The sequence below is a fragment of the Miniopterus schreibersii genome, assembly GCF_964146895.1.
Source record: "Miniopterus schreibersii genome assembly, chromosome: 5".
Taxonomy (NCBI): Eukaryota; Metazoa; Chordata; class Mammalia; order Chiroptera; family Miniopteridae; genus Miniopterus; species Miniopterus schreibersii.
The window spans coordinates 33,719,796-33,854,048 of record NC_138106.1 but is presented as its reverse complement, the minus strand read 5'-3'; the positions used below and the strand labels follow the sequence as shown (position 1 = coordinate 33,854,048).

The following is a 134,253-nucleotide window of genomic DNA, read 5'->3' as shown; positions in this document are numbered from 1 at the left end:
ACAATGGCCAGGCTCACTACCAATTGGTAGAAAAGCCCCCAGCTCAGTATTCTAAAAGGGGTTTTCTAACAAAAATGTATGTCATTGTATCCATGAAAAAAACAACAACCCTATCTCAGACTTATATTTTTTAAAGTAGTATTTCCCCAGTGCCTATAGCAATAAATGAGGATTTAATTTCCATGTTAAGTTACTTGAGATTTAGCAACTGTTTTGTAAGAATTCTTTGTGTATTTTTTTAAGAAACAGTGATTCCAAATGTTTTCCTTGAGCAGAAGCTTTTCTAATCTCTTTCCAGTATTGAGATCTTATGAGAACATTGAGAAAGAACGAAAATAGAGTTTCTCTCTCTAAATCCCTGTGCCATCAGGGTATGTGGCCTGATCCTACACAGACATAGACCAAGATCCTGGAAGCTGGAATAGACTCTAAGGGTCAAGGTTAAGGCAGCATAGGGTAAGGAGAACCAGAAGAGAATCCTACAGCAGGTAGAACTAAAGCAAAACACCCAGAAGACCAAGTTCAAAGGACCGTAAACAAGATCAGAATTAGGGCGGCCAGGTGAAAAGTTTCGAGACCTACAAAGCTTGATCAGAGTACTAATATTTAGAAACCAAGAAGAAGGGGTGGGATGATTACTGAGAACAGTCCCCACATATGAGACTTGGCATCCCATCATGATTGATTCAGAGAAACCCTTATTCTAGGACTCATTTAATCTCAATAGTAAGGTATGACACTTCTGAGGACTCCACCCAAGGCCCTGTGTATTAAGCATCCTCACCACCCAAACTGGTAAGAACATGAACTTTTCTCAGCCTTCTGTGAATCCCAGTGGTTTCCTTTTGCGAATGTACAGATTGGCGCTGAGCCAAAGGCCTGAAGGGATGTCTCTGCAGTTCTCTGGAGCTGTCTTTCAATGCATCCCTCTTATCTCCAATACTCAACCCACAAATTCTAGCTGCCCAGATATTCTTAAATTGATCTATCACTTCATAAGATCACCAGGCTCAGCTTGGGTTTCCCTTCCTTGTAGTGGGATCTGGAAACTGCCTCCAGAAAGAAAATTGGTATAATCACAAACCTTACCTCATGTGTTTACCTTCTGTTAGGGTTTATTAACTGGGACTATCTGTTGTCCAATATCTGAAAATAGTTGTTCTATATATTTTGCTTTATTTTCTAGTTATTTATAATGGGAAGGCAATTCCTGCAGCAGTTCATTCTTTTGGGAGAAAGTGGAAGTCTTAATACATTTTAATAACAAATCAGCCTTCACATGTTGTAGTCTGCATTCACTGGGAGAGATAAGATGTTTTCAAAGCCAAAGGTGATGATATTAGGGTACTTTCTTGACCACTGCCTAAGAGCCAAGTCTATGTGTACTGTAAGCATCCAGACACGCGGATCCAGTTTGGTGTGCTTAGTTTTTACTTCCCATCTGCAAAAACAGTCCCTCGACTCCAATAATTTCTCACAGCTCTACTCCCTCCTGTCCAAAATTCTAAAATGTGCTGACTCTAAATGTCTCCAGTTCTTGTCCTGGGCCACACTCCTGGTCTCCATTTCTCAGATCATTTCTTTCAATCTGATGTACCATTTGACTTATATTCCTAGCCTAAGCTCTTTCCTTACCCCTGCATCAGATGGCATGCATCCCATTACAAGTTACATAAAATCTAACTCAAATTAGCTTTCATAAAACAGAGAATTTATTGACTCTGTTCATTGACTACTGGTGTGGTGGTCGGTCAGGATTTTGAGTTACTTGATTCAGTGACTAAAAGATGTCCTCACTTTTTTTCCCATCTTTATTGAGGTATAATTGACAAACAATAATTGTATATAGCCCTGCTGGCATGGCTCAGCAGTTGAGCATTGACCTATGATCCAAGAGATCAAAGTTTGATTCCCAGTCAGGGTACATGCCTGGGTTGCCAGCTTGATCCCCAGTGGGGGGCGTGCAAGAAGGAGCCGATCAATGACTCTCTCATCACTGATGTTTTCTCTCTCTCTCTCCCCCTCTCCCTTACTCTCTCTAAAATCAATAAAGATATATTTAAAATAATAATTGTATATATTTAAGGTGTTTAATGTGATGGATTGATACATGTGTGCATTGTGAAACTATTACCACCATCAAGCTAATTAACACATGACCTCAGACATAGCTTACCTTTTGTTTTTGTTTTTGTATTTAGTATGATGGGAACACTTAAGACCTACTCTCATTCTTTGCTTTCTCTTTCATGATATCAGCTTTATCCCAAAGCCAAATTCACTCATGGTTGCATTATGGCTGCAGAACTTCCAGGCTTCTAAACAAAATAGCCCAGAAGATGAGAAAGATAGAGATTCTTTCTTAGAGATTGCCAGAAAAGATCTTTTTCAGTATCTTTGGCCCAAAACAAACCAAATGTCACCTCTGAAACAAAATCTTGGCCAGGTGATAAGATTATGTTCCTAGGTACGCAGACCCCTTCCCTAGAGACAAGGGTAAACTCGGGCTCCCTCCCTTCCTTCCACTTTCTCTAAAAATCAATGGAAAAAAATATCCTCAAGCGAGGATCAAAACAACAAAGAGAGAATGTTCACTGCAACATTATTTATAATAGTCAAAATTTTGAAAATAATCTAAATGCCTGTATTTAGGGTTCCTTAGGTTGCAAGTGACCAAGAACTGAAAAGGGGTTAACAAAAAGAAAATGTATTGTTTTTATAACTGAAAAACCTCCAAGAAAGGCAGGCTTTAGGGCTGTCTTCAGGTTTCAACAGTATCACCAAAATTCATCTTTTTTTTCTTTTATTGCTACAGATGTCCCCCACTTCTTCCCTTCCCTGCCCCCTTCCACTCAGCCCCCACCCTACCCCAGGCCTTCACCACATTATCATCTGTGTCCATGGACTATGTATATATGTTCTTTGGTTAATCTCTTCCCTTTACCCACCTCCCCCCACTCCCCGTGAGATCTGTTAGTCTGTTCCATGTATCCATGCCTCTGGACCGATTTTATTAGTCTTTTGAGTCGATTAATTCTGAGGGTCAGCTTCATCTTCTATCTGGCCCACTTTATGGTTCTCATTTGACCACCGCCAAATCCAGAGCATGAAAATACTTTTTTCCCAGATGTTATGACAAATGCCTCTTGTATCATACTAGCTCTAACTTGGTTACATATCGACCCTGAACCTGATCATATGGCTTTGCTAGAGCAATCTCACCCAAAATACATGGCTAAAAATTGGGTAGTGGGAGTTTACCAAAAAAAAACTAAGAAGGAGAATTTATACTAGGCAGTAGACACTAGTATCTACTATGGTGTCCAGTGATAAGCCATTGCTTAAATATATTATGATCCATCCATTAAAATTACATTGAAGATTTTTTTTTTACATGAAAAGGTTTCCATGATATTTTGTTAAGATAGGGTAAAAGCAGCCTTGGCCAGGTGGCTCAGTTGGTTGGAGAGTCATCCTGTATACCAAAAGATCAGGGGTTCAACCCCCAGTCGTGCACATACAGGAGGCAACCACTCAATGTTTCTCTCCCACATTGCTGTTTCTCTCCCTCACTCTCTCTCTCTCTCTCCCCCCCATCTCCTCTCTAAACATATCCTCAGGTGAGCAATGAATAAATAAATAACAAACTCAATAAACATATCCTCAGATAAGGATAAAAAGTATGATAAAAGCAGTAACTAAAAGAATGTACAACAAAATATTAATAGTGTTTACCTCTGATTGGCAGGGGTTCGTAAATCCTCTGAACTTATAAGCAAATTTTGTGTATACGCCATTTAGTATGAATAGATTTCATAACATTCATCTGATTATCAAAGGGTTATATTTCACCCCCAAGAAGATAAGCGTAAACCACCAGGGCCCCCTTGCAATTTTGAAGATGAGGAAACAGGTTCAGAGAGGTTAATTGCCCTCTTCAAGGTCACAAGAGTGCTAAGGACAGAATAAGGCAAGAATGCCAGTCTTGTGATCCCTGAACAGATGCTCTTTCCATTTTGCCATGCTGCTCGCTTGGCAGTATGGCCCAGGTTCCAACTCCTTGCAAATTAAAATTCTAAAAGTTGAGTACTAGGTAAACTATTCTATGTTCAATGAATTACAAAAGTTAGTAAGTTTATAATGCATAAGAAAGAAACTAAAGAGAGCAACCTTTCTCATAGTTGGAGTCATGAACCTGTTAGAAATGTTCCCAAGGGTCAACAAGTTCCTTATAAGAATGCTTGTATTTCCATTTTCATTTTGTAAGAGAGCAAAGTTTCTCAAAGTTGGATTCATGAACCTGTTAGAAATGTGCCATGTTTCCAAGGGTCAACAAGTTCCTTATAGGAATGCTTGTATTTCCATTTTCATTTTGTTTTACATCTAAAATTAATATTCTAGTCCAGCTGGTGTGGCTCAGTGGTTGAGCGCTGACTTACAAACCAGGAAGTAATGGTTCGATTCCCAGTCAGGGTACATGCCCAGGTTTCAGGCTCAATCCCCATTGTGGGGCATGCAGGAGGCAGCCAACCAATGGCTCTCTCTCATCATTGATGTTTCTATCTCTCTCTCTCCCTCTCCCTTCCTCTCTCTGAAATCAATAATCAATAAAAACATATTTAAAAAATAAAATTAATATTCTAAATCATCCTAATGACTCCTAATAGAATATAAGCTCTGTGAAGGCAGAGACTTTTTCTTCTGTATTCACAGCTATACCCCCACTGCCTACAACAGGGCTTGGCATGTAGAAGTATCTGGCACCTGAATTATTAATAACTAAATAAATAACTAATTTCTGCAACATGACTTTAATGCCCATGTTTGTCTTATACTCACACTGGCACTAAGTTTTATTGATTTAATTGTTAAAAGCTAAGGAGAAAAGGGAAAGGTAGATTAAGTAAATTATATACTTGTACTTAGTTGAGGCTAAATAACATCCCAGTTTGCTATACAAATGAGTAAAGGAAATTGGTTAAACAGTTGAGTCACAACATGGCACTATTAACTAGGTATGCCAAATTCAAAGAAACCCACCCTATAACAGACAGGATCAAATGAGATTTCCAATAGATTATTTGGTTTCAGCAAAACAGCATCACCCAGCTTATTAAATTAAATTAAATCTTAGTTTTATTTATATTTAATTTATTGATTTCCTTCCATTCTGCAGAAGTTACAAGCATTAGAAATGTATTCTTAACTTTATGTTCTTTAATATTTACATAATTTACAATAAATAATTTAAGTTAACATCAGGAGTCTAAAATATTTTTTCCTCTAAAAGATGTCTTTATATTATTGAAGTTTTAAAACCAATAAAGTACCATATGATTTCACTTATATGTGGAATCTAATGAACAAAATAAACTAACAAAGTGGAGACAGACTCATGGATACAGATAACAGACAGTTGTCAGAGGGGAGGGGGTTGGGGGCTGGGTGAGAAGGGTGAAGGGATTAAATAAAGAAAAAAAGAAAGACTCATGGACACAGACAACAGTACAGGGAAAGGGGGGTGGTGGGAGAAGTAGAAGAGGGTAAAGGGGGGAGAAACGGTAATAGGAGACTTGACTTGGGTGGTAAACACACAATACAATATACAGATGATGTACTGTAGAATTGTATACCAGAAACCTATATAATTTTATTAACCAATGCCACCCCAATAAATTCAATAAAAATTTAAAATAAATAAAAAATAAATAAATAAAAATAAAATCAAACCAATAAAGTAATGTTTGGATCAAAAATTAGGAATTCAAATCAGTATGGTAAAAAACTTACTATATAACCCTGAGTTTTATGGAACCATTGTGATTCCATCTTCATTCATGAAAGTGGAAATAACTTGAAAAGTTGTCATCAGAATAATTTTATTAATCATATATTTAAGAATCTGAAATAACCTGGAAAAACATCCAGTCTAATTCCCCATTTCATAATGAGGAAACTCAGAGGCATTAGGGTGATTTGCCCAAGGTCACCTAATAAGTCATGGTAGGAGTAGGCTGAGAATCTAGATCTAGTTACTACATCCACTGAAAAATGCCAAGCATTGTAAAAATACCTCTTAATGATAATGATGCTTTAACTCAACAGCCTATTGTTCTTAAATTGATTCTTGGGCACTGTTCTTGTAACATTCTTTAAGTACAAAGAAAAGCAGCATACAGTTCTGGATTTATACAATCAGATTTGAGGGCTGACATTATTGTAATTACTTGGTCCTTGAGTCAATGGCAATGCATCAACCATTAAAATCAAAAGCATGTGAGGAAGCAGGAAGATCTTAGCAATGCATAAACGCACTTACAAGAGAAGTCAAATTTGAACCTATCGACCTTGGCAGTTTTCCTTTAAGGGAGCACAGAAAAGCCACCACGGCCTTGGAAATTGAAACTGTGTCTTAAATAAATGAGACATGCTGCAAATATGAGCTGAGGAAAGAATAATAAACAGTTGAAGCTTCTGTACACCAATCAGGTTTTTAAGAGACATTTGGGATTCCGTGTAATAGATGAAGCTTTGGAATGAATAGTAAGACCAAACTATAAGAGTAATTCTTGTCTCCTTATCCTAGACTCACACCAATCAGTGTGATACTGCAAAATTTATATTTAAATGTAAATTTCAAAACTAATTATGACTTCCAAATAGCAGATGGTAATTCAGTTAGAAGCACAATCAAAAGAAAGATTCATTTAGTTTGCTTGAAAGGTTTTAGCAAACAGGGTGAAAACAAAGTTTATACTGGTCATGAGTTTCAAAAAGTACACTGGAAGCTATGGACTTCCCATGGATATTCTAATCAATTCAATTTAATCAAGGTCCTAATTGAACCAGAATCCTCTGATTTCTTGCTGAAGTTGTTCTGAAGACTTACCGAATACCCAACATCAATCCTTTCCCATAGGCATTCCTCTCCAGGAACAGTTCAGCCAGTAGACAATATTTTATACCCTGACTTTCTTTGCCAGGCATCTTAGGCCCTTTCTTGTAGCTACCATATACTATATCATGTACCCTAGATTTGGTGGAATGGTCTCAATCTCAATTTTCTCTCCCATTATCAGAATCATGAGTCCCAATGTTTTGGATAGGAAAATATGATTTCCATGACTTGGCACAAAAGTGAACCAATCAGTTCCCCTTAGAGGATTCCCAAGTCTTTCATGCAATTTCACTTCTGGGTATTTATCCAAAGACAACAAACAAACAAAATAACTCGAAAAGATATATTTATGACCACCATGTTCATTACAGCACTCTTTACAATAGCCAAGATGTGGTAACAACCTAAGTGTTCAATTAATGAAGGATAAAGAAATTGTGGTATTCACACAATGGAATATTATTAAGCCATAAAAAAGAATGAAATCCTGCCATTTGTAACAACATGGGTGGACTTCAAGGGCATTCTGCTAAGTAAAATTAGTCAGACGGAGAAAGACAAATACCGTATGATCTCTCTTATTTCTGGAATGATTGTTAGTCACCAGACAGGCAGGGAATAAAGGTGGGAGAAATGGTTAAAGGGAGTCAAAAGCTAAAATAAAATTAAAAATTTGTAAAACAAAAAACTAAATCCAGAATCTTGACAATGTATTTTTCTCAACACCCAGGATACAATTCAAAATTACTTAACATAAAGAAAGAGAAAAAAAACAAACTTGATTTATACTCAAGAGAAAAGACATTAAATGAAGGGTGACCTCAGGATGACCCAGATGTTATCATTGGCAGACAATGATTTTAAAGCAGTTATCTTAAAGCTATTAAGGAAAACATGTTTGCAATAGATGGAAATAGGCCAAATCTCATTAAAATAATAAAAATGGAAACCATTGAGTTAAAAATAAAATATCTAGACAGATACTTCATGTTCATAAATAAGAAAATTCAATATTGATAAGCTGTCAATTCTTCCAAACTTGATCTATGAATCCAATGTAACCACAATCAACATACCAGAAAATTATTTTGCAGATACTGACAAACTGATTTGAAAGTTCATATGGAACTTTCTTGGATAGGCCATAAGTTAGGCCATAAAACAAGTCTCACTAATTTAAGAAACTGAAGTCATACAAAGTATATTCCCTGATTACAACAGAATAAAACTAGAAATTAATACCAGAAAGAAATTAAGGAAATGAAACAACAGATTCCAAAATAACCAATGGGTCAAAGAAGAAGTCAGAAAGAAAATTAGAAAATACTTTGAGATGAATGAAAACAAAATCACAATATATAAAAATGTGAAATTCAGTGTAAGCATGACTCAGAGGGAAATTTATAGCTGTAAATGCTTACATTAAAGAAGAAAAATCCTAAATCAATAACTTAACTTTCCATCTTAAGAAACTAGAAAAAAGAGCATACTAAACCCAAAGCAACAGAAGAAAGAAATCATAAAGATTAGATTGGAAATAAATAAAATGGAGAATAGAAAAACAATAGAGAAAATAAGTGAAACCAAAAATTGGTTCTATGAAAACCAACAAAATTGACAAACCTTTAACTAAACTGGCCAAACAAAGAAGAGAGAGAATGCTCAAATTGTTAAAATCAGGAATGAAAGAGAGGGCACTACTTACAGGAATAAAAAGGATTATAAGGCAATAATAGAAAGAATTGTATATAAAAGTATTAAATAACTTACCTGAGATGGAGAAATTTCTAGAAAGAAACAAACTACTAAAACTGATTCAAGAAGAAATAGAAAATTAGAAAGCCTATTGATTCAGTAGATTTCCTGACAGAGAAAATGAGAAATTGTTCAAATCTGATATCTTTGTCGCCAGTTTGTAATAAATAGATGCTCTCTATATCTTGTTACAATTTACTTTTTTGTTATAACTTATTTTCATATCCTACCATATTTCCCAAAAGGGGGAGAAGGATTTGAATTGGCTTTTCCCTTACTAAGATATCAGTTAACAATAGGTGGGTTATTTGTAAATAAGTCATAATGAATCTATAGCCATTTTCAAGAGATCCAAAGCAATTCAAAATTATACACTAAAAAATAACCCAAAAGTCACCAGCCTGCACATATTATCAGAGATTATTCTGTTATTATTAAAGTTATTACAACATGAGCACCACTGACCTACTATCTGGAAGTTAAAAGTGGTTTTCTTGCTTCTGCTACTCCCACCATAATTTCTGGGCTTTTCCTAGTGAGTTGCAACAGGTATGGCCCAGAATAATTCCTTCTGTATCTCATTCTCTACTCTGCCATCTCATCACAGCCTCTTCCAGGGCTGCTCCTTTGGAGACAGTTGTTTTGTTGAGGATAATTTCACTGGAGATCCTGCTGATGTCCATACCCTAGCCTTGGAGAGGGAATGATGCTTCCCCTTACTTCCATAGTAGAGTAACACTTTTAAAATACTTTATAAAAGACCTGAGGATAAGGAAGTATAACACAGAATGTGGTTTACCCTAGAATAGCTCTTTGAGATCATAAGGTACCATCTGACTTCGAAACCATGCCTGGCTCCTGCCAGGACTCTGTGAAGCAAGAGCCACTCCACTCACACCAGTGGAACCTCTGTGAAATCTCACACCTCTGAGTTTGTGTTCAGTACCCCGTCAGTCCTAGAAATAGGGCTATTTCCTTCAGGAAAATCCCACCTTACTTCACCATACCATTTCCATAGGTCACTTACTTTTTAGATAGTACCCAGGTCTCCTAACTTCCATTCCAATGCTCTTCCCACAGCTGTGTTAATGTGTGTCATTCAAACACTGGCCCAGAGAATTCTGATTTTGTCAATGCATACAAACATACAGACTGGCCTTGGTGACCAATTAGGAAGCTACCTTGATAATACAACCAAGAGTTCATGAGAGTCTAAACTAAGGCAGTACCAGCAAGAATGAAGGAAAGAGAATTCAAACCTACAACTGGCAAAATGTAGTGACCAATTAGATACTGGGATTAAGGAAAAAGATAAGACAGAGCACACAGACAAGGAGCTGAGTTTCACTGAGATTCTCTTTAGACCAGAGAGATTGGGTCTCAAGAGATTAAGGACATAAAGTCAAAGTAGGGATGAGGTAAAAATACTATGTATTCAAATGAGAGCACAAAGTTCAAAACCCGTAGTAGGTAGATAGGAGGGGGGGCATAGTTCTCATTTAACGACCTAGTCATAGACATGTCCTCCTGACACAGCTGTACAGTAGAAGCTCTTAGAAAAAAGACAACTGAGATAAACCAGGAGAGTGTGGAATTAACCAGGGTGGAGGCAACAGTAGCTCCTAAGGAACAGTGTCTTCCAGTGACAGACATATATCTAAGTGATGTACTAAGGAAATGAACCCAACTCAAAGGAAGGGCTACATGAAACAAAGCCCAATGCTACACAATGGGGCTCCAGGGAAATTAGCAGAGGTCAAGGTCCTAGCAGAGCTGTCCTGGCCAACTCTGGACAAGGACCAGGGGACATTTAGATTCTGTGGGCTTGTGGCTAGTGGGGATGTTCCTACCTGAGGTAAGCAGGGATGGTGGGGGGGAAAAGAGACAAAGGGATCTAAACTTCAGTGTCTAAGTTCTCAACCTTGTTTGTACCATAGACCCTTTTGCCTATCTGTTGAAACCTATGGACTCATTCTCAGAATAGTTTTTAAATGTGTCAAAAATATATATATAGGATTACCAAAAAAAATTATATTAAAATAAAGCTATAGAAATTTGTTTTTAAATTTGTGACATATAAGTATGCTTATTTATTAACACATTAAATAAGAAAAATTATTTCAAAATACTGTTTTGAAGTATGATAAGTGTAAACAGTATTTTAAGATTTATTATAACTTTAATGTGTTATAAATGTATCTGTGGTTTCTATTGGTGACAAAGTCATAGGTACTACTAATATTACCTGTGTTTTGTTCCCTACATTCACAGTTGAAGGAAATGATAAATTTCAATTAGAAGTTAGTGAAAATAAAAATGTCAGTTTTTCCCATTCAAACTTGCAGACCCTTTGCATGCAGGGAACTTCTGATTAAGGATAAAGTTAAAAACAGAAACCTGCCTGATGGAATGTAGATCTAAGACAGGAGCTGAGAATGGAGAAGGTAGAGAAAATGGACTGGAACACCAGCAAGTATAGGCCCAACCCTCATTTCTTTGGGGCCCTGGGCAACAGTACAATTGCAGGCTCCAGCTTTGCACAATGCACCCACCCACCTCTACCTTCTCTTCCCATTATTTCCCTTTTTCCTGCTCAGTGAGAGGCCTCTGCTTGCGGGTTCCCAGTGTGTAGTCTAGAAAGGAGAACACAGTATCTGAGTGAGCACACCTCACATATCACCCATGACAGAGGCACAGCCAGAGAGGGGCCAGAATGGAGCCCTCTAAAGCACAGGTCTTACGGCAGAATGCTAAATGCCAGAATCAAAGGTCATTCCTGAACAGGTGTACCTGAACCTTGAAAGCTAACATGTATGCAATGCATGGCTGCCACTAAAAGGGATGAAGGTCAAGGTACTGCAAACTTCTGAAGTTCTGTCTTTGCTCTAATTCTGATATTCTCCAGCAATCTAAATGGAACTATTTTCTTCTTTTCTCATTTTTCATTATATTCTTTTTTTTTAATCCTCACCCAAGGGCATTTTTTCTGTTGGTTTTCAGAAAGAGTGGAACAGAGGGAGAGAGAGAGAGAAAACAACAAAAAACTGATGTGAGAAAGACACATCGATTGGTTGCCTCCTGCATACCCCTTGACTGGGGTCAGGGATCGAGCCTGCAACCGAGGTACGTGCCCTTGGCCGGAATCAAACCTGAGACCTTTCAGTCCGCGGGTCAATGCTCTAACCACTGAGCCAACCCAACTGGGGCTCATTGTAGTCTTAATGATGCTATAATTCTTCACTTTTCACCTAAAATGTTGAGTTGTCACTTTTCTTTCAGTGTCCAGCTCTCTAGTTTGCTCTGCATATCTGTATACCCTCCCCTTCAGTGACTAAGCCTAGCTCTGATCATCTTAAAATAGCATTTGAGCCTGGCAGGTTCAGTCGGTTGAGCATTGACCCAAGAACCAAGAGGTCACTGGTTTGATTCCCGGTCTGGGCACATGCCCGGGTTGAGGGCTCGATCCCCAGTAAAGGCGCGCAGGAGGCAGCCAATCGATGTTTCTATCTCTATCCCTCTCCCTTCCTCTCTCTGAAATCAATAAAAACACATTTTTTAAAAAAATAGCATTTGAACCATTTTAAAGCTGTCCGGCTCTAATACATGGCCATTTCCTGACTACTTTTATTCTGTGTAAAGAGTGTATGTTTTCATCATGTACATATGAGACAGGACTGGAATCTCTGTCCCCTTCCTACCTTTGTCCTACCTCATCTTCGGCAGAAGGATGGGAAAGGGCTCTCTTTCCCCTTTATCTCTTTCATCCTGCCCATGCTCACACCAGGTGGAAAGGAGATAATTTACCATAATAATACATTAACTGTGTACCAAGAGATGTCTGTATGTCTGACAGGTCTCCACTGTTAGAATGAAAAGATACAGGACAAACCAGGGGATTGGCAGGGGGATGGGTAGAATGGGCAGAAGAGAGAACAAGAGGGAGGCAGGCATCTACTGCCCCAGGAAGCAAAGTTCCCACTGGCTGAAAGGGGACCTAGGAGAGTAAGAAAGAAAAGTTTTCAGAAATCATTCAACTCCAGATTCACCCCTGATTCTTTCTGCTGAATGCTCTTTGATATTTGAGACTGAGTTCATATATGTCTTTTGACTATTGCAATTAACGTATTATAGACCACATCCCACTTTATGGAGAGTGAATGATTCAGTTCTTAATGTAATTTTTCTTCTCATTTCCTTAACCTTCACTAAACCCATCACCTGCAAGCTAATTGTACTCTGCTATCTGACAAATTACTTTCAGTAGGGTCATTGCTTCACTGTTTTTTATGTTCCATATATAAACCCCTTCAATTTTGAATGATCTAAGCCATCTCAACTCAGGGATATGTCCAATAATAAAGAAATGCAAGCAAAAATGAATGTCCATTAAATATCTTGGTTAGGTTTTATTAAAATATATTTGTCTGTTATCTATTAAATAAAATCTATTTGTCTGGTATGTCCCTGGTGCCTTTTCAAGCTCTGTAGCCCAGAGCGGGCGAGTGGGAATAAGTCCGTGCAAGGACCCTTTAAGAGAAACTGTTGGGGACTCCAGCAGCCCTCGCTCTCACTCAGCCTCAATCCCCACTGGTTTTCACAGCCAGAAGTTATGAGGACATCTCTTCCTGGCACTGGAACCCTGGGGTGGGGAGCCTGGAATGGAACTGGGACACCTCGCTTCTCAGGGGGGACCTCTGCGTCTGAGATACCCTCCCGATTTTTAACCACCACATGTGAATGTGGGACCAGACCATTCTGTGTCTCTGCCCCTCCTTCTAGTCTCAATGTGGCTTCTTTTGTATATCCTTAGTTACAGGGTTTCTGTTCAGCTAGACTTCAGGCAGTTCTCAATGATGGTTGTTCTATAGTTTAGTTGTAATTTGATGTTGTCATGGGAGAATGCAAGTACCAGGTTTACCTACCCCACCATCTTGACCAGAAGCCTCTACAAAACTATTTAAATTGATAAATGTCTAATGAGGCTGATGAAGAAATAATTTTTTAAAAAGGCATAGTTATCCCAAGTCAGGAATGAAGAAGAGAAAATCATTTTAGATAAATTAGATGCTTCAAAGATATTAAGAGGATATTTAAATAACTTTGTGACAGCCTGGCAGGGAGGTTCAGTTGGTTGGAGTATCATCCTGTACACCAAAAGGTTGCAGGTTTGATTTCCGGTCAGGACACATACACCTAGGTTTCAGGTTCAATCCCCAGTCAGGGTGTGTACCCGCAGCAACTGGTTGGTGTTTTCCCTCTCACATCAATCAATGTCTTTTTTCTCTCTCTCTCTCTTCCTTCCTCTCTCTCTAAAATCAATAATCATATCCTCAGGTGAAGATTAAAAAAATAAATAAATAAATATAATAACTTTAAGATATTAAATTTGGAAATTTAAATTAAAGGGAAAGATTCCTAAAAAACATATATACCTTATAAGGAGAAACAAAAACATTTACATTCCTATAACTATTAAAAGAATTAAATCTATAATTAAAACCTTTCTAAAAAGAAAACCCCAGCTCAGAGGTATTTACTAGCAAATTCTACCAAACATTTTATGAAGAAATAATGTCAGCTTTTCACATTCTTTCAGAGAATTAAAAAGGAGGGGAGGGGGACTGGATGTATTAGTTTCCTATGGCTACCAGAACAAATTAACACAAACTGGCCTAAAATAACAGAAATGTATTATCTCACAGTCTGGAGACTAGTTTAACATCAGCTTCACTGGGCCAAAATCAAAGTGTCAGCAAGGCCACACTCCCTCTGCAGCTTTTGGAGAGACTCTTGTTTGTGCCTAGTCTAGCTCTGGGGACTGCTGGCACTCCTTGGCTTGTTCCACATCACTCCAATCTCTGACTCCATCTTACATTGGCTTCTCCTCTTCTGTATGGAACATCTCTCTGCCTCCTTCCTGTAAAAACACATCTGATAGCGTTTAGGGCCCACCTGGATAATCTCACCACAAAATTGGGCCATCTTATCTACCCTACGGCAGTGTGTACTGCAGGAGAGAGAACATAATAAAGGAATGATAACATCTTAAATGGGCAGAGAGTAACTGGAAGGGACAAAAATAGGTTGAAGAGTGGTGGCAAGAGGAAAAACTGCTGAGCAAACAGCACTGAGGGAGAACTGGGAGAGTTAAAGAGTTTTGTCTGTTAATGGATTTTGTGGGGGGCAGACAATAAGAAAGACATAATAAGGAAAGAGGACTTTAAGAAAATTCTTCTGACTACTAAGAACTTGCTCCCTCTTTTGTATTTTCTTTAGAGACAGTCATAAAATATCTTAATTTCTTTCAACTAATTGCATGTGTACTTGTTTTTATTTCTTATTTTTATTTTTTGCTTCACTATTGTTCATTTCAGTGCAAATCTGTGCTCAGAATAAAACTCAACATGACCTAACATTTTGATAACACTGAAAAGATCAGGCTTAGAATTTAAAACAGACTTTAAATCAAATCTTTACCCCTTCACTTACTAGCCAAGTTATTTTTTTTTAATCACCACCAATTATTAAGCACTATATGCCTATTCTAAACGATGTTGCTTAATTTATCTTGTGATCAAGATATTGCTTCTAGTCAACTGGTTTATGTCCTATAATACAGTTAAGTGACAGCTGTGATCACCAGTTTATCCAGACTGACAACAAAATAACTAAATGCAGTTAATTGCTTCATTAAATTCTGTATGTGGTTGTACATATTAAAAAGGATACCTATGTAACTGTCTAAGGCATACAATAAATGTTGTCTTCTACTATTATAGTTTTTATTATTTCTTGTACCCTGGCAAACCAAGTGGCAAATATTATTATTAAGTCAATGATCTTAAAAATAGGAAAATGAAGTTGAAACATATCAGAAGGAAAGCTCATATTAAGATCATGCCTCCTAGTCTAGGCTGCAAAGCACCACAGGGGCTGAGGTTTCTGTCTATGCCATCCATGGATGTTTTCTCAGAGCTTTGCACATAATAACTGTTCAATGAATACAATATTTAATAAATGAAAACAATATTCTATGTGTCATTACTAGTTGCACTTAGAGTACACCTGGCCTTATTAAGGGTTTCCAGGATTGGGGTAGAGATGGAAGACCTACCTATCACAAAATAAAAGACTTGGAAAAGTTGGTAAATAAATTATGTTCTTGCTAGAAGATATTATAAGTAATTTATTCATTCATTTTACAAATACCTTTTAAGAACTTTCTGTGTTCGGACACTATAATAGATGTTGTAGGGAGTAAAATAAAGTACATGAGACATGATTTCTACTCTCAAGGATCTTCAGTCCAATACAGGAAATACCTGTATACCAATAATTTCTATACAAGGCTGGATATAATAAGTGGCATGTATAACACAAAACTGCACAGGAGTTCATATAAAGGAGAAATCAGTTTTGACCATGGATTAGCTAACTATGTATGATCCATGAGCCAAATTCATCCTGTGTTCTGTTTTTGAATGGTCCACGAGCTAAGGATCATTTTTACATTTTGATAAAACAAAGAATACACAAGCTATATGCAGCCTGCAAAGACTAAAATTTTACTACTGGTTCCTTTACATAAAATGTTTGTGCACATCTGTTCCAAATGAATAAGAAAAAAAAAAAAGGCTTCGCAGAATATACATTTGATCTAGGCCTTAACTGACAGACAGAGATGGGAAGGGGGAAGGGCACTGGGAGTGGAGGGAATGATTTGAATAAAAGCCCAGGGGCAGAGGACTTCAGGGCACATATGGAGAACAATGGTGACAAGTCACATCTAGCAGCACTATGAGGTTTATGAAGAGAGAAGTAGAGGAGTCTGGAAGGGTTGTCTGAGGTGGGCAGGCTAAGGAAGGTGACTAGGCAGTAACTGAAGACATCAAAGTTTCCAGAAAGAATCTCATGGAGTTTTTGAAATGGCCTCTCTTCAAGAGTGATAATGATGAGAATGAAGATGACTTTTCACAGGCGAGCACTATAGTAATGGGATATTTCTGACAATTAGCCAGGGGTGAGTCCCATGCTTCATTCTGCCCAGCAAATAACTCATGATGGCAATATGTATTCGCTTAACTTCAGCTTAGGTCAAACTGAAACTCTCAAACAGTGCTTAAAGACACTTTGCTTTATTACTTTTCATCTCCTCTACTATCTAGCTCCTTGAAAATGTGATTTTAAATGAGACTTCAGACAGACCCTCCAGTGTAGCTTTGTTTCACATGACACTATGTTATTAATGCATGACACTATATTATTAATAATATTCACCAAGTCTCAGGCCGACTATTTCACCCTCATTTAGTGGCAAACTCCAGCAATCCAATAATTGTGCCTGTCTGACTGGCCCAGGCACAGGATGCACTTAGACGGTTCTGTGGGTCAGTCCCACTTGCTGACAGCTCAGCAGGGAGGGCTTGATTTATTCAATGCATAAAGCTGTTGCCTACAAGTGGGACCCTGGCTAGGTAGGGGAGGGAGGCAACAGACTGAGAAAGACAATGGAAAAAGACGCGCAAAGATGGAATGAAAAGGAAAGTTGTTGGGAAATCTCCATTGAGGAAAAGGCACCTAGGTTACCTCAATTTCTAAGTTTCCCCTGAAATCCTGACTACCTCACAGCCTAGAAGAGAAAAGAGCCTTTAACCAGAAATACATGCCTCCTGGGTGCTGTCACTATGGTCAAGCACACTGCAATTCTCTGACTGGCCCTCTACTCCCATGCTCCAGATTAAGCAAGCTCAGCAGTATGTAATTTGAAAGGAAAGTAGGAAGGAAGACTAAAACACATGCAGTGAGAAAAAAAAAATGAAACAAGTTGAGGAAAAGGGACAGAAAACTCACAGGAGAAATAGTTATAAATTATTTCTTAATAGATGAGACTGACAAATGTCAGAGGGATGGAGGAGGGTGGGTGGGTGGAGGGGGAGAGAGAAACTAAAGAATTGATGTGCATATATGCACAACCCAAGGACACGGACAATGGTGGGGAGAGGGACTGGGGAGAGGAATGGGACAGGGTGGAACGGGTCATTGGGGAGAAAAAAAGGGACATCTGTAATATTTCAAACAAAAATAAAATTTAAAAAAAAAATTATTGCTTAATAGCCACCCAGCAGGGCGGGGTCACCTGACTTGGCTGTAGATGAGGCTGACTGGAGGAAAGAGTAGCCGGACCTCTGGCCTTCCCTTCTGGTTTCCCAGAATCCCATCTACTCCCCCCACTGCCCTAGGTTCTCATATGATTCCTACCCAGGCCTGTCCTCAGTCCCTCTTGCTCTAAATCCCTTCTTGCTTCTTTCCTTTCTACACCCCAATTAATTTCTACATGTTGCTTCTTTCTCTCTTTTACTAGTTATAACACCAAAAGGATCTCTTAAAACACTTCACAGAAGAGTCTGTTGATCAAACCTCAGTATGATCACTTTCCAAGAATTTCATACCCCAACCACACAATGAATTCCCCATGGTAGATTATCAGGTCATGGCAGGGTCATGGGCGGAAAAAAAGGAAGAAAGAGGGTAAAGGGGTGGAATGAAGGAGAAGGGAAGGAAATATTTACTGAGCACCATTTAGTTTTACATACAGCACCCTGTGAGCTGGGCTAAATGGCTGCTGGTCAGGAATTTAGACCACATTAATCCAGACCTGAGCTAATTCCTAAAAAGAGGGGTAAGGAAATACAGGGAAAGGCAATTCTATGACCCTCTCATCTTATGACCCTGACATTATATACACCTGGAAAGTAAACAATAAGGTTGAGTGATAACTGGACTCTATCAGGGATTTAGAAAAGTCAGTCAACCACTCTGAGGCCCAGTTTCCTCATTTAAAAAACTAAGCTGGTTGGGGGGGGTGGAGGGAATGCTCTCTACATTTTCTTCTCATTCTTAAATTATATAATTCAATGAGTTTTGTTAAATTTTTCCCTCTATAAGATCGTTCCTATAGCAGATAAACGTGCTTTTATTTCTTCCACCTTAAAAAAAATCAACTCTCCTTATACTGCTTCTCCTTCTGAGCACTGCCCTATTTCTCTACATTGCCTTTTCAGCAAAATTCCTTTAAGAGATGTAATATGACCTATATCTCCACTCCTTCTCCTCCCATCCTCTCTTGAATCCACTCCATCACAATACAGAAACTCTTCTCATAAATACCACCAAAGATCTCCAGTAGTCAACTGTCAGTTGTTCTTCCGACTTGGCAGCATTTTACAGTTCCTGCACCAAACACTTTCTTCATTTGCCTTCCAGGACACCACACTCACCTGGTTTCTGGCCACTCCTTTCAGTTCTAATTTTCTGATTTTCCTCATCTCCCCAAACTCCAAATATGGAAGATTCCCCAAATACAGTCCTTATCCTTCTTCTTTCTCTCTCCACTCATACAATGAATGATTTCATCTGTTACATGGACTCAAAGACTCATGGGCTTGTAACTTGAGACTTCTCTCTTGATGCCAGAAATACATATCCAAATGCCTACTTGAAAACACTGGTTAGCTATCAAGTTGATATTTCAACATGGTATTTTAACATGAAAAAGTTCCCACCTCTAGCTTTCTCTTTCTGAAGTCTTTCTAGTCCCATTAAATGGCAATTCTATTCCATCCTTCCAGCTGCCCAAGCTATAGCTTTGGAGTCACTCTTGAATCCTTTCTTTCTCGCACCCACTACATCAGACCCATCAGCAAATTCTATCAGCTCTTCCTTCAGAATATAATCAGGACTCCAGCCATTTATTTCTTTCCACTTCCACTGCTATCATCATCTCCTACTTGAATTATTTCAGTTGCCTCTTATAACAGTCAAAATCCATGTTGGAAACAGACAGCATACCCAAATGGAATAGCTGAGGATTTAATAAAGGGACTGTTTACAAAAGTCTGGACAAGACTGAGGGAAAACAGCAAATGATCTTCAAGTGTCCTGTGTCTAGCAAGGCAGAAAGGGCCAATGGAGTCGTTACCACCCTTAGGCCTAACAGAGCAAGGAGTGGGAATAATTACCTGAACAACACAGACACACAGACAGACACCCCCCGCAAGGAACTGCATTCTTCAAGAACCACCACCAGAAAACAAAATGGAGAAATGAAGACCATAAACTCACCCTCCTCCTGCCTTCTGATCCAATCGCAGACAAAACTGAACCCCAAGAAGCCCATTGAGGTAGTCCTTTAAAGTCAGCCTCCTAACTTCAGGTGCTCCTCTGGGACACAGAGCAGAATAGAAAATGGTAGAGAACAGATCTGGAATGGAAAACAAGTGTTTCTTACAAAATGTCCTCATATGCAAAACAGAAATAAATACTATTGTCATTGAGTGACGTGAAATTATCTACATAAAGCATTTAGCACAATGTTTGGCACATAACTTTTAGAGAAAAATACCTACTCTTTTTGGCCCTAGCAGATCTACCTAATACACAGAAACAAATCCAAACACGCAGCCAAAATAGGGAGACAAAGAAACAAACCCCAAATGAAAGAACAAAAGAATTCTCCAGAAGAAGAGCTAAATGAAATGGAGATAAGCAATCTATCAGATATAGAGTTCAGAATACTGATCATAAGGATGCTCAACAGCATGAAAAATGAAATGGAAACTATGAAGGAAATTAAGAATGACATAGCAGAAATAAAAAAAAAAAAAAATGGAAGGATTAAACAGCAAATTAGGAGAAGCTGAGGATAGGATTAGTGAATTAGAAGACAGGGTAGAAAAAAATCACTCAATTAGAGAACCAAAAAGAAAAAACTATTAAAAAATAGGAGGACAGTTTAAGGGAGCTGTAGGACAACATGAAACAATATTTGCATCAGAGGAGTACCAGAGAGGTAGGAAGTAAGCAAGGGTTAGAGAACTTGTTTGAAGAAAAAAAGGCAGAAAACTTCCCTAACCTAATATCCTTTATTAAATCTATTTCAGCTAAAACTACTCAGAGTGCCCAGACAGGCGTGGCTCAGTGGCTGAGGGTCCACCTAGGATCCAGGCGATCGGGGTTCGATTCCCGGTCAGGGCACATGCCCCGGTTGTGGGCTCGATCAGTGACTCTCTCATCATTGATGTTTCTGTCTCTCTCTCCCCCTCTCCTTTCCTCTCTCTGGAATCAATAAAGATATAAAAATAAAAATAAAAAATCTCAGGGTTAGAAAAGCTCTTGGAGATACCAATGCAGAATCTTTATAGATAAGAAAAACAAAGCTAACAAATTTGAAAATTTGTCTAGTAACCTGCTCATCAAAGTAGAATTTCATTGTAATGTAAACAGATTTCTAATACTTTGGAAAGTAATTCTAAACTTATTTTGCTCATCCACAGATTGCATTGTAAAACTTCCATTATTGTCTCCCATTACTTTTCTCAAGCATTTATGTAGGGATATATGAAAGTGATGCCCTGTAAGGGCAAAACCACACCCTACTTTTGATATCAGGAGAGAGGGAGAACTGTAAATAGAAATAGCATTTTTCTGTTGTGGAGGTTTCGATCGATACTCCATAATCAGAATATTAAATATCTTCTAAGGGGTAATTCCATTCTGCAAAACAAAACCCCAAACATTGACACAAGGTCCTGTCAGGTCACATATTTAAATAAAAAAATTTTAAATACAGGAATGTTACCCAGCAACCCCTGAAACAATGCGGTTTGGTTTTCTGGCACAGCCTCACGTTTGCTATAACGGGTTACTACCTATTTATTTGGCTTCGTGATGGAACTATTAAGGCATGCTTAAGACAGCATTACCCTTGACAGTTATAAACAAAATACATGGCATGATCTCACTTATATGTGGAATCTAATGAACAAAATAAACTGATGGACAAAGTCAGTCCAGAGACATGGACGCACGGAACAGACTGGCAGATGGGGGGCGGGGCGGGCAGGACGGGAAGCGATTAACCAAAGAATTTATATGCATAGCCCATGGGCCCAGACAACAGTGTGGCGAAGGCCGGGTGGAGGGGGGCAAACGGGCAAAAATGGGGGATATCTGTAATGCTCTCAACAACAACAATTTTAAAAAAAAAACAAAAAACGGAAACAAACAATAAATAGCAAATGGAGGTTCTGGGAGAGAGGGAAAGTCAGAGTAAGGCTAAACAGTATTCCCTCAGGCTCGTCTACACCAACACCTCTGAAGGAGTTTCCAAACGCCCGGGTCCGGGGAGGGAAGCGCAGAACACCGAGAAGCCCCACCGCTGAGCCCCGAGCGGGGGGCAGCCTCCCGGCCCCCGCCAATCGGAAGGCGCGTTCCGCTGCCCGCCGGAGGAGCGACCTTGCCTCCCGGCGGCGTTCACCTTTTACGACAGTTTTCCGGCCTAGGCTGCGGCCGCCACTGCCGTGAGTGCGCGGCCAGTGTGTGCGAGTTTTGTCCCGGCCGGGGGCGGCCGCCTTGCTTTCTGGCAGAGGCGTGGAGGCTGTGGCCGCGGCCTCCGGGCTGGGATGAGCCGCGCTCTCGGGGGAGGCAGGGAAGCCGAGCCGGAGCCATGGTGAGTGCGGCCTTCGGGTGTCCCGGGCGATCCCGGGCCCAGACCCCAGCCTCGGCTCACGGCCTCGGAAGAGGGGAGCCGCCGGCGTCTACCTCGCGCGACCGTGGGCCGAGGGCGTTGGGTCACGCTCTCCAGAACACGGAGCTGTCGGCTCGCCCGCAGACCCCTTCCAGGGGCTCCAGCCCCTGGCCGCCGCCCGGCGCTCCGCGGCGAGTGGGAACGCATTCGATTACACCTGCCTCCCCCGCAGCACCTCCTCGCTGCGCTCCCCACCGGGCTCTTGCTGACATCTCTCCTCGACCCTGAAGCCTGTTTGCGCTTCTCGTGTTCTCTGGCCGTGAGGCGGGACACTGCCGAAGGTGCTATCGTTAAGCCTACGTTTAACATGGAAGTGCGTTATCAGGAATTTCCAGGAACCCTCTGAAAACAGTTCTTTTCGAGCACAAACTTTTTCCTTTTGCTTTGATCGGACTTCAGTGTAACTTTCATTTGCCCTGAGGTGAAAGAGAGGTTTTCAAAGGGAGGGAAATCGTTCTCTCCCCTAGAGGCGTCTTAACTCAGCTGCCTTTGCAGTGCATGGGATATAAAAGTTGTCATTTTAAAGGATTACTGTGCAGAATATTTTCACCTTAAAAGGTGTTTCTCCCATTGAAATAAAACTCTAACGAGTTGGGATGGGAGAGGGGGTGTGAGAGGGGAGGGTGGGAATTAGAGAAGTAAATACTTACTCTGCTTCCCCTTACCAGGCCAGTACAGTGGTAGCAGTTGGACTGACCATTGCTGCTGCAGGATTTGCAGGTTGGTTTGTGGTTTGGGGGTGGAAGTGAAGCAGGGGAGGTTGAGGACTTTTTAATTTTTCTATTACTTTTGTTTTTAGGCCGTTATGTTTTGCAAGCCATGAAGCATATGGAGCCTCAAGTGAAACAAGTTTTTCAAAGTCTACCAAAATCTGTAAGACTTCCTAAACATTTTTGCTAATTCTTTGCTGCCTGTTAATGAAGCCTAGAACTACACTTGAAGAGGGTAAATTTCCAAACATCCATACATATATATTTTAGTCTTTAGTAGTTGCCTTAAACCTCAAAATACACTTGATCCACTTAACTCAAAGATCTTTAAATCCTCTTCTTGACTACAAAACGCATACTATGAGATCAAATTTTTATGTAGAACATGGCTAAGTTAGAATCTTCCCTGCACTCCCAGAAAAACTGGCTTTGAGGCCCTGCCCTTTTGTCTTATATTGTCAAGACAGTTTAGATTGTCTAAGAAAAAAATGGATATTTAATGATCATTAAAATATTTGATGCTACTTATAAAGCTCAAATACCATGGGAATTAAAGTTATCTGAAATGCCTTAGTTTTTCTGCTAGTTCTATGAACATTTACAAACATTTTTTAGCAACTCTCAGTTTATTCTCATAATCTTTTATTAATGCATTTCCTCTTTCAGGCCTTCAGTGGTGGCTATTACAGAGGTGGGTTTGAACCCAAAATGACAAAACGGGAAGCAGCATTAATACTAGGTGTAAGGTAAAATAACTTCTAATATTTTAAAATTTTTCTACAACTCTAGAGCTATTAGCAAATGTAAGAAAGACCTTTTTTCATTAGGAGGGAGTTATTTGTATCATACTTTTTTTTTTTTAAAGTGAATTCATTTTATTTTTTTTAAATGTATCTTTATTGATTTCAGAGAGAGGAAGGGAGAGGGAAAGAGAGAGAAACATCAATGATGAGAGTGTTATTGATCGAGCCCGCAACCCAGGCATGTGCCCTGACCTGGAATTGAACCCTGATTGCCTGGATCCTAGGTCGATGCTCAACCGCTGAGCCACACCCAGCCGGGCTATATCATACATTTTTAACATCTAAACACTCCCTACAAAATTCCAATGGTAAGGCATACTGGCACATAAGCATTTTTTAATTCATCAAAAGATAAACTTGCAACATAATCACAACACTCAGTGTTGTTTTCTGTAAGTTTTTGTGGGAAAATTCTGCCCTCATCTCCAAATACTTAAATTTCCAATTAAAGGGCTGTTGAAATGAATGTTATCAAGCTCAATTAAATTTTTGAGAATTCCTTGTTTTTCTCAGGAGCTGTTTAGTTCCTGATTCAAAATATTCATCTTCCTTGTATGTTAGGGAAGAGGTTCCTAAACAGCTTTTCATACTGTTGTGACTTACTCCATCCAGTTTTGCATCTTTAATTGCCCTTTATGTACAATTTTTTCATGTGATCCAGTAATAGTCTGAAGTAAACAATACCTTTCCTTTTTAAATCAGCCCTACTGCCAATAAGGGAAAAATAAGAGATGCTCATCGACGAATTATGCTTTTAAATCACCCAGACAAGGGTAAGTAGTCATTAAACTCTTCTTATACATCTTGAAGTGACTATGTAATTGTTATTAATGGGATAATTTTGTATCTAATTCTTGGCTTATAATAAAGAAAATGCCTAAATCTGTGTGGGAGCACTGTCTCCCAGGCTGGATCCATTTGTTGTTGGTGTAAATTGAGTGGAAATTTTATTTAGAGAGTAATGAGCAGATTCTTAATAACTACTATAATATGGAAGTAGTGATAAGTATTAACAATGTTTTGAGATCTGCAATTGTGATAAAATTTGACTGCTAGTAGTCAAATTCTTCTAATCCTACTGTTTTGGGGGGCTGGGGTTTGGACTGCATTCTTAAAGGAAATGTTCAATTTCAGTTAATGAAGCCAAAAATGTAATTTTTCTATTGATTTAGACCTTTGAACTTGAGGGAACATAGTTAGAAACCTATTGAATGTATTTATTAGTTTCTGATAACACTTCTAAGCAGCCTTAGCTGTGTTGAAATAATTCCTTGGAAGGCCAAAATATAGACCACAAAAATCCATATTCCAATGCTCAAATCCTTTTATAGGAGAGGCCTTTCATTAAAAGGACTTTGAGTTAAAACACGGTTGTAATTTTTTTTGTGTCTGACTGCATTGCCTCTTTCGTGAAATTTACCTTGTATTAACTGGAGGGCTTCTGATTAAAATCTAGGGTGGAGCCCATAAATTCACATTTCTACCAGTCTTCTTCTTGATGCTGATGCTTGCTGAATCATACTTTGAGAATCACTTCTCCAGTAGATTAGTAGGAAAAAGACTGTACATGACATTGTAAAGGGACAATAACAGGAAAAGAAAAACTACGAACGGCAGAAAAAGGACCTAAAACAAAGTGAGGCCTTTCCAACAAAGCTCAGAAGCCTCTAAGAATACCAAGGTTTTAAAATAACATAGTACAATAAATTGTTCATTTATGACTTGTAATCATCATGTATAGGTAGGTAGCTTACATTATTTCAGAGGTACATAAGTCTGTAGGTTTTGTGCAATCCTATTCTGTCAACAATTTAAGCTTTTTACAAGGTGCCATTTTTGTGGAAATCTCATTTCCCATTGGTCAAATATATTACCATATAGTAATTATTATCATTATTTTTAAAAATCAGAATACTATTTCTAATTGCACCTCTCAGATAAGCATATGGATCAATGAAACAAGAATAGCTTTTCACTAAGCAGAAATTGAGAACCCATGTAACATTATTCCTTTTTTCTTTTTTCCTATAGGAGGATCTCCTTATATAGCAGCCAAAATCAATGAAGCGAAAGATTTACTAGAAGGTCAAGCTAAAAAATGAAGTAAATGTATGATGAATTTTAAGTTCTTATTAGCTATGTATATGAGTATTAGCTTTTTATAATAAAATGTCCTGAAGCTACACATTTTAAAAATGATTTAGCACAAACTAAGTCAAAGCCTTGGTATATGTTTAAATTTGAGGATTTTAAATCAGAGTATGGAATATTTGGAGATTAATGCTCAATAATGGATATATACCATTTGAATAGAAATACTAATCATTACTCATTTAGTAAATAATTTGATACTTAAAGGCAAAGTGAATGTGAAAGTCTGTGTTCTCAAGGAACCCCAGTCTAATGAAACTGGTAAATTGGTAATTAAAATACAATGTGATAAATATGATGGAATTAGTACAAGTTGTTATAGTAGATTCATCTCATTGGGAGGAAAGACTGTCAAGGTACAAAGAGCTGGCTCAGGTGCTTGGAGCTGTGAATTTAAAAGTGAGTTTAGCCCCATCTTTGACCTAAAAACTTGATGTTATGTGTATCAATGACAGAATTCAGATTTCATGCATTAAAAAACTTGAAAAAGATTAAAGTATGTCTTGTTTCTAATCAAGAAAATATTTACAGTGTATTCACCTAGCCCCTTAAGAAACTGACCATTTATAATAAAATTTTACATAATCAAAAGTTTTGCATTTGTTATGACCAAGCCTAAACACAATTAGCTAAACTGAAATGCTCTGTTATCAAAATACTTAGCTTGGACTCTGAGAATTTATGCAGTGATATAGTTAAATTACATTTGAGGCCAAATGGCTTACTATTGCTCTAACATAAAATATTTAAGGATCTTAACCAAAGGATTGGTATAAAACACCCAAATGAAATAGTTAGGCTGTGGTCTCCAGCAGTACTTACGTTTAGCTTTAAGATGATAATGTATGCTACCTGCCATCTAAATCTTATTAAACCATCTTAAAGTTATTAATAGAGAATACAGACTTTGAAGGTCAAAATAATGGTGATATTTAGTGTTGGAACGTGTTTAGGAGTGTTCCAAAGTTGGGGTATATCTGCTCTTTTAGTTTATTTTCCATCCTTGTTTAAAATCTGGTCAAGTCTATTTGTTATGTTTTAGGAGTATAATGAGGCAGCCATGGCTTTTGTATAGGATAAATCTTTTACATATTTCCCATGGAAAGGGGTATGAAGGTATAGTTGTTATTCAAAGTAGTTATGTTCTAGAAAGTCGCTGAAAATACACCACCACTGTTCCTAGGGGAAATACATGTTCCTATGAGCCTCTGACCATATTTTTGTTTCATGTGCGTTTGTTTAAAAGACACCTTATTTGATATGTTGATTCCTTAACACTGAACTCACAACCAACACCAACAACTCATGGTGGCACATTACAGCCGTCTTGTGTTGGGGAACATTAGGTAGCACTTCATTAGCTTAGGGGTCATCTTAAGCAGAGAAAACACCAGTAAAAAGCACAAAGATTGAAAAAAAAAACAACAAGGCACTAACTCATGAAAAGAATACTTGTTTACCGTATGAAAAGGCAGAGAATCACTTTTTTTGTACATCAGGTGATTTAAATTTTTTACCACTCTGTATGCCCACAAATGACCAGAAGAGCACCTCAAATGTTGATTTTGGGGTTACAAATAAATTTTAGTGAGGTGAATGTGCAAATAAGGAATCTGTTAATGAGGATCAACTGTATTTTGGCTTGCTAACCTTTTATTTCAGTCCTTTGGATTAATAAATGTTTCTAGGACCAAGAGCTTTAACGAGATAGTAGTATCAATTAAAACGTAAAAGCAGATTTTTCAAAGACAAGTAGAAAGTGTGACAATGTGCCAACAGGCAATCAAGTATGAACTGTAAATAGGAAAAACTTCATATACTGGGTGTATTTTTGAGTAATATAAATAGCATACCTGTTTTAAGTATTAAGACAATGGAAACCACTTTAATATTAAGGAGCACAACAGCACATTTGTCTTTCATAGTAATCAGCTTTGTTTCTTCTATGCTTACCTTTGTCAAGTAGAATCCGTATTTCATTGAAGGCTCTTAGGCAAGCCTACCATTTTTCTTGGGGGAAAAAGTCATCTATGTGAGAGCTCTAAATCACAACAGGTAACTGATGCAAGTATGATCTGTATCCTTTTCATGGTATTTTCTTACAAAATACTTGATGTGTAATGTTAACATTTATTAGCTACTTACAATGTGCCAGCACTGTTCTAAGCATTTTCCCTGTATAGTAAAAGTCCTCACTTAAGGTCCTCAATAGGTTCCTCAACTTTTAAGCGAAATGATGTATAACAAAACTAACTTGACCATAGGCTATTGACAGAGTTGAGTTCCTGTGGCATCTCATCACTGTAACACCGAATGAAACATTAATCAAGGACCTACTGAACCTCAGTAGTACTTAGCGTTCTTTAGCAGATTTTACTAGTAAGGAAGCTGTAGTGAGGTTAAGTAACTTGCCCCAAGCAACATGCTGAGAGGGCTGATTTTTCTGAAACTGAGTTCCATGCTGTTAGCCTCTGCAATGTGGTACCTCTCGCAAATCAGATAACCCAGGTGTTTTCCTTCGTGGTACAGAGGTGTGAGTATGGCACATTACACATCTAGCTTGGGGCCTTTTTCTTTGTCTGATGGTGTTAAGAGGAGGAAGGAATAGTTGAACACACTAAGGGAGTAGGAAGTGCAGGGTTCAAGTCAAACTTCTACAATAATAGCCTGGCACCTTTGAGCAAGCCATCTATGTGCTTAGGGCTCGGCTTTCTTATCTGCTAGGAAGAAAAAGAGCAGCAGTGAACTTGAAAATTATGAGGGTCCCTCCACATTTTATGGATAAGGAAATAAAAAGCCAGCTCAAGTATTACTGAGGTAACACAGCTAGCAAAACTGTAATTAAGCCCTGGGTATCTTCTAATTTATTGTGTTTGCTGCAATTTGGTTCTGTAGATATTAGTCCTCAATAGATGTTTTAGGGGAATTCTCACCCATAGCTTTAAACAGATCTGGCATATCAGAGGTTTAATTTCTCTACCTTGCTGCTTCCCTTTCGTTTTCACTGGACCTCTGCGTTGACATCATTAAATGAGCCCTGCACTGTACTTTATAAAAACTGGTGTTGAAAACGGGCTGAGTAGTCCTTAAATTTAAATCTTTTCCCACTCTTAGAATTTTAAAAAATATTTATCTTTATTGATTTCAGAGGGAGGGAGGGAGGTAAGACAGAAACATCGATGATGAGTCACTGATTGGCTGCCTCCTGCATGCTCCCTACTGGGGATGGAGCCCGCAACTAGGGCATGTGCCCTTACTGGGAATCGAACCCTGATCTCCTGGAACACAGGTCGATGCTCATCCACTGAGCCATGCCAGCCAGGCCCACTCTTAGAATTTTAAGCAAATTCTTCGCCTTTAAGTATTTTCCAAATGATGGGCAAGAAAAATCGTCTAGTTATTCCAGAAGACTCAAACCATTCAAGAATTGAGAATTTATGTGAAAATAGGTGGAATATAAGCCCATACCTATATATTGATTCTAGAAGCTTTGTAATATGGTTTCTTGCGCTATCCTTAATTAGCTCTGCTCTATAACAGAAGCAAGAAGGGTAGAAGGCAGCAAGAAGCAAAACTGAGAGTTGAAAAAATCAGGTAACATTTTAACACAAGGGAAAATCCTAAACATGAATGTGCTAAAAAGCTATATTGTGTTCAGCACACTGAAAATTTATGCCCTACCCTAAAATCTTGCATCAGAAATAATTCTTAAAAAAATTAACTCAGGCAGAGAGCTCCATTCAAAGAGTCAAGTCTTAAGTTTCAACATTTTAAGCTAGAATACTGAGTTGTTTCAATGAGAATTTATAAGGCATCTTGCTGCTGATAATGACCTACAAAAGTTGTTTTGCAATTTAGAAGTGTGCAGTGGCGTCATGTTTTATTGAGCATGAATGACCCCGCCCACAACAAAACATGTTAATTCCAATGAAAATTTAGAAACTGGCTCAAAAAACTTCCAAGAACAGAAAAAAAAAATCTGTAAATTTGAGGTAAAGTAAAAACATTTAGAATGCTAGTTTTTGGATTATATAAAAAATCCTGAATTGTGGGTAACCTTGAGTACCAGGCAACTTAAATGACCTAAGCTCTGCTTTGCGTTGACCTGTCCTTGAGAGTGCTGTATATCTGCCTCGAGCCAACTGTTGCCTTAGCAACAGCATACAGGAAGAGCTGCTATCCTGTGTTACCTATTATTCCTCACCCCATGAAGACACAGTCCAATGTTAAGGCATAATCTGGAACATGTTAATACTTGCTGTTACCTTAGTGGTGTCAATTCATGGAATTTCAAATATATTTGTGTGACATTTTTAACCTGAAAACAGCAAGTTGAAAAATGGAGCTCAAAGAAGTTGAGGTATAAAGTTACAGGCTACAATTAAGTATAAAATGATTTAACCAGAAAAACTACAGGAAAATTTTTGTACTGAAAAGACTCTAGAAAAAAAATAGATTTGACAGTAAGTAAAACGGGCATAAAACATTCTTATTGGAGCTTCAAGGCTGTCAGTGAAAAATAATTTTGCCCTTGCTTTTGATATCCTTTAGATTACATACAGCATAGTTGGAAATGTCTGGGATAGACACATATAAAACACCATTTTAATTCAGTATACTCCTGTTGAGAGTACTTGGGAATATAGTTAAGTGTTACTCAGTGTCACATATGAAAAGACTCAAGTTACATTAATATTGTAAAGGACCTTAGCTAGTCTAGCCCTCTACATGAAATGAAATACAGAAAAAGTTAGATAGTAAATCCCATTCTGTACTTCCACATCTTTTCAAATTCTCAAGAAATAGAAAAGCAAACTGACAGAATTCCTCATATAAAAAGCTGCATTATAGTTTATCCAGGAGTATTATTATGCACCATTTTTTAGTACTTGAAATAGTAATAGATGAATTGGACTCTGAAGTGTTCCACCCTTTTTAAAAACAAAATTAATGTTTCCTTATAAGATTATATGTACCTCCCTCATCCAGTAATTTGGGGTTTTCTTGATTAGACTCTTGCTTGGATTTCTAGAGTAAATGATTATACTTAAAAATGTATTAGGCTGAACCATAGGAAACTGCCATTTTTGTGGGTCAAAAATGGTCAACCAACTATTGGCAGTTTCCTATGGTTCAGTATAACTTATTTTCAACCAGCAGCTGAGTGCAGTTTCAAATTACCACCACTTATCAAAAATTTACAGCAAATTGCAATTACTGATTTATTGCAGCAGTTCCTGAGTACCCAAATGCTGTCATAGGTTCATCATGGATTTAAGTAACTAATATGCATTCAAGTGCACATCCTAGTAACTAAAACTTTTAAATAAGGGTCAGCAAATTCCAGACAACCTTATAAAAGGGTATAAAGGATCCAGACCATTAACAGCATAGCAAAGATAGGAAGACTGAATGGAACTTTACATCCTTTTTTTGGCCTTTAGTAATTTTGCCAAACCCACAGATAACCAGTCAAATCCAAGTTCCTTGAGGTCTTCTAGAAAATCAAATGATTATACTTAAAAATGTATTAGGCTGTAACTTTATTTTCATTTCCAAACCACCAATCATCTGACATACAGACTTATTGCGTCATAGCCAGTTGTTTCCTATTCATCTAGCCTTAGACTGAGCTCATTGTAGGCACAGCCTATGAGAATGGTATCTAATTGGTTTTAACCTCAAATAACTAAATTTGCAGAGGACACAAATGGTACTATTTCCCAATCTAACTCTAACATTGTTAACATGCCAACTTTGTAAGAGACCCTTCTTGAACACTATACTTACAGCTATAAAAATACCACTGACATAAAAGTGATGGATCCCAGCTAAAAAAGAATGGCTGAGGTGGAGATACATCATACAAGAATAAAAAACCCGCTTTTGCTGCCTTCCTCACTAGCTTGTTTTCCCTGTTCTTTTAGTTTACTTGCCTATATATATACACCTGTTCTTTTTTATTATTATTACATTTGAGCAACCTCCCTCAGCCTTGTACTAAGCAACGTTTCAGGTAAGTGTCCATAGTCACCAGCAGTTTGATGTGCTACTTCTCTTAACTTCGCATTAAGACACTTTACTTACAATTAAGATTTCTGTGTATCCATACTATAATTTTACTACTGGTGACTAACCTGACAACAAAGATCCACACCATTTTGCAAAAACAAAGGCCCACTGAAGGCTTAAAAGAAGTGATGCCAAACCCAAGAATCCTAGGCTTTCCAAGGTTTCAGGAAAAGCAGATCATTTTTGCTTCCACATAATCTCAGCTCCCACTTCATGATTTAGTTCAGATTTCACATGTGTGCTGACAAAATATTTGAGCTACACAAAACCTTTACAGATTTTTTCTTAAACATCTGTGTTTAATGTGCACAGGCAAGTTCCCCCAAGCAACCAACATCTAATTAGTATAGTAGCCAAAAAAGATGCACCCCTCTCTAAGTTTAGAAGGCTACCTGAACCAACAATGGTTATTCTTTGGGAAGTGGGCTTTTCACTTCTGAAACTGAGCATGTGCTATTTATACACACCCCAAAAAGCCTATCATAATTCTTCAATACATATATTTTTAAAGGACAAAACACTGGGTTTTGTCATTTGTAAATAATGAAATTTTAATATGTATTTCATAGAATGTGGTTATTAGTGCTAGTCTGAAGAACTGCTTGGGCTATACCCACTTTTTAAAGTGGTCTCATTGTCCTTTCCCATTGAAACCACCTTTACGTAAGGACTTTAGTAAATCTGTTCTACATGGAAGAAAATGAAAATTTTTTCCTTATACCGTATTTACCAATTTGGGGATTAATGAATGTTTTTCTCATAACTCATATTTAACCTATAGACCTATTACTAAAGAGAACTAAGAATAAAAAGGCCAATAACTTTACTTGTTTCTAATTTTGATAGATAAAAATACATTTGTGGGTCAATTTTTTTAAACCGGGATATGGAATTACTTCATATTGCTATTCAATGTGCAAGGACTGACTATTCACAACACACCTTATTTAAAAATTATTAGAGTTTTATAAAAAAGCATTTAATAACATCACATCTTAACCTCAACAATAGATTTGAGGGCTACGGTTATGCACACTGACCTGGCAATTACATTTTTAACTATACCCTGAATTTTCCTTCAATCACTAGAAACTAAAATCACTTAACATTTTTATGCACATAAAAAATTAACACAAATTATGCACATAAAAAACACGTTAAGATACCAAATAACACAAAGGGCTTTCTTGCTCAGTGATCTATAATATTGTGGAGCTAAACTCTCCCATAAATCCACAATTATTGTGTATGACCTCACAATTAGTTTCATAAATTATTGTTGTTACTTTTTACAACACAGTGTGAAAGTCTTTAACTTCCTAAAGTTAAGCCATCTGGCTAAAATATATACAAAAAATACAATCATTAGTATGAGAACCTTCAAAGTTATTTCCGTGAGAATCAAAAAGCAAATCGGTGGCCTATTTATAAAAGTTGCTCATACTTCTTTATAAAAATAATTTTTAATAAAGAATCAAAGGCAAAAGTGAAATTCTAGATTTTACCCCACTGCCTTCCAAAGTTGTCTTTGACTACAATTTTATGTTCCAAAGACTCCTAACATTGTGATCAATTCCCTAAGCCATTCTAACAAACTAAATTTTAAGTGCTAAGATTTCAGATGATTCACTACAAAATGATTAACTGAGCAACTAATAGTTTGATATTATTTATGAGCAAGTGTAAATGCTTTTTAAAAAGCAATCGGGATACTATTCTAGGCCTATAAGTAACTCCAACTTCTTGGCAACAGTGGGTATAAAAAGTAGAAAGTTAAAAATCAGCAAATGGAAGATCAAAGTTTATTTACTACCTGCATACAAAAACATATTGCACATCAAACAACCAAAATCAAAAAAGGGGGGAAAAAAAGGGGGGGAAAAAAGGGAAAAAAAAGTAAGAAAAGGAAAAGATACTCTACTGAAAACTAACATGTAGTTTATACAGAATAAACCTTCTGGAAAGTGATCTTTTCAGTAGTTCAGGTTATGTCTGAATGGACATGACTAATTCACCTTAGTGTTTTAACTAAAGCTATGTTTGATTTTTAAATACTGTACACTTTAATAAATAAACCAAACAAAGCCTCAATATAGAACAGTCACTGCCAATATCACCCAGTGTCCCTGCAGATGAGTTTAACAAATGTATTCCAGTGGTCTGCAGATTTTCCTCTACATACAGCATTTTAAAAACATATCAGAACAGACCAGTTTCCAGACTAAACTAATGAAGAAATTACAATTCAGTGCAAAATATTTTAGACTGCATTTCAACTCTAGTTTTCCTCAGGTGAAGTGGTTGCATATTATTAAAAATGTAACAAAAGCAGCTAATGCTTTCATAAAGAATATTATGTTAGGGATCCCACCCCACCCACCTCCCCCCATCTCTGCCATATTTTGAAAACAAAATAACATTTCCTATAGCCAGCAACTTTTTTTAATGTTACATATACTATTCTCAAGGCACATCTGATGATATATTTTATAACACAGTAGGTGTCAAAGTATGTTTAACATATGATTTCTTCAGGATCCCTCCCCTTTCTGAATTCCAAATGGAGGAACTGAAAGTGCGATGTAAAGACTGGCGATCCATATTCTATCTTTGGCAAGCTTGTACAAGCACTATTGTAAAATGTAATGTAAAAGAACTGTAAACTAGGAACTTCTTCAGTTTATGAAACACCATTCGGGACTGCTGCTTCTTGAGTGTTTTCTTCTTTTAAGGTATTAATCTTTTCTTCTCCTGGAGTACGCTGTAGCTTAGAAATTTCATCGCCAGAAGCACTAGTTGGGCCATTTATTGCCTTTTCTGAAGGACCATGCTCTTCAATCACATCTTTTGCCTGCCAAAGGGAGACAACTTTTTCAACTTCTTTATATATAAAATCTATAGCTGAGGAGGAAAATAGCTACATAAACATTAATTAGCTAATAAATAATTTTAGTTTCACACACCACAATGGATCAAATAATTCAAATATTCGTAAAGTTCAAAACAAATACCAATGTACTCCACCTCTCTGGGTCTTTCAACTCTTTGTTTCTAGTACCTAGAAGTACCTAAACCACAGGAAGAATCTGTACTTGTTTACTGAAAAACTGTACCTAATTTTATTTTAGCCAGTGGAAAGCTCACCGTGTGAAAGACATAGTTAATACCGGAAGTAAATAATCACCTACTTTACTCACCATTTTAAAAACTCAGTTATACATCAAATCCTTTAAATCATTAAAAGAATTGAAACTTAAAGGTCTATCTCCATCACTGAGAAGAGGTATATGTAGCCTATCGCTCCTCAAATTAAGCAATAGTCTCTATGCATAGTATCTTTGGGCAGACTGAACTTTACAAATGCTATTTAGGGTTCTAATGGGAAAGTATTTCAGGCTCAAGCATGCATTCTATCTTCAGTCACCTGGGGCCAACAACAAACTAAAGAGTAGTCTTTAACAAAAATATTATTCATCTAGTCGGGGGACACAAGTGATCATATAGAAAATTAAGTAAAAATAAAGCTAAACCATACCAAAAAAACACAAAAAAACAAAAACCCAAAAAACAAAAGGCAACAAAACCTACAGGTTAAATTCTCCTTACCATTTCTTTCTTGTTTTTAGCCAAAGTTTCCCTTGGGAGGTTTCTTTGTCTGCTCTGAGACTCAGCTCTAGAAATATAATCTGCAACTGTGACTGTTGAAGATGAGAAAAAAATTACAGGTGTTGAAAAATATTTCTAAAGTTTATTTATGGATAAAGAGTAATTTTATTTTTAAAATAAACTAACGGTGGGTTACCCAATTTCAAAATTTTCTTAAGCTGGGTACCACCTCCAACCAAAAACAAAGCTTGAAAAAGCCTGTGATTTAGAGATAAAAATTTTAAGCTGGAGATCGAGGAAGCCTAGATTAAACTCCTCTTCCACAGGAATCCAGCCACTTGCTTCTGGTTGAGTCTATGGTTGTGGCATAAATTTGATACAGAAACCCACAACCAAGAGTAGGAAATGTAGGATTCTAAGCCCAAACAGTATTTGCAATTATCAGTGGGGGGAAAAATGGGGCATATTTGGTGTAAATCATGGTGTAGTGTACTTCAATTTGAAAATTTCATCAAAGATGTAAAAGGTTACTCAAATATTAGTTCTATTTAGAAACCAAAAACAAAAAACAAACACAAGAAATCCAAGTGTGGTATCTTATGGTTCCTTTTAACAGTCCACATTAGAAGCCATTTTGAGTGATCTACAATAAAAAACTACAAAAAACTAAAGATGACAGAAAACCACCCTAACAATGTAAACATCAATCATGATGGAAGAAAGGCCACCATGAATTTACTAACCACTCCCTTCTCATTTTGCCCGTCTTTTGAGGGACTGACTGAGGTGTGTGTATGTTTGCAAGTAAGAGGGTGGATGGCAGTAGTGACATAGGGAAAAGATTAACCCGAGCTAACATCCTACTGCCAAACTAGTGCCACAACTGACCTCTTGTCTACAAGTACTCTGGGCTAGCCCCACTTTATACCTCAATCCTTTATCTCTGAGGACTTGCAACTTAGAATTCACGTATTTGAAGAAATATCAAAATAATCATCCTCTTTCTCTGAAAGAATTATTTTCTCTCAGAAACTGGTGAAGAAAAATCCCTGATTATGTGAAATACAGTGTATTTTAAATTATGGGAGCAAGTTAATTATGTAAAGAATGAAAATTCAAGTAAATTCCAAATTTAAGTCACTAGGTAGAAGAATTGGTCTATCAGGTTGAAATTTTATGTAAATCATTTTTATCTAAAACTGTATATATTTACAATTCATTTTTTCTTAATCATAAAGTAACATGCTAATGCTTTTATAAGGTCTAAGAACTGCCTAAAAGTATTAAATAAATTTTTAAAATCTTGAGGAAACAATTTAATTCACAATATATATCATTTACTAGAAACACCACTAAAGGTATTTCTTGTCTAAAACTGTCTCTTTTCTTCCAAATTATAAGAAACTCAGTGTGCTCATTTTGGAGCTTTAAAAATAATTTAAATTCACTGTTAATGAATTATAAATGCATCTAACAATAGTTTCCAAAATGGGGGATAGGGATACGATCAAATCCACTTTACTGTTATGTCTACATACATAGTGGCAAAACCATTCTAGGAATTATTCTAATTTGGGGAGCACCTTAATAAATCCATTGTTTCTCTAATTCAGCCCTCGGTGATACCTGGAAGAACTCATTTACTTGGAAACCCTGACAATTCTTATAACCCTTCACCCATTATTCTGTACAGACAGAATAATATACTTTGATATAGTTTATCAATTAAATTAAGAGGCACTTAGCTGTAAAGGTAAAAACTTACCAGTGCCCCTCCTGTCCCCCTAGGGGAGGTAAAACCAAAACAACCTCAGTTGATTAAAAAAAAATAAAAAATCTATAGCCAATCTTTACAATACAAGACACTTAAAAGTTCAATACAGATTAGTAAGTATTTATAATATCTAGAAAAAAATTCAGGCAATTTTACGCAACATAATTTAGACTCTAGAATTTCCCCTAAGGGGTCCAAGTTAATCAACTGGACTCCAATGTATTGTCTCATTTTTAGTAAATAATAATGTTTAATTTACATTAAGGACAGCAAGAAATTTTAAGCAAATGAGAATTAAATAATTGTATACTTAAGAGAATGTTTATATTCTTTATATGGAGGCTACCTTCCTAGAGCTGCTGTCAGGGGTAATGAGAAAATGGTGTGCTTTTCCTATCGTATCTCGGGCTTTGGGGCTGGTTGGTTGGTTGGTTGGTTTTTTGGCGGGGGTTGGGGAGAATAAGCTAGGGAATGCAAGGTGTTTTAAAGATGAAAAGCAGTTTTTCCAAAGAACAAAGTAAAATAGGAATAAATGCAATATGGAACACAATATATATTGTAAACTCCAAATTATTCAAATTTCAATTAATACCATGCAGAAATCTCTGCCTCTTTTTTAACAAACCCACTACGTTATTCCTTTTATTGAGTAATAAACCACCATCCATCTAGTTAATAAATTACATTGAAATTTTTCCTATGAAGTCCCCATACTGATAGCTTGAATTTTCCTATTTATAAAGTATGGCCAGATACTGTATTCACTGCTGTGCCAGCTTCAAAAAACAAAATACAATCTCTTGATCTAAAATATATTTCTAACACTAAAGACAGTGGAAAAAGAAGAGAGGGGAAGACAATAAATATTTTCTGGAAACTTCCTACTTCTGACAATATTTAACTCCTTTTAAATTTATAAACATGAAATTTTTTTTTTTCAAGAATGGGAATAACCTTAACCAGTTTTCCTAAATGTCTCTATAACCACTAAACTTAAAATACTAAAGATACTGGAATTTACATTCTTTAGTTGGGGAAAACACGTGAAATAATATGCTCTGGAAAGAATGCAAAATTGATTAGTTTAAAAGGGGTTTATTTCTGGTGCACACAATTTCTTCATTGTGAATATACATGTGATTCTCTGTACACAAGAAATGGAATTATGTTCAAAATAATATAGACACAACAAACAAGTTTCTTTGAAGTTACTAAAAATATGACTATTTGAAAATCAACATTCTAAAGCTAAGTAAGTACTATTAATTTGAAGTTAGTAGGTGTAGGGAAAAAGCATCACACTACAATAAACAAAAACATAACATGCATTCCTCGTATTAGGAAAAAGACATTTTCAAGTATTGTTCTCATTTATACTTTTTTTAAAGCTGTGGGTATTATAACAATTCCCACAAAAATGAGGTGCTGAATGCAGATAGAGTAAGCAGGCACCATGCAAAAGCTGTCCAGTTTTGCCAATCAACCTCAATCACAATCTACAACATAGGGATGGCAGGCCCCAACTCAAGTGTGAAGAATCTGCCAAGTGGACAAAATAATGGCCTTCTCAACAGTATTTCCATGTAAAAAATTGAGACATAACATTAGTTCAATTAGACAGGTTACTAAACATTTACGGTGTCAAGGAAGAATGCATTTTCTTAAAGAGTAGTAGTCTTATTAGTTGAGTAAACAATTTATGTAATGCACATCTTGAATGTATATGCACACATGTGTACATGTAAGTATAATATATTTAGAAAGCAGACACATGACATTTTTTTCATGCTTATGACCTGGTGTTGTCAACAGGTCCACTCAAGTTACCTGGCTGTCTATCTTCTGCCTGACCCCTGAAACGACGCCTGCGGCTACGATTGCGTCGCTGGGGTTTTTTTTCACTATCATCTGTAATTGCAAAATTTACCATGAACTATTCTGATAAAAACAAAACAAAACAAAAACTTCGTCCCTTCAAAGACTCAAAGAAAGGGAAAGAGAACTCTTTCAGTTAAATAGGGAAGACAAAACAACATCAATTACACTACAGGAAAAATACTTTTGTAGTTTTAAACATTCCAAATAGACTTACAAGATGGAATTATCATCTGGAAATTAAGAGGGTTTTAACTCTTAATTAAACAAACTAAGACTTAATTTAAAATGCCATCATTCAGGGAGATAAAATTCTCCTCTCCAATACACTTTATTTTTTAACTGAAGTTAATGACATTTTAGCCCTTTGGAAATTAATGCCAACTCAATATACATACTTTCACTAGCATCATTTATAATAATTTTTAAAGATGTAAGCTGAAAGCTCAATTTTGGTTTAGTAACAATAAGAGTAGTAAGTGCCTTGTAAGTCTGCATATCTGTGTTCTTTAATGGCATCAAAGAGCACTTTAATAAACCCTCTCAGTTTCAAATAATTTGGCTATACAAATCTGAGGACTAGACATTTAACAGACACAAAGCTATCTATTTTGTTTGAAGTAAGCACTAAAAAAAAATCCAATTTTTGAAATGCGTTATGTTTGGGCTTTTTTGTGTGTGTGAAAAAAGCATCATGTTAACAATATTATACAATATATATCTTTTCCCTAAGTGCTTACATACCTAGCCCATTTTCATTAACTGAAGCTGTATCAGATTCAGTCATTCCATCCATCAGAACAGCATCTTCATCAGTCCTTCGTCTACGAGACCGCCTACGACGGTTAGTACTGTGATGAGATTCGCTGGCATCAGTGTCTGCAGTCTGATCTGATTCTGTATTATCAAGTAAGCTGTATGGATTGCTGTCTGGATCTTTGAGCACTATATGCATGTCAGAGGCAAGAAATATTCATTTAAGAGAGCTGCAGTTATTAGGAATGTTTTGATCTATATTGAGCTAAATTAATTATTAATAAAGAAACTTCAATTTTCCCCCAATAAAAATATATTGTCTTCAAATGTTTTCTGTATCACTATTTTACCTGGAAAACAATATGAGAAAACTTTAAATGGCAATGAAAATTAAAGCAGGAGATGAGCAGATACCTCAGCTTCCTACCGTTTCTCTTTGACTTATTTTGAAAATGTTAGGATATAGTACATTATTACATACTATTTCTGACATTCACATTCCTAGCTAATCCTGCCCAGAGGTTAGAAAAAGAAAAAGAAAGATTCAGCTAATATGAATTAATTTGAAAAAAGAGCTTTTGTCACCTTCACTGAGTTCAAGGTGACCGTTGCTTCTTTTGCTATTAATGGACTATTTCCAAATAATACCCAACACCTGCACTCCACGACTTACCAGAAATCTGTTGCTATAAACAGAAGCAACTGAAACAAGTCTACACAAAAAAAGCAAACTAAAAAAGTTGAAATTCTAACTGGTTATAGCAAAATGTGGAAATGAATGTTGACTAGTACTCCCATCTCCAGAAACAAAGAGTGAAGGTGTGGTGGGATAAGGTGGGGTGAGGGTGGGAAAGGAAAAGTTTTAAGATATAATTTGTAAGAAAAAAATACCCATCTTACCTATGTGCATTTATTGCCTCCACCAATCAAATTATAGAAGAAATTCACCTAATCACGACTTTTCCTTTCTAAGTTTCCTTTGGTAACAGCTAGCAAGCTAGCATCTTTGCAAAAGACACTAAGTTTATCCATTAATCATAAACACTAAGTACATTTATTTTGTAATTCAGCACACTATAATTTTATAAATTTTGGTAATAGTGAACAATGTACTAAAAATATAAAAACTATTTACCTGAAAGCCTATAAACTAAATTTTAGGAATTAAAGTTTCACTGGAACTAGAGAGTACCCTTTTAAAAAGTCCCTGAATGTTGTGATTTGTTCCAGTTTCTTCTAATGTATAAGCACGTTTGGTATATATTTAATTATATATACATATGTCTTATAACATTTAAAATACTATATAAACTTTCATAGGGCATAGTATAACAGTAAGAGTGGTTTTCTTAAAGTGGTACACAATATGTTACGGTTATATGCCTGATATAAGCTAGTCCAAGTGTCCCTGACAATTCTCCCCCCAGGACCATTATGCTAAGCAAGAACATTGTGGTAACTCGACAATTCCACTGAAGTTATAGCATTTAAAATTTTCATAAACACATGAGTAAAAAGTTGCTTGCATACCTCAAATCTCAGTCTTCTAAACACTTCTCTTTACAACTCAATTCCTCAAACAGTAAAAAACTAAAAAAATGTTTTAAGCTGATTTCAGTTTTATCCTGTTCCCAAAGTAGTACATAGTGTAGAAAAAATGCTTTTCAGTTACTTTTCAACAAGTATATAAAAGGTATTTAGATCTCTCTGAGCATAAGAATTCTGTATGTCTATCTGGCCAACAAATGCATGACACTCAAAAATTCTAGAGAGAAAAAACATTCTAATTACATAAGTCCCCCAAATAAGCCAACTAAAGTTTCTCTGACCCAAATATTCTACTTAAACCTTCACTGATAAACACACTACGGGGCTTTTCCTCATAGTGAGTAGCAAGAGAAATTTCCAAAAATCAGTGGCCCCGGGAAATAAATTAACTTGTATAAAGTTACAATGTTTACAAAGAAAGGATGCTGACATAGTATATAAAAGACTACCAGAACTGATGGAGGATTTGCCACCACGTGGTCCACCACGACCTCGACCCCCTGAAACACTTCTGCCTCTTCCTCCTGGGCGTCTCCTACTGTCACGCTGATGTCGGCTCTCTCGATCGTCTTCTCCTGCCAATGACCAATCACTCAGCTCGTCTTTACGCTCAGATTCTGTTTCAGAGGGGTTAGACAGCTCAGAGTTTGTACCTTGAGAAAGAAGAGAATATTAACAAATTTTTTAAAGGAATTAAAAAAAAAAAAAAAGGGGAAAATATTCAAAATTATTTCCTGTCACTGTTTAACTCTATTTGACTGTAGTAACCCTTTAAAAATTTAAACACTGCGCCCTAGCAGGTTTAGCTCAGTGGCTAGAGCATCGGCCTGCGGACTAAAAGGTCCCAGGTTCGATTCCGGCCAAGGGCATGTACCTCGGTTGCAGGATCGATCTCTGGCCCTGGTAGGGGCTCATACAGGAGGCAACCAATCGATGTCTCTCTCTCACACTGCTGTCTCTCTGTCTCTCCCCCCCGCCCCCACTCTTTCTGAAAAGCAATGGAAAAAAATATCCTCAGGTGAGGATTAAAAAAAAAGTTTTGAACACTGCAAATATTCTATAGAAGCCTACATCATCATCATCATCATCATCATCATCATCATCCTATTAGATTTATGTGACTCAATCACTGTCACACTCATTTCCACTTCTATTCTTAGGTAGTTCTGGGATGTCTCTTCCACCCTTTCATCATATAGCCAAACACATTTCTTTCAAAGCACAATTCAATTTCTAGGTTCAGACAATTTTAAATGAAAACAGACCTCTCCCCTTCTCTTATTTCCTTAGAAGTAATGTATACCTACCATGCAGTGTTGCCAAATGGTGCTATTTTTATCCCTTTGGATCTACTTCTCACTTGTCTATGATAAACTCAAAGGGTGGAGCTCTGTATCATACCTCTAACTGCCACCAGACACCTACCAATGAGCATAACCATTTTCTCTTGAATAAATTTACTGCATGATTCTGAAGTTCCTTTGCTAAACTCCCAATTAAGAGTGATTCCATGATAAACTCTAAGTTCCTCACATTTAAATGCCACTGTCATTTGATGATAAAAGCAAAACACAAGAGTTCTTCAGATGCAAAAGTCAGAAGTACTAAGGTAGAGGAAATAAAATGTGAAGTTTAACAAATGAAGGAGCCTACCAACTTCCTTTCTACTTTAAAATAACTCTTCAACGCACTGTTTTTTCTCCACAAGCCATTAAATATAGTTGTAACTCATCAATTACGTAAGAATAGATTAAATGATTAGCTGGAAATATACTTTTGGAAGAATATAGCAAGTTTCTATTATTCATATTCAAATCTTTCTTAGGAATAAGTGTCTCACAGAAGAGCATGAATCTCCCAAACACTTATTTTTCCAATGACAAAAAAGAACCTGATTATAACTGATGGTTTGTTGGAATAAGGGCAATTTATCATTTCATGAGTAGTGAAGAAAACCTTTGGAATGTCTAAGAACTTCTGAATTTACTTACAATTTTTTAAAAGCTTTAATTCACAAAACCAATTCAATTTTTAATGGCTCCAACAATTAAAAAACCCATTTTTAACAGATTTTTATATCAGACTTTCCCTCTAAAGCTTCTAAAATCAGCTATGACTATGATTCACATCCTTTTCAATGATCATGTATATTAAAACTTAATAGCTAAAGTACCATATTTTATCAAATCCACATGCCATCCATCCAAAGACATATTTTGTGTGCCATTAAAGAAATGTTGCCAATTAAAGTTATAAGACATCATCAATTATAAGACACATACCAACATCAGAGATGTTATATTGAGAAACTGTTTCTAATACAGCTTATGTGTATTACCCTATAAAAAAAATCCTTCTGATATTAAGTGGACAAGAAGATCTATAACCAAATTCAAATGATTTTATTTCTCTCATACCCACTTAAGTCCATGGATATTTCAAGAAATAAATGTTACTCATCTGTCAAGATTCAGAGGTAAGAGCGCCATCTACTGAACAACATGCAGCTTTCTTCAGTCCCAATGATATTCCTCTACCACTCTCATGTAATTTTATTACCTACTCTCAACAAAAGCATTTTGCCAAAACGTGATCTCTCATCAATAATCTGACTTGATTTCCCACAGAGGCTTATAAAATTCTTCAATAAAATCATCCTCATCGCTCAAAAAGCCAAATCTGATCATTTGTACTTCTAAAATCATTCCGTATATACTTAATTTCTATTTAAATACTGCTTCTCTTATGTATTAAATGTATTTTCATGAATATAGTAATAGTTCACAATTCTTAGCCCTTCACATGCTAAACAACTTCACTGGAATTTACTTTTCATGTTTCAATACAGGGTTAACTTTAAAAATAAATATCAAGAACTGAAGATATGAAAGGGAAGTGAAAATTAACCTTCCAACTCTACAACAAATAAAAACTAGTAAAAATTTAACCTAACTGGCAACATTAAATGACCTTTCGGTCAAACATTACGTGAAATTTGGATAGGGAATCCAGCTTTCATGTATTCCTATTTTGCCTAAATGCCTTTTGTTTTAGGGCTTATAAAATAGTTTTCCACAGCAGTCAGAATGAGCATAGGGGAGTGGAGGAGAAGGGAAGAGAAAGGAAAGAGAATGAGGGAGGAAAATAACCAGGTCACTGCTAAGATCCAAGTCCAAATGTAGACAAACAGAAAACTCCAAAGCTGAAGAAGAATAAGTGAGAATTTAGGATGAGAGAAGTATTGGCCATCATCATCCATTGGCCCCTTGCTATATGGGTTAGCCTCATCCTCAGAGTAAAATAAATTCATTTTAGAAAAATGTTTATTAGGTTCCGATTTTTAAAACCCTCAATTTAGTGAACTGCTGTATTTCACAAAATAATTCCAGAGATATTAATATTCAGAACTGCTGAATAAGCCAAAAAAGTGTATTTTAAAAGCTAGTACATATTTGCTATATGCAATCTTGGCACAGTGGTGACATATTTCTCCTTTTCATTTTCCCCACAGGGTAAGCAAAAGATGATTCCTAAAAGCATCACCAGCATTACTAGATTTTTATTGGAAAATGTATATAACTTACAAGGGAAATATTTGGAAAACAAGTTTCATACATATTTATTCTAAATATGTAGAATAAATATAATCATAAACCACCAACCTAAAATCATGTTTCATTTCATTACACAACTATTTGAACACTGCATACCTTTCATTATTAATATAAAGTGTACTGCCCTCAAAGTCAAGATAAGGCGAGGAACTAAATAATATTAAATCAAAATTGGAGCACCTAAACTAGAACTAGTACCAAAAAAAAACTGTTTACCATAACCGGAGGTGTAATTAGGGCCCCGACGACCTCTGCCTCTTCCACTATAAGACCTAGAACCTTGTACAGAAGAGACGGTACTTTCATCAGTGGCATATCCTTTCTCTTTTTCAGGCCCTCTGGTGGAAGAAGGTCTGAAACCCATACCAATCTGCCGTAGCTGTTCATCAATCTGTAGGCGTTCCATTCTTAGTTGTTCTACTTCCTATAATCAAAACAATAAAGAGTAAATCTTATTGGTAACTTTTTGTCTTCTTAAAGCCTAAAACTATAGCTATACTACCTACCAATGACAGAAGCTATTATCTTGGGGATTTGATCAAGTACAATTGTGTTCCTAGTAAACACAATCTGCAAGGTCACTTGCTGATTAAACTCACCACACATTTACTGATGCCTTCGTGTATGCTGAGTGCTATAGGCATGCAATGTAAAAAACAGACAAGGACTCTCCTCCTTCAAGGGGATGTTTGACAAGTGTTAAAATAACCCATTTATTAAATAGCTAATAATTACACAATGTTACCAGATTTAGCTCTGAATGAGTTAAAACTCTGCTAAATGAGGTTCGGGTACCATTTATGAGAGGTACTACTAATAACCTACTTTCCTATCAAAACAGTGACACCTGAGTTGTGACCCAGATGAACTAGTAGGCTTGGTCATTCAGACATTGAGGTCATTACAGGGTGTGAAGGTAAGGTGTCTAAACAAAACTCTTGGCTTCATAAAAGTTAGTGGAGTACTGGAAGGTAAAACATGGGTTTAAAATGCCAGCCTGAATTGAGACTTATATAAAGATAAGTTTTAAAAGAACAGAATGAGATTAGCAGGAAAACTTTCAAAATATTAACATAGCAGCAACGATATGAATGACTAAAAGGAAAACATACTAACTAGACAGAGCTGTTGAGGATATTACTATACTCTAAACAAGAGAAACATAGCAGGAATAAAAGAGGAATAGTAGAAAATAACAAATACAACTTTTAATAATTTATGTGGCATTTCTTTTCTAAAACTCTTGCTCTTTATCAACTCAAACACACTACATTAGAAACAATGGTTAAGAATTATCAAATGTTGTCTATGAGAATAATGCATCTGATTCAGATACTTGTTACAAAGAAAGCCTATCTTCACTCCAATTCTGTACCTTGTTTGGATGTAAAACATCAAGGTAAAAACAAAACAGCTCCAGTACAGAATGTATAGGTACATAAGTGATAACAGTGTTCCTATAATTTAATAGTAAGGAAAGAAATGTAAAAGTTCAGAGGGAAGGAGAAACAATGTGCATGAGGCAAATCACTTTATTATGGCAAAGAACATTTTATTTCTAAATTCTCATAAAAACAGGGCATATCTGAACCTAAATTAAAAATATATAAATATCTGAAATTTACTACAAATATCGCATTAATTTAAAGTTTAATGTAGGGAGCAACAATGGTATAAATGTGAATAGTATACAAACCTTTAGATAAGCAATATGATACTCTAAAAGAACTTGCACATTTCCGATGCTTTCTTTAGTGCCAACAAATACAAATGGAACCATTCCCTGTAAGAAAACAATGTCCTCAAGCATTTAATATTTTAACAAAGTTCTAGCTTAAATTTCACATACCAGTATATAATTTGCAAAGTTTTTCTAAAACACACAGCAATTTATATCTATTAAACTTCAAGATTTAAAAATATACTGCTAAAAAAAAAAAAAATCAATATAATTTGAAATAACTTGTCATATTTGCAATACAACTTAATCATAGCCATTCTGACAGATGTGAGGGCTATCTCATTTTTGTTTCAATTTGCATTAATATGACAATTAGTGACACTGAGGATCTTCTCATATGCCTATTGGCCATTTTTATGCCCTCTGTGGAGAAGTGTCTATTCAGATTCTCTGACCACTTTTTAATTGGATTGTATGTTTTTCTGATATTGAGTTGTATGAGTTCTTTATTCACCACACTATTGTCGGAGTCCATGGCAATTTTTAAATTTGTAATTCAATCTAATTTTCTAAGTATACAAACCAACTTTTAAAAAAATTTTCCTTCAAACTGGCATGAATTTACAGACTATGTATCACATCACTTTAGCAGTGATAGGTTATCCCTATAATGTGCGCTCAGATAACAAAACGTTCAATGTCTGTGTGTTGGAGAGAAGGCTTCCCGACTATTAACATAAGTATCACCTACAGAGTATAAATACTTACACAAAATAAAATAAAGGTATTACTGATAAGGGCATACCCTTAGTCACAGGTATTACAAGCAAATCAGAAGATTAACATAGACCTGGTTTACTTTACTGAATTTCAAAAGAGGAAGCCTTTTTAAAAAGTGGGAAAAAGGAGAATTAAGATAGCTTATCGATGATTTTTTCTTTAAAGAAATACCCTTCTAGCTTACTATTGACTTAGGAGAATGAGGAAAACCTAAAATAAAGTGATCCAACTGGTTTCCGTGTCTCTTCTTATCATCTTGATTTTACAGAATAGTTCCTAAGTTATAGAATTAAGTGTAGGTTAAGAACCTTTGATTCTGTATAAGAAACTACTCTGTGACTTATTTTCAAACTAATTTTTTAAAAATTTAATTGGTGAACTTTAGATATGGGAAATTAAAACAGAAACACACCAGGGCAGATGTTAAGGATGCAGCACAGAGCACAGCCATCATGGAGCTTACAGAAAGCTACAGTGACTTTGAAGAAGTAATTACATCTATGAAGACATGAAACAAGGGAATCTAACTTAAGCTTACGAGTCAGGAAGTCTTGATCCTGTCCTCAGGAATTCACAGGAAGATGAGAATATGCAAAGTGAATGGGGGGTGGGGGCGCGCTCAAAAATTTTAAGAACAAACTGTATTTCTGGGACTATACTGTTTATTCTAAATCTGTACCTTATTTAATGCTTATTAAAAATTAACTTTTAAGAAAACCCAATTTTATAGTTGAGAAAACAATTTGCCCAAATTCATAAAATTAGCCAATTTCATATCCAATTACCCAATTCTAAATAACATTCACTTGTTAATTTCCAGAATTTATGATAAGGCATAAAGATACATAGAAGTCCCTGCTCTAAAGGCTATCACAATCTCAGAAAACATACTAAATATTCCTATAATTTCATTGTATGGCCATTAGTGATATGACAGAATGTGAATTACACCACCCGAGATGTGGAAACTTAGGGGAATTCATATTATTATTACTGTTAGGGGGTTTGGGGGGAGGTGTAAGAGGGTATAGGGGAGATAAATGGTGATGAACAGAGACTTGACTTGGGGTGATAAACATACAACAGTGTACAAGATGATGTGTTATAGAATTGTGCACCTGAAATGTGTATTATTTTGTTAACCAGTGTCACCCCAATAAATTCATAAAGGGGGGGAAGAATATTATTACTGTTATTTAAAAGTAGATGTTAAAAATAAACAGGATTTTACCAAGTAGATAAAGGGAAAGTCATTCAAGAAAGATGATCTGCAAGGAATAGGAGAAATGCAATGCCTTGACCCTGAACTGGAGATATTACCAGTAGTTACCACCAAAGAAAAGAAGAGATAAAAAAGTACATAATTTAATGGCTATTATAAAGTCATAATAAGAAAAAAATTTGAAGAGTAAATAATTATTACTGAATATGTGAGTTCATCTGTAAAAGTTTTCTCAGTGAAATTTCTAATTTTTAAAATTTGCTAAAAACTGATTACTTATAGATGGCACTGAGACAACCAACTAGCACTCAGAAAAAATAAAGCTGGATCCCTGTTTCCGACACATCACACCAAAAAAATTTCAATTTGCACTGCAATTTTGTATTTAAATGTGCTAAAAATTTAAGAAATTATTTTTAAGTATCAGTTTATGTCAGGTTTCCTAACCTACTGAGTAAAAATTTACAAATAAAAAAACAAAAACACAACAAACGCGGGGAAAAACCTATGGACTAAAATATAAATGGATTTCTGAATGATCTACGAGTAGGAAAGACCCTAACAAACATGACACAAAATTTACAAGTCATGTCCTAAAGCAAAGTCTACAAAAAATTCAACGATATAAAAATTTCAAATGTCTGCACATGAAAAAAAAAAAAAATCCAAAGAAACAAAATATTTGCCAAGTATATGAAAGGACTAACTCTCAAAATGCAAAAAGCTCTTATAACACAGTAGAATAAAAAAAAGACAAAAATATACAAAGGACAAACAAGCTGTTCACAGAAATATAAAAATGTCTTTTAAGCATATGGAAAGATAACATGTACGCCTTCTGGAATGGAACAAATTAAAATTTGATAGAATCAATATTGGCAAATGTGTGAAAAAAACAGATACATTTCCTATACTAGTGGAGGAAATGTATGGGAAAATATAAATGGATCTAAATATTTAAATGCCATATAAGCTTTGATCTAACAAATCCACTTCCAGGAATTTACTCTGCAGTCACAAGGGACGTTTGCTGCAAAATTGTTTTTAATAGCAAAAGAGACATGAAAAGGCAACTGACAACAGTCAAAAATCTTAATAGGCAGGATGGAGAGAAGAGAGCCATGGAAAGGACATAGATACACATTTACTTTTCATACTATACCCTTCTGTGCTATTCTAACACAAGCATATTTCTATTACTATTAAAATTCTAACCTTAAAGAACCTTAACTAATTCGAAGTATTCCTCAAGCGCCTACTCTACATAAATTCACTGTGCTAGGGAAAAATGAAAAACAAAAATGAGAATTCAGATTTGACTTCTTGACCTCAGGAGTTTATGACCTGACTTGGAGATATAAGATAAACCAGAAAATATAAAAGAAAGTCATTAAATAACCTTATTATACAGACTCTATTATACCGACAATAATTGCTACAAATACAGGTGGGAAAGGTCATTTCAGGCCAGAGATGAGTCACCAAAGACTTCAGAGAAAGCAAGTTATAAACACTCTCCAGTGGATTTAGACAGCTTTAACTGTGAAATGGTGGCCTGAAATAAACCAATACCAACCTTCAAATTTGTTTTAACATGAAATGTTTTGAAAATTGAAAAACTCTATATAGTATTATAGATTTCCAGCTTCTCTTAACAATATCAGAAGATATAGCAACACAATGGGGCATTCCCACATGTCAACCAGGTTAAAGCTGAGGAGCATCTGTTTCTTTTATAGAAAGATACTTGGGTGCCCTACATAATCTGCTTGGTTTCTGTAAGCATTTAAATTTAACCCTAGCACAGAAATGGCAGTAACAATGACCAACACTACAAAATGAAAAGTACAAATTTTTATTTATGAAGGATAACTAGAATTCACTTGCAACAAGGTGGTAAATATTAAAAAGCAACTGGGCTAAATCAAGCTAAGGGAAGACCAGATATTAGTATCAACCTAAGAAATTTATACTTGAGCTGTTTAATCGACTTCGCCAGTAAACGGCTCAGGCTAATTTTAAATGGTGGTGATATGCCAACAGATCTCCACTATTTTATATATTAAGCATAAAGGGGGAGGGGAAAGCGCCCATAATAGTATGACACATTAATTTTATTCCTCATCTCAAAGGCATCTTAAAGTCATAAAAAATGGCTGGAAGGGAAGGAGGGCTTGCTTAAGAATAAGTAAAAGTTACTTGAGATTTACAGCAATTTTTATAACAGTGTAAGATGAAATCAATCTGAGCCACAAATGCTCATATGTATAATACTAAGTCATTTATTCTTCCTCATTTGTTTTTGATGGTGTATTTACCTCCACATTCTAACTACTTAAAATGAATAAAGGAGTGGCTATCTTTGCTAGGCATCTTTACAATATCCTTAATGTGAGGCTATTTATACAGGCAAATTGTCTAGTTTTTTGTTTTTATAAGACTGATTCTCTCCAATGGGGTAACAAACTCTCCAAATAGTTATCTATTGTGCAAAACTGGAGAAGTTATGAGTGTACTGCTAGAAGACAATTTGGAGGAAAATCCTTGCCTTATATTCAGACATACAAAGTTTAAGTCAACTATACAGAGTTGACTACTGAAGTCACAAAGGAAAGATATCCTGAAAGTTATGTACAAGGAGTAAAGAACAGCACTGTAGACAAAATATCAACATGTGAGAAGAACCACTGAAAAGAAATTTCAGAAAGTTCATATCAAAATAACATAAAAGCTTAAAGAGTTGAATTAAGAAATAGTCAGTGCTCTCAAATTCTATAATAATGTCAAGGATAATGTTACCAAGAATTCCCTTATAAGACTGTTTTGTTGGGTATCAAATTAAATAGCTTTACATTCTAAATGCAAAAAAGAACTAAGATTATCAAATTGAAGCCTTTTATTAAAAAAATTAGCTTTTGCTCAAGTACTGTAAAATCAACCAAGAACCCAGGGCCCACAATTAAAAGATTACTTGTTTCCTAAGTATGCAAAGAAGTATTATGAGGAAGAGAACTTTTTTTAGAAGAAAAATCTATTGCACCAGAGTGTAAGCAGCTGAGTAGATATCACTTTCTAAATAGCTCGCTAGATATAATTTCATAAAAACAATTTCCAAAATATAAAATAACATTAAGTCAGCCAAGAAAAGAACATGAAAAAAAATTAGTTAATTAGGCCAATTAAATTACATCTTAAATACTTACATCTTCTCTAGGTAGTTTATTTTCATTGTCTCCTTCAATTCTCACCCGAACCACACCAGATTTATCTACTATTTCTTGAATAACTTTGCCATTTTTTCCAATTACTTTTCCTTAATAAGAGAAAACAAATATAATGGTAAATTAAAAAACAACACTGCTATACTTTCCAAATAATTTATGATTTGCTATCAAATTATAAAAACCAAGCAATGCTCTACCTTTGTACTCTCATTTACCTCAATCCCTACAGACTAGTGAGAAATTTTATCACTGGTCTGAAACTTCCTTCTCTCCAATATGCCTAAGAATATCATTAGCTGGACTGACAATATTGCTCACAAGGGAAACATTCTCAAAATCTAAACATTTTTAAAGATGTTCTACATAGTTTTTATATTTTTAAAATACCAAGGCCAACCCATTTCAAAAGCTTGTATACATAGAGGCAAAAAAACCTTTTATTTTGGCATTAATGATGTCAATTTGTTTATGTTTATAATATATTACATGTAATTATTCAAACAACAAATTCAATCTTGATTTTACTTTCAAGTTTCCATTTGTTCAAAAGATATGTGTGACTTGAAGATGTAACTTTTAAAATGAATAGTTCCTTCACAGAAATTAAATGTTAATATTTAATAAGTAAAACATTTTACACCAGTAAGTTTTTAAAGTACTTTACAGCTATACAAATACATACAGCATGTATATGGTATGCTGTCTTCCTAGGTATGAAATACTATAAAATGACATAAAATCCAAATTATTTACTTTCTCCACACTTAACCTCTAAGTCTGTCAGTATCCAATAATTAAAGTATCCAAAAATTAAAGGACAACCTAAAAAGGGAGCATGAAGACTTCTCTTCCCATTAGGAACTTATTAGTTATAACATATATTCACATAAAATAATAAACCAACACTGGGCAGTGTTATCTAGGATCAGCATATTCAAGTAACCTTCACTATATGAAATGAATGTATCCCTTATAAAGTTAACAGCAACACCATATTTGTTACTAAGTAAGTCCCTGTTATTAAGTCCAAATCCACTTTTTTTTTTTTTTTTACTTAATCAGCAATCTATTTCCACAATAAATTAATTTTGGTTGAAAGGGGTTAAAATGGAACTTTTCCTATTGCATGCTTGACAGCAGTTTCCATTAAAGAATGAGTAAGGGAACAATGACAACAGTAAGCCAGTCAATACAGCAGACACTATTACAGGATTTTCTATCCCTATTTTCAAGCCTCCTTCCCCATTAATAACCCTAAATTTAAAAGCAACAGCAATTGAACAGGTAAAAAAATAAAATAGAGTAGGTCAGGGAATTCACATGTCTTCTCTGAGCAGCCCTAGCAGCAGCATATAAAAGCAACCTTCATTGTTAGCGAAGCTCAAGCAGCAACTTCATCCTTGACCCTGCTAAAAATAAGCAAATATCTTTTCGAAATAACATAAATCAGGTTGATATACATAACCCCCCCACCCCAATCTTAGCTCCTTTCTTTCTGTGAACTGTATCAGTGGTGAGTGAACATCCATGACCCTTCTGGGGTCCATGGCAAGGACCTACCTGCAAATTTTATTTAGTCCCATCAGAGACCGTCAAAATTTTAATTGATCATTTCCACAGTTTAAATTCCAAAGCATATTGATAAACTGAAGCAGACCTGTAGTATAAATTTAGCATTGAGCAAAAATGCTGAAGGGACAGAGTAGAGAAGTGATTAAGGAAGGCTTCTAGGAGGTGAAATATTTTGATTAATTTTCAAATCAATGTTCACATAATATTTTTTCTTTTGATTTGGGAGGGGTGGGAATGGTCAAGTTCTAGAACTCTTGGAACCTAAATGTGTAACGGAATCCTCTCTGGAACTTACCCACCAAGTAGTCCTCATTCCCTTTTACTCCTCAGTCCTCTTTTTTCTTTCACTTGGACTAAGAATGTATTACTTTTCAAAAGTCTGCTTCACCCATAAAACATTTTGGAGGAAAATGTAGTATTATTATACACAACAACCAATTGAAATCTTTATACTTCTTCTGAAAATTTCACCAACGTATAATAGTTGCTGCTAATGTATATTTCCTAAAGAGTACACAAATAACCCAAATCAAAGCCAACCAAGACAGGTAGAAGAAAAAAAGAGACATGACAGGCAAGGACATCATTGCACAAATAAATAAAGAATCAGAGAACTACAAATATTTCCAATTTCCTTACTTCTGAAATATCTGGAATTTTTACTCAGAATTAACACTACCACAACACTCTAAAATTGAGGCTGTCTTCTATAGAATTGTTGAGTTGGAAAGAACCCTGATTCTCTAGTACGTAACTCCACCAAATCATTTTTACAAGCAAAGAAATCTAACTTAAATTACACTCTATAAAGCAGCAAACCAATGTTAGTTCTGATAGAATTTAAACAAAAAAGGGGATCATTTTCAAAAGCAGCTTTCTTGTCTATGGTGATTTCATATGACAATAAACATTTGATAACACTTTGTATCATAACATTTATTAAAATTAGTCTACAGTGAACAAGTGATTTCCAGGAACAGCTTACTTAACTGGCAGTATGGTGTAACTATCCAAATTCCTGTGTCATAGACTACTGTACCAGGGCATACTAGTTGTATAGGCCAGAAAAACATTGTTATATAGTGGAAGTTTTTCTTTAACCTTTCTCCCACTGTTTGTTTTTTACAGAATTTGACAAATAAAACACAATAGCAAAATCATTTCCAAAAGAAATCATTTATAATTAGGGCAGAATAGGCCTAATTATAAATGGAGACCAATGGGCTCTCACTATTTCAACAAGGTCAGAAACGAATGAGATGCAATAGTTGACAAAAACTCATCTCCCCTAGTAAATTTTGTAATGTTTATTTTTTATATTAAACTTCTAAGATAATCACTGAGTATTTAACATGTGACAAAAGCTTTCCCATTTGTCTCAAATAGCATTTAAAAGGACAGACAGCACAGATCTACAGGATATTAATAACAAAGCTATTAAACAACTCACTCCAAGCTATAATGCTCACTTAACTCCAGCCTCAAAATTTTCTGTCACAACTTATAACCCGTATGGGTACAACAGTTTTCATTAATGGCATCAAAAACTTAACAGTAAAACCTCCTCTCATATCATCACCATCCTCCTCTCCTGCCCATGTACATTTTACTTTACTTTACTCTATATCTTTGTAAAAAACCAATCATTATTTATTCAGGGTCCACTGATAAGTTTTATTATTTATTATCATACTGTTAGTTCACTCTTACTTTCTCTTTTGCACTAAACAAACAAAATTATCACATCTTCTCAAAAAGTGCTGATAATTTTGATAGACGTGAATAATAAAAAGACATTAAGTGAATGAGAATAGTAAGAAAGAGCCCAAGGCATAAATTGGCTTAAGAAAAACTGTAATGGCAAACTGCTATTAAAAACCATGGGTCTTATTAATGGGTTACCCTGTACAGAAAACATCTTTACTTTTTATCATAACAAGATACAAGTCACATACAATGTTATTACTGAAAAAATAAAAACAAGTATGATTATCCAAATACTTAACTGTAAGTAAAATATCAGATAACAAGACTAATTTTCAATTAAGTCACTGTATGTAATTAAATAACACTTGACTTCTTTAACATGTAGTAGAAGTACCTACCAACAAGATTTCTAGGAACCTGAATAAAATCTTCCACAAATTCCAAGAAACCTCTAGCCTTTTTTACAGCATCAGCACTCTGGGAGGGGAGTAAGGGGGGAGAGAAACAAAGGGGAGGGAGAAGGAGAGAAACAAACATGAAATAAACCCTAAGTAAACCCCACAATCCAAAACAAAAATATGAGAAATGAGCAAAATTTGAATAATTATGTTCTAGTAACAAGCTCAGCCCACGAGAGTGACATTTCAGGTCAAACAATTCATGAAGTGCATTTTTAAAAAAGTAATCATTAAAAGGCTAGAAAAAAGTACTATTAGAACATAAACATGCTGGACATCTCTAAGGTCCCTTTTCAGCTTCTCAGGAAATTAGCAAGAGTTTAACTTATGTTAGCCAATTATAAATGGAGCCCAACGGGCTCTCACAATTTAAACCCAGTAAAATATATTTATTTGGTCCATTCTCCCATGTTGAATGTCCCTAGGTGAGTATTAAAAACAAATTGTTCATACTGTCCATACTGTCTGCATTTTTTTCATTCTCAAGATTAATGATTTAAAAGGCTGGTTTTGCAGAGATGCATTAGAAAAAAACACCTATTAATAACATCATTAAATTCCTCATTTCTAATGGGTACAATCTGAAAAGACTGAAGGATGGGAGAAGAGGGCTCCCTAAAGGGAATTCACAGTTCTCAGTAACAGTTAACTTCCACTTTTACTGTTCTTTAATAGCCACAGATCAATTGTATTGTGAACTCATATCATAAAACATATATAATAAAAATTTTTAAATGTATCTATTCCTCATAAATTATAAGGTAAGCACAATTATACTTTCCATTTACAACGAGAAAAATTATGCAGGGAAATTTGGTAATTTTCTCCAAGCCCACTCAAAGTGGTAAGACACAGAATTCCAATTCAGGCACTACGGTTCCAAAGCCTTTCATCCTAATTACTCTGTTATACTGCCTACTTCTATTCTAAAAGTTCAGAAATAAAAATCAGGCCTCTAAGTCAGATTTATGACTCAAGCTTTCCATTAAGAGCTATGTATGAGCCTGGCAAGAGTGGCTCAACAACTGAGCATCAACTTATGAACCAGGAAGTCATAGTTCAATTCCCAGTCAGGGCATATGCTCAGGTTGCTAGCTCGATCCCAAATAGGGAGCATACAGGAGGCAGCTTGATCAATGACTCTCTCTCATCACTATGTTTCTATTTCTCCCTCCCTCTCCCTTGCTCTCTCTGAAATCAATAAATATATATATTTTTTAAAAAAAGAGCTATGTATGAAAAGCCAAGACTTGAAATTATCACCCTCCCCCCTCCAAAAACACCTTATCCATATATTCTAATGTGAAGCATAGTCTCAATGAAAACTTTGAATTACTTCTCAGATTATTTCTATCCACACAAATTTTATTATCAGTGACAAAATATTACCTAAATTAAAGTTCTACCAAAGCTGTTTTATTTTATGTTATTTACAACTGTCAGTGCCCAACACATGGTAAGCAAGCAAAAAATATTTGAATTATTTGTAATGCACATAAAACTTAGTAAACCCAGAAGCAGCTAGTTAAGAAACTTCTGAAAATAGTACACATTACTCAAAAATCTTTCACTGCCTCAAATAATACAGTATCATCTTCAATCCACACGTATATATGTATAATGATTACTAGGCTGACTAATTTTAAAGTATTTTCACTGAAAAACTGAAATTCCAAATGTTATCAAAGAATAGTTAATGTTATAGCAAAGTTATCCTAGATGAGAGACAGGAAACAGCTTACCTCTCCATAAATTCTAAATGTTCCAGTATCTTCATCTAGCTCAATAGCTGTAACTCCAGGAACCTTCCTAGCTTGCTGTATGTTACTACCATGTGTTCCTATTGCCAGGCCCATCAAATCTTCTCTCACAACAAATTCCTCATGAAAAGCTGCTGCAAGTTGTTTTGTGCACTAGTAAAAGAGGTAAATTAGAATTTATTATAAAAGATCAAAAACAGAAATGGTTTTCTGTACACCCACGTTCACAGCATTAGTCACAAGAGGCAAGAAGTGGAAGCAACCCAAATATGCAGACTGATGAATAAATGAACAAAATGTGATATACTATACAATGCAAAATTATTCAATCTTAAAAAGAAAATGCTGACATGCTACAATGTGGATAAACATCAAAGGTATTGTGCTTAGTGAAATAAGCCTGTCACAAAATGAATAATGCTGTATGATTCCATTTATATGTGGTACCTAGAGTAGTCGAATTTATAGAAAACAGAAAGCAGAATGGAAACTGCATGGAGCTGAAGGGAAGGGGGAAAGGGAAGTTGTTTAATGGGTATAGAGTTTCAGTTCTGCAAGATGAATAAGTCATGGAGATTGCTCAACAATCTGCATATACTTTTAACACTACTGAACTGCACTTAAAATGGTTAAGATGGTAAATTTTATGTTATGTCAATTTTACTACAATGTGAATAAAAACAAACAAACAAAAAAACCCCTAAGGAATAAAGGAAACTTATTTGGGTCATATAATGGAAGGGGGGAAAATGGTTTGATGAGTCTATTTAGTCAGTCACAAAAAACAGTAATTCTAAAACAATTTTCCAGAGTAATTGAGACAAGCAGTTCTCCAATTCAGATGATTCATGTTTCAAAACTCATTCGCATATCCCATTTGTAACTTTTAAATTAGTAAGGGCATTCACACAATTGTCTTAAAGATGCCCCAGTTTCTCTAAGACAGTGTGTATTTGCATGTATATTTGGGGGAGGGTAGGAGGAACAAATCTCCCAGCGATGAATAGGAGAAAACAGGAGTATCTTAGGGCAGGGTAGAAAAGCAACAACAGGCTCTTTTTAAAAACTATGTGCTGTGTGTCCTACTCTTCTCTTACACAAGAACTGTTATAATAACCTAGTTACTACTGTAAGTGTGTTGTGACCAACACAGGAAGGGAAGTAAAAAAAAAAAGGTTAAGAACAGAGTAAAGAAGAATCAGCAATACAGTTCTGGAAATCCCTAGTAAGTTTCTAAGCTCTTTGGCATCTGTAATCTAAATCCTAACAAGAAACTCAACAGGCATTTAGCAAATAAGGCTATAATTGAGAAAAGTAATAGGAAAAAAAAGCAATTCTTCTAAGGATACGACTCCAGTTATTAGCCACAAAATAGATCCTAAGTTGCCTTACCTAACAGTCAAGTCATTTTGAGCAAGGGAGCTTGAATATATTTAGGAAACTGGGACACAAAAAATACCTTTTATGATTAAACTCACTTCTAAATGCTTAGTGGCCTCTTCATTTCTGGACATAAGCATCAACTTCGTACGAATACTTCGTAAATGCATGTCACTTAAAATATTTACTCTCTTCACAGTTGCTTCACTGGCAGACTATAAACAAACAAATTAATCACTCAAAAACAATGACTTTTCACTACAAACAGGACCTTCACAATAAAGCCTTCCATGATTCTCATCAACTACACCTCTCTCCTCACCTAACACAAACGCCCCTCTTCCCAGAAGCACTCTTACTTTCCTTTCTGAATTCCCACTGTATTTAATTTTGCTATTCACATTATGATTGGTGGGAGGTCCCAAACCCCCACACGTTAAGAATAAAATGTCATATTAAAATTCTTCCTTACTTCAGAAGATAAAAATTTAACATTTTATAACTACGAAAACTTTTTCTCCCACACTGTATTAATAAATTCACTATACAGAAAATTAGCCTTTATTTTTTTAAATATCTAATTACAAAATCTGTGCAATATCCATTAACTACTTAAAATATGGAGTTACCTTACCAGTATCATTAGCTGTGTGGTTTCTGGATGGTAAAAAATTCTGCATGCTCCTACTGCTTTCTTAAAATCTTTATGTGCATTTTCATTAGCACACCTATGGAGACATTAATTCATGTGTAAGACCTAAATAACAGATTAAATTTAGAGGGCAATTATAATACAAACCCCAGTATTTCATTTTGATACCACCCATTAAAACTTTTGTTGATTAAAAAGATTTTCTATAAGAAGTTTTTGGTTAGGTGTTTGGGGAAAAAAGATTTTTGTAGCATTTTAAAAAATCTTCTTAAAACACAAAACAATTCAATAGTAAAGAAAATTACTCACGCCTCTCTCAAATCTTCAGGAACATCCACTGTGCATTTAAAGAAGGTATTTTTTTTGACAGTTTTATTTTGATTGACAGGCCGAAGTCGTTCAAATGTGACTATTTCATTGTAAGTGGCATCACAAGCAGCATATTCAATGACATAAAACTAAAAGACATCAAAATACTTTAAAAATCCCATCTGAGCAAAAATAATAAGCTTTAAATGAAGTTCTAATTACCTTGCTCAGCTTAAATAGTAGACCCTCCCCCTTGTGGCACAAATACTAAGCACAGCTTAGTTACATCAAACTGATTTTCCTAAAGTAGATTATAGGTTTTTATAAACATGAATCTTAGTAGTCCTCACATGCTTAGGGTGTACCTCTAGAGAGCAGCCTTGGTGTTTGCAAATTGAGAACACAAACAGAAACGAATGATGATGAATTTCTGAAACGTGTGACCAATTATTTCTAAAGTAGGCTTTTAGAAACAAAACAGAGTTGGAGTAACCTTTACAGAAACGAAGAGTTGAGGCATTTCCTTGGAAACTAGTCACAAACCAAGTGTTAACATCACTTACTTCTCCTTTCATCATTCGAACTTTAGCCAACCACCATCCACAAGGTTCTTGGTCATTTGCTCGTGAATATACCTGAGAAGGAAAAAAAATGCCTTCAACCATTCATCCTAAGATATTTCAACCTTGTAAATAATGACTTATTATAAATGCCAAGTCCCATTAAACTTAAGAATAAAAAATGTTATTGTACTGAAATTAATGGGCTAAACATAGTTTAATAAAAGAATTATGTAAGCCCGGCCAGCGTGGCTCAGTGGTTGAGCATTGACCTATGATCCAGGAGATCATGGTTCGATTCCAGTCAGGGCACGTGCCCAGGTTGTGGGCTCGATCACCGCAATCGGGGAGCAGGAGGCATGAAGACAACCAATGACTCCCTCATCACTGATGTTTCTATCTCTATCTCCTCCTTCTCCCTTCCTTTCTCTGAAATCAATAAAATATTACGCACACGCACACACACAAAGAGTTACATGAGCCTAAATTTTACTACTGAAAAATAAGATAACCTTTTTGGGCAATTTTCTCCTCAAAAAACAAATTCAAATTCATGAGGGTTTACTAAACAAATACTAAAGAAATGATTCTTACAAGGTAGTTTTATACAGTGTAAAACATAGTTTAGTTTCTGTCACCATTGTTCATCTTTAAACATTGCATTTTGATGGTTCAAGTAGCAGAAGGATAAGCTAGAACTTGAGAGAGATGTATTTTAAAAATCTGATGCCTGGCCCTAGCCAGTTTGCTCAGTGGTTAGAGCGTCGGCGCCAGGACTTAAGGGTCCCAGGTTCAATTCCGGACAAGGGCATGTACCTGGTTGCAGGCTCAATCCCCAGCCCTGGTAGGGGCGCATGCAGGAGGCAACGAATTGATGTGTCTCTCTCACAGGGATGTATGTCTGTCTGCCTGCCTCTCTCTCTCTCCCTTCTACTCTCAAAAGCAATTGAAAAAATATCCTCGGGCGAATATTAAAAATAATAAAAATAATAAAATCTGATGTCAGTATTTATAAGATGCTCAAATCAAGAATTGTTTTTCAGAAAGTGATACACTCTATTTTAAAATTACTTCAAGAATATGACATTTAGATCCCTTGCTGAGGAACCTACATCAAATGTACTAAATGTTTAGCTGGGGGGAAAAAAAGTCACATACATTAGTACACCTAGCAAAGTACGTATCTTATGACACTTCCTATCTAAAAAGTGTGTCTTATATGCTCTGTATTTATAATTATCAGGTATTTTTTAACATTACACATTAGAAAATTTCCATTAGGGATTATAGTTATTTCTTATGATATAGCAGCTTTTCAAATGTATTTTCAATACATGGAAAACTGGGGGGTTGGGGGCTAAGATGACTAAGCTAAGGTTACCCCTACAGAGGTCGCCAAAGAAATCTATCAATACCAGTTAACAGCTACCTGTGAGATAAATGCAAACTGTTGATAAGTAAATAGTTTTGAAAAGCTTGCAGCTTCTATCAAGGTGTTGTGAGAGTGATTTTGGAAGCAGTGGAATATTGAAACTGTAAATGAATAAGCCAAAACCTTATGATCAACTTTACTGTACACCATTAGAAAAAAACTGTGAGAAAGAAAAGATAAAAAGAAAAATAGGCCTTTGTACCAATTAGGCTCCAGAGGACTCAATTTTAACTTTTGCATTTCTTTTATGAGGAAACCTATTTTATGACTTTTATCCTTTCTCACTGGTCTTCCAAAAAATTAAGAAATTGTTTTATTTTTTAAACAGAATAAAAACTATCTGAAAATTAGTATATGAGTCCTATGGGCCCTTTTATAAATCTAAGGTGGAATCTAGTGGTCATATTTTTCCTTTCCCTTGAAACACTTTGCTATTTCATCATTTCATCATCATCATTCAATTACCTCCAACTATAATTTTTAAAAAATAAAAAGAGCCCGGCCGGGCGTGGCTCAGCAGTTGAGCGTCGACCTAGGATCCCGGCGATCGGGGTTCAATTCCTAGTCAGGGCACATGCCCGGGTTGCAGGCTCACAGCCAATCAATGACTCTCTCTCATCACTGATGTTTCTATCCCTCTCCTCCCCCTTCTTTCCTCCCTGAAATCAATAAAGATATATTTTTAAAAAATAAATAAATAAAACAGAAAAATGACGGTATTGCCAGGAAGGATACAACAGTAAAATATATCACTATTAATGCATCATCCTCTAGTTTACTGCATAGTCTTTCAAGAAAATATTAAGAAACACTAGAAACACCATTCTTGTCTACTTTTGGCTACTGCTGAACAGTTAAGAATTCAGAATTTTTATTTTCAACCCATAATTACACAGAAAAAAATTTACAGAAGAAGGACTTTCATGATTATTAGAGGAATCAGACTGGAGCAAAAAGCCAACAGCACTCCAGATTCTAATGATCAATGTGAAATTATCTTATAAGCAGAATCTCAGACTATGAAGTCTTCAAATGACAACATCCTAGATCAACACCCCCAAACAATACATTCCTAACGAAAAAAAGGAAATTTAGTATTCTCACCCAGTTAATCATTCAACTGGGACTCCATTATACAAAATCCTGCAACAAGCATCTGGACCACTCCTGTTTTTCTACAAGGACACATAACAGTACTGTTTCATCTTTCATGCCTGCACACCAAAATATACTCGATTCAGTTGGTAAGTGGCCAAATGCCAAAGGCAGATGTGTATACAAAGATGACTAGAAAGAAAGAGCTGAAGAAGAAATGCAAAAAATTCAGTGGATTACTCAACCCAATTGGTTAAATATGAAAAGTGTTGTGTGTTTTTTTAAAAAAAAGGTGTAATTATAGCAAAAAGACTATGCTTTGTTCAATAAAATTAGAAACCACCAACAGTTCCAAATATTCTTAAAGTATTACATTCTGACAATTCATGTGTAAAATGAACCAGAAGAAATAATAAACTAGAACTTATTAGAAATGTATTTTAAATTTGATGTCAGTATTTATAAGATGGGGGATGTTTGGGGTTTATGTCTGACAGCTGATGAGCAGTAATATTTACGGAACTTTACTCATTTTAGGCATATGTATTATCAAAACCAAGAAAATATGGAATACAAAGTTGAATTTGCTATGTTTAAATGCTTATGAAAATTATATGTAAAATGACTTAAAAATATTTTTTAAACCAGTAAATATAGCCCAAATGATAAAGGATGACTATTTTCCCTAGTATACTGTGGATTAAAAGAAAACCCTAAGGACAGAAGGTTCTTGCCAATTCCAAGCACTACTCAGGAAGGCAGTTCATCTAGATGAAGTTTCTCTTAGTGATCTATAGTGAATGAGTGACTCAAACTTAAATGCTAAAAACAAACAAACAAACAAAACGGGTCTTAAAACTACTTAAATCCCTTTGTTTTAATTGTATTTTGGCCAAAGCATAACATTCTAGGAATCTGGCTCGCTGTGTAAGCTTATCTACAAAAAAGAGAATAAACCATTCTGGACTGCTTTGAGGCCTTATTTCTCACTGAACACTGAAATGCTGTATTCCATTTTATACTTACATCCATCTCTGTAAATCTCATTAACAACTTTATCCCTCAAAGACAAAGCCACTCTCATGAAGCCAACTATGAGTCTGGCTCCACTTAAGTGCTGTGGGTCAAATCATATTCTTGATAAAATGTACTGTATCTCATACCAAAAAAAAAAAAAAAATCACTTTAATAACCCAGAATTAAAACTGTGCCCTAGTGTACTGTGTTCCAAATGTTGATTACTAAATTTATGACTACATCATTGGAATAAGAACACCTTCACAGAAATTCCCCTTCTTTAGATTTCACTTAAATCTCCAAAGTATTCTAAGGGAGCAATTCACACTCTAAAGCTATGGCCCTAGTTGCTTTACCATTGTTTCTTCAAATCCAAAAAAAGCTCAAAAAAGCAGACTAAGGAGTGTCCATGGGAGACCTAAAAACACAAAAGTACTCAGATTGAAAGTTACAGTTTTATGGAGTGAAGGATGGAAAATGAAGACTCAAATTCCAAAAGCCTTTTTAAGGATTCTTTCTACCAAATGACTCCAAGTCAAACCTTATTACAAAATAGTCTCCAAACTATAATACACACCAAATTGTAACTTAAATGAAATTCCAGTCGGATGTTGCTAAGTATTCATTCAAGTTAAAAATGTTCAACAATGCCTTTCAAAGTTACAACAAAATAGAGATAATAAACAACACTAGAGAGAAAATTTACCAAACTATGAAGAAAATTTCTGAATAATGTTAAGCACTAAACTGAATAGTTAATCACAATGACCCATTTTACAACATGAGATAAATTTATTCCCCTGTATTCACCATTTCATCTCACTACAATCTATGAAGATAAAAAAAAAATGTACCTTAGAAAAAGCAAGCTTAACATCTAGAACACATTAATGTAATTTATCTACCTGTACAATATTATTATCTCATTCATATTTGTGGCTGATACACTAACAAGTGGGTTTCATAAGTCTTAAAAACTGACCATTTTCCAAGAGAAAGATGTAACAAAAATAATGTGCTCACATCTTTTTTTTTAAATGTTTGAGCATTTCCCAAGCACTAAGATTAACAATGGGCTTGGTATTATGAGAACGACTAATTGCAGAGAGCTAATATTTTCAGATTGGTCGCAAAGATCAAACGGACATTTTTAAAGGTATATGTAAACAATACGTATATATATTTAGCTTTCATATAAATAAAATACTGAATTTTAAAAATTGTAAGGTAAGAGTGTCCTATCTCAAATTATTCTTACCCCTTTTATCTACTTTCTCTCAAGGCACCTATCCCAATGTTACAATTAAAATATAAAGGTGAATAATCATGTCTTATAATCTGCCATAAAAGACAGGACAAAAGGCGTATGTCAAGAAACAAAACTTGCCAATTCTTATTTCAATTGTGAAAAAAACTTCACAATTCAAAAATAATTATCAAATATGTTAAATACAAGAAGAAAACTTTGAAAACCTTGTGAAATTATACACATTAGCTTGGGTTGTAAGGTTTCCTATGTAACATACGTGTGTGTGTGTGTACACTAACTTGCTAAACAAGGCAGGTATCTATAATAAAAGACAAAGCACACCTCATGTGAAATCACTGGAGTAATTTGTACTGCCCTTCCAATATCCCAGAACATTATTATATTCTATAACCAGTTCAAGAGAATCTAAGGAACTCTTCATTTTCCCATTACATCCAACTTTGTAAGCTGAGTATTATTTTCTTAGCAATATTTAGTTAGCAAAATCAACCATTAAGCAAATACTTAATTTTAGACCTTTCAAAACCAACTTTCTATTATAAATTATAGTGTCTCCTTGAGGCCATCACTTGATCATGAGACTAATTTATGTTCTGTAACTTCATGTAAGCCTCATAAATTGGCTGGAAAGACAAACCTCAAGTAGCCAAACATATTTTTAAAGTAATAAAATTTCAGGGCAAACCATATGAAATTATCAATATTCAACCATTCCTGACCTAGAAGAATGAAAATTTTATATAGCCAAACTAAGTAAATGCCTGAAAGAGCTCAATGGAAAGCTCTCTCTCCTGTATCACTTTTGTACTAAATGTAATAATGGCCAAATCAAAGCCACCTTCCCTTCTTCAAAGAGAAGGGGTACCAGAGCTGCAAAAGAACAAAAGAGTTCTAAGTCTAGCATAAAACTGACAACATCCTATAAATACAACATGATATATTAAAAAATAGCATTCAGGACAAAAACTGAAACTGGTTTATCAGGTTCTCAACCTTCAAGCTTTATGACCTTGGAATGGTTAATGAAGTATTCCTAGAGTTTAGAACAGGCCCTCAAGAGATTATTGTGTTAAATGGAAATAATCTGTTTAAGAAGCCAGTTAGTTATGTTACATATACTAGTACTATACAAGTGTCAGCTGTTATTATTGCTATGTTATGCTATTTGTGACTAGCAGAAAGAAAACAGTGGCCAATGACATAAATTAAAAAATTAATATACTAAAAATAATATACCATGCCGTAAATTACCAAGAGAAAAGTATCAAATTGGATTAAAAACCTATATACTCTTGGGGGGAGGGGGACACAAACCTGCAGAAATGTATCAGAGGCCACACACAAAAAAATTGGCAGATCTGAAGAAGCAAACCTAAAACTTCTTGATAGCCAAAGCCACAGAATATTACATTGTCTGGGAGAAAACACAATATATAACATAAAAATTTATCCATAAAATGCTAAGATTGCCTACATCAAAAACTACATGCATGACAAAAAATAAGACAATTCGAAGAACAAAAGGTTAACAGTCAATGAGCTAATTCAAAAGACACTCCCGTGTGGCCGGGCAGGGCTCAGCGGATGAGCATCGACCTAGGATCCAAGGGGTTCGATTCCTGGTGGGTGGCATGCAGGAGGTAGCCAATCAATGATGACTCTCTTATCACTGATGTTTCTGTTTCTGTCTGTCTCTCTCTCTCTCCCTCTCCCTTCCTCTCTCTGAAATCAATAAAGATATATTTGAAAAAGAAAGAAGAATGTGTTAAAAAACATTCCGTATCACTAGTGATGATTAAGGAAGAAATGAAGAATTGTAAGACATCAGCTTCCTTCTACTGGGTTTATATAACAGATTAATAATAACCCAGCCAGTCAATCAATGAGGAAACAAATACATTCAAGTGTTAGCAAAATTAAGTGGTAATTCAAAAAGCATTTTTAAAGGACAAAATGGTACATTTTGGTACTACCAAAATTTTAAATAACATGCTTTTTGATTCAGCAACTGAACCACTTAGACCTGTATTACCACCCTATCTGGTTTGGCTCAGTGGTTAGAGCGTCGGTCCACGGACTGAAGGGTCCTGGTTCAATTCTGGCTAAAGGCACGTACATGGGTTGCAGGCTCAATTCCCAGCCCTGGTCGAGGCACGTAGAGGGGGCAACCAATCAGTGTCTCTCTCACATCAATGGTTTTCTCTCCCTCCCCCTCCTTCCCTTCCAGTCTCTCACAAAAGCAATGGAAAAAATACCTCCAGGTAAGGGTTAAAAACAAAACAAAACTATTACCAGAAGAAGATTTACATAAAAGACCATTAATTAATTCTGGCTTTTTTTGTAATAGCAAAAAAATCTGTCAATTTCAATGCGTCTAATTATGACACATCTGTAGAATACGGAGTATTATGGGGTGGTTAGAAAAAATGATGTAATCTGTATGTTTAGACATGAAAATGTCTGATATCCTGATTAACTGAAAACGAAAGTAACAAATATATAACATATTCTCATTTTTGTAAGAGACATGCATACTCTTTATAAATGCAAAAAAAAAATTTGAAGAGACACTCAACTCTGGTAAATGATATCTAAACTGAGATGGGCAACCAGCACACCTACACACCACACTAAGAGGGAAGATTCATATTTTATGTTATGCAATGGGGTGGGGAGGGCTCTCAAAATGTTATTTGGTTCAAAATATAAAGTCTAACAACCATAATTCCTAAACATTCCAGGTCACATGGAGAGATTCCTGACTACTGGTGGCCAAACAAAAACCAATAAAGGTGGCAAGATTAACTTTTTAAAGCTTCTTTATGTAAATTTTCAAGGGAAAAAAATGACAATAACATCTTAATTTCAGGTATAGATTCTCATCATTTTAAGGAGCAAATTTCACCAAGACTGAACCAAAAACCAATCTGAAATAAACCACTCTGATCATCAATTTCCAAATGGGCAACAAAGATGGTCCAAAAAATGGATAAGGCCTTCCTCACCTGAGATTGGGGAAAGTACACTGTTAACATTCTCAGTGCTCCACCAAGTTTTTCCTTTTATCTATGCCTTTAAACTACCAACTAAAATTAAAATTGTCTAAACAACAATTTTTTTTTAAAGGAACTTTTTTTTTTTTTAAATATATCTTTATTGACTTCAGAGAGAGGAAGGAAGAGGGAGAGAGAGATAGAAACATCAATGATGAGAGAGTCACTGATCGGCTGCCTCCTGCATGCCCCCGACTGGGGGATCGAGCCTGCAACCCGGGCATGTGTCCTGACAGGGAATCGAACCCCGACTGCCTGGATCCTAGGTCGACGCTCAACCACTGAGCTATGCCCGGACGGGCAACAACAATTTTAAAAGTATGAAAAGCACTATGCTCAGAATTGGCCACCACATATTTCTAATTCTAGAACAAAACTAAGAATTCAGAGGAAACAACTTCTAAAACAAATTTTTTAAAATGAAAACAAATCAAGTTATTTTATCAATCCTCACAGAAAGGTGTTTATTCGAAAATACAAGCTCGCTCTTTGATCTTTCTCTCTGGAGCTTTTCCCCACCCCTTTTTTCCCCCAGGGCTCTACTGCTCTCTGGAACAGGCCCCTGTGTGAGTTTTCTTTGGCTTTCTTTTTCCTAAGCTCCAAAGGCTACTCTTTTGCCTCTGTAATTTGTTTCCTGAGCCCACACAGCCCAGCTGGCTCACTTCTTCCAGGGCTCACTTCTTCTACCAGTGACTTTCTAAATGAATTTTTGCTTCTATTTAGAAAAAACCAAAACAACAAACAAATGTTTTCACTGGAGTCTAAAGTCCAAGAAAACATAGTACAGTAGTAATCAGCAGCATCACTACTACAATTCATAGGACCCATCAAGTACCCTACTTCACACTCCTCAAAGATACAAATACACACCACACTAAGACTACAGCTACAGATCTCCTTACAAAAAAGTTCTTAGTACCCACCTTTGGTGAAATCAACTATAAAAGAAAAAGGTGAGTAAAATGAAAGCTGTAACATTATTAGGGAGTGGGCTCATGGTGTGGTGCCCTGACACAATTAAGTTATAGCATGCTTTTTGATTTAGCATAAAGTGCATAGTAAACTTAGAGCAAGTAATTAAAATCTAGGCAGAATTTTTAAATGAAAATGAGTTGAGGTTGTTAGGGGTTAAAGCACAATTCTTTGGTTTCCTAGCATAATATCTACAATTTAATGGGAACTCAAAGAAAATTTACCATTAAAAAAAATGAGAAATAAAAGTGACAGATTAGCCCTGGCCAGGTGGCTCAGCTGGTTAGAGCACTGTCCCGTACACCAAAAGGTTGCAGGTTTGATTCCCGGTCCAGGCACATACCTAGGTTGCAGGTTCCATCACCGGTCCAGGGTGCATAAGGGAGGCAACCAATCGATGTTTCTCTCTCTCTAAAATCAATAAAAACATATCCTAGGGTGAGGATAAAAAAAAAGTGACAGATTAACTAAACATATTCATTTGCAAGGTGCTCAGAAGAGTGTCTGGCACAGATTATGTATTGTTAAATGTTTATTTCATCAGTAATGGTTCTCCTACACCCCCAGTTCCTCTCCCCCCATCCTACATAAATGAGGTACAAATGAGATTTGAAAATCTCTCTTTCAATACTATGGAGCCAACTCCTTGTGAGAAACATTTAGCATATCTGAGCATCTAGGAGGTACTGTGTTGCTTCTTGAAAAGCAAAAAAAATCAAATTTTCTATCTCCAACAAACTCATTATACCACTATTGGACAATTGAGTTCAAGTTTCTTTTTACAGAGCAGGCATATTAATTAACATTATTAACATACTGAAGTCAGAAAGACATCGTTAGTTTTTTATGGGATTCCGTACAAAGAAATTCAAATGAACTATCATCCTTAACTCTCTCATCATTTCATTATTTTCATTTTAGTGATAAAGAAACCTGACCAAGCCACAAAGCTAAAAATAGTAGAGCTGAGACATGAATCCCAGTTCTGACTCCAAAACTCAAGCATTGCTATTTACAGTCATTGCCAACAGAAAAAGAAAAGGAATTAGATTTATTCTCCATCAGCTAAACAGATTTTCCTACAAGAATATTTATTTAAAACAAAATAACAGGCACACAAGAAAATAAACTTACAAATACATACCTCTACTTCATCTCCTTCACTAATTTCTTTTTTTATATCAGGTGGTGGTGGTAATCGAACTTCATTAAATGGAACCTGACGTTCTGGTTGCCAACTGAAGGATTAGAAAAGGAATTTAAAATTTCAAAATATATTATCCTAATACCCACTAATATGGAAGCTATATAATCTATGCTTAGTGCTGTATATTTTTCAAATTAATCATAGTTTTCCATAAAGAAAAACAAGTTTCATATTATATACTTTCCAAGTAATTAGTTTGTTGTAGTAGAACAGATTTTGCATGACTCTTAATAAAGTTTATAAATAATTAACATCATTGAAAATAATTACATATTACCTGCCAAATTACTCATCCTAAAGCAACAGTATATACATTATTCTGCGAAGGATATGGGCTATATTCAAAAAATATCATATCTACACCACTGCCAAATAACAGCAGTGGAACCAACTTACTTCAAACACATTTACAACTATATAAAACATAATTCCAGAGATTATAAAACAATATAAATGCACAATGTTTTAGTGTAGATGTTCACAGAAATACAGAAAATTACTCAATTATTTTGAATACCTGAATTACATAAGGTTTCATTTCCTCACATAAAATTTATCTTTTCAACAATGAACACATACACAATTAAAACCTAGTAAAAGCTTAGTTTTCATGTTTGTAGCAAATATGTATCAAAGTTGCTAATTTAGTTATTGCTTAACTGACATTTTTTAATGTTGTATTTTATAAGCTGAGTTGATGAATAACTTCAAGTTCTAACAGGTCATTCATATGTTCATATAATGTTCATAAAATGTTCCTATAGCATTTATCTGCACAGGATGCACGGGACACACACACACAGCAGGAGAGAAGTAAAAGATTTTTGAGTGCTTTCTTTTCACCATTACTGTCAAAATGGCAGCTGCTCAAACACAGAAATCATCACAACACTTGTTTCTACATGAAACGACTGCTGGGCAGATATCTTTTCAGACAGTTCCAGAGCAGCTTAAAAGTGAAAGTTGAACAGTTCTGTTGTGACCTTCAGTTACACAGTGATCCTTTATAACCCTTCCTAAACAAGTCCAGAATACCTAGTCTCGCATATTTTAGACCATTACCTAGCCATTACAATATCTACAGTTTGAAAATGACTACCAGTAGCCACTTGGAAGGTCTCCTACAACATCATTTCAACATTTGTTTTTTTTTTTTTTTTTAAATATATCTTTATTGATTTCAGAGAGGAAGGGAGAAGGGGAGAGAGAGAGAGATAGAAACATCAATGATGAGAGAGTCACTGATGGAGCCCACAACCCAGGCATGTGCCCCAACCATGAATGAAACAGCTATCTCCTGGATCCTAGGTCAATGCTCAACTGCTGAGCCACGCCCGGCAGGGCAACATTTGCTTTTTTAAGAATTAAGCATATTATAATCCCATTTGTGCCATCTATTTTGGCAAAAACTACTTACTGATTCATGTTCATATGTGTTTTGGCAAAGAAAAGTGTCATGAAAAAAGTAACACATAGATTGTGGGCAGAAAAACAGGCAAAGTGTCATCAAAACTAGAATTATAAAAAAAAGGCCCGCCCAAAAGCAAAGTCATTTTTCACTGGTAATAGTAAGAACCAAAAACAAACTGGCACTACCCATTTTTAAAATTAAGATTTCTATAAATAAAAAATAACTTACTTGTTCTCAAAAACAACTGTGAGGGAATCTTCATGAACATCTTTGATAAATCCCTGCAAAAAAACAAAAACATTATTAAAACATATCAATATTCAATTAAACATTATGTTAACTCTAAACAGCAACAGAAATATAAAGAAAATATAGAGTACTGAAAAGAACACAGAGCTTACAATTAGGCAAGTCTGGGCCTGATTTCCATCTCCATCATTTGTGAAATGTATGACACTGGAATTTACTTAAATTCTCTGAACCTCAGTTTTCACATAGTACTATAACCTACCTTGAAATTAGTAAAAAGCCTGAAACATCATAGGTATTAGTCAATACTCAAACTAAGTGAGGCAGTATTTAGTACTGTGACTTATAGTTCAGGCTCTAGTGTCAGGCAGCCAAGATTCATATCCCAGGCACTATCACTTATACATTCTTGAGTGAGGGATCATGTAAAATAATGCTTACCACAATTTATTACAAATATTAGTTATAAATATTAAATCAGAACCCACCTTTAATAAAAGACAAGACTACATTTTGAATACTAACCTTACCATTAACCTAATCTTATTTTTCCTACAAATTTCTCTCCCTCTTTTGCTTAAAAAAAATTGGGCTATAGTGAGTACATTACTTCAAAACCATTTTGGAATGAATATAAGTAGATTCTCAATAAAAACCACTAGTAATTTTCTAGCCTTAAAATTATCATTTGATGAATACAGCTGAACGAAACCAACCATAGGACCTAACATACTCAAGAAAGCAAAGGACTTGGGTGTAGAACAACTGCTGTTAAATCTTGGGCTCTACCACTATGTAACCATGGGCAAACAGTCCTTGGCACCTGTATGATTAAAACTGACATTAAATGACACTTTATATTTCTGTCAATCAGAACTTGAAAGTTCTCAACCTTAACACTTTGAAACACTAGGTAATTAAAATATTTTTCTAAAACAAAGATCACACTAAACTCCAGAAAATGCACTAAAACCTAGCTAAATAAACACACACATTGTCAGTACCTGGTTAAAACATGGCAGAAATGAACATGTTTACCTCATCTCCCTATCAGAAGTCCATTAAATAATACTAAGAAGATTTTTACGCATAAACCCATACACACACAAAAAAGAAAAAACTGCAACAAAATTTGAGAAATTCACTGAACAGAAGTAAACTAATTTAAAAAAAAAAAGAACTATTAATATTTAAGTACTATAACTTCGACATTATTCTAAGCAAATTAGCAAATCAAAGACTATGAAACAAACTGGCAGTGGAAAAACCAAAAGGCAAGATAATGAGCAATGCCACCACCGCAAAAAATCTTTGGAACTTGGAGAAGAGGAAAACAGATGGGGCTGAAAATAAAATCATTACATTTTCTTTAATAATATAGAAATCACCAATCACAGAATGTAGGTAACTCCTCTCTCAGTGCCTTCCTTCCACATTTGCTACTCAATTACATGATCTGTAATTTGACCCCGATCTCTCTCCAGCTTTAAAGGCCTATAACCTGATTTGTGTGCTATGGGTTATTCCAATGCAAACATCCTCTTGTGAGGCCTAAAACTCAGGACATAGCAAGTCCTAGAATAGCATTCTCATTTTAACACTAAGGAGAAAGAAAAAAAGTTGATTCCTGTCCAGGGCCACTCCTGTGTGGAGCTGGCCTGTTCACCCTGTATCTATGTAGGTTTTCTCTATGTACTCTACTTTCCTGCCACATCCTGAAGATGTGCACATGAGGTGAAATTGTCCCAGTCTGAGTGTGTGTGGGTGAATATGAGTGCCCTGTGATGGAAGGGCGTCCTGTCTAGGGCTGGTTCATGCTTTGCACCCTGAGTTGCCAGGATAGGCTCCAGACCCTCCTTAACCCTGAACTGGAAAAAGCAGGTTAGAAAATTATCTTGTTTTTATTAACCTTTATTAACTGTCTGTATAGCTCACATTTATTTCAATGTTTAATATTAAATGTGTTTTGAATCTTTATTTAGAAGTCTGGTGAGGTTTTTGTGATCAGAAATATGCTTTAGGAACTTAACTCGTTTATCAATTAGCCTATGGTAAAATTGATTTTGTTATAGGTAGTTTTGCTTCAAGTCACAGTTTCCAAGAACCTTTGGATAACATTAAGTGAGGATTTACAGTACTTTCAAGAGTGCTATCATAGTTCCTGTCTTGCAATTCTGGACAAATTTTTTTATTCCTCTCTCTCCTCCCAAAGCTAAAAATTAACAATTGCCATTCTAGTACAAGCTGGGATTATCTGACCATACTATAATAATGAAATCCTGGCCTGTTTCTCTATTCCTAGTAGTTCATCCACACATCTACTTTCAGCTAATGTTTTTGGTTGGCACTTTCAGAGTTATGTTAGCAGCATATCTATCTATATTATACCCTTGCCATTTCTAAATGATATCAGAAACCGAATTTTCAAGTTCATGAATATTAGAGTAAAATGTATCCTGCAGTCAAAAGTCAGTCATACTTTCAGCTTTCACTAATGTTTTCTAGTCCTTCCCAACTTTCAGAATTTGGAATGTTTTGTTATATCAATCCTTATATCATTTCTGTATAATTTATACAGTGGATTAGTTCAAATCAGAACTCCAAGTCACTGGGAAATTCCACTCTCCATTATAATAAAATCCTTTTCTTCTATATAAAAAACAGTGCTTATGCCTCTCCCCACTCAATTCCCACTTTACTTCCAGCAAGTCAGCAATTAGCTTTGTTTGGGTGCACATTTTTCAAAAACTTAAAAAAATAAAATAAAGCTCTGGATACCTACTTTTATTGCTTAAATCCTTTAGGCATAAGATTAAATGGGTTAAGGACCTGACAACCTGTCTTTAAAGTGCATTTGGACTGTAGTGAACAGTTAGGAAATATGTTCTATCCCCAAAAACTAGATGCTAAGGATAAGGTACTTCTAGTGGCCAGAACTCCATTAAATTATGTCCATTTGATGCAGGACAAAGTCAATACTTTTCAAGTCATTTTTGTACTCTCCAAGTCACCAGAATAATGGTGGGTCCTTTATACTCAAGAGACATAAAATGGCAGGGTTAGGTGTTTGCCAAAATCTTTGAGTCAAGAGTCACCAAATAATAACGGCCACATTTGTCTGCACACAGCATGGGGGAGGTGGCTTTATGACTTTATGTCTCCATAACTTTGTCTTCCTTGTGGTACTCTAACCTCCAACTTTTGGGGATTTTGTCTCTCCCTATTCACCCTCATCTGGTCCAGGAACATATTTCTCAGAACAGTACATCTCACATCTTTCATCTTCGCATACATATGTGGACATGAAAGATTCCAAGGCATCTTTATAAAATGGTCCCTTAATTTGTTCATTCACAACAGTCCAAAATGCCTAATTTGAAACTCTTAACTATAATTTAAACAATCATTAGTAAGTAAAACAAGACACTGTAACACATCTTATGTGTCATCAAAATACCTTAGACGTTCTCCCATAAGAAATAAACAGAGCATCTAATAGTAAAATCCCAGGAATGTCATAAATTATGTGTAGATTGGGGGTAAGGGAGGAGATGAAGAGAACAGCAGAATTCCATAAGCAGTGGAAGCACTATTTTAAGAAATTCTTTTTCAAATGCAATCTAGCCTAAAATAAAAAAATTTTAAAACTCAAAGATTCAATAACTTATTGGAAAGTTAACCAATAATCAGCTTTCTAGATAAAAACAGCTAGAAAATAAAATACAAAAATATTCTAAGAGCATCTAAAAAATAAAACCCTAGAAATGTCCTCAACAAAAAAAATATGCAGAATGTATAGAAATCTTTGAAACTTTACAAATGAATATAAATAGAATATATAGGAAAATGTAAACCCCATCACATTCTTTTATTGGGGGGGGAGGGTCTTGATACTGTAAAAAATTAAATATACCCCTAAATGGGATACCATTAATATCCTAGGGGAGTATATGATTCTGTTGGAGGCAAAGGGGTTACTCTTAATAAAATTACACCAGAGTATATCTTAAAAACAAACAAGTAAGTATTCAGAAATTAATCTTTTAAATGGGAGTAGGGGGTAACTACAATACACTACCCCTACCCAAATATTAAAGTTTACTTTAAAGCTATAATAATCAAAACAAAAAAAGACAGGCGCAGATTCCAAAAACAGGCCTAAATCACTTAGGAAATTACAAATAAGAGAACTCAATGGATTATTTTTAAATAGTATTGGGACAGGTACATAAATATTAAGGAAAAAGAAAATGTATTTCACCAAAAATCAATAGATAAAAGTTTCAAACTTTTTTAAATCAATAAAGATTCTAGGAGAAAGCACAAGTAAGCAAACTATATCACATACAACGAAAGAAAAAGAAAGTGAAACAACAAACAACAGAGTTAAATTCCCAATTTATAATATTCTCAGGCAAGATAGTAAGAACAAGCTGAACAAGCTGATAAAAATGAGCATGAACCATGTGAATGGGCAATTCACAAAAAAATAAGTTGTAATTTTAACAATATATAAATCCTCTTTAAAGTGTTACATACACATTTACTACAATTTGTTTTGACCTTTGTTTTTCTCTTCCCACTTTATATCTTGTGGATCCTTTCTCATCAGAATATAAAAATCAATTTCATTTTTTGAACATTTGCATAAGGTATATGACAATTTTGAGTTGGGAGCTTTAATGGCCTGTGGAAAGAACAAGGAGCACAGGATATCTGCTTAATAAAAGAAGAGATTTTTGAAGTTCTAGAACACCGCAACTGAAAAACAGGTTTTTCAATTGATAAGTACTCATGGGGAAGAAAATCCTACTGGTTAAACAGAACGCAAGATGGTATGAGTGTATTTCAGGAATTCAAAGACTGAGATATATAGTCAAAAAGAAGAGGTGAATTATGGAACCCGGCTAATGACTCTGAAGATGGACAAAATTTCTTTTATAGACCTTCCAAATCCCTCATATTAGAGAAAAGGAGTTGAAACCATACACATATACATAACCCCAAAATTTCACTCCCTAGGAGGTTATAATTACTGAATTTAGAACCTCATCTTCTGTCTGGAGCTCTTTTCATTAAATCATTATCAATCAGATGATAAAATGCTTTTGCTGATTTACAGTTTTAAACTCCAAAAGGTTAAGTCTGGTAGCAATACTAATGTGAATAAAGCACCTTTCCTAAAAAGCCTATTTAAGGCAAAGTTCCAGGACAAAACATAAAAATCTAGTTCACGCCCGGCTTGAGTGGCTCGGCAGTTGAGTGTTGGTCAACCTATGATCCAGGAGATCACGGTTCAATTCCCAGTCAGGGCACATGCTCGGGTTTCGGGCTCGATCCCCAGTAGGGGGCATGCAGGAGGCAGCTGGTCAATGACTCTCTCATCATTGATGTTTCTCTCTCTCTCCCTCTCCCTTCCTCTCTCTGAAATCAATAAAGACATTAAAAAACACACACACACACACAAAAAACTAGTTCACAACTAGAAAGGCAGCTATCTTGTCCAAATCATAAATGCAAGTTGAAATAAAATTTTAAGTTTAAAGCGCAGGTCAATTTATCAGAGACTTTGCTTGCTGTGGCTTAGAAATCTAGAGATGCATGAATCCCTTTGAGAACATTCCCACTAAATTCATTAAGACTACTATATCATCGTAGTCTAGAAAAAGTACCTGGACTGCAAAGTAATTATCATTTCAAATTCACCTATTACTTTAGATTTTTAAAAAATCCACTGATGTCTTACAATTGCACTTCATTACAACCTTAAATTTACATTCCTTATAAAAGGGAAACAGAAACTTTAAAACCTTAATACTCAGCAAACTATGAACAGAAACCAGACAGCATAAGTCCTCAACGATAGTGTAGAAGCCCAGATCCAAAAACTCAAGATTTATATCCTAAAGTTGTAACTCTTTCATAAATTTCAAAATTCTTCTTAGAAGAGTTTGCTGACTGCCAATACCCTGAGCAAGAAATAGTACCATCTTGCTAAATGGAGAGTAGGTTCTGAATGACTCCAGTCTCAAGTGGTAAAAGCAAGGGATCCATCAGGAATCAAACTTCTACTCTAGTTCACATTTATTCTCTTAAGCAAGCAAAAAGTTCTCACACTCACAACTGATCAAGTATTCTTATATAATTTAAAATTCACTCCAGCTTTGATACTTCTTTCAGTTTTACTTCCTAAAGTCTTTCTCAGGATCACTGTTGTGAAATTTAGAGATTTTATTTTTCCATTTATTTGGCACAACAGTGAAACAACATTTTTTACGGCCTTCTCCAAATACTGCAATTGATGTCTTAATTACTGAAGCAAACATGATTAAACACTGTAGTCTAAAAGTAACCTATCAGAACAAATTCTCTATATATCAGATCCTATAGGCCTATATGACTGAGTTAAGTCTACACTTTCGCCAACTACATCAGGTAAAGTTTACTGTTGTGGATAAATGTAATTACAAAAACATAACCCATGAAAAAAGGAAAAGTTAATAGCATAATTTATGCAAAATTTGCCTCAGGTTTTTCCACAATCGATTTATCACCTGTTACCCTTCGATCAATTATCAGTTTATTTACTGATTCATCCTCTGAACCCAGTCTACCTTCCCAGCCCATCAATTCTAATGATTTAACATCTCTGAAATCAGGATGCTTCTTACAATTGATGGATAGCATCTTAGAATAGCTGATAGCCACTGATAGTCAGGAGATTTAAGTACGCATAAATGTCACTGTTTAAGCATGCTCAAAGCCCTGGCGGGGAGGTCAACTGGTTAGAGCATCAAAATTTCAGGTGTGATCCCCAGCCATGGCACATACAAGAATCAACCAATAAATGCATAAATAAGTAGAACAAATCGATGCTTCTCTCTCTCCCCCTTCCTCTTTCTCTAAAAATTAAAAAAAAAAAAAAAAAAAAAAGAGGTAAGTATGCTCAAATTTGGTTTGTTTCCAATTTTCTTTGACACGTGACTGGAACACCTAGACATTTCATTCAGCAAACCAATAAAGGACCATTTTAGGAAAGACTGAGGTTTCTTACCAGAAGGTTGTTCTGCTGACACCTTCTGATAAAATCAAGAAAGCACCAGCACCAAAGCTTGCAGAGTGGGTGAAAATTCTTGGAAGAAAATCCTGGAGATAATAGAGGAAAGCTCTTTTAAAGTTTGCTTGCAACATCAATGCTCTCCATGGCACTGAGGAAGATACTGTGAGAAGAAACACTATCACCTGACTGTGAAGCTGTTTTCACCAATTTAAATTTTACTGGTTTAAATTTAAATGCTTATATTTTCCATTTTTTGTATGCAAGTGTTTAAAGACGACCTTTCAATAAGTACACAACAAGAATTCTCAAAGATAAAGAAAACTACCACTCAGATTAATTGGCAACAATTCCTCAGTGCCTCACAACTGATGCTATTTTTGATACAATGAAATTGTATGGATCTTCCACTAACTTCCCAAATCAATATATGGAAAAATAACCTATTACTTGGACTCTAAACCCAACTTCCAACTAGAGGCATCTCTACCTTTGGCTTACTTAGTTTGTTTGCAATTTTCACCTCAAATCACATGCCAACAATCAGAATCATCTATTGTCCTACTTTGCACTCTACACATGCATGATCCAATTTACAGGATTAAAAAAAAAAAAAAAAAAGAAAATTGAATAAAGCAAACAATTATTTCTTAAAAACAGGGCTCTAAGAGAATACAGCCCAATCATTAAGGCATTCATTGTCCATAATAAGTTAATCTCTCCCATGCATCTAGAATAGCACTAGCTATGCACCATCCTTGAAAATTTGAGAAAATAGTGTTTTATAATTCAGATGAGAAACTCTATTAGGTTGAGAAAACTAACTTAGGGGGTCCCAGATGCAAGTGATCATCACAACCTAAGCAATCTTATATATGAGAGTCTCAGTTAGGAAACAGTTGAAGAATCTTAAACTAAGGTATTCCCAGGCACTCCAAGGTGTGTCAGAAGTACTTAAAGCTACTCCTCTCCTCCCCATAAATACCATGGTAAATCTTCCTGGAGCTTTTATGTCACATAATTTAAATAATTTATAATAAAACATTATGTTTCTGAACTATGTATACAGTTAACATATATAAAAAGAACGCATATCAATAGGGAAAGGGGGAAAAAACCTCTTATTACAGACACTATGGTATAGTGGGGGTTTCACTATTAAGACTGGGCTCAGATCCACTATCTATGATGTGGTAGGTAAAACAAGAGAGAAGGCCCAGGGCAGTAAGATAAGGAAAATAAAGACCTAACTTCATTTGCCCAAAAAGCAAATCACAGTGTCCCCTTTTGGGGACTGTATGGTCTTCTCAGAGCACCCAAGAGATTTTTGGAGCAAGTCTTAGGAGGTTCTACACACCCTGAAAAGAACCCAGCTTTCCTGGAGTTGGACATCCTCCTCCCATCCCAATCCTAGAAGTGAGGAAGACTTGGCTGAAGAGAGCAAATATCCAATTCCCCTACATGCCAAAAAAAAAGAGTTTAAAACAGGTTATTTAATACATGGTGCCTATAAATATTCAAAAATAAATCTTGATGTAGAAAATATAAAATGAATGAATGAAACACTACAGGAAAACCTAAGAAATTTTATGTATAATCTGAACAAAGGCTGTCTTAATCAAGACTGGAAACCCTGAAGCCTTAACAGGGAAAAAGTAGTTCAGTATATAAAAAAATAGAAGTTCTCTGTGGCCAGGGATACCAGAATGTCAACAGATAATAAATGTGGAAGGGCACTCTTACAATAAATGACTCTTAAGCAATCTCAAAAAGGGAAAAATGACATCCCAACAAGCAAATGGGTAAATGACGGCAACTTATGGAAAAGTAAATCAAGTGGCCAATAAATATTAAAATTCGCAAGTAGGGATCTGTAAGTGAAAGTTCCAATGAGATAACCCTTTATATCCACCAGGCAAAAATTAAAGATCATACAACCCATTCCCAGCAAAGATGTAAAGAAAAGAGTTGACAGTCATCAATGGAAGAAAAAGAAGTGTTAAGACTTTTGGAAAGTAATCTGTTAACCTTTATTAGAGTTTAAAAAAAAAGTTCCCTTCCACCAAGCTATCCCACTCTTTGAACTCTATCCAATGGAAACAAATATGTGGAGTAGCAAAAAAAAAAAATGAGAACCAAGTATCTAGTAATTGGGGAATGGCTGGGTTTCAAGGTAATTCTTACTGTGAAACATTACATAACAATTAAAAAAAAATTACATTCCATACTATGCAGCTGTAAAGAAGAATGGCCTCGTGCCCTTTGGGACAGTACGGATGGACCTGGAGAATATAATGAAAAGCGAAATAAGCCAGGCAGAGAAAGACAAGCATCACATGATCTCACTTATATGTGGAATCTAAAGAACTTAATAACTGATGAGCAGAATAGATTCAATGACATGGAAGCATGGATCAGACTGACGAATATCAGAGGGACAGAGGAGGGCGGGTGGGTGGAGAGGGAGAGATTAACCAAAAAATTTATATCCTTATATGCACAACCCTAGGACATGGACAATGGGGTGGAGGGGGAGTGGGAAGGGGGGTGGGAAAGGGTGGAATGGGTCATTGGGGAGAAAATAAACAAAAATATACACACACAAAAAATAAAATAAAAATTACATTCCAAGTGAAAATAGCCAAGATGTAGATTATCTTATTTTTATAGAGCAGTATGGAAAAAACCTACATTAGTATCTGAATGTGTATCTATATACCATTCTACTGAATATGAAGAAAAATCAGGTATGATGTATACTTGGCTATAAATGGGTTACCTAAAATGAAATGGAGGAAAAGAAGAGATCAAGTGGTGAAAGGAAGCCAAGAGGAGGAAAAAACGGGGCGGGGGTGGGGGGGAGGATTACCATAAAGGAATATGTATGTGTAAAACTATACGTATGTATATGCATGTATGAATTTTTTTTAAAGAGTCAAGATATATCTTAAAACACTTTGTAAACCAGCACTTTTTCCATACAGACATATAATCACTACTTCTCACATCTTTTTAATTTTTCCATGCCTAGGGATCTCAAATCTACTTTCTAAGTAACAAACTTGTTTGTTCGATGTTTATAGCACCTAAAAGATCTAAATTGTAATTTGATTCCAGTAACAAGTAAAACATTCAAGACTGCTAATGCAATTTTTTTAAAAAAAGTCTTAACTTCACCAGATAACTGATTCAAACTTTCATGCTATGTCTAATTCCCCTCTTCTCTAGATTATATCTGTATATGGTCTAATTTGTATAGGAAACACTTTATGCTTTCACAGTGCCAATGAGTATGCTTTCCTGATTCGCCATAACATCTACAATGGTGCAGTCAAAAAGGACACTGGAGTCTGTTTCTCAGCTGCATGTGCACTGGCTGCCTTGACCTGGTCCTTACATGTGAAAATAAGCATGTTCCTCCTGTCAGGAAGACTATGGGTGTTTCTGGTTACTGAGAACTGAATGTAACCCCTCAATATATTTTCAATTGTTTGACTGGATGTGATTAAAAGTACATGTATTTTTCTTGGTAAAATGAACACTTCTGCAGGTATTTCATTAAAATATTTTATTAACTGTTTTCTCAGCTGTTGTATGCTACCAAATATTGTTTTTCATTTCCTGAGAAAATATATTAAAATGTCCCATTACAATTATGGATTTTCAAATAAACTTTGCAAATCTCCCCAAAAAAATTTTTTAAAAAAAAGTAACTTCAAAAAGGCCCAGAAACCAATCTACAAATAGAAATTATTTTAAATCAATGGACACATGCTCTACAAATAAAAAAATCTGCAAACTTACTAATTACATTATACATTACAGAAATTATTACATCATTACGGAATAAGTTCTATTAAGGAAAAAAGTTATTCAAGGCAAACCACCAGCATTCCTTCGTATTGAACATTTAAGTATTCTAAATAAAAGAATGACGATGAAGATATGAATATTTCCTAAGAATGCATAAGTATCTACTAATGCTTGCATACCAGTAAGGTTCTTGGCTTGTTAATTTCACAAGTTTGTAACATCCAACAGTTCTCCAAACGGTCGCCCAAAACTATTATGATTTTCCTATTCCAAAGAGTTGAAGTTCCCCACACTTCTCTCTGTATGCATAAAGTTCTGTTACAATATCTGAACTTGACCAGAATCAATACATAACCCCTAAAAAAAGTCAATTTAAGTTCAGTTGAATCAAAATTAAAAGTGACAAAGTTAGCTTTGTATACATGCTATGTTATACTAAGATTAATAAATCAGAGTATGTTCAAAAACCAAGAATAACTAATTCATTTGTTCATTCAATATGTACTGAAGGCCTACTATGTACTAAGTACACACATCAAGTTACTGGAAAATCTAAGACTTGAAAATAACCTGAAAAACTATAAAACCAAAAATTTGTAACATGGGAAAGAAAGAAGTTTTAATATGACTAATTATCTTGAAGAAATATTGCCAGGGGGATGCATGTTCCTTTGCCAACAATACCTATAAATTCCACTAGTTATTACTGGGGGAGATCTCTATTCATCTTCCAAAAAAGCTAAGCAGAAAGTGCTAAGGCTAGAGTATGAGAGACAAAACAACTGATATTTAACTCAGATTTAATGCTTGTTCAATTCTGCCATGCTTTCGGCCTCTTTAATGTAAGCACAAATAAATTAAAGGGATTGTCATACATGTAAATATACATGTCCAGACTAACAAAGCAATGCATTACATTGCTTTTATTTTAGTTGAGCTGTTTTTTATATTTTTTTGGTCCTAGTAAATTTAACAACCATCAAAACAGTTTCTTACTATTTGCTAAAGATCTGGCAAGGGATCTTCTAAAGCCTTTCGATACTCAAAAATACTAGATGGCATAGACCACAGTCAATAATACTGCAATAACTATGTATGGTGTCAGATGAGCACTAGACTTTTGGGGGTTATCACTTCAGAAGGTATGTAAATGTCTAATCACTATTGTACACCTGTAACTAATATAATATTGTACATCAACTGTAATTGGAAAATAAATTTTTTTAAAAAGCTCTGGCACCCTCAAAAAATATGCTGTGTGGCATGATTACCACCAAGAAGTGCCACATTATAAAAGTTTCCTACTATATATGCATATATAAAATATCTCAAGTATTTTCCCAAATACCTTACATAATATAAAGCTAATAATTGATGATATAAATGTGTGGTTATAACCAACAATTATAATTTAAGCTATATATAAGCTATATATCTAGTTTTAAAATTTCTAGTACCCATATTAAAATAAAAACAGGTACAATTTTAATTTTATTTAATCCAATACATTGAAAATATTTCAACATGTAATCAGTATTTTTATATTATGATGTATATGCTTTTTTTCATACTAAGTCTCTGAAATCCAGTATGGATTTTACACTTAAAGCACATCTCAACTCAGCTTAGCACATTCCAGTCCCATGGCTAATGACTACCATATTGTATAAGAGTAGATTTTAGTAAAGTGAAGACATAGCTCAAATCATTTCTCCAGGAATCCTCCCAATTCAGTCCTCTTGACTTCCATTGTATTAATTAGTAGTAATTTATAACTAATAATAACTTGATAAACCATACACTTGTACATCAAAAAAAACACATACTATAACGATTAAAGACATCATCCTCTCTAGAGTCTGAGAGAACGGTCTGAATCTTGAATCAGCCTCCTTTTAATACTATGGGCCTACATTCACTTACAGCCTCAGTTTCCTCAACTGATGGTAACACTATCTCCCCTTCACTGTGATCAAAAGGACTTAATGAGGTAAATTCATATACAGTACCTGCAACATCTAATAATCTGCATGCTCAATAAATAACAGCTGTTATTGTTGTTAGAACTAAATGTGAAAAGAACCTAGCAGATTCCACCACTAGAAAAACTGTGTTAGAGGATATCCAACTGTCTCATACCACAAATGAAAAGAAATTAAGCTCTGACAAGCAGCCAGTACAAGAATTAGGAGTCAGACATAGAAGATGAAAGGCATATTGCTCTTCCCACTAAAAACACACACACACACTAGTTTGCTACAACCTTAACACTGTGGTAGAGAACTCACTTCTAGAGTTACTATCCCGGCAAGTGTCTGCCCAGTGTTCCTAACTTAAAATGTATGTTCATTACCCTCAAATTTCCTTTGAGGAATACTAAGCTCAACTAGGCAACTGAAAGTGATAAACCCTAGAGTTAAATCTCACTTCAGCTACAGTGAAACCTTGAACAAGTTAATCATGTCAGTTTCCTAAAATGTAAAATGGGGATGATACCACATACCTCATGGAATCCTTGAGAAAAAAACCAGAAAATACACGTATAAGTGACACAGAGTATCTAGCAAGTAACAGGCACTCAAAACTATTACCAATTAATTCACAAATATGATGTTGGAAATATACTGCTGGAAAAAAGTAATGGGAAAAAATATGCTTTCCGTAAGTACAAAAGGCCAAGGCCTTGGCAATGTATCTCTAGGTAGGTAGATTGTTTTATTCATTTGTTTTCAGAGTTTTCATAATCATGTTGTTCTTGTAATACAAAAACAAAACTACACGAAAGGTAAATTTTTAAAAATTGTTAATTGGACCTTTCATTTAGTTAAATCTTAGCTCTTTTCCATTTTTATAACAATCGCATTTTAAAACACATAAAACTAAATATTATACTTGAAATATCTGGAATTGTATGTTTTTAATTTAACAATGTCCCTAATATTAAGACAGCCAGCATCTTTTCCTCAATTACTAATCTCTCCACAAAGAAATCAACACAATACTAACTGTGAAGTCATTACACTCTCAGAACACAACTCCTTTTCTATAACTCCATAGGTCATCACCACAGTGATAATAAACCTGCATAACTTAATTACTATCAAATTTCATTTAATATTAAATTAAGCTACGATAAGATTTTGGAAATATTATACTTTAAAATTTGTTTTGTAGTCAATTATATAGTCAAAGAAAAAAAATCACAGAGCTCTAAAAGTAGTTCAATTTTCTATAGAGAAGGCCTAATATTTCATTCAACCATCTTAGAAATTACACATTTCCTTGGAACACTATGGAAACCTTCCTCTGCATGAGCCAGAAATTGACTGACTTTCAACTTCAATAATCACAGATTACAAATTCAGCCACACAACTTTTAAAAAAGAGGAGGAGGTATCTTAAATGGCTAGTAGTATAAACCCTAAAATGCCACACTCCAGGTAGAAAAGGCTATAAAAGCCAATTTTTACATAAAATGGAATCCCCTATCAAGTATTTAATGAACATTTCTCCCATTTGTTCCAATCCCCATAGATTCATAGGGCTGCAAACAGGAACGTATCAAGTTTTCTCTCTTTAACTATAGATCCACTGTTAGGTTATAAAAAGCAAGATACAGCCCTGGCTCAGTGGCTCAGTTGGCGACAGCATAGTCCTGATACGCCATTTCAGGTTCAACCTCTGCTCAGGGCATATACAAGCAACCAATGAATGAATAAGTAAGGGTAACAACAAATTGATGTTTCTGTTTCACTTTCTCTCCCCTCCCCCCAAAAAAGGCAAGATAGGAACTTGCTTTCATTTATGTTAATATTTAATATTTTGGGGGAAATAAAAAAGACTATCCCAACTTTTGGTTAAATCTTCAATTTTTCACTGATTCCAATTAATTTGTGAAATGAAGTTCCAGGAGAAAACCTTTCATTAATGTCTACAGAGCACTGCCTCAAGGCATGATGATATTTGGCTACTAATCCCATGACTGAAATTCTTCACTGGCAATTCACATTTAGAGCCAAGTGAGCATACGGAAGGAAGGAGAGAAAAAAAGAAGGAAAATCAAACACCTGTACATTGAAAAAAACTGAAAGAAAAAATAAAACAAAATGATAGCTGTTATCAAAGCAATTTCTTTTTTAATAATTTTTTTTATATATATCTTTATTGATTTCAGAGAGGAAAGGAGAGATAGAAACATCAATGATGAGAGAGTCACTGATCAAGCCCGCAACTCGGGCATGTGCCCTGACCGGGAATCGAACCCCGATCGCCTGATCCCAGGTTGACCCTCAACCACTGAGTCACGCCCGGCCGGGCTCAAGGCAATTTCTGATAGTTTTCAAAATTCCCTCACTAACCATGCACTATTTAAATTAGAAAAAATTACTTAAAATTGCTGCTATATCAAATGAAAGAAGACTCAAAATGCTACAAGGTATATGATTCTACACATTGGACATTCTGAAAAATGCAAAAGTATGGGAATAGAAAACAACAAACCTAGGAGAGAGGTTGACTACAAAGTGGCATGAGGGAAATTTTTAGAATGGCAGAAATATTCTCTCTCTTCATCCTAGTTGTGGTTACACAACTGTGAGCATTTATCAAAGCTCATATAATTGTGTATCAAAAAAGGTGAATTTTACTATATGCAAATTAATCTCAATTCACATAGTTAAAATCCTTCACCTAACCATTCTCACTCTTCCAGAGTTCTTCAGACCAGTTTCCACAAAGCACATGTACAACTGGATTATGGCAAGGCATAAAATTCCAAATGTTCAAGTGCAATTATCTTAGTACATAAAAGTGTGGCTGGAGGGTCCTTCCCAACCTTTGCCAAAGAGCTACCTTACTTTGTTAGGTAACACTGAGCAATGGAGTCAAAGTCCAAATAGAATCAAGAAGATAGGTGGATAGGGACCAACAGTAAGTACTTCAGAGTTCCAAAATGGGGACATTTAACTTACTGTGACTTGATTTAAAAAGAAAAATACTGAGAAGCCAAAGTAAGATTGTAAACAGTCTTTACTAAAACTTTCAATGATGATCTTAAATGAGTTGTATAAAAAAAAAAAAATGAAGGCTATCAACATAAAGTATATTTAGCAAAAAATAAATGGTGTTCTACCATCTACATGCTGCAAAATAATTTAAGACAAAATAATCCTTTTCTAATTTTCAATATGACCAAAAAAAAGCATGCCTCCATTACACAAGAACTGTATAGCCAAATAGTGAGAATTTTACACTTTTCCAAGGGTGAGGGGGTGTTAATGCAAAAATGATGAAACTTATTTACACTTGATAGGAAAAGTATGGTAAGCCCATTCTTTGTGCATTGTGCCACAGCTGTGTCTGCAATCAGAGAAGGCAACCACTAGGTTTCAGTAAGAACAGAAGTCAATGAAATATCTACTCAAATTTTACTTAGGTCCTTTGACACCGAGCTTTTTTTTTAATCGATTGATTGATTTGAGAGAGAGGGGGGAAAACATCAATTCGTGTTCCATTTATTTATGCATTCATTGGTTGATTCATGTGCCCTGACCCAGGATTGAACCTGCAACCTTGGCATGTTGGGAGGTCGCTCTAACCAACTTAGCTACCCAGCCAAGGCCCGTCTGACACCAAGTTTTAAACCTAGATTGCTAATGTAACTGGTCATGCATTAAGACTCCTTCCCATCAGACAATCACTGTTTTTACTTTATGTTGACCACCTAAGGAGATTCAAAGTTGTAAAAAGCTTAGGGAGATCCTTTAGATGCCAACTGTGATTTCCCACTATGCTATTACCACGTGACAGTTAAAATCAAAACCACATAGCTAATCAGTAAACTAGGAAAGAAAAAAGAAAAACCACACTTAGAAAATAGGAAATTCCGACCACCAAATAAAATAAAATCCCGTGGAATAGAAGGTATGCTAAAATGAAACGTAGTGAAAATACATTCTGCGTATGCACAATACTCCTGTACAAGGAGAAGGCGCCTTCATAAAAATAGCCAGGACTCTCAAACATTTGAGATGCTGGCTTAGTGAGATTGACTGACAGACAACAGCTGGGGAGGTTTTGTATCGATCTTGTAACCTCTTGGCATACTTTGGGAGAAAGGGAGAATCGGGAGACCGTTACAATGGAAGAACTAAACTGTAAGGATTTCATTTTGAGTTATGTGACCCCTACATTGGAAGCCCCTACTAAATTCTTCTACTCTCGAATTCGTCTTCCGTTTCCCAGCCCCGATTCCATCGTAATGAATCTCCTTCCTCCCGAAGGAAACAAACAAAAAAACCTCGTGGGGGGAAATAAAACAAACCTCAACACCTTCCAAAACCACTGGGTAACTGCTATAAAGAAACTGATCACCTCTCTACCTGCCTCCCTGATCCATTTCACATTTTAAACCATACTTTAAAGCCTGGAACTCTCTCGCCTTTTCTTCCGTAATAGAAGGGGCTCAGGCGCCGCCCTATTTCCCAGGCCGCAACAAGATTTCAACCCGCCACATTTCAAGGTTTCCTCGTTTTCTCTCTTCGATCCTAACCCTCAAATCCGTACTCGCTCTCCTTCAGACACTAAAGTTTATTAGCCCCAAACCCTAGTACAAAGGTGAATTCCTAAGATTCCGCGACGCCCCCCCCCAGGGGGTGGGGAGGGGTCGGAGCCGCCGGCCGCGGCGCTCCCGCCCGGCCCCGTCCGAGGGGCGGGAGAGCGGCTGCGACCACAATCCCACCGCCTCCTTTCACGACTCCCCCACCCCGCCGCGCTCAGGCCTGCTCCCAGGGGGCTCCTCGCCGCCCGGCAGCGACTCGGCTTCTCTTCACCGGCCGGCCAAGGGCCGCACTAGCATCCAAGAAAAAGGTTCCTAAGTAGGAAAACGCAAGAGGTGTCCGACGTGTTGTTTCAAAACATAACGGAGCCCGGGCCCCCGAGACCGTTAAACCGCGGGTGAAGGGGGGAGAAGCAAAGAACCCAGCGGCCTCAGGCTTTGGTCTGGCCTCCCTTTTCGACCCCAAACCTCACTCTCCGGGGCCACCAACCCTCCCCCAAACCTGCTCCGGCCGCCAGAAGACCCGACAAAGCGGCAAGAGGGTACCTTGTAGAAAGCCCCGTTGGAGCCGCGAACCTCCACCGTCAGCTCCGCCATGTTGGAACCGCAAAGGCCGCTGGGAAGAGATTCTAGAAACTTTCCAACCAGCGGGGAGGCGGGGGGAGGGGCGTGAAGGAGGCGGGGGGAGGGGCGGGGAGACAGGGCGGGGACTGGAATCCCCGGCCCCACACCCCTGGGGTCTCACCGCGCCGCCCCGACTCTCCCAGTGAGAGCCCGCGACTCTTTACATCACCGGGCCTGGGCTCCGCCTGCGGCCGCCAACGCCCCGTTCTCTTCCCGGAACAATCGCGGACCTTTGTTGACCCGCCCCTACGTCCCCGCCCCCCAGCGCCCGCCGCTGGCCCGCCCGGGCCGGCGGGTGCCCGCAGCTGCCGGGGAAGGAGCGACCCGGACGCAGCCCGCGCCTTTCATCCTGATTCCACTACTCCCGGGAATCTTGCCCTACAACTTCTGGAAGCGCTGGTAGCCCTGGAGCCGCTGCCTCACCTAGGGAGAGCAACACGGGGGGCTCCAGTTGCCCACTGACAGACTTTTGAGGGGAGAAGAGAGCCTGAAAATGTACCTACTATCCGCTCCCAACTCTTTTAGCTTTTTTAAAAAAATCGGTGGCCTTCTCTTATGTCAGGTTCCACAGATCCACACCTGTGACACAGTTCGGCCGAGCCCTCTCCCCACCTGTTAGCACTTGAGCTGTGTAAAACTTATTTTCAGTTCAACGTAGATGTGTTCACAACCGGCAGCAGAGTTTAGGTGAAGACCCGTTGTTGGACGTGGTCGGGGGAACTTCTGGCAGAGCGGGGCCCACGGTTTCCTGCTGCAATGCTTGCTACCTTCCACAGGTAGGATCAAAGCAGAAGCAACCTGCTTGGCTTGTCCACCAGAACCTGCAGCAATACCGTACGCATTATCATGGAGGTACTTTGAATATTTTAACAACACTTAAACTCTTTCCCAAAGCAAGACCTTTAGAAATAATACTAGGACTCTTTTGTGGGTATGTTGTTATCATCACTTTGACAGGAAAATCTAAAAAAGGATGCTTTGCTGGCACTCTATACTCTCAAGGAAATGCTCACTAGCCCAGCCCTTCTGGGGGGTAGGGGGAGTCCTAAAAAAATGTACATAACATTGGATCAGCACTTCCACATCTCTAAAAGTTCAGAAAGAAAATGGTGACTGCAAAAGCGCTCACTATTGTATTGCTATGTGTAGAATGTTTTTAAAAATGTTCATCATTTTGAAGAAAGCAATCAAATTACCCATCAGTGAGTAACAGCCACCATTTAGAAAGGGCTTCATCTATCCAACAATTTATATACCATCCTATTATGATCCTTCAAAATTATAATGTTCTAGTTTGCTTTTTTTCTCCAACAGCCTTACTGATACATAATTCACCTACCATACTATTGATCTATTTAAACTGTACAAGTCAATAGTTTTTAGAATATTCACAGAGTGGTGCAACCACCATCACAATAAATTTTAGTACATTTTTCATCACTCAAAAAGAACCCCTGTACCTGTTGGTAGTCACTCCCCATTTCACCCCAAATCCCAGGGACAACCACTAATCTACTTTCTGACTCTATAGCCTTGCCTAGTCTAGACCATTCATATAAATGGAATCATACAATACGGGGTCTTTTATGACTGACTGCTTTCAGTTAGCATAATGTTTTCTAGGTTCATCCTTCTGTAGCATGTATCACTACTCATTCCTTTTTAATTGTCAAATATATTAGCATGTGAATATGCCACATCATTTTATTTATTCATCCTTTGATAGACATTTAGGTCCTTCCCACTTTTATGGCTACTAGGATTAATGCTGCTATTAAGAATCCTGTACAAGTTATTTTATAGACAAATGTATGTTTTCATTTCTCTTGGGCATATACCTAGAATTGGAATAGTTGGCTCATGTAGTAACTCCATGTTTAGCCTTTTGAGGAATTGCTAGACTCTTCCAAAGTGGCTTCACCATTTGCATTCCCACCAGCAATGTGTGAGGGTACTAGTTTTGCTTTATGGGTTTTTCTTTCTCCTTCTCTCCCTTCCCATGTCTCCCTCTCTCCCTTTTCCCCTCTCTCCCTCCTTATCTCTCTCTCTGTTTCAGCCTTCAATGTGAAACCAGACGCAGTGGGTCTGGGCTACAAGTTACTACTTTAGCCAATTAAGCAGACATAAGGTTGAATCATATATGAGTGTTTATTTCAATAATGCCAGCAGTATGGGAGAGCAGCAGGGTCATTCATATAAAATCTGCTCCCTCCACCCCCTGACCCCTGTAAGCCAGCTGTTTATGTTGGGTAGAAGGACAAAGATTACATGGAGAAGTAGGCAAAGGAATAAGATGGGTATAATGGATCGATTCAGGCTGGGGTTTTCCCAAAGGGGGGTTGCCTCCTGGACTCCAGTGTTTCAGGAACAGGTTGTTAATCTTTCCAAGATGATCATTACAAGGTTAACTCGCACTTCCTGGGGCCTACAACTCTCAGCCAGGTTAGAATGTGCTTTTGCTAATCAGAACAGAACAATTACATTTAACAGAGCATGATTAATATTTCTTCCCCCCCCAATATTTCTTATAACCACAGCTAACAATCACTACTAACAGAGCATGATCAATATTTCTGCCACTAAAAAAATGTATTATTTTGTTTTGTTTCTCAATGTAAGTGATGCAATGTGAGGGCTGCTGAAGTTCCATTTGGACATAGGCCTAAGTATTCCATCTTATCTGAACTTGGAAAAATAAAGATTGTTCCTCTTAAGGCCTTGCATCCTAAAAGCATTTTCATTTAGACCCTCCCCTGATTCCCACTAACACTTCACTACTCCTGCTAGGTAGACCTTATGATTTCTATTAAGCAATTGAGATTTATAGCAAACAAACATTTATCTAAGGTCCCACAATTTCTAAGTAGCAGAACTAGGATTTAAGTCCTCCACTTTCCATTTTCATAGCCCACATCAATGACCCTATTTGCTGCCACTATGTTATATTCGTAATGGAATATTACACAAACTTCAAAATTTTTATGTAGACCTATTTTTACCTACATTATTTTGAACAGATGTTCATTATTAAAAAGAAAAGTCCGTTATATCTCAATAAAATTGGGGGGGAAGTAAAAATTAAAAAGAAAAGTCACAAAACAGCATGCATAATCACATTTAAAATATTTTGTGTGTGTGTGTGTGTGTGTGTGTGTGTGTGTGTGTGTGTGTTTATATAGATAGATCAATCTATAGTCTGGACGTTAATAGTGTTATTTCCAGAAGGTAGACTTATGGTCAACATAAATTTTGTAATTTCTATATTTTTTGCATTGTCTGAATTTTTGGAATGAGCATATTACTTGATTATCAGAAATAAAAGTATTTTTATTTTTTTATTTATTTATTTTTTAAATATATCTTTATTGATTTCAGAGAGGAAAGGAGAGGGAGAGAGAGAGATAGAAACATCAATGATGAGAGAGTCATTGATCGAGCCCGCAACCTGGGCATGTGCCCTGACCGGGAATCGAACCCTGATCGCCTGGATCCTAGGTCCATGCTTAACCACTGAGCCACGCCCGGCTGGGCATATTTTTTAAACACTCTACCATGGAATATTTTGCAGCCATTAGAAATGAATTTTTAGAATATATATTTTATATATATATATTAGAAGAGTATATTTTGATATGAGAAAATACCTATGTTAACTATAAAAAGAAGACTACCAAACACAGTATGTGGGATCAATTTTGTACAAAAAAATATAAACACATATTGCATGACATTATATTTGTAAAGATTTTTACCAAAATGTTAACAGTGTTTATCTTAAGGCAGTGGCATTATGAATGATTCTTTTTTTTCTTTTTTTTTAAAATATATCTTTATTGATTTCAGAGAGAGGAAATGAGAGGGAGAGAGAGAGATCGAAACATCAGTGATGAGAGAGTCATTGATTGGCTGCCTCCTGCACGCCTCCCACTGGGGATCGAGCCCGAAACCAGGGCATGTGCCCTGACCGGGAATCGAACCCTGGTCGCCTGGATCCTAGGTTGATGCTCAACCGCTGAGCCACACCCGGACAGGCTGAATGATTCTTTTTCTTTGTGTTTTCTATGCTTTTCAAGTTTTCTGCATTGAAAAATAGAACTATTTCTAATTTCAGAAAACTATAAATTAAATAAGAAAATGTTATTTAAAATAGAATTACACACATAATGAAGCCTTGTATACACAGGTACTGGAACACTAAGAACTTAAGATTTGATGAATTCCGTGGCATTGTGTTTAGTTTGAGTTGTCTTAATAAAATGTAATATGGAAATATGTGATTTTTTTTTATTGATTGATTTTAAAGAGAGGAAGGTGAAAGAGAGAGAAACATTGATTGGTTGTTCCACTTATTTGTGTGCTCATTGGTTAATTCTTGTATGTGCCTGTGACTGGGGATAAAACCCACAGCCTTGAGTATCTGGTCAACGCTCTATCTAACCAACTGAGCTACCTGGCCAGGGCCTCTTTCCTTCCAGTTCTTTATTAATGTTTTACTATTAAATTATATTTGCTCTTTTTAAATAAACTTTTTAATTTGGAATAATTTTAAGTTTACAGAAAAGCTACAAAGTTAGTACAGAGAGTTCTCGCATATCCTTCACCTAATTTTTCCTAAAGTTAACATCTTACATTACCATTTTACATTTGTTAAAACCAAGAAACTGACATTGGTATATTGCTATTAACTAAACTCCAGACTTTACTCAAATGTCACTGTTTTTCCACTAATATTCTTTTTCTGTTCCAGGACCCAATCGAGGGTACCAAATTGCATATAGTTGTCATGTCTCCATTGTCTTCTCTGTGACAGTTTCTCAGTCTTTGTTTTTCAAGACCTCAACAGTTGAGAAATATTTGTCAGATATTTTTTAGAATGTCTCTCAATTTAATGGTTTTCTCATGATTAGACTGGAGTTAAGGATTTGAGGAAAGAATACCACAAAGGTGAAGTGTCCTCATCACATATCACAGAGGTAAAATGCCATCAACCTGACTTATCACTAGTGATATTAGCCTGATCACTTGGTTAAGGTAATGTTTCTCAGATATGTCCACTTCACTTGTTCCTTAGCCATACTGTGTGCTTTGGAAATTAATAAACCCAGTTCACATTCAAGGCCAGGGTGAAGTGGGAGTGGAGAGGGGGAAGCAGGATTAAGCTCCACTTCCAGGAGGGAAGAATATCTACATATATTATTTGGAATTCTTCAGTAATGAAAATGTGTCTACTCTTATTTATTATTTAATGATTTATTTATATAAACATGGACTCACAGTTATTTAATACTTTGGGTCTAATCCAATACTACTTTATATTGTTGTTCAAATTGTTTCAGCTCTGGCCATTAGAAGGTCTTTCAGGTTGGCTCCTTTTATAAATCCATCTTTATTTTCCCAAATATTCCTTTAGATTCCCAATTTTTCCCATATTTAGCCAAAGGGAACCTCTTTAAACTGGATTGTGAGTTCTTTTAACATGGTTCATCAGTAGTTGAACAATATGTACTTTTGTGCACAGCAAGATGTTCCTGGTTCATCTTACCCTTTCTATCCCTGTTGTGGAATCAGCCATTTCTCCATGGAGGCCTGGTTTCTTTTATTGGGGAATTATATTTAGAAACCAAGGCCTGGGTGATAAATGTATATCTGCCTCTTTTAAAATATGAAAGTTTATTAACATTTTTATAAATGAAACTTATTTTATAAGACTTTAGTATTTTATTATTAGGCATGAAAGATGAGCTAGGATGCAGTGGACTCAAGAAAGTACCTCTTTGGTAGTCCTGTAAATTAGGAGTTATATTATTATAAACATGGACAATTTTTTAAATAACTGGTTGTGGTTTTGTTACCTGAGAGACAACGAGAAGACCTCAGTTCTTGTGTTCTCAAGGGAAAGATTTCAAGCAAGAGACAAAGTGTAGAAAAAAAAGCAAGGATTTATTGACCACAGCAAATATATACTTAAGACAATGAAACAAGGAAGGGCGTAGAAGAAACAATAGAAGAGCCTAGGCTGGACTGCTTTGGCTCACTGGGAAGTCAGAGATAAGGGGGAAAAGGGGGCCTTGGAGACAGGTTCAGGAGGTTAGCCAGGAACAAGTGCCCACTGCCCATTGCTCCCCTGGTTGCAAGTCTCATGGGGTCCCTTAGAGGTTAGGGAACATATGCCTGTGGGGGAAAGAGAGGGGGAAGGGAATGGCATGGGTATGCTCCCTGGAGGGTGTGTGCATTGGGACTGGGACCTTCATTTTCAGTGGGTTCTAAAGGCTGGGCTGGGTGTTTGGGGACCGATCAATAGAATATTCATCAACTTTATGCTGATGTACCAAAATGAGATTTATTCTCTTAATTTGTCCGTCTTTGGGTGTGGTTGGTAAATGGCACTAACTGGATTTCTGTTAACTGTCTCCCTGAGTAGGGTGATTTGAACTATTTATGCTCAGGTTGGGGAGAGAAGTGCAAACCATTTACCCTTAAGTGTCCTTGATTAGGGAAGATAGGATTTACTAAGTGGCTGCAAACGCTGTTCAACTATCAGTCTTAGTTTCCCTGTTCCCCGTGTCCTAGAATTTTCCTAGCTTTTACTATGCTATAACAGTTTTACTTAAAAGGAAAACACCACCACCACCTTCAAATAGCATGCTTCCCTCCCATCAACAGGTCATTGTTTCTCAAACATTTAAATAAACCCTATTAGTGCAAAGTACTCTAGTCTATACATTACTACTTTGTTGCAGTTTTTTAAATATTGATAATGACCCACTGAATAGATTTCATGATCCAACAATGAATCATGACTAGTAGTTTAAAAAAGCACCAAATACCCAGAATGATTTCAAATAAACAGTCTCATGCTTTAAATTAAAATTCTGTTTCCAACAGTAATATGCTTCTGGAGTTTAGTAATAATAACTAAACACTCATTACAGGCCAGACACTGTAATCAGCACCTTTACATATGCTGCTTCACTTAATCCTCTCACTAGCCCTTAGAAGCAGCCATTGTTATTATTCATTCCAAAAAAGAGAAACCTAAAGCTCAGATGTGTTTGCTAACTCACCAGACAGAGGAAAGGAGAGGGATAGAGAATAGAAACATCAGTGATGAAAGAGAATCATCAATCAGCTGCCTCCTGCACATCCCCTACTGGGCATATGCCCTGACCAAGGATCAAACCATGACCTCCAGGTTCAGGGGTGGACACTCAACCACTGAGTCACACTGGCCAGGCTACTTAAAAAAATTTTAAAGATTATTTGCAAACTTTAAAAAAAAAAGCATTTTCAACTTTACTATAAAATTCCTTGTATTTTGGACTTAACTGCTTATGCTCATTTTGACCAATTATTCCTAGGAAGTATTTTGAAAGACAACTGCAGATGATATATACTTTTGTAGTACTTTTAAAATATATTTGGGATAAGTAAAACAACTTAGAAACACGGGGGAAATTTAATAGTGTTTTCTCCAATTTTCAATATCAAGAAAATTTCAAAGCCAAAAAGATGGAAATAAATAACTTTCAAAAATTGTACTGTCTAATACTCTCAAGATTTATTAAGACAGGAGAAGAAATTGGATTTATAAAATATATTTTTAAACAGGCCATATCACTTCATAATGATATGAAATGTGCATCAAAGAAAATTATTCGGAAACTCTATAAAGCATGGCAGTACCACAGTTCTGGTCAATTGTGATAAGAGGAAGTATCTGGGAGACTTTATAATCTGCATGTGAATTTGATTAAAATTGTTTTGCTTTGAATCTCTACTTGGTGATGTTGAGAGGAAGATAGCTCTATGTAAAGAACATTAAATCAGGTAGAGGCGGTTGGGCAAAAATGGGACAGAAGACATCTGCTTTCATTGAGGTTAGAATTTTTTTCCCTTAGATTTGATGAATCATTCGACCAGTTTAACTGTTTATTTGTTTTTCTTTTGCGAGTTTTTTGTTTTGTTCCTTGTGAAGAAGCAAATGATTTTTAAAAAGGAGTTTCAGTAATACTAATGACAAACTGCTATTAAGAAACCATAAGACCCCTGGCTAGTGTGGCTCAGTTGGTTGAGTGTCTGCTTGTGCACCAAAAGGTCACGAGTCCCAGTTGGCAACCAACTGATGTTTTTTTCTCTCTCTCTCCCTCTTCCTTTTCTCTATCTCTAAAAACGCAATAAAAACATATTTTTAAAGATTCACAGAAGAAAAGAAAAGAAACCATAAGAGCAGGGTATGCAAGGAGGGTGCATTGAATTCAATCCACTGAAAAAAAGCTATGTTCTTATCCATAAATAAGGTTTCTTTTCCTCTGCTAGGTATTATTAGTTATATTGTTTAATGTCATCAATGTAACCAAATACACATTTGTAAGGTAAGATTTTTGAAAATTGTAGTGTGATTTTAAGAATAACTGATACTTATAAAAAACAGTTTTTCACTCATTCCTTAAACATTTCTGAATATACACAATATGTTAAGTGTTAGTACAAAAAGACATTGTCTATTCTTTTTTAACCCTCATATTCTGTTGATGGGTATATGTTGAGTAAAAATTTTAAAATTATATGAATTCCCCATCTTCTCCCAGGGAGTAAAGCATGGGAGAAAAGAGGAGAAAAGGGAGATAATGCTTGGACCCTCAATTACCTTTGAATTCTCCAATTTACTAATTAAATTTTTCATAAGCTTTAGTATCAAGATAGTAACCATAAAAATTATTCACAGGTCATATTGTTTGTTTAAATGAAGATTGGCTTGGCGTTAATCATGAGAAAGACCAAATAATATGTGACTTCCCCTAGGAAAACTTGAGAACTTAATGAAAATTGTTAATGCACCCAAGCACTCTTGATATTTTATTACAGTTTTTCTCATAGATTTATTTTACTTCTTTTTCTGATCTTACTTTGTAAGTTCTTTTTCTATCATGGCCAGAAAATAGACAAATTTTTTTCTTCCCTATTAAGAATTATCTTCTTAGGAAAAGGGTGCCTTTGGTAAGATTACATTTTTGGAGAATAATATGTAATTACCTCACAACAACTCAGCATGTGTGACAACTCTGAAATTTATCTTCTTGATGATCTTTCATTCAAAGACACCAGTTTTCTAGGCAAGTATATTGTGAAGGCATTTTATTTTATTTATATTTTTAATAAATTTTTAAAAATATCTTTATTGATTTCAGAGAGAGGAAGGGAGAGGGAGAAATAGAAACATCAATGATGAGAGAGGCATTGATCGGCTGCCTCCTGCATGCCCCTTACCAGGGACTGAGCCCCAAATCCAGACATGTGCCCTGACTGGAAATTGAACTGCGACCTCCTGAGTCATAGGCCAATGCTCAACCGCTGAGCCACGCCAGCCAGATGTGAAGGCATTTTAATGATATGGTTTTGTTATTATCATTATTATTGCATTTTTTATGCAAAATATTCATATTAATGGGTTAGAGAAACAGTAAAGTGATCAGATCCTTATGGGATTGCATTACTAATACAATTATTTTTAAGTAATAATATTCAATACTGAAAATAAACTTTAGTAAAATGGAGAAAAAGCTCTAGCTTTGACTTTTCCTTCACTCTACAAGGATTTATTAGACTTTTACCACATCATATATTTTCCTAGGTACATGTGGGATATAATGGTGAGAAAAAGTCCTTGTTCCCTAAGAGCTTTCATGTTATCAGGCAATGAAGGTGGCTGAACAAGCAATTACAATAAATGGGACAGGTACCAGATGGGGAAGAGTCCTTTCCCACAAGTAATTTATAATCTAATTATGTATAAAAATCCTTGCAGAAAGAACTAAGAGCATTTAAAAACAAATAACAAGTAAATGTGCTATATTAGAGTAGCTTTCAAAATTTTTATATCTTGAGCTGGAGTAAAAAATACATTTTACATGGTGACAAACACATATACATTTGAATAACTATAGCAAAACTTCATGAAACAATCATACTCTTATTTTATGGTCCCATTTCGATTTTTTCTTATTCTATCCATTGTATTTTGTTAATTTTGAAAAAACGCTGGAACTGCCAATAAAATGTGGTTGATGATTCAGAATCGGTCGTGGCCTGCAGTTTGGAAAACATTGAGGTTGTTGGGTTGCTAATAATACTCTTTATGTATCTATGATAACTTGCCTTCTATGCTTTCGCTTTTGGGATCCACAGAAGTTGTGAATAACACGTAAAAGGACTACTCTAAGGCCCTCATTTTGTATGAGGCAGAAATTGTTTGACAGGAATAAAGTTGATAAAGCTACAGGTTTCTAAGAGAATAATCCAGGGTCCTAAATGCAAACTAGGCGAAGGGAACAAGAATGGCGAAAAAGCATTGTCCCTAGGAGGAGGGAAAATAAAGTGGCATTAAATGAAACAAGAGCAGAGCAGGAGACAGAGAGGGAAAGTAATTGGTTCAAGGCATCTGAGATGTGGGATCATCAGCTCAGAGGAGCCAGGGGAGGAAATAATTTGACCTAAGCCTGTGGTCAGTTAGAATGACCCAAAAATATATAGTAAGGAATTGTGAATTGAGGGCAAATACAATAGCCTAAACATAAAGCAAATTTGATGTGAGACCCCATATTGCAAAGGTAGTTTCTGGGATTATGTTGTTTGCTTGCAAATTGGTCATTTAGATGAGTTTTCTGCCCTAATGTTTCTTTATGTGGTCTCAAAGTCACTCTGAATTGCTTTACTAATTATAATTTATACTGATTTATCTTTATTTGTGCACATAGTCTCCTTATAATCAGCCAACTTGTGTCAGACCAAAAATATTAATTTTTGAGATAATAAAACCTAACATTTGTTCAGTGCTTACTATGTGTCAGGCATTGCTGTACTCACTTTGCACATACTCATTCATCTAAAACTTGGAAAGAATGACCTTTTGAGATATATGGTATAATTTCTCCCCATTTTATAAATAGGTAACATAGACAGAAATAATTTACCCAGTATGATACCACACAGCTAACCAGCAGCAGAGTCTGGCTTCAAAACTTCTATTCTTAAGCGTTGTGCAATATGGGCTGCCTGAGGCGAATATGCTCTGGGAACCAAAGCAACTCTCAACCTAGTACCAGGGCTACCCATCTGACCTAGGAGGCCCCAGGCCTCCCATTTCTATAATTCAGTAGTAGCATACCTAACATGTACATGTTGCAAAAACTTAGGAACAGTGATATGTATGAAAGAAATGATAATCAGGCACAGAGAAAATGTTTAATGTCATTGCAACTTGTATGAATAAATTACATGAATTCCAATGGGATTAATTGGGAAAGCTATTTCTCATATTAGCAAAAACAAAAGCTTTTGGAAGACAAGGAAATATCCCTAGCTAGAGTAACTGCACTGCCTCTTTTCACCACAATTTTCACCTTGTGCTGGATATCGTCTGTTTGGCCCCCTATGCCCGCTCTCCACTCTTCTCCAGCCTTCTCCATGCCCTGGGAGACTGACTGCACAGACTACCTCAGCAGGATTTTTTGCCCTCCAGCTTTGGGTGGATGCTGCCAATAGAGAGCCCCCCAGCAGGAGATGGTAGGAGGGCAGGGAGTCATGGGAGTGGTTCCACCATCTCACATCTGTCTGCATCCATTGACTGAAGATCAGTTACCTGTCAGATGACCCTCTTCACGGAACTTCCTGAGTCTCCAAGCTCTGGAAGACACAAATTCTTGCTCTGCAGGCCTAGCTGTAATGGCAGGGGAGTCCAACTGCTATTGCACTATCTCATGTGCTTTCCCTATATCCCAATTGTACTTTTAGGAACAGTCTCTCTTCAAAACTCTCCTCAAATTATCCAATTTGAGTATGCCATCTATTTCCTGTCAGTCCTTAAGTGAGAAAACCCTTTAGACTCAGCTCTTTTTGACCCTAAAAAAATTGAAAAGAAATAAGGTAAAATATCTAGGATAACCATAATGTAGTTTTCCCAAAAAAAGGAAGCAATATTTGCTATTTCCTTTTATTTCTCCATTTGTATTGGAAAAGGAAATAGAGAAGAAAGGGAGGAGAAAAAGAAGGATGAGAATAGGAAATTAACAGTGAACCAGGAGACAAAGGAAATTAAGACCAATAAGATGGGCAGCAGAGTATAGTTATTCAAGACTGAGCTTCTGATGTCACCAGTCCTGGGCTGAACCCCACAGCCACTTACTAATTGTGTGACACTGAGAAGGTTACTTTCCCACACCTCTAAATTGTTGAAAATAACATTTCCTACATCAAAATACTATTGTAAGTATTAAAATGAAAACATTTGTATAAATTCCTGGCAAATTTAGGTCCTCAATAATTGTTACTTATTTCTTTTTTCCCTTCTACTACTAAAGCAACATGTAACTATTTTGTGTGTATTTTCATTGACATTGGATTAATTTAGAATTTGAAAGAGAATCCAAACTTCCTCTTTCTGATTCCTAACACTACAGCAAAATTAATCATTCTAATCTGCCCTAAGGCACTTGTGTTTTATAAATTCAGTTTTAGGCATGAATTCACAAGGTTTTACACATCAACTTAGTTCATAATCTATAAAATAGAACTTCTGGTTTGAAAAGGTAAAAACAAAAGTAAACTTAACAAAAAAGTGTATTAGAGAATTCAAAAAAACATGTCAACCAATTCTTGGATGACTATTTGATTTTACCAAGAAACTTTTAGAAGATTCATGTGTAAAAGAATCAAGAGTATTTTGATTCACTTTGTAATATATAATCATCTTACTCCCAGGAAAATGTGATTTAAAAAATGTGGAATGCTTAGCTGGCAAGTGTTAACATTTGAATAATAACAATATTAAATATACCACGAATATTCATTGCTTTCTTCTAATTATTAAGAAATCACTCTCGTCCTAGCCAGTTTGGCTCAATGGTTAGACTGAAAGTTCCCAGGTTCGATTCTGGTCAAGGGCTCGTACCTCAATCGCAGGCTCAATCCCCAGCCCTGGTTGGGGCGAGAGTGGGAGGCAACCAACATCGATGTCTCTCTCACATCGATGTTTCTCTCTCCCTCCCTTCCACTCTCTCTGAAAAGCAATAGAAAAAATATCCTCAGGTGAAGATTAAAAAAGAAAAGAAAAGAGACAAATCACTCTCCACCAGTGTTATTTTGACTTTTTCTTATTTGTAGTTAAATACATTAAGAAAAACACATACATACAATGTACAAAGAAAATATGTGATCTATAGGTATATATAATATACTTTTTATATATATTATATATGTAAAAATATATATTTCAGAATTTAAGATTAACAGAATGAAAGTTGAATAAATATATGATAAAATTTACCTTCATATGTGTAACAGCTCTCTATAGCATATTTATTGTATTTAATAAGAATATAGCTGTGGTTGTTATGGGTGAATACTTGGAAATTAGTGTTTTCTTCAGTATAATTGATAAAGTACAAGGTATATACAGCATTTTGAAAACTTTGTTGTACCATCCAAAATCAAATTCAGATGAAATGCATCCTGTAGCAGAAAAAAATCTTCAAGTATAAATTTAAGAGCGTATAAAAGTTAAAGCTGATTGAAACCACACCATGAATGATACAGTGTTCATGTACATGTCTGAAATACATTTGAAAAATATATATGTGCTCATAAATAAAAATTAGTGTCTTCTACATGTGGCACAACATAAGCCACCTTTAGATAATGGAAAATATTAAATTAGAAATATGAGTCACCCTTGTAAGAAGGGAATCAATTTTTAATTAAAGGGAGGTTCTGAAGAAATCATTTTGCCCCTTGTTTATTCAGTTCCAAAGCAGTAAATGCCCCTGCTCTGGAATATTAACAATACCTTGTTCAGCAGATTAACTGCACCAATTGGGCTAAGATTCAAAGCCCCAGTTCAGATTATATTTTGATGTACTCTCTTTTCCTGCATAGATTTCTTCCTCCTGTCATCTGACACCCAAATTACAAAACGCTAAAAGGTCTCTCAAATGTGTTACAGAAATCATATTCTATTACAAATATAAACTCTAACTCCTATTCTTGGTTTACTTTAAGTTTTGTGATTAATGCTTTAGATAATTTTTTAAAATCATAAAACATGGCATTAGAGATAAAGATAGTGTACATATTGCAATATTATCTATCACTAAATTCTGTTTTTATTTGTTTATTTTGTCCCCTTTTCCACATGGGTCTTTTTCTCTCCTAGCCATTAAAAACAAAAAACAAACAAACAAATCCACCTCAATGTAACTTATGTTACTTGAGACAGCAGTTCCCTCCATCAAATTTTTCTGCTGCAGTCCTTTGAATTAAATTTAATTAAAGGTGCCTCAGCTGTTTTTTGAACTCAATGTAACAAAAGTTGAATGTAAGCTTCATAGCAACAAGAACTTTTGTTTTTTTCACTGATATATTCCAAATACAGTGCCCACATACTGTAGAAGTTTAGTAAATATTTGTTGACCATCATACTTTTTGGTTGTAACAACAACAACAAAAAAACACAACAATAAAAAATATTTACATTTGAAAAGAAAAGTCTTTCCTTCCACAATCCTGATTCCCTAAAGTAACTACTGATGGGGGGGAGGGAGTCCTTGTAGGCTTTTTTCTATGGACATCTACTTTTTTTAGTTCTTAGTGAGGGTACATATTTTTATACGTTAATTGGTTATTTATATTTCTTACTCTGTTTATATACTTTGCCCTTTTCCCCCCTCTTAGGGCACGTGTAAATTATAATGAACTTCTGCACTACTGCTCTATGGCATCAGCTATGATTCATTCCTGTCTTCAGTCATTGCATTGATATCTTTTGGTAAGTTATCATATCCTGAAATTTCCAGAAGATACTAATTCTGATTTGTTACTAAAATATGATGTGAGCTTTGGAAACTTATTCAATGTCTCCATGCCTCATATTTCTTTACTATAAAATGGAAGCAGCTAAGGGGTTAGTGATGAATATTTGGCAAACCTTAGTCATTGAAATGAATAATGAATGGAATTTCCACCTCTTATGATCTAATCCCATGCTACCACTGAGCAGGAATTAAATAAATTGCATAAAAAAAAAAAAAAAATACACAAAAATAAATAAATAAATTGCATATGCTGCAGAATTAAGAATATAATAGTCACTTATTTTTCTATGAAATTAATACAATCATTTAAAGTACACATTTCAAAAATTTGAAAAATAATGAACACTATGTCAGCATACAATCAAAATTTGAGAAAGCATTCATGACTTCTAAATCACAAATGGTTTAAAATACTTATGCAGCTACCTAAGATTATTTAGAGTGAATCGGAATTAGAATGAAAATCTCCCATGATTTAACAATGCATTTAAAAATGTTCCCCTAATTTTGTAAATGCCTTTGGAGATACAAATGCAAACTTGATTCTAACTCATTACATTTTAAAACAATCTTTGGTCAAAGTATGAAGAGAATGCTCTGGATGTTAGTATGAAAACGCTGAGAGAGTATAATTATGATTTTTTAAAAAGGCTCAACTGAAATATTTAAGTCAAATTTACTGCCTACTAAGAAACCTACTTACAAAGTCTCTGAAAGTTTTCTTTATTTAGTACAGTTAAATTAAATTCAACCTGGTAGGATGTTTTGTTTTACAAAATTCCTTACACATAAAAGGAACGTTATCTATTGCTGCGCTTGACTGATATCTGACCTGGCATGTGTGCATGTGCTAATTGGAATAACTTAGTGTTCATTACTTTATGGGCTCTTATACTGCCAAATCACAGAAGCCTTTTACAAGTGGCTGCCTAGGAAGACCTAGGGCACAACAGTAAACAAGTTAAGTAACATGAAAGCAGCATTGGAATTAAAATTAAAATGTATCCTTTGCTACTGTTTGAGACCCCTCAAAATTTTTCAGGATGCATTTTGCCTTAAGGTCTTTATGAAGTTGAAAAAACTAGTCATTGAATTTTAATACATGAAATCCACACCTAAAAAGAGCAGATCATGACCTGACAGAAGTCTAAAAATACCCTATGATGCCTTCAGACCTTGATTCTGTTACAATATTCTTCTTAGGTTGCTAAACTAAGAATTCCTGCTAGTGCAGGTGGTAATATGTGAGGAAGATTTGGTGTCAGTTTTTGATTTGTTGACCCACAAACCACAGGAATATTTGATACCTTATGTAAAACTTATCAAATGTCTGGTTCCTTTCTGCTGAATGAGAAAATCTATATATAGACTACATGATAACATGAAAAGCATGGCAGGGTTTTCTTTCAGGCAATAAAACTGTAATGCAAATCTTCCCTTGTAGTGAAAAACAAACAGCTTGACAGTGTAATTCTGTAACTGCTTAAAAGGGGACTACTTTTAAAAACTCACCTTTTAGTCTTCTAACAGGTTGTGAAAATTAGAAACACCTCTTAATAGTTGTCCATATATAATCATTATTACACCGATATACCTGAGTAGGTAATGGAAGAATCAAGACTTGAAAGGTATAAATTATTTCATCAGTAACTCATACCCGCAAATGTGAGAAGAAGGAAGGAAGGGAGAAAAGGGGAAGGAGGGAGGAAGGAAATTTGGTGGAATGAACAATGCCTGAAGTCAGCTTGTGTTCCCAATTAGATTAGTCAGCTCATGAACTTGTCTGTTGCAGTTCCATTTTGAGACATGAGACATTTATTAAGTATACTATTTTAGGTAATGTCCCTGCAGGCAGTGAGTGATCTGTTTGTTCAAATGATATATTATTACAGCCTGTTAAACAATTGTCTATATGTGACTAAAGCAAGAACTTTGAGCAAGCATATGGGGGTGATTCAGAGAATATTTTGTTGTTTCAGGTATATATGTCTCCATTGATTTTTAAAAATGCTATTGGGGTGAGAGACTGGGAGGGGGGTGGGGGCAGGGGGAAGGAGACAATGGGGAGAAAAGGGACATCTGTAATATTTTGAACAATAAAAAAACAAAAACAAACAAAAAAAACTTAGTCAAGAAGGCTAAGTTTGGTCAAGGAGACTCTTTGTCAACACCACAGGTCTAAATATTTAAAAGGTGTAACATCAAGTTTTAAATTTAACTATTAAATTTTAAAAAAAGTGCTATAGGATAATATGAATAAAAGAATGTTTATAGTTGTAGCATTGTTTGTAATAAGCGAAAGTTAGAATGAACCTAAATATCCATTAATAGATGTTCAAATAAATTATATGCTCTCCATTATTGACTATTATGCAGTTGTTAAAATGAGCTCTATATACTGACTTAGAAAAATTTTCAAAACAAGTTATTAAATAAAAATGCAAGCCACAGAACAATAGTATATTTATGATGACTTCATTTATGTGAACTATTTAAAGCTATATGTATGTATGTATTCAAATACGTATAAAAAGGAAAGTTACTTTGAGACTGTTTGAATCTTTTATAATATAATATATTTATGTGTTACTTATGACACTAAACAGACATCTGAAAATAGCAGTTATATTTGGGTTCAGATCGGGTCCATTGTGTATTTAATATGCTGCCGGGTACAAAATTAGTGCTTCTTGCTCTAGTTCTTTTGGTTTCTTGTCAGTTTTTAAAGCAAATATAGTACAGGTACTGCTTTAAACACATGAGCATTCTAATTTTTAAAATACTGTGAAAATAAAATGTCAATTAAAAGAAAATTCACTTAGGGAGATTTAAGGAAAAAAGTCTAGGAACCTTGCCTTTTGTTTTGGGATAAGGCTCTCAAGACTTTTAAAAACAATTCTTTATTATAATTTTTATTCATAATGGTAATTCATTAATTTTCTCAATATTCGTTGAGGCTCTGAAGGCACTAAGCTTAGAGAGTCTGAACCAGGACCACTGAAGCTTTCTAAAGAGAAATCAAGCCACAAACAGTCAGAAACTCCCTCGCATAAAATAAGCAGGATACAAGGAAGAGAAGAATAAAATTTAAGTCATTGTTATCGGTATAAGTGCTTTGGTAGCGGATAACCTAAAAATATGACTTGTTTGACTTAAACAATAAGGAAAATGTATAATTCCACATAGCAAGGTATTTCCAAGAAGCCTGCCTGGGAAGGTGATGGGCATCCAATAGAGAATCTGAGAGGTGGGCTGCTGTATCCAGTAGCAGCGAAGGGTGGATCAGTAGCTGTAAGTACAGAAAGAAAAACCTGTGTCATGGAGTTGCAGTTGGAAGGATAGTCTCTAAAGAGCCCATAAAGCCATCTTTAAGAATGACTCACCTTTAGCCCTGTCCAAGTGGCTCAGATGGTTGGAGCGTGGTCCCAAAAGGTTGTGGGCTTGATTCATAGTCAGGGCACGTACCTGGGTTGTGAGTGGATCCCTGGTAGGGGTGGGTACAGGAGGCAACTGATGGATGTTTTTCTCTCACACTAATGTTTCTCTCTCTCTCTCTCTCTCTCTCTCAATTCAATAAAAACATATCCTCAGGTGAGGATTAAAAAGGAAAAAGAATGACTCAGCTTTAAATATCTGCCAAACCAGAGAATGCAAAGTCATCTGATAATAGTACCAATCCATGGAAGAACTTTTCTGCCTCCCTTTCCTCACCTGCCTCTTAGTGTTTCAATTTAGAGGGGTCAGCAACGGCAGCTGAGAATGTGGGAAGAGGTGAACAAGTTTACCACATCCCCTTCGGCAAAGACAGGTGGCCTGCTTGAAATTATGCCCAGGCTGGGTAAAGGGGTGAGTGGAAAGAACCCTATTATTAATGAAGATTGAACTGCTGATTAATATAATAACCTGGACATTGGAATTTCAAGTTTCAATGACTGTATAGACTGTATACTGTAATTTAAATTTGGTGGTTTAACTTCGTGTTGCCTGAGCATGAAGAGGAGAGGGAGAGCCTAGATAATCTTCCAAGGACCCAGGAAGTAATTCTTTTTAAAAAAATTTTATTATTATTTTTAAAAATATGTCTTTATTGATTGCAGAGGGGGGGGAAGAGAGGGAGAAACATCAATTACGAGAGAGTCATTGATCGGCTGCCTCCTACACTCGCGCGATGGGGGATCGAGACGGAAGCCTGGACATGTGCCCTGACCTGGGAACCCAACTGCGATCTCCTGGATCATAGGTTGATGCTCAGCTGCTGAGCCACACCGGCTGGGCAAGAAATTCCTTTATTGAATATATTTTCTGATGGAGATATGGAAGTAATGATCTCTTTAGATTCATTGATTAGCTTTCATTTCTTTTTTTGTCTTTAACCACTCACTTCCTATTGGCTACTATGCAAAAGCACTTAAATGTACTCAAATCACTCCTAATCTAGCAAACTTCCTCATCTCCACATTCCACTTTAGTTATACTGACCTCTCTGTCAACTCTGTTTCAAGGTCACACTTCCAGAAAAAAAAAGTTTATGCTTGATTTAATTGACATCTGCTATTTGTATCTTTCTAGCTTTTGGGTGTGTGTGTTAACTACTCCTCACCGGCTCCCTGTGGGTGGATGTCAGAGGTGTCTATCCCAGGACTGAATTCTTGAACTCAGCAGTGGGCACTTGATTCTGACCCCACAAATCACTGTGGTCTGTCTCCTCGGAAACAGTGATTGGTCTAAGAATACACTATTCTTTCATTCATTGAATAAAAATCAACCAACTGTATATGTAAGGATTTATTTCTGCACTCTCAATTATGTTCCATTACTCTATATGTCTATTCTTGTTCCAGTATCACACTGTTTTTATTACTATAGCTTTATAGTATGTTTCAAAATAGAAAAGGATGAGTCCTTTAACTTTGTTCTTTTTTTCCAAGATTGTTTTGGCTATTTTGGTCACTTGAATTTCCACATCAATTTTAAGATCACCTTGCTAACTTCTGCAAAAACTGCAGTTGGGATTTTGATATGCTGAATCTGTAGATCAGTTTGGAAAATATTGCCATCTTAGTTATATTAAGTCTTCCAATCCATGATCATGGGATATGTCTCCATTTATTTAGATCTTCTATATTCTCCTTTAGTAATGTTTTGTCATTTTCCAAGATGTCCAAGAAGTCTTGGACATCTTATTTTTGGTTGTTTATTCCTTAGTATTTTATTCTTCTTGATGTTATTTATAAATGGAATTGTTTTATTAATTTTGTTTTAGATTGTTCATTGCTAGTGTATACAATTGATTTTTGTATATTGGTCTTGTATCTTGCAAACTTATTGAACTTGTCTATTAGTTCTTGTTTTCTAATGCATTCTTTAGGATTGTTTTCATTCAAGATTATATCATTTTCAAGTAGAGATAGTTTTGCTTCTCTCTTTCTAATTTGGATGTCTTTTATTTCCTTTTCTTGTCTAATTGCCCTGGCTAGAACATCCAATACAATGTTAAGTAGAAGTGGTGAAAGCAGACACATTGTTTATTCCTGATCTTAAGGAAAAACATTCAGTCTTTCACCATTAAGTTGATATTAGCTAGAGATTTTATGTGTAGATATCCTTTATTTAGTAGAGGAAGTTCTCTTTTGTTTCTAGTTTATTGAATACTTTTTATTATGAAAGGGTGTTTGATTTTGTCAGATGCTTTTTCTGCATCCATTGAGGTGGTTATGTGGGTTTTTCTTTTCTTCAGGATATGTGCATTTTAAACTTTGCTAGATAATGCTAAGTTTGTCTTCTCAAACTATAGCAATTTGTGTTTACAAAGGAAATTATGGAACTTCTCATTGTCAGCAATGATTATTATTAAAGTCTTTTACTTGTCAGTGTAATAGATGAAAAATGCTATTTCATTGTCTACTTTTTATGTTTCTGATAACTGGCAAAGTTGAAGATGTTTTAATATTTTAAAATTTATGGACATTTCGCCCGGCTGGGCATGGCTCAGCGGTTGAGCATCGACCTAGGATCCAGGCGATCAGGGTTCGATTCCTGGTCAGGGCACAGGCGCGGTTGTGGGCTCGATCAATGACTCTCATCATTGATGTTTCTATCTCTCTCTCTCTCCCTCTCCTTTCCTCTCTCTGAAATCAATAAAGATATATTTTTAAAAAGTAAATAAATAAAAAAATAAAATTTATGGACATTTGAATTTTTCTTGTGAATTGTCACAATATAAATATCCTTTGATCATTTTTCTACAGCCTCATTTATCTTTCTTGTTAATTGGTGGAAGCCACTTATATATTATAGATATTTATTCCATATCATTTATGAAGATTATAGATATTTTGTCTACATTTATAAAAAGATAATTCTGGAGAATACAAGAAATCATTTACTTTCCCTTATTCACTGCATTAAAACTAATTTTTAGTTAAGATCTTACATTAAAAGTATATAAAACTCAATGACTTTTTTTCAGGCCTTAAAAAAGTCAAATGCTTCCTGTCACATCTTTGACATATTTAAAATTATAATCTCAAATTCTACTGATGCCTTCTTTTGCTAAAGAACTGATCAGAAAGGAACTAAAAATTTCTGAGTATTAAAAACTATCATTATGACTGTGCCCTGTAATTTTCCATGTTGCTTCTGTTCTTTTTCATTACATGCTAACTTGCTTTTGCCTACTGAGCAGAAATGACACTTCCAAAAGAAATGCTTTAGTAGTATTTGTCTTTCAAGGAATTTTAATATTTCACTTAAGTTGCTGAATTTAATGGCATAGACTTGTTCATAATATATCCTTATTATGTTTTTAATATTTGTAGAATTGAAAGTTAATTTAGCTCTCTCATTCCTGATCTTGGTCATTTGTGTCTTCCTTCATTTTTCCTGATCAGTCAGTCTGACTATAGGTTTGTCAATTTTATTGATCTTCTCACAAAACAAGCTTTTCTTTTTATTGATTCCTAATGTTTTTCTCTTTCCTATTTTATTGATTTCTGCTGTGGTCTTATTATTTCCTTTATCCTGCTTACTTTGGGCTTCATTTGATCTTTTTTTTCTGGTTTCTTATGATTGAAGCTAAGGTCATTAATTTGAAACCTTTTTTTCTGAAGTAAATGTTTAATGCTATAAATTCCCCTCTAAATACTTCTTAAGGTGTATTCCACAAATTTTGAAATACTATATATGTATTATTTCAGTTGCAAAGACTTTCTAATTTCCCTATTGATTTCTTTGACCCATTGGTTATTTAGAAGTGTGTTTTTTAGTTTCCAAATTTTGGAGCATTTTCCAGATATCTTTTTGTTATTGATACCTAAAACAGTGGGTATGAAATTATCCAGCTCATCACCTTCTTATTTTCATTGAATGTCAAAATAGCAAGTGCTTCCTAGAGAGAGGGAGGATACCTTATTAACAAGGAGTTGTTTAAACAATGGAAATTTTAGGAGCTATAGTTGATAGTGTAAGCCCTTTGAGTAAAATTGTGCAAGAAGCACTTGGCTGAGGTGGCCAGGAAAGGCTAAAATCCAGTGCTCTCCTTTCCAAGTTGATACCTACAGGGCTTTTTCTAATTCACAAGAACTATGAAGCTTGGTAGAGATCCTGATAGCCACCATTTATCTCAGTAATTATTATGTGTCTGACATTGTGCTAAAGGTTTTAAATGTGTTATCACATTTAATCATAACAACCCTATATTGAAAGTATTATCATTTTCATTTTAAAAATTAAAAAACTGAGGATTAGAGAACTTATATAACTGAATCTAAGTTGCAGAATTGATATGTATTGTAGTCTGAATTCAAATTAGATTTGTCTGATTCTAAACCTACTATGTTATACTGTCAGTGACTGATTTTTAGTTCAGTGGACCCTCAAATGTTCCTCAAATCTCTCTGGTAAGTTTTTTAGGCAAGTAAAATTGTCACATTTTTTTCAGTGACTAAGAAAAATAATACAATAATAGCATGACTGTTTTAAAACCTTTGTATTCTGACTGGGGATGAAACTTCTCTACTTTGATTAACCTATGTGCATACAGATAAATTGTTTGGGTAATACTAGGTGATAAACATTTATGAAAGTAGATAATCTAGGAAGAGATTTCTGTTACTGTTGTGTTTTGTGGTGAGACCACTTATAGAATAGTGCTTGCTCACACCTTTCCCAGAATATTATGGCCATATCAATTTTAGTAGAGAGCTATGGGAGAAAGTATTATGGATGACATAGTGACTTGGTATGAAAATGATTCATTTAATGTCCTGCTAATCTTTTTTCAATGATAACCACATTGGATTATTAATGTTATAATTAATGAAACCAGTGATGGCCAGAGTTATTCATTATAAAGAGAGAATTTGGCAAGTTCTACCATGCCTATCTTGTAATCTCCATTATATCTTGGTTCTGGCTGTCATTCAGTGCAAGACACTGCTCAAGAAGCAAGGCCCACAGTGGAATATCATACTCTTTCATCTGTCATTTGTCTTTCATCAGTTCCATTCTACCCAATGGAGTGTGATTCAAGAGGTCATGTTGCCTCTACTTAAATAATATATTCAATGATATTTGACCCTTAAGAAATAGGTAGGCTATCCATAGAAGTTTTCCCACATCAAATGAGCTCAGGTTGTAAATATCCTCCCTATTCTCCTTGGCAATAATAATGCCCACCTTTTGGGGGCTCCAGCAGATTCAAAGATAATCATTTTGTGAAAGATAGCTATCATTGAAATTTCACTAGTTGGTAGAAAGGTAAATATAGAGGAAGTACTGGTTATGGTTATGGACAAGAGAAAAGTATAACTACTCTGTTTGCTTTAATTAGTTTAAGAAAATGTGTTTGTAAATGTGTTGATTTCTATGTTTGGACTTCTTATGAATGTTATGTTTAGATAATATGCTAATCAAAAATCCAGTCAACATTATGTGTTGATTCTTGGGGAAAAATAGAACTTGAACATCATATAAACTCAGCATCTTTCTAGCATGTGTTATATGGCTTGATGAAAAGATTGATGTACATAAAAATTTGAGGCTTTGAGTTTCAAGTAAATGAAAGTTGGCTTGAAGTATGGTAATTTTAAGGACATTCATCCCCTGGCCATCATCTAGCTAGGGCTTGTATTTTCAAAGAATTGTATTCTAGACAATTTATTTATAAAATTGGGCAAAATTTGGGAATCCAAGAGAGGGATTATTCTCATCAGTTGGCTACATCTTGACGATATTTCTGACATTTTAAGGTTATTATTCATTGATATTATTATACATTGTGAGGTTTTCTTTTAACATTTAGTTGAAAGAGTTAGGTAAAGAGGCTGTGATGAAGCTCAGAAATGGCTGTTGCCTAAAAGACAAATAGAGTGATTGCTCTCTCTATACACAACCTGTAATCAGGAACAAAATGAGCATCTAAAGATATGAGGATTTAAGTAATAAGTGCATAAGAGTTGCACCCAGACATACCTGAAACATGTTCTATCTTACCTTGGCCTTAAACCTAATTTTTCTGTTAGATTAGCAGTCATTCATTTTGGAAGCAATAAAGAAATTCCAACTTGAACTGTCTCGTATCTTTTAATCGGAATTTCCCCAAAGCACAAAAGTAAAAAAGTAAAAATTGCCATGTTCCATTGGTTTTATTCTTTTGAATGTTGCTATACTGAAAGCTCTGTGTGAAATTATTAGAAGATTTTTTTTTTTTAATGGTTGTAAAGGAAGATGCATATATGGGAACTCACTCAAAGGGCATTATTTAAAAAAGAAATTTTTCAGCCACCTAGATTTCAAGGTAGCTGTGTTCATTCAAGGATAGTGAATTCACCATCTGTATGATTATTTTTACATCTGAACTTTTTTTATACACTAGAGAGACTCAAAACTTTCAGGGTCATTAGCCCAGCATGTAGTGGAATGTCCTGTGCAATGCATTCCAATTAATATCACCACGTTCAATGGCTCTGTACCACCAATGATGGATAACTGCTTTCCACTTGGCTTTATATGGCTCTTCTTTGTTGCAGCTGCAACCAGGTCTATCGCCCCTTTGATAAAAATTTCAGTTACCCAGGGAGAAGCTTTCAACTTTATTAAGCATTGAAGTCTGCACATTTGTTCTTCTTTGGAAGAGCAGATCAAAAGCACTCTTTCCAAGGAAGTAATCTGAAAAATTAGGGTAGCACTTGCAGACTTTGGCAATAATATTTTCCTGTAATTGAAACCTAAGAACCTATGTCAACTGACTAGACTATTATAAAACTTCTTAGCATTTAACAAGCCTTGCTCTCCTTTGGAAATTAAATAGGGTTCCTTGATTGTATTTAACAAGTTCTTTAGCACTCTGTATCCTTTTTGTTGTGGTTAGGAAAACATCAGTCTAAGTTTAGAGATAGGGAACTGACAGTCAAGGAGAAAAGCAGTTAGATGATCAAGTCGTGGTACAGAGAAAGACCTGTGGCTTTCAGTTCCATCTTTAGCATTAACTCACTGTAAAAATTTGAGCAAGCCACTTAATTTTTCTTGGCTATAGTTTCCTCATCTTTGAAAAGTGAGGATTGGCTAGATGATATGTAAGATTTCTCTGAAATTCTCTGCATCTAAATGTCGGGCAGAATATCACCAGACACCGAACAACACCTTATATTTGTACACAGTCATTCTTACTTTGCAGCTGTTGTCTGCTTCAAATCTAGGTTTGGCTTGGCAATGCAATAATACGGTGCTGCTGTATGTCTGAGCTGAAGTAAGATGTAACGGAACGCTGGTTAAAGACTGACTCCCGTTTCTCCCACCAAGCCCAAGCCAAGCATGTAGAATTTTGCAAAAGGCACCAAACAGACTTCTCTTGAGAAAACTGTCTCTTACACACACACACACACACACACACACACACACACACACACACACACACACACACACACACACCAGATTTCTCCACTGCTGGTGGGACAAATTATTGCCTTCTGTGTTGGCGTGAATCTGATGGCTACCTCTGTTAGCAGCTCTTTCTAAAGTTTAGATAAAGACCTTTAAATTCCAATTTGTGGGATTTGGATCATTGGAAGGGGTCCCCTGAATCAAAATGTACACCACATATTGCCAGTAGACTGAATATAATAATACCTTGTAGCATTTTGTTAATAGATGCTTAAAATATAAGCACTAAATGTTGAAGTCCTCAAAATGTTTTAGCATTAAAAAATTGGGAAGTATTTCTAAATTTTAAGTTCTGATGATCAGGGATAAGGTTGGGGCCATATCTTCAGAATCTTAATAAGACTACCACTAAAACAGGGGTAATATTTTTAGACACTTTTTCTTGGGAGATAGGGATTTAGGAGCCAAGTTTCTAATCTCAGAACTTCAGCAATTTGTTTCTGATATTGGGCAATTCATTCATTCTGCCTTTCCCTATTTTCTTATATTTTATACTACACTAAACCCCTACAAATGGTAGTTTCTTATAGGTTAATGGCAATGTGGAATCTGAACGCATGTAGATAAGCTTTGTGCACCCAGTTGTGTTAAAATCTACTGATCTGGTTTGAACTTTAAATGGATCTTTTACTAATGCATGTTTTATAGCATTATTCATTGGTCATTGGGAAAATACTGGTTCACTGACTTATTCAGCTCTTCTGAATGTTGACTCGTTTTGCTATACAAAATCAAAAATTTTTTTGTTACTATCCAATCTCATCAGGAAAGCCTTGAAGTGTTGAGAAATTATAAAGTTCACTGTAGTGAACTAAAGTTTTACAAACTTTTATTTTTTTCTTCAAGGCTCAAATTTGAAGAAAATTAGAGACAAAAAAAACCACCCGTTGTTTTCCTTGAAGTGACAGGCTTACTTGTTCATTTAAAAACATGTAAAAACTTTATCAATCTGATAATTCATCATTTGTTTGTCAGTCTGTTTTTCAAATAGAAATGATGTTTCATGGAAACATAAGTTGGTTCTGTTTGTAACTCAGTTGTCTAAAATCCTTTTCCCGGAGGCAGCCGTCATATCTCAGTAGCTGCAGAAGTGCTTTATGCATACTTCTCACTTCATCATACAGAATATTTACAAGAAGTATAGATCTAATAAAGTTAATCATTTTCCTTGCTTTATAAAGGATATTCCTAAGTGAACCTGGCACTTATTTTTACTATGACTGTATGATGGTGACAAATATAACTACTGGTGCAGTTTGCTGTCCCTGCCTCGATTTTTCCTGAGAGACCAACAGTTTTATTCACTGTTGCTTTTGCACATGAAAACCGTGTAGTACAAGTTGGCATTATTATTTAACACACTGCCTCCTGCTTCTCATTACCAGTGCAAGCACAAGCTTCATTCGTTACTCATTCATTTATTCGTTTGTTTGTTCTGTACTGATTTACGGAACACCCATTGAGTAACTGTCACTGTGCCAGGGGATGGACCAGCTCTGGTCCTGTGGTTGGCAGCTCCAGTGTAGCTATTAGTTCCTTTTCTTTCACTGTAGATACTAGGAAAGAGAAGTAGTGCATTCACTTTCAGAGGCTTCCTTAGATTATGCAGTTCAGGTCAGGCACCATGCCATTTTCCTCGATTCTTTTATTTATTTATTTTTTTTTTTTCAGATTAATTGCATCTTGATCTCTAAGCCAAATTTTAAACCAAAGAAACATAAATGAGAAAGTAAGCATTTCCCATTTTCTAGTATGTTATTCAGGTTTAAAAAATTTAAGCCAAAAAACACTTTGTGTGGTATATCTTTCTTTTATCAAAGTGAAAACATAAGCTAATATTACACTGATGGCTGCAAATAGATTACTTGAGAGGAAGATCTCTAACTTATTTTCCACTATGTGCAACGTACTTAGTACTGGAGAATTCCTTAAGAAGCATGTATAAAAAAAGGGCATATGTGCAGATGAAAACGAGGTTCTTTGCTACTATTCATATCACAGACAATTTTCCTGAGAATATGAAGATTCTCCCTAAGAACCCAGGAAAATACATGCTAACAATTTATTCATGGAAACTGAAATAAGATTTGAAAATGCAAAGAAGATCATCTTTGAGCTGTAAAAAAGCTAGTAATTTGTATTTAACAGCTTTTAAGCTTTATTCTTTCTGAGAGTTTAAATTCTTCCTAATCTTAGCAAACACTAAAACATATAAAAATCATAGTATAGGTGTACAGAAAATGTGTCTGTAAAATGTCATGTCTGACAGTTTTGAAAATTGAATTGTACTTTAAATGTATTAAGAGAAATCCCCATATAAAAGAATCGTTAGATGAATCATTTCAGTAAGAAATTCTATTGTTAACCACAGAAAAGTCCTCTCTAAATTATATTTTGACTTTCTAGATTTGTACGTATCATGTATTTTAGGCAAGATATGTTACAGGTGAAGCTTTATATTTGTATGTATAATAGTAGAAGCAAATATCTCTATTATTTATCAAGTTAGAATCACACCATTAGTCATTCTATTGAAAAGGATACTGACAGAAATAAACTGTAATGTGAGTCATGAGCTGAACTTGCTACCAGTAATAGAATTAATTTCAGCATGCCTTTTCCTTGGTCTCTCAGCACTATTCATTACTATTGGCCACTTACTTTCTTGAATGGAAAATAACAATAATTAATAAATAATAATATAAGAATAAACTATATGTTTTGTGTACTCACAACTGTAAATCTACTTTTGCCCCACCCTCTAATGTCAGCAAATGGCATCTTCATCCCCCCAGTCCAAACAAAAACTGGATAGTCATATTTTATGAAGTTTAACTTTTTAATATGGAAAATTTATAACATGTACAAAAATAAAGAGAATACCTGGCTTCCACAATTAGCATGACCAATCTTATTTATACTCTTATCCACTCCATCACACCCCAAAATAAAATTTTTTTCACAACTTTTGGTTACCTAGCAATATATTTCATTGAGGAAAGAAAAATACTCTATTTTTTCTTCATTTATCTGATGTAAGCATACTGACCTGATTCTACATCACTTTCCATGGGTGGCCAATGAACTTTGAAAAATGTTTTTTATGTATTTCAATTCATTGCAGTAATTTTTTTTTATTGGTGTTTAAATTATGCCATCTTTGACTAGTAGAAGTTTCTTCAATTTGGCTCCAGGGTCCTTTTTAAAAATTATTTTATTTTATTGATTTTAGAGAGAAAGAGGAAGGGAGAGAAAAAGAAAGACAGAGAGAAACATTTATTTGTTTTTCCACTCATTTAAGCATTTATTAGCTGCCTCCTGTATGTGCCCTGACTGAGTATGAAACCCACAACCTTGGGGTATTGGGACGATGCTCTGACCAACTGAGCTACCCAGCCAGGGCTCCAGAGTCCTTTTGGCAAACCTCAATATTCTTTGGTAGCCTCACTGTTTTCTGGAATAATAAGATATGCTAAGATCGTCTTATACATCCCTTGCTCTAGGACTGAGATCATCCATTTCTTTGAGGAGTCCAATGTTGGTAAATGGTATTAAGGGACCACAATGTGGATGTTGAGAGTGCTCACTGCTGCTGCATTGTTTCTAGGCTTGTTCAGTGTACAGAGCTAGGAGACACATAAATGTTTTTTAAAAGAAAATGAGTTCAACAATATTTTATTTTAATTAATTAATGAAATTTTTAATTCTCACCCAAGGATATTTTTCCCATTGCTTTTTAGAGAGAGGGGGAAAGAGAGAGTTAGAAGCATCAATGTGAAAGAGACAGATCAACTGGTTGTCTCCTGCTCGCCAGCCTATCAGGGTGGTGTTGAGCTTGCAACAGAGGTACTTGCCCTTGGCCGGGATCACACCCAGGACCCTTTAGCCCATGAGCCAATGCTCTAACCACTGAGAAAAACCAGCAAGGGTGAGTTCACAATATTTTAAATTTAAGATTAACATGTTTTCACTTCTTTGAGTTTATATTTATGTCATTTTTATTATTGTAAAAATATTGTTTCTTAACGGCATAAACATTGTTAATTTTCTTTATCCTAAATTGTATAAAATATTTTCAGAATAATATAACCAATGTTATCACTAACAATATGAATATGGAAAATTGCTCAAGATACTTTTTTACATTTTATTTACTTATTTTGTTTCTCAGGGTATATCCTAGTAGGCAAATGAAATTATTATGTTTTCAATACATTTGAAATAATGCTTCTCTATGTGATTATGCCAGCAACTCATTGCATAGATTGATTTGTTTCATTTTGCTTAAGATTTTCAGGGATTTCTTTTTAAATAAAATCATAATTTTTAATTATGTAAGACATTCATGTGGTTCCAAAGAAATCTACTAAACAAAGTACATTCAAGAAAGTCTATCATTTATCCTATATTTCTTACAGTTTCTTCTCTCCTTATATGCAGTCATTTAAACTTTTTCACTTTAGCCTTTTATTTAAAAAAAAAATAACAAAAACATATATGTCATTGTGTCCTCCCTCTTTTTAAAAATAAAAGGTAGCATATTATACTTGTTTTTTCAACTAGCTTTTTTCACTTGCCTGTATACTCTGAAGATCACAAGATGATACTCATATTATTGAGAGCAGTTTGCTTTACCCAGAGTTCACCAATTTAAATGTTAATCTCATTCAAAAATACCCTCCAAGTGGACACATAGAATTAACCATTACAATCCCCAATAAAGATGTTGAAGTCCTAACCCCCAGAATGTGACTTTATGTACAAATAGGGTTTTTACAGAGGCAATCAAGTAAAAATGAGGTCATTAGGATGGGCCCTAATCCAGTGTGACTGGTGTCCTCATCCAAAGGGGAAATTTGGACACAGACATGCATAGAGAGAAAATGATATGAGGATACAGGGAGAATGCCACCTATATGCCAAGGAATTCCAGCACTTCCAAAAGCTAGGAGAAAGGCATGGGGCAGATTCTCCCTTATAGCCCTCTAAAGGAACCAACTCCACTGAGACTTTGATTCCAGACTTCTAGCCTCCAAAACGGAAAAATTAAATTTCTTTTGCTTAAGCCATCTAGTTTGTGTTACTTTGTTACGGCAGCCCCAGGAAACTAAATGCAGACTGTATGCATAACTCAGTTAGAAATAACATCAAAATCTAAATTTGAGGCCCTTCATCATAGAGTTGACACTTGGACCAAATGTCTCTAGGTCAAGTCACTAAAAGTCACTTTTCCAAAGTTAGGAACAGTTTAGTGGGAGCTATTTCTCCACAGTATCAGGCGCAAGACTAAGACTTTGGAAATACCCTCAGTAGTTCACGTAACTGGCTTACATCATCCCTCCCCGCCTCAGCCATCAATAGTCTCTAGCCCCTGCACATCTTAAAGTTCACATCTTATAAGATAAGTGTGATCATTTATGGGAATGGCTGGTCTGAGGTAGCTCCAATCTACATTAGCGCACAGGTCCCCAACTAGCACCGAAATGTTTGTGCCTGCCAAATAGTTTAAACAGAACTTTGGGAAGAAAGGTTCTACTTTAATTAGCAAATTAAACTAGCCCCTTAAAATGAAAATAATCGATTCTGCTAACATTATGGTACTATTACATTTTTTAGATCTAGATTCCTGCAGGTATTTTAAACTGTGGGATTTTGTGTCTTTTCTCTTGTTTCTTAGCAGAAAGGCACTGTGGTATAGTGAATGTGGTTACTAGAGAGCCTGATGCTGCTGGTGCTCACTAGATATTGTTGAAAGAATAAAACCTGTCAGTCTCGGAGTCAGACTAGATTTCAACTTCAGCTCCAGCGCTTTCTAGCTGGTAGACCCGCAATCAGCCGTTGAACCTCTCTGACTCTCAAGTTTCTTCTATAAAATGAGGGGAAAGCTCATTTTCTTTCTTCTGTTATCTTTCATATTATTTACAAGAATGCCTTCCTTTGGCAACCAGATAAAGACTGAGGTGATTGTTTTTTTAAAAATGCAATAATTCCTGCCTTTTTTACTTCACATAATTGGTGTGAAGATTGATGTGAGAGTAAATATAATGGTGTTTGACAAAATATAAAGTAATATATGGGTGTAATAGATCATTATCCTGCTAATAGCATCAACAGTCATTCTCAAAACAAATCTCTGATTCAATATTGTGAATGCATATATATGCTCTTTTTAAGGCTTTAGATAAAAAATTATTTTAATACCTGTTTGCAAGCTGTACATGTGTATATGCACATGTATATTTTTAAGCCTAGGGTTGTAATTTATTTGATTTAAAAATAGAACTACTATTCAGTATAAACAAATAAGACTCTTTTGTATCATATTATTAGAGATTCATAAACTGGTATCTGAAATTCTTAAGTCCAAAAAGTTTGTTAAAAAACAAAAGTTTTTTCATAACTAATTTATAGTAAAATTTGACTTGAATTGACTATAATCTATTTATTCCACTTAATGTAAATATTTATATATTTCACTGCAGAAGAAATATTGGACTCTTCCTCCCACAAAGAGCTTAAGAAGGCCAGACCAACAAAGATGGGAAACTAAAGAATAGTATAAAGGAGATATTTAAGCTGCATATCAAGAGCCGAAGTGTGTGGCACAAAAAAATAAGTTCTATATGTAATCAGAAAGGGAATAAAGAAACTGTAAACTCTAGTTCTACTGTCTTTCAGAAAGGTGAAAACAGTTTTATTGAATGATTCATGGTAAGTTCAAATTTAACATGGTCCCTTTAACAGAGAAAGTACAGTTTCTGAAACGAACAGAAATGAACAAAGGGAAGTAGCCCTGACTCTTCGGAACTTTTCTTTAATCAAGGTTGAGCGTCAGATAATAAAGCTCTGGGTCCTGGTTGCTTATGGCACCTTATTACTTCATGAATTGGCCTCAAGAAATGTAGGGTCATTGTTAGTCTTAAGAAATAGAGAATTTGATTTCTAGATGTTGAATTAAACTTATACTAAGTCTCCCATAAGATTTTTGACCTCAGTGTTTGCTCGGCTATCTTTCAACGCTCTGGTTTGTTCCATCCTATTTTTACAAGGCTCAGCTTTCCAACCTTGGTTCCTGCCTTGTCCCATGTTTCAGGGCAAGGTCAGAGTGCCCGGTGTTAGTGTTGGAAGCACAGTCCTTAGGATCCTCAGGGGAAAGACGCCAATCTCCACAGTGTTTTGCTATTTTCTCTTAGAAAAAAAAAAAGCCACATTTAAGCCTCAGACTAAAGATGTAAGCTCTCAGGCCCTTATTTAAAAATCTAAAATACTTGAACTTTTCAATCTATTTGTCCTCCTTCATAAGGTCTTTCTACAATATGCAATTTATAAAAAAGGAATATTTTTCTTCAATAAATATATATATTGCTATTAGAAGACCTAATCAAAAGAATTTCCACTGAGCAAATAGTCATTGGACAATAGTGACTAGGAGCAGAGAGTTTAGAGATGAGAGACTGGATTCAAACCCCAGTTCTGCCACACTTACGTTTGTACTTTGGGCAAGTAACTCAACCTCTTAGCCTCACTTTTACCATCTGTAAAATGGAGGCAATAATAATGTATAGTATAGTAAGAGATTATTCTGAGTAATAAATTCAAAACACTTAGCCAAGTTCCCAAAAATACATGTAAGAATTAAAGAAATGTTAATTTTTTATTATTAGCATTGAATAAACCTACAATATTTCAAAAACTGTAGCTTGCAAAATGCTCTGATGTTTGATCCTATTTCACTACTGTCCACTTCAGTGGCTGCCTCATGCCTCATGTTCGATTATCCCCTCCATAGTCATATATCTGTGGGAGCATGTCCTTCAAAGTACCTGAGAAATGTGGAAAAATCTCATGCTTCAAATGCCACTTGCTAATGTGACTGACCCAGAGCGTTATCATGATTCTGTAGCTCTCAGCCCTCAATTTTAAAAGTCTAATTAAATACATGTCTGCTGAGTCATTTTACTTGAAAAATTCCCTTTCTACCTTTCAACTAGAGACAGACCTGGCAGGATCTGCCTGACTCCACCCTTTAAAACCCTATTCCCATAATCTCATCAATGGGGGAAAATAGGCATCCAAACTCTTGTGAAACTGATCACATTGGCTTTCAAGATCTGAGTATGAAATTTATGCACTGACGCACATAGTCATTCCATTTTCTAGAACATAACACATTATCTAAAGCAAAAACTATTTTTTATGTTTCGCTTGTTGACTATGTGCCAGGCACTTAAAATATTTTTTATTAAGGAATAACTTAAGTAGAGTAATATTCATGCAAATTTTTACAAATGCACACAAGTACACCGCAACTAAATTATAGAACAGTTTCATCACTGCAAAAATTTTGCTGTGCCCTTTAAGAGCACACAGCCCCTTGCAAATATTGATCTGCTTTCTGTCCCTATCTGTATATTATCTCAGTTAATATCATCGAAAATCTGAGATAACAATACTACTCCTGTGGCAGATACAGAATTGACTAAATATTTTTATTTATTGCCTTAGATGATATTCTATATCTTTTAGTTTACTCATCAACACAGAGTCTTATAACAAAGTGTCTGAAAAAAATAGCTACTAGTAAGTCAAATGCTTTGTTTTATGGCTTCCTTTTAATTTAAACCTCCTTTTGAGAATTTTTATAAAACTTACTTGAGGCAAACACAGGGTACAACTGGAAGCAAGATCTCAATAGACTGAGATAAATATTTCTCAGAAGAACAGTTTGCAGTTTGCTTTATGCATTTGAGATTAAGGGGGAAACATGAGAAAAATTACATGGAGATGAGAGAGAGGAAATGGAGGATTGGATTGTAAAATAAACTCTTGAGGGTGGTCATGTGGGGATTGGATTACAGGTGTTCTTTTTAAATTTTTTAAATTATTTTTATTTTTTTAATTACAGTTTGCCTTCAATATTATTCTATATTAGTTTCAAAAATACAGCAAAGTGGTTAGAAAATCATGTACTTTACAGAGTGGTCCCCCCGATGCTTCAAGTACCTACCTGGCCCCATACATAGGTATCACGACATCATTGACTATTTTCTCTGTGCTGTAATCTATGTCTCTGTGACTGTTCTGTAACTACCAATTTATACAACTTAATCCTTTTACCTTTTTTACCCAGTCTCCCTATCTCCTACCTCTCTGACAGGTGTCAGTCTGTTTCTATTTTGTCTGTTTATTTTGTTCTTTAGAGTCCACATATAAGTGAAATTATATAGTATTTGTCTTACTCTGTCTGATTTATTTCACTTAGCATAATACCCTCTAGTAAACCAGCTTTCTTAAAGGGAGGAGGATTTCCTGATATTATTTCCTTCTCTATCAAAAAATGGAAGCTGTTCAGCTTCCATAAGAAACCATTAACTTTTTACATATCTCTGACCCATTGAACTTCAACAATAAATAGGCTGGTAATCCTGAGTTTTAACCAGTAATGATAGAGTTTAACAGACAAGAGCTTGGATTCTGGTTTCAAATAGAAGCAGATTTGAATTCTGGCTCTATTACTTACATGTTTTTGAAACCTGAACAATTTCTTTAACTTCAGAGCTTTATTTTCTAACTTATAAAATGGGCTTGATAATGATCTCTAATTTAAAATATTTTTCAAGATTAAATCAGTAATGCATTTATAAAAAGTGTGTAAGACAGTTTTATCACAAGTATGTGCTCAATAAGTTTAGCTACTATTATGAGGGGAAAGGTGGCATTGTTTTCTTGATAACAAAAGGTGGCAGCAGCTATTTGATCTTAAAATAACAAAAAGTGTGACAGATCCCCGTCATTGATTCAGAATAGCTTTTTTTTCTTTTTAAATATATCTTTATTGATTTCAGAGAGAGAAAAGGAGAGGGAGAGAGAGAAACATCAATACATCAATGATGAGAGTCATTGATCAGCTGCCTCCTGCACGCCCCCAACTGGGGATCGAGCCCGCAACCCGGGCATGTGCCCTGACCGGGAATCAAACCCTGATCGCCTGGATCCTAGGTCAATGTTCAACCGCTGAGCCACGCCTGGCCGGGCCAGAATAGCTTATTTTAATATTTTACTAAATATCACCCATTTGTCACTGTGGAAACATTTTATTGTTGGTGACACCGGGAACTGATTCACATTCTAGCAACCAAACTTTGCTCAGCACTGGTGGACTCTATTTTCTGGGATTGACTCATAAGCACTCCCTTGACTGGTTAATTTTGCTGATAAAAATGGGAACTGGGATTGAGGGAGAGGATTCTTTCACTTAATAAATTATTATTCAGCACCTAGTTTGTAACAAGCACTATGTTAGATAGTGGGTAAACAACACCAGAATGTACAGTCTAAAGGGGAAGCAGCCCCTAGCTGGTTTGGCTCAGTGGTCAGAGCGTCAGCCTGCAGACTGAAGGGTCCCAGGTTCGATTCCAGCCAAGGGCACGTACCTTGGTTGCAGGCTGGATCGCATTCGGGAGGCAACCAATTGACGTGTCTCTCTCACATCGATGTTTCTCTCTCTCTCTCTCTTCCACTCTCTCTGTAAAGCAATAGAAACAATATCCTCAGGTGAGGATAAAAAATAAAAAATAAATAAAATATAAAGGGGAAGCAAATACAACAAATTACAATTAAGTAAGCAATTAAATAAAAAACATTGGACGCTATGACTGTTGAAGTAGAGTTTAATAGACAAAGAACATTTTGAGTTTAGCTTCCATTTATGATTGCTTTTCCCATTATCTTAGTAAGTGAAAGAGTAGAAAATAGTAATATCAAATCAGTTGGCTGGGCTAGCAGATGACAGGCAGGGTAGATAGGGAAGGGAAACACCCTTCAGATGTGTCCTAGTACATTCCTAATGGTGTCATAAACCCAAAGAAGATTAGGACACACTGTTATAAGCTCACCACCCAGATCATGTTTCAAATCCAGAGAAGACAAAAGATTCCAAGATTCCAAAATTAGGATCTCCATGGTTTCTCTAAGTGAACATACTTACCAGCATTGCCAGTATGATTTTATGAGTATGTGTCAAAAGCTGACCTGAGGGAGGGACTCTGTTTGAGACAAAAATTTTATTGTAAAGAAAATAATTTTGGTATAACAAGAGACTCTGATGTCATGTTACATTGTGGTTTCCGGGAAACAGGTGTCTAATGAAGCCATGAGAGAGAGAGAGAGAGAACTCAACAGGTGAAATGGGGGTTAAATCAAATCTCATGGTCAGCATGTTTAAAGTTGGTTTCTCATATTAGGGAGAGCATAAGGAGCTAGAATGAAAAAGAGACTCCAATAACTGAAATAACTCACTTTTTGACTGTGCTAGGAAGAAGAGGGACTCTAGTTTTGGGTCATTTTGCAAATGGTCACAAAAAGGACCAGGGAGTTAAAATTACTAGCATGAACATTTTTATTGGCTATTTTGTCAGGCTTAGCATATTGCTGTATAGGGGCAATTAAAGGCATTAAGAAGCTTGTATCAGTTTCACAGTTTTCAACTAGCAAGGTAAATTCCTGCCTTATGGTAGATCTCCAAAGCTGGAGGAACAGTAGCCAGACTATTAATGAGAACAGCACGGTTTTCCTGGGTTGGCAATGCCTCGTGGCTTGCATATGATCGAATACTAAACAGCATAATGCTCATAACTTTGTGGTCTATAAAGATGTTGGATGCTCTAAAAATTAAGATTTCCAAAAGGAGAACTTAAGGACCTAATGTCTGATCTTTGTTAAATTTGCACTGGATATTAATATAAGTTTTATAAAGTATGCACAGGTACATTCATTCAGTTCTTATAAAAACTAGCAAGAGATTATTTTCTTTTTTATAATCAATCTGAGGCTCAGAGAGGTTAAGTAACTTACCAAACCTCAAAGTATTGGTAAGTGGCACACTTGGAACTTCTCTTTTTTTTAAATTGTTCAGCTTCATGGAAATAAGAGATAATTTGGATATGTAAATAATCTCTATGAAAATATTGTCCAAAGATGTAAAAAATTACAACTTTCAGAGATACCACTTCTACATGAATACAAAGTAGTTTTATGTTGAATGTAGGTCACACCTTGGGATCTTGTTCTTGGTTTGTCAATTTAAACAAGTGATTAAATTATTATCATAATAAATGGCATTTTAAGTTCTCATTTTTGTTTTGCTTACACAAATAAAGTGAGCTTATTGTAGAACAATTCAAAAGGAGAGCCAAATCAAAAGAAATATTATCCAACCCTCAAATTCTTGGCTACAGAAATCGCTGGGAAATTTTAGTGTATATTTTTCTAGTGTTTCATATAAATATATAAAAAATACAATATATACCTCAATAAAATAAAACATACACATCTATAAATATGCAGGCTTGGGCAAAAGTAGGTTTACAGTTAGTCATATAGAAAATAATGCAATAATTAATAAATAATAATACAAGAATAAACTGTTTCCTATCATCACAACTGTAAGCCTTCTTTTGCCCCACCCTGTACATATGCACATTTAAAATATATGTACTTTTTTATGTATTCATGTAAATACTATATATGTATGTATATATAAAAATAAAATGATTGAGACTGTTCTGTATATTTTGCTTATATATTGATTTTGAAAACTTGTCATGACATATTTCAATAAATATACATCCACAACATCATTTTTTATGGCAACATTGTTGAACATTATAGATTGTTCCTATGAACAGTATGGTGATGAACATCCTTGTAGTTTTGACTTCCCCTAAATTCTCAATTATTTCCTTAAGGTAACTTTCTAGGAGTGAGTTTTGATGCATGTTGGCAAAGTGTCCTTCAGGAAGTTTTACTTTCATCAATAGTGTATAAAAGTGCTTGTTTCCTCAGACACACACTAATAAAGAATATTACCCGTTTATTAATTTTCTTACTTGCTCATAGTTCTGTCCTCCTGAGGATCTTATGTTCTCAGTGACTGATTCCGAGATACGTGGACATCATAGTGGAGGGACAGGCAGGTCAGCTCTGCTGCAAGGTTTAACAAGATCATCCACGTGTGGCATGTGGTACAGTATACGCAGTAAATGCTAAGTATGTGGTAGCTATTTATTATTGTTGTTATTTTAGCTTGGAATTTTCCTCCTCCCCTCCATCAGGAACAGTCTTATTCTGTCAGCACCCAAATGGAATATAATCTTTTGACTCCTTTCTTGATTTCCCCAAGGATGATTTAAACCCTTTCTCTCTGCACTCAGCACACTTTGTATATACTTCTGTTGTAGGTCATATCACATTGTAACATAATTATTCTTTTATCTGTTTGACTCTCTCAGTACATTGCGAATGCTGTGAATAAGGACCGTGTCTTATCTCTTCCCACAGCACGGAGAACAGGCCCTGACATATGGTAGCAACGCAATAAATGTTTGTTACATGAGTGAATGGATGAAACAGCAGAAGAATAAAGATTTTGCTCTTCAAGTGGGTGACCCATGACTTCCTCCTGACTGTTCATCATAGGATTTGAGGTTTGGAAGAAAGTGGGTAAGGACTATGTTTCCATTCCCCTTGGTAGTTGGCGATAGAGTGAAGAAAATCTGAAGCAGCTAAGGGGGGAAACTATGGTTGACGGTGTCCCTGTGGTGTATGGATTCGAGTCACTAAGAGCTCCTTATTTCTGCCTGTTTAGTCAGAGCAGCTATGAGGAGGAGAACCTTGCCAAGTTCTCTGCAGGGAAGAAAGCTCGCAGATGCCGATGGGGGCGTCTACCCAGGCTACATTCCTCTCTCCTAACCCACATGGGTGGGCCATTTTAGCACCCACAATTGATTGAGCCAGAGCGGACACTGGACTCCATTAATTTATAGAAATCAATCAGTCTGTCTCTTGGGAATTGGGAATTTGGACTCAGAGGCGTGAACACTAATTAATTGCTGCTAGGCCTGAGAGGACATGTAGGGGCCGTCAGGGTGGCCAGCTTTGGTGTGTATGAAATGGCAGAATAAGCATTTCTGCAGAGTGCGAAAAATGACACTCTGCGCTCAAAGAAACGGAGACTTGCAATCCCACAGAATGGGACAGAAAAGGAAAGAGAAAGAAAGTTAACTGTGCTTTCCAGGTTTGGCTCTGGTCCTGTGAGGGCCTTGGCTGGGCTCTATGCTCTAAGTACCAGAAGTCACCCTTAGATTGATTTAGAACATTTGACAGTTATACTTGCTATTTGAATGGTGTTTGTTACTTCTAATCCAAAGAATTTTCAACAAAGCAGTAGGGTTGCTGGTTTTCCATGGATAGCAGTGCTTTGAAAATACTATCTGTACTTGTAGCGGCAGGGCTCTGTCCCGAAAGACATGTCAGAGGTGCTGTGTTGGTAGGGTGTCAGGGCACTGTTCCCCGGTGGGTTCCTGGTGCTCAGTGTTCAAGTCAGCCTCGAGGGCACTTCAGCCAAGGAGTCAAGCTGGATCTCAAAAAGATTTTTCTGTCTTGACTGTGACCAGGTGGGTCTTGGAGTGTACCCTCATCCTAATGCAGCCCAAGGAATCTCAGAGTTTCTGGGCCAGCCTGGCATTTTAGCACATTGGTAGAGACAAGGATTAGGATTCTTTGGATTAGGAGCATTCTGCTGACTTACGAGGAAAAGCTGCAAGGCTTGCTAACTTCCTGGAGAAAATGTAAAATTATACCTATATAGTGACTTATTCAGATTTTATTTTATTTATTTTATTTTATTTTATTTTATTATTTTATTTTATTTAAAGGTAGTTTTGTTTTGTTTTTTTAAATATATCTTTATTTAGATTTCAGAGAGAGGAAAGGAGAGGGGGAGAGAAACATCAATGATGAGAGAGAGTCATTGATCAGCCGCCTCCTGCACGCCCCTGACTGGGGATCAAGCCCAAAATCCGGGCATGTGCCCTGACCGGGAATCGAACCGCGATCTCCGGGATCCTAGGTCAATGCTCAACCACTGAGCCACGCCCAGCTGGGTGACTTATTCAATTTTTAAAATGAAAGGGGCACTATTAATAGTTAGTCCCAAAAAACAGTCGTAAGGTGGAACTGTCTTTAGCAAATATGGCAGTTTTGTTACCACATGTCTGGGTAATTTGTAGTGATTTACATACATATTTAATTAACAAAGTTTGTAAGAACCAGAATTTATTTTTATTTGGAAGTACTCGTTATTCTTGTTGTTTTAAAAAACTAATCTTTATTTGTTATAAACAAAAATTATAAAATGTAGATATGCAGAAAAAAGGCAATACAAAATTCACCTATCACTCACCTCTTAAGGATAATACTTAATATTTTGAGGTATATCTTTCAAGATTTTTCTATTTATGCATGCAATATATTTAAATTAAAAATGAGGCCATATTGTACATATTATTGTGTAAACTGCTTTTTAAAATTGCTTTTTAATGTCCTTCCATGTCAATATCATTTTTAATGGTTATTTTCTAGTTTGTTTATGATGTACCATAATTTGTTTAACAACCTCTTATTCTAAGCCATTTAGACTGTCTCCAGTTCTACTAATTGTGCTTTAACAGATTTCTCTTTCTCTTGCAATATTTTTTCTTATGAAATAACTGTGGGGAAGTAGAGGTGGTTTGTACAGACGATCCATGCCCTCAAAGATCTCAGAGGTTAGAAACGCATTGTTAATGTATATATAAGCCTATTTAAACATTTTAACTGGTCACCAAATCAAGTGAAATGTAGGGTTTTTCCTTTTCCCTGTAACACAAAGGGAAGCTTTGGAAGCGGGGCCTGTGCACCCCCTTGTGTCCCCTGGGTGGAATGCTGCCTGCATTTCTCTGCCTAAGAACAGACCTTCCCCACTCTGAGAAGGAAGCAGACTTTGCAAAAAACACTGATGGAAATCAAAACACAAAAATAGACAATGTAATTTGTCCTTATAGGCTTAGGGATTTTCCTTCCCATGAAGTGATCCTGGCTTTTGAGTATGTTATCAGATATGATTCTCTTTTTACTTTAACCCACCTTTGGTATAATGTCATTTTGCATAATTAAAAATTTTCAACATAACACGTTAATTGAAGAAAATGAAGAAAATTGTTGAAAAATCATGTATTACCATCACTCGGAGATATTTATTAACATTTTGATGTATTCTCTTCTATATTTTTCTCCACATATATACATATATAAATTATACAGTGGATAGACTAAAGAGGGTTTTATAGTATTGTAAAGTATTATAGTATTATAAGGGTTTTTTTCTTGCTTTTTAAAAACTTGATATTAAATTATTACTGTAAGAAAGTCATGTTCCATATTTATCATGCTCACTGCTGAATCTTTAGTGCCTAGCAGAATACATGTGATGTTAGTAAACCCTTGCTAAATATTTATTTGATTACCAAATCTTAATATGTCTTGTAATTTACTTAACCATTACTCTGTTGTACATCATTTCCAGTTTGTTCACTATTGTAATTCACATAATGATGAACTTTTTTGTGCATAAAGCTTTATGGCTCTTCCTGACTTTCCCCCTCATGTTAGAGAGAAATAAAAATATATAAATATATAATAAACATAATAAAATATAAGAAATATTATATATATGTGTGTATATGTATGTGTGTGTGTGTGTGTGTATATCTATATATATATATATATATATATATATGTTTCAACTTACATGGTGCCAGACTACTTTCCAATCCACTCAAACACCAGTAGGACTTATGAGTAAGTGGCAGAGCTATAAATTCAACTAAAAAACCTCCACACTAAAGTCTGGGTTTTTGACACAATTCTATGTGTCTCCATTGATGTAGTTAAAAATGATTGAACACTGGTAATCTAGAGTCTGATTTATTAATTCTGATTTATCTAGCCAATAATTCTAACACAAAAAGAAAGTGTTGGTTTGCTCAGGCTATAATTTAATGAAGCTCTCTGACTCATGATAACAGGGCCACTGTTCATCCAAATACCACTTTTGTGTGAATTAGGAAAAAAAATAACCCTTCTCCAAAATATTTTAACACCATCTGCAGGAAAATTAACTTAATCGATACATAAACCTATGAATATAGATATGTGAGTTGCTAGAGCCATGAGGCACAAATCCTAGACAACTGTATTTTCCAACCCTTTGAGAATATTCCATTCAATCCAGCCAAGAATTTTGTGAGAATATAATGTCAATCAAAGTAGACAATGTTTTCTGGAAGCTCTTTTTGTTGAAAATTATTACAACTTTCATCCTTCTTTTGATCTATTGGCTCCTCTTAAGGTCTCTCTGGTTTTATGATGTTTCTGGTGTTTTTGCAATCTCACCTACAAACCATGTTCTGGGACCATAAATCCTCTGAGCTTATAAAACAATGGTGGAAAATTTCATTTTGTAATAAAATTACTTCTTTTTAAATATTTATAAACTATTTGTAATTTTAATAGACAGAGGAGAGCAAAAGTAGGTTTACAGTTGTGAGTACTCGAAACAGTGTTTATTCTTTGTATTATTTACTTGTATTACAACTGTAAACTTATTTTTGCCCACCCCTGTATATATAAACTAGTTTAATATGTGTATGTTTATTTAAAATAACTTTTTAAAAATAACTTTAAAAAATGCAAATTTATTAAAGACATAGTAAAGTTTTAATTTTCTAATATATTCAGCCAGATAATTTCTCTCTATTGTCTATCTGATTATCGGATAAACAATAGAGAGATAAAGTTCGGATAAAGTTCCGTCAGTTTGAAAAGTATATTTGAGCCCCGTTGATGTGGCTCAGAGGTTGGGCATCGACCTATGATCTAGGAGATCATGGTTCGATTACCAGTCAGGGCACGTGCCCTGGGTTGCAGGCTCGATCCCTGGGTGTGCAGGAGGCAACCGATCAATGACTCTCTCATCATTGATGTTTCTATCTCTCTCTTTCTCTCTCCCTTCCTCTCTCTGAAATCAATAAAGACACACACACACACACACACACACATGCACACGCACACACACACACACACACACACACATAAATAATTTTTTAAAGTATATTTGATATTCAACTTGGACATCTCAGCTTCCAGATGTAAACTTGTGAATATAAGCAATGAGTCTTCACAGAGGTATTTTTATTAAAAGAAAAATTATCTATAAATATCATATCATCAGTGGCCTGACAAGTTGGACAATTGTGAAGACACCTACTTGTACCTTGATGTTTAATTATTGAAACATTGCTGATATATTTCTATACTGGAAAGGAAATTTTAAAGGGCATATTTTATTTCAAATAACATTCT

The 134,253-nt window shown here is 35.6% G+C and overlaps 2 protein-coding genes across 9 annotated transcripts; one reads left to right on the top strand and one right to left on the bottom strand.

Annotated features, from left to right (window-relative positions):
• Positions 1-21,979: 21,979 nt before the first annotated feature.
• Positions 21,980-26,493, top strand: DNAJC19 (DnaJ heat shock protein family (Hsp40) member C19). 3 transcript variants are annotated; one of them, XM_081137849.1, is made up of 6 exons: positions 21,980-22,160; positions 22,907-22,958; positions 23,038-23,111; positions 23,615-23,694; positions 24,454-24,524; positions 25,783-26,493. In XM_081137849.1, the coding sequence occupies exons 1-6, from the start codon at positions 22,158-22,160 to the stop codon at positions 25,851-25,853; spliced, it is 351 nt and encodes a 116-aa protein (XP_080993975.1). In that variant the 5' UTR covers positions 21,980-22,157; the 3' UTR covers positions 25,854-26,493. The 3 variants fall into 3 exon arrangements, with proteins under 3 accessions (XP_080993975.1, XP_080993974.1, XP_080993976.1); XM_081137848.1 differs by having other exon boundaries at positions 21,999-22,551; XM_081137850.1 differs by having other exon boundaries at positions 22,026-22,519.
• A 7,269-nt stretch (positions 26,494-33,762) lies between these two features.
• On the bottom strand, positions 33,763-90,456 carry FXR1 (FMR1 autosomal homolog 1). 6 transcript variants are annotated; one of them, XM_081137843.1, is made up of 18 exons: positions 90,131-90,445; positions 72,138-72,190; positions 70,436-70,529; positions 60,456-60,527; positions 59,893-60,041; positions 59,566-59,659; positions 59,030-59,146; positions 57,534-57,704; positions 55,732-55,810; positions 52,034-52,143; positions 46,844-46,930; positions 45,514-45,571; positions 45,364-45,426; positions 41,983-42,186; positions 39,974-40,174; positions 39,182-39,262; positions 35,581-35,672; positions 33,763-34,825 (listed from the first exon to the last, which is right to left on the bottom strand). In XM_081137843.1, exons 1-18 carry the CDS (start codon positions 90,179-90,181, stop codon positions 34,655-34,657), a joined length of 1,947 nt encoding a protein of 648 aa, XP_080993969.1. In that variant the 5' UTR covers positions 90,182-90,445; the 3' UTR covers positions 33,763-34,654. The 6 variants fall into 6 exon arrangements, with proteins under 6 accessions (XP_080993969.1, XP_080993967.1, XP_080993970.1 ...); XM_081137841.1 differs by having other exon boundaries at positions 45,364-45,571; positions 90,131-90,456; XM_081137844.1 differs by lacking the exon at positions 39,182-39,262.
• Positions 90,457-134,253: the final 43,797 nt, after the last annotated feature.

Bases quoted from the DNA above. Each gene is read 5' to 3' on its own strand.
- DNAJC19 (XM_081137848.1), top strand. The intron at 23,112-23,614 runs GTAAGACTTCCT...TTCCTCTTTCAG, and splicing joins TTCAAAGTCTACCAAAATCT to GCCTTCAGTGGTGGCTATTA. The intron at 24,525-25,782 runs GTAAGTAGTCAT...TTTTTCCTATAG, and splicing joins TTTAAATCACCCAGACAAGG to GAGGATCTCCTTATATAGCA.
- FXR1 (XM_081137841.1), bottom strand. From the start codon at position 90,181: ATGGCGGAGCTGACGGTGGAGGTTCGCGGCTCCAACGGGGCTTTCTAC. The intron at 59,660-59,892 runs GTGAGTAATTTT...ATGTCTCCATAG, and splicing joins CCTGAAGATTTGAGAGAGGC to GTGTGCTAATGAAAATGCAC. The intron at 59,147-59,565 runs GTAAGGTAACTC...GTTTGTTTATAG, and splicing joins CCACACAGCTAATGATACTG to TCTGCCAGTGAAGCAACTGT.